General features: G+C 36.1%; 6 protein-coding genes and 1 long non-coding RNA gene across 19 annotated transcripts in view; 3 read left to right on the forward strand and 4 right to left on the reverse strand.

Moving 5' to 3' along the window:
- Positions 1-13,927: 13,927 nt before the first annotated feature.
- Positions 13,928-22,384, reverse strand: cbx5 (chromobox homolog 5 (HP1 alpha homolog, Drosophila)). Of its 5 annotated transcripts, none has more exons than XM_073938538.1 (6): positions 22,312-22,384; positions 21,217-21,291; positions 19,438-19,632; positions 17,785-18,016; positions 17,490-17,590; positions 13,928-16,030 (listed from the first exon to the last, which is right to left on the reverse strand). In XM_073938538.1, the coding sequence occupies exons 3-6, from the start codon at positions 19,575-19,577 to the stop codon at positions 15,889-15,891; spliced, it is 615 nt and encodes a 204-aa protein (XP_073794639.1). In that variant the 5' UTR covers positions 19,578-19,632; positions 21,217-21,291; positions 22,312-22,384; the 3' UTR covers positions 13,928-15,888.
- Positions 22,385-22,919: 535 nt separating this feature from the next.
- On the forward strand, positions 22,920-26,797 carry hnrnpa1b (heterogeneous nuclear ribonucleoprotein A1b). Of its 2 annotated transcripts, XR_011008370.2 has the most exons (12): positions 22,920-22,982; positions 23,492-23,611; positions 23,733-23,879; positions 23,955-24,165; positions 24,248-24,325; positions 24,411-24,539; positions 24,613-24,708; positions 24,795-24,986; positions 25,065-25,211; positions 25,446-25,533; positions 26,570-26,640; positions 26,717-26,797. XR_011008370.2 is itself a non-coding variant. In NM_200104.2 (11 exon segments), coding segments are annotated over 10 exon segments (1,212 nt in total). In that variant the 5' UTR covers positions 22,920-22,970; the 3' UTR covers positions 25,526-25,533; positions 25,708-25,997.
- A 542-nt stretch (positions 26,798-27,339) lies between these two features.
- Positions 27,340-56,207, reverse strand: nfe2 (nuclear factor, erythroid 2). Of its 5 annotated transcripts, XM_073938009.1 has the most exons (6): positions 56,157-56,207; positions 49,275-49,403; positions 37,061-37,256; positions 32,460-32,538; positions 29,741-29,878; positions 27,340-29,267 (listed from the first exon to the last, which is right to left on the reverse strand). In XM_073938009.1, the coding sequence occupies exons 4-6, from the start codon at positions 32,505-32,507 to the stop codon at positions 28,053-28,055; spliced, it is 1,401 nt and encodes a 466-aa protein (XP_073794110.1). In that variant the 5' UTR covers positions 32,508-32,538; positions 37,061-37,256; positions 49,275-49,403; positions 56,157-56,207; the 3' UTR covers positions 27,340-28,052.
- Positions 56,208-56,241: 34 nt separating this feature from the next.
- Positions 56,242-69,346, forward strand: copz1 (COPI coat complex subunit zeta 1). Of its 2 annotated transcripts, none has more exons than XR_012398396.1 (9): positions 56,242-56,335; positions 56,700-56,768; positions 58,952-59,033; positions 59,120-59,211; positions 59,300-59,355; positions 59,448-59,525; positions 63,564-63,615; positions 63,829-64,566; positions 65,681-67,477. XR_012398396.1 is itself a non-coding variant. In NM_131508.1 (9 exon segments), coding segments are annotated over 9 exon segments (534 nt in total). In that variant the 5' UTR covers positions 56,246-56,317; the 3' UTR covers positions 68,936-69,346.
- Positions 69,347-118,302: 48,956 nt separating this feature from the next.
- znf740b (zinc finger protein 740b) lies at positions 118,303-138,010 on the reverse strand. Of its 3 annotated transcripts, none has more exons than XM_005162390.6 (7): positions 137,920-138,010; positions 134,035-134,254; positions 131,612-131,773; positions 125,266-125,412; positions 125,052-125,181; positions 124,849-124,967; positions 118,303-122,757 (listed from the first exon to the last, which is right to left on the reverse strand). In XM_005162390.6, the coding sequence occupies exons 2-7, from the start codon at positions 134,224-134,226 to the stop codon at positions 122,587-122,589; spliced, it is 921 nt and encodes a 306-aa protein (XP_005162447.2). In that variant the 5' UTR covers positions 134,227-134,254; positions 137,920-138,010; the 3' UTR covers positions 118,303-122,586.
- Positions 138,011-139,369: 1,359 nt separating this feature from the next.
- Positions 139,370-140,092, forward strand: LOC103909707 (uncharacterized). Its single transcript, XR_011008502.2, has 3 exons — positions 139,370-139,522; positions 139,790-139,838; positions 139,957-140,092. It is a non-coding gene; the product is annotated as an uncharacterized lncRNA (long non-coding RNA).
- Positions 140,093-142,456: 2,364 nt separating this feature from the next.
- Positions 142,457-144,179, reverse strand: part of csad (cysteine sulfinic acid decarboxylase) — an 18,947-nt gene continuing 17,224 nt past the window's right edge. The window contains exon 10 of the mRNA XM_073938339.1: positions 142,457-144,179. This exon is cut by the window's right edge and continues 1,064 nt beyond it. The gene's annotated coding sequence lies outside the window, so the exon portion shown is untranslated.

A 144,179-nucleotide genomic window follows, 5' to 3' on the forward strand; every position in this document is an offset into this window, starting at 1 on the left:
GATTCTTTACTGAATTGGCCTTCTCTTCAATTACGTCAACAAATTCAGTTACAGTTGGTTTTTGTTCAGTTACAAAACTCTTATGGGAAAACTCCACTATGTTTACAGTCACTTCTCAACATTCAGGAAACATGTTGAAATCTGTGCTCTAGTAGTTTTATTAACCTTTGTCCAAAGTTCGCACTTCATTTGGTCGCTATTTATTTCAGTTTTCTGCTGCTGATGCTTGGAAATTTATGTGCTGCTTACTAATTTAAGCTAGATATCGTATTTAGGATTCTTAATAAAGTTGAAAAAAATGCTTTTTAGGGGAAATTTATTTACTAATTTTTCTTCGGCTTAGTCCCTTTATCCATTAGGAGTCGCCACAGCGGAATGAACCACAAAATAATCCAGCATATGTTTTACACAGCGTATGCCCTTCCAGCTAAAACCCAGTACTGGAAAAACATCCATTCACACACATACAGTTTTGGACCCGGAGGAAACCCATGCCAAGATGGAGGGAACATTCAAACACCATACAGAAATGCCAACTAACCCAGCCGGGGCTTGAACCAGCAACCTTCTTGCTGTGAGGCGATAGTGCTAACCACTGAGCCACTGTGTGGCCCCTTGCTTGTCCTTTTCACAACTTAAAAGAATTATTTCCAATTCTAATATATTTAAAAAATTTATTTATTCCAGTAATGCAAAGCTGAATTTGAAGCTCTTCAGAATCAAGAAACATTTAGGCCTAGAAGTATTATCGTTGCTGATTATGCCCTGCTTACATTTTTTTAGATGCTTTTTTTAGGATTCCTAACAAAGTTGAAAAGTTTTTAGGGAAATTTACATGTTTTTTAAAGACCACAAACGTCTTTTCAGGATCTGTTCACTTCTACTTCCTTAATTAACGTGTTAACTTGTTTAAAAAAAGGCCTCTTCTGACCTCAAAACTGAAATGGTGTGTATATAGGCTACACATACGATAAAAACGTCCTCTCAGGTTAACTCATGTGATATTAATTACCAACACCGATGTCAAATTGGATAATCTACTTCATCATATTCGTTGAACCATGAATTCCGTCATCAGATTTCTGCATTAAGCCAGATCACGATGTTTATGAAATTATTGTCAGTTTCACAGCCTGTCCTGAGAGCCAGAGGATTTCACAGAGACCCAACAGAGGAATCCCTGTCTCAAAAGCCATATCAGTCTTGAATTCTCCGACACTTTATGATGGCGATGCATGTGACAGACTGTTTCACCGGACAGATGTGCCTGCAGCCCCTATGCTTTACCAGCTGGCTCCTTCTTGATGTTACATCCTCATTTTCCCCGTAGTCTTTGCCAAAAATCACAGGTTCCTCCTGGGATCTGTAACTCTAGAGGCTCCATTGTGCCGTGTCCCGCCAGCAAGGAGCAGTCGCTGGAGTTCAATGCAGAGTCTGAACGTGTCTGTGCTGAATGTGAGTGGATTAGCGCTCTCCACACGTCCAGCGATGCCAGGAAACTCAAGAAGACTTTTAAAGCAAATACAGGCGCCCATAAGTCGCCATCATAAATTTGAGGACACATGCTGACCAAAACACCAGCCAAGTAATGCACCGTGGCCCAGGGGCATGATGGGATGTTGGTGGAGAGGCCAGCAGGTGGGCACTTCTGGCTGACCTTTCGTTCAGTAAAGACGCCTCAGACTCTCTCCACAGAGGAAAACGAGGGTGGATGTGGTTTATACCTATAATGAAAGCTGTAAAAAGGCAAATGAATAGATTAGACCAGGGGTGTCCAAACTCGGTCCTGGAGGGCCGGTGTCCTGGAGAGTTTAGCTCCAACATGCTTTAACACACCTGCCAGGATGTTTCTAGTATATCTAGTAAGAGCTTGATTAGCTGTTTTAGGTGTGTTTAATTAGAGTTGGAGCTAAACTCTCCAGGACACCGGCCCTCCAGGACCGAGTTTGGACATCCCTGGATTAGACTTTTTTTGTGATATTGAAAACAGTCGTTGGCTCAGAATGTGTTCATTTGTTTGACCACATTAAGCACAAAGGATAAAATTCTAGGATAATGATATGCAAATATGGAAAAACTCAACCATTTGGTAAAAGATGAGTTTAAAAATTCATTATAAAACCAGGGGTTCTCAAACTCGGCCCCGGAGGTCTAGTGTCCCGCATATTTTAGCTCCATCTAGCCTCAACACACCTGCAAGGATGTTTTTAGCCTAATAATGCTGTGGTCACAGTAGAATTTGAGCTTGCAAAATTCTGTTGTACGGTGCTGTGTAAAGGGGCAGGATTAAACAAGTCGGTTAGACATTTAAAAAAGCGAGCGATAGGTCCAAATTTAAGATTTCTCTCCAGAGAGGTCATGTTTTGATCTTCTATTGGTCTCGTGCAGTCACGTGATGCAATTTCGCAAGCCAGAATTCACCAAGCTTGAACTTGCAATGCATGCTGCTTTCCAATTCTCATAATTACACTACGCCCTATAAGTAGGTACATTTTTGTGAAGGAAACATACTTTTGAGTGTGTAACAGAAGAGTATATGCACACTTTGGGACATACTACTTCCTCATAAACAGATCGATGTGTTGATTAGTTATGAGTAGGCCCCCACAGAATCTGCGGGCACAGAATTCCGCAGATTTTCAGCCCATCATTAATTCTGTTTATTTACTTGAGAAAATGTCTGTTAATCTAAATTTATTCAGTTTTTAAATTGATTACAGTTATGTTATTGGCTAATCTGAAAATATTTATATAATTTATTTACAATATGGTTTGTAAAGTAATATTTTCTGTCTTTTAGTAGATATATTATATGAGAGACTTGTTTTGTTTACCAAATAAAGTGAATCTAACTGGATTTGCATTTTAAACATTAAATAAAAGTTAAAATAATATTATTAATATATTTAAGTTTTAGTTATGATACTCTCATAAATGATAATTCTGCATAAATCCACAGATTTTTACCAAAATTCATTCGCAGATGCCATCTGGCCCTAGTTATGAGCCCTGTCAATCATCCACACATCATCCACATTTCTGTCATATTTAATTTCCTACCTTATTGGAAAGCAGCAGCAAGATAATCTGCCATTCACCAGTCTCTCATGCAGCGAAACCTCCTCAGGTCTTTGGATAATTATGCATTCAGACGTTAATGTCCAAACACGTCTTTATATAAGTTTAGTATTGTTGTTGCAGATGAAATTCATTCATTCATTTTCTTGTCGCCTAAATTCAATTAATAATCTGGGGCACCACAGCGGAATGAACCGTCAACTTATCCAGCAAGTTTTTACGCAGCAGATGCCCTTCCAGCAGCAACCCATCTCTGGGAAACATCCACACACACTCATACACTACGAACAATTTTGCTTACCCAATTAACCTATACTGCATGTCTTTGGACTTGTTGGGGAAACCGGATTACCTGGAGAAAAACCACGCGAACGCAGGGAGAACATGCAAACTTCACACAGAAACGCCAACTGACTCAGCCGAGGCTCGAACCAGCGAACTTCTTGCTGTGAGGTGACAGCACTACCTACTGCGCCACTGTGTCGCCTGCAGATTAATTATAATGCAGAAAACCTCATTTAAATATGAAAAAATATTTTCCAGTGGCCTAAATATTAATTAACAGTCATACAAACATCTTTACCGAAGCCTCTCTACTTTACAGTTGGTCTCGTGCGTCCATCATGTTTGTAGTTTATTTACACTTTCCACCTGCTTTCGTAGTTTGAATCGAATTCACATCCAACGCGCAATGTACTGTGGGCAACATCAGGGCTTAGAGTATGGACGCTTCTACAGTTCTAAATTTTACCAGACATGGTAAACCTTCCGGGAATCTTGGGCATACTCTTCTCAACATATTATGATTTGGGACATGCTAATTCTATTTTCAAATACTATTTAGGATGGAAAGTGTGTGAATTGGAATGCAGAAGCAGGAAACTGCGAAACTTGTCGCACGAGCTTGTGTTTTCAGTCTAACGCATTCGTGTGCATATGAATGGAGGTCTATGGGGTGAAAAGTGCAATGTGACCGTGGCTTAAGAGCTTGATTAGCTAACCCAGGTGTGTCTGATTGAGGTTGGAGCTAAATTCTATAAGACACCGGACCTCCAGGACCGAGATTGAGAACCCCTGGGCTAAACCAACCCAGCATTTTTGTCAATAGAAACAAGCAATATTAAAGGATACTATTACATTTTTCATTGTAATATTAACATTTTAATATTAAATAAAATATATCCTATCCTATATCTTCTAACCATAGCCATCAAAGACATTGCAGGTAAAAATAAAATAGAGTTAAAAAACAGTTGATGGTTAGATTCATCCCCTGCTGACTGATTATATGAAGAATTGGAAGCATGCTAATTTGCATACATTCATTAGTCAGTCCAGTTCAAAATTTCATTTTTTTTTTTTTTGTGGGAATAAATGTATATAATCAGGCAATTTTTCAAATACTATTTGATCAAAAGGCAAGTTATTATCAAATCCACATTAAAAGCCTTCAGAATGTGAAGATTTGTGGCTAAATGCAGGAAAATACTCATTTTAAAATAAGCATTCCAGAAACATTCATTTATTCATTTTCTTGTTGGCTTAGTCCCTATATTAATCCGAGGTCGCCACAGCGGAATGAAAAGCCAACTTATCCAGTATGTTCTTACGCAGAGGATGCCCTTCCAGCCGCAACCCATCTCTGGGAAACATCCACACACACACATAGACATATACACACACACTACAAACAATTTATCCTACCCAATTCACCTGTACCGCATGACTTTGAATGCAAACTCCACACAGAAACACCAACTGAGCCGAGATTCGAACTAGCAACCCAGCGACCTTCTTGCTGTGAGGTGACACCACTACCTACTGCGCCACTGCTTCGCCCCATTCCAGACAAACAAATTGAAATTAAATGTTTCAAGTAAATGTAATTAAATGTTAAATGTAAATGTAGTAAATAAATACATTTTTAAATGTAAAAAAATATATATTTTCTAGGTATTTTTAATTTTTATTAAATAAATTGGGAAATTATCCATGCAATAATATTTACCTCCAGCCCACTAGCCTCAGTCAGTGTGGTTTTTGGCCCTGCATAAGAAAATGTTTGGGCATCTCTGCATTAGACTAAAAAACCCTTTTTCAAAAAGTCAAAATTGCATGAAAAAAGCTTTAAAATGCTAAAAAGTGCATTGTAAAAATATTTCTAAATCCAATCGCTGATGAATTTAGGAAGTAGCTGGAAAAGTCAGAGCGATCTACATGCTCAGATTGGATTTATATCGCAGTGCTGGAACTCAAAGGTGTTTAATTGCTTCCCTCAACACGATGAACACACACAAGTGTGTAATTTCAGAGCAGAACTGAGACGGTTACTGAGATTAACTGTGCAGTTACTTCCAGCTGCACTGTGATCAGTTTAGGCTTCTATACGCATTAAATAACAGTCATCAGAGAAAACTGGGCAATACTACTAAGCGCGAAGCAATTGAAAGCTACATTTAGAAGTGAATTTGGCCGGCTATGATGAGGCTTTATCAGCTGAGTGGTCAATTTTTATGCTAGAGGAGGTCAGCCGCGACGCATTTGCAGATGGACGTTACATAAATCATATAAATAAATATATAAAGCAGGATGTGTAATTGCAGGGCTGGTTTAATTCTGCTGTAAGAATAATTCAGTGTGGTTAAAAAGCTCCAAATAAACATTTTCAGCTTATAAGCGCTTGACATTATCTCTTTCAGGCTTTCTCATCTTTAATGTCCCCGTGAAAATGAATTTACTGTCTAATTACAGAACACTGCAAGTGTAGAAGGGACACAAATCAGCCGTCATTAACAAATGACAGAAAACTACCATCCTGTAATTGAAGTACAGATCTAAATCAATATTTAGAAGCCCCAGCGGGGTCCAGAGTCACACAGGAATGAGTACAGCAAATAACTGTGTTCTGTTCATTGTACAGTATAAAGTCTCAAAGAAATAAAACTGCAGGACATGAACAAGATCTTGTAATAACATCATAATAATAGTAAAGTATATCATTTGGATATGAACTATAAAAACAGTGCTTAGCATAAAAGAGTACACCCCCAAAAATCTCTCATTTAAATTAATATTTTCTATAAATAATTTTCGATAAGTACTGAAGCCAAATCTGAAGCTAATCTGACAAAATAACTTACAATAATGATACAAAAATTAGTAGCACAAATGTATATGTTAGGGGAAATCTTACTTTTTTTTTAAATAGCAAAATGTGGAGAAACAAAAATACATAACATTTTGTTGAAAGGCTGTAGCTTGTGATTTATTTTTGTAATATTTTGCAAGAATTTAAATCTATTAACTTTCCATTTCTAAAGATGCTTTGTGACTAAAATATTATTTGAAAAAATATATTTGCTCAATAAACCTTTTTATTTAAATGCAGTAATATATATGACCCATATTCATGAGAAATGGATAAACATATTCATTTTCAAAATTGGGTGTAGTCATATATTCTGAGCCCTGTGTTTATTATATAAAATATAAATAAGTATTTTTAAATATATAATTTTACTAATAGCTACATTTATATAAATATATATTTACAAATAATTATGAAAATGCATCTAATATATATCTAAAGAAATATCTAATATCTAAAATTAGAATTTCTATGTGTGTTTATGTGTACAATAATTACTTTTGATTTATTACATATTATTAGTAATATACAGTCCTCAACATCACTGAGTACATCCCATTTTCATTCATTCATTTTCCTTTGGCTTAGACCCTTTATTTATCAGGGGTCACCACAGCGGAATAAAAAGCCAACTTATCCAGCATATGGTTTACACAGCGAATGCCCTTACAGCTGCAACCCAGTACTGGGAAACACCCATTCTCACTCATTCACACACATACCAATACAGCCAATTTAATTTATTCAATTCACTTATAGCGCATGCTTTTGGACTGTGGGTGAACTGGAGCACCCGGAGAAAACCCACTCCAACACTGGGAGAACACAATCTCCACACAGAAATGCCTGACACAGCCGAGACTCAAACCAGAGACCTTCTTGATGTAAGACGACAATGCTAACCACTGATTCACTGTCACGCACATGCCATTTGGAAAATTTATATTTTTTATCCATTTTCCATTTAATTTAGGTAATATATTTTGCTGCATTTGAACAAATCAGATTTATAAAGTGGATATATTTATTAAAATAATATTTTGGTCACTGAACATCTGTAGAAATAGAAAGATAATACAATTAAATTCATGTAAAATACTAAATGTTATATTTTTTTGTTTCTCTTGAATTTTGCTGTTATTGAATTTCTTATTTAATATTTTTCTCTAACATATAAATTTGGGTGTACTAATTTTGGATCATTATCATAAGTTATTTTGTTAGGTGAGATCCAGATTTGGCTTCCGTACTGACTAATCTAATGTATATGCACAAAAAATAATGTTGTGCATACTTGGCGGTTCATTCCGCTGTGGCGACCCCATATTAATAAAGGGACTAAGCCGAAAAAAGAAATGGAATGAATGATTCGCAAGGGGTGTACTTATGTATGTTGAGCACTCTACTGTATGTGTGTGTCAGTGTGTGTGTGTTGTCTTACATATATAAATATGACCTATTTATAGGAATCTATTATATTAATCTAATATTAATTGAATTAATTTACATTTAAATGATAAATGCAATGTTTAACATCCAAGATTGGTCACAAAGATCGGGCCAATCATAGCCAAACGCACCACAAATCTTAATGAAAGTATTAAAACGGATATTTACGATTTAGATGGCAAGATTTTTATAATTAGAATGTCCTTAAGGGATGTAATATTTCAGCAGGAAATCTCCTCGCGTTTCGTGCGCTGTAAATAATACATACAAAGTAATGCAATGATTTGCTCAGAGCTAATTTAAAAAAGCCCATGAATCAGTTCATAGAGCAATACTGGCTGACATTTACTCTGCGCTCGTTCAGCTTCTGCCTGCAAAAACCCCGGTGCCAGAACCGACCGTTCACCGAGAGCTTCAGCTATTAAACGCAGCTCTAATAGGCTTTTCTCTGCACGCTCTATCTTTTCCTCCTGCCGGATAGTGAAGCTCACACACTGTCTGTTTCGTCCCCTGCTCCACCCCAACTCAGCTTTTACCTCCGGCCTGTTAAAAATGATATCAGCTCGTGGAGGGCGAGCATTAGCATTTGCATTTTATTGGAGGCATGGAGATTTAGAGCAGTGGATACATCAGCTCTGAGCAGACAGAATTAGTTAACAATGCATTATCTGCCTTTTATGGCGGCCATAATTCTCTCACTCCCTCGGTTGGGGAAGAGATGGGGGTGGAGGAGGACTGGACGCACCGCCAGACTTCACTCCACGGAGGGGGCTGATGGAGAGAGAGAGAGAAAGAGACGCTGGTCTTTGTTTCTCAGCGCTTTCCAAAGAGCGTCGCTGCTGCATTACAGCGCACAGATCCAACTGCAGCCCGATAGAGCGCCCAGAAGTGTCTCAAAAGGTCACCGCTAATGGCCTGACCCTGCGCTCTTAATGACGCCGCACATAATATCGCACTAAAATTCAGCTGAATTACACTTGTGTGTGCGTTTTGGCTTTTTATGTCTGCAGAGTATTGAAATATACATCAGACTACATGCAAAATTATTTCAACAATTTGATTGGATCTTGAAATGGCTGTTATACACTATACAGGTATATTAATAATGCTACAGTAAAATTGCATTATCCTTTATCTATATTTAGAAATTAAATATAAATTGGCTTTTTATTGACGACTATGATCTTTAGTATTTCCTCATAATTAGTTTAATAGTACATCTAATGTTGATAATGTTAATTGCATTAGATTGATGTCAAGTGTTTTACCATGATGCCTTTACAGGCCCATAGCCAGCCTGGTGAAAAGGGTGGTTCTTTTTTCTTAAATAAGTGAACCCTTTTACAGTTATAGGCCTCATTTATTTATTTAAATACTGCATTTTAATCACTATGTTAGCTGAAATAGATTGTTGGATGGTCATCATAACCAAAAAAGTGGATAACAACAATAGCCAAAATTCAGATTCATTTTAATATGGTCCACTTTTGGTGCTTCACACCCTTTTAGGCTCCAAGATTTAGAATAAAAGTTCAAAATTTTGATATACCCATGGCAATGTTTATTTTATTTTTTATTAAAAGTAAACAAAAATGTCATTAATCAAGCATTCTGTTGCCATTTACACTGATGTGAGCAACTTTTTAATGAAAGTTAAAATATGTGCTGTGATAGTGCATGACTACATGATAGTGCAACAACTAAAATTGTGGTAAAAAAAGCATATCAATATGGAAAAGTTCTACAATTCTCTAGCATCATTTTAAGAACTGAAGTCATTAAAATTGTTACTAAGCATAATGTTGATTTAGAAATTATATACAATGGCTGTGTTAGAAAATATGCAGCTAACAATTTTGGTTCAAAAAATGGGGCAAAAAATAAATAGGAACCAAATATTCATGAAACTAAATTAATCCCTCTTTTTATCCTAACAAATTGACATAAAAGTCCAAAAAGTCTCTTTTCAATTCCCTGCCTAAACTGTCCTTAATTTCAACATACAAATCACTTTAGGCTTTAATATAAACAATCTAGGAAGATTTTGCTTGTTATGTTTCTGTACATTAGAAAAGTTATGAACTAATGAAATGATATGCTGCAGTCACTGAAACTGCAGTATGCGCATGAAATTAATAATTTTATCATTGGCTAATTATTGTTATAGTTAAGATTGTCAGGAGGTCATCATAACCAAAAGGACATTTGAAAATTCATGGATAACAACAATAGCCAAATTAGTATTCAGATTCATTTTAATATGGGCCACTTTTGGTGCTTCACACCTTTTTTATTGATCATTTTTTTGTTTCAAAAATAAGGTCCAGGATTTAGAATAAAAGTTACTTGTAAAATAATCCCTCTATTTAAAAACAATACAGTAGCGAAAGATGACTTCACTTAGTCAGATTGTATATATTTTTGCACAGCTAGATGTTGGACTCATGAAAAATATTTGTGTGCATTTGCCAAAACTGATGCGACAGCCAACAGAGGATTCCACTTGGTCTTAAATCCGTTTTCGATGGGATATTTTCACTATTAATAATGGCATAGCAGTCAAAATAAGACAAATGAGCTCATGCATAGGACAAATTCTGGACTTTTGTTAGTGAGGGGTGGATCTTTTAAACTACCCAAACCCACCCTGGCTACAGGCCTGGTTTAGTACTTTTGTGAATGACACAGAGTACATAGAAAATAATTGTTTATTACATTTTATGAAAATCAATGAAATATGGTAATTTACTGTGTTTTTAAAATGACTTTTGACAACCACGATGCTTTTTACAGTGTAGACTTTTTTTTGGATCATTTAGTTTAAAGAGTGCATCTGTCTCCACACATTTACTTCAAATTATGGATTGCACTTCCTGTTAGGGCAACTTCCATTTGAAAGAACTAAAACAAATCACTTCAAAAAATAAGTTGACACTACAAACAATCCATAAACATTGTGAAAACTGAGTTTTTTGTTTAATTTTTATCTGCCATAACAATAATGTGACATTAAACTCAAAAGCGCATTTGTAGAAAAAAGCTCTTTTGAGTTGACTATGGGTATTTGTTCTTCTAGACTATTTTCTTATTGTATTTTCAACAGTACATTAAGATTAAAAGGTTGAATTTTACTATTTGATGGATCATTTTAAGAAGAATGACTGCTCACTGAAAAAAAATTCAACTGATTTAGTTTAAAGCATCATGGGATGCAGAAAAAAGGTGGAAGATGTTTTTTATTTGGGCAAACTACCCATTTAACACACAAAATGTTTTAATTCCTTACAAATTATTATTGTTTAAGAATTAATCCATGTTTACACCAAAGATTATAATTATTTTAAAATGAATTAAAATGTATAATTTTTTAAAAGGTGTTATTATAACAGTGTATATATTATTCATCATCTGAAGTTGATCAAAAAGTCAAGAATTGGTGTTGTTTAGTAGTATTAGGCAACTTTTATGAGTAGTTCATATGTAGACTAAAGCACACAAGTAATAATGGCAGAAGAACTAAATAGTGTGGAATCACCTCTGAGTTATGAGTTCAACAACAGAGTGCTGATAGAAGTCTCAAAAGGTCAGCGCTAATGATGTGACCTTGTGTTCCTAATGACGCAGCACATAATATTGCGCTACAGTTCTGGAGAATTACACTTATGTGTGCGTTTAAACTTTTTAGGTTATGACAGAGATTGGAAAAAGCGGCACATGAAATCACACTTCAGAGTCCTGCAGAAAACTGAAGCGCTGCTGTTCCAGTGTACTCTCTGTGTGTGTTTGGGTGGTTTGGATGGTGTTGCAGTTTGGATGAACCCACTACTGCAGTCTCCCCTCCCAAACTCCAGCCCTTGGCCACAGCTGTTCAGTGGTCCCCTTGACAGCCATCTATTTGAGCTTATGCGCAGCAAAAACCCATCGGACCACATGCATCCCAAAAATCATGTACACAGACTTTTTTTTTTTTGAGTTCGACTTTTTTGCTTCACCAGACATATTCAAAGCGTGCACTGTTTGCGTATTGGTTAAAACGGCGCTCAGGAAAGGCAAACCCCTGCGAGAAGTTCCGCTTTGTGGGTTTCACCATAGGTATTATGACTTTAAAGGAACAGTTCACCTGAAAATTACAATTCTGTATTTGTTTAAAGTTTAAACTGCTATGGGACTAAAAAGTCATTAATGTTTGACTGTCAAAAATAAAGGTTCTTTATTGGCCCAGTACTGGTTCTACGGAGAACTATGGTATCCTTCCAATGCCCAAAGGGTTTCTTTAAGCAGGGTTTCTGTAGGTTTCGGAGTCAATTTGAAGACTTTTTAAGACCATGAAGTATGAAATTTCAGATTTATTTAGGGTTAAATGCAAAGTATTTTTTTCATGGCCCATCAAAAAAAATATTTACTTGCCCCATCAAAAAAACATTTTGATTAGCTCTTTCTTACACACATATTTAGAATAATGTAAAACCAAGCAGACACTAGTTGTATACAAATATTTTTCAACATAAATTAAAAACTAAATGTATGGACAACAGACTGTAACAGTTTTTGTTAAAGATTATTGAGATGTATTATTGGTCATTATAGCTTTACATAAACAAGGTAAAATTAAGACCCGCTTAAAATTATTTAATACCTACAAGTCAGTATTTCCAACTTTAAATTGTAGAGTTAAATTAAGACTTTAAATGGTCAATTTTTAAATTGTCAGTAAATTGTATTTTTTTAAAGAACTATCCATTTAAATTATGTTCACACCAAGTCTGGCTAAGTATAATGATAAAAAATTTAAAACACACCCACAAAATAAAAAAATAAAACAGCAGAAGAGCAATGTCGCTGGAATTATGGCAAATTATTTTTTCATACTCTAAAAAATCTAGGTTGCCTTAGATTTTTAACTTGAATTAAATCAAACTTATGATTTTATTATACTTGTACTTTATTAAACTGACTTAAAACCACTTGTGTAAAATTATTAAATTAAGTTGTAACATGATTAACTAAGTAATAAGTTACAATGAACTAAAGCACTTGCTGTTCTGACTAATTGGTTGTATATTTTTTACAGTGCAGAAGGTAAACTACTAAAATATTGCCAGCCAAGCTCCAGCAATTCAAGGGACACCTTGATACTAGTGATCATCTTGTAAACTAAAGTATTCAATATGATGATATACCCATGGCAATGCTCTTTTTATATTTGGTTTAGGTCAGGGGTGTCCAAACTCAGTCCTGGAGGGCTTGTGTCCAGCAGAGTTTAGCTACAACTTGCTTCAACACACTTGCTATGAGGTTTCTAGTATATCTAGTTAAGAGTTTAAACTGGTTCAGGTGGGTTTAATTAGGGTTGAACTTAAACCCTCAAGTACACCGGCCTTTCAGGACTGAGTTTAGACACCCCTGGTGTAAGTAAACAGAAATGCTATTTATGAAGAATGCCATTTACAGTGATGTGAGACACTTTTTAATGAAAACTCTTTCCCCTGCAACAAACTAGCCTGATCAAGTAACAACTAAAATTGTGGTTAAAATCCCTTACAATATTGAATGGAAGTTGCTGCTACTTAAAATGATGCTGGTAAAGTCATTAAAATAGTTATGAAATTATGTATAACGTTTATTTAGAGACTATAGAGGACGGCTATGAAAATATGGAACCTAAATAGAAACTAAATATTAGTGAGATTGCATTACTCAATCTTCTTACTCTGCCAAATTAACATTCAAGTCCACAATGTCTTTTATAATTTCCAGCCAAAAACTGTAATGCACAAATCACGCTAAAGTTAATACAAACAATCTAGAAAGGCCTTATATTTTACAATAGAAGAGCAATTAACTAATGAAAACGATTATATTTAAGCTGCAGTCACTAAAACCGCAGTATGCACATGAAATGAGTATTATCATCATTGGCTAATTATCGTTATTGGTTATGATGTACCGTATTTTTTGTTAAATGTGACTTTATATACAGTAGCCTACTCTGTGCTTGGTCTCTCCTGATGCTCTCCAGTCTTCTTTAAAGCATAAACGCTGCCTCTCCACTATCTGCTGAGACTTCTGCTCCCCGGGGCTGAAAATTTACAAGTGACCTCTGCATTCCAGCTCAGAGCTGAACCCCTTCCCCCTTTTCCCCTTTGGAAAATTCCACTGCTACTGAGGTAGTCGAGTGCTTCAGGGAGGGGTTTTAGGACTCAGACGCCACCTCTCCAAAGCTACAACACAGACAGGATACAAAGCAAAGAGTGAGCTGGAAGTCTATTTAATGAGGTTAAAACAATCTGCAGACTGTCATGTGAAAAATATGCGTTGTAAAGCGCAAATAAAATAGAAAAGTATGGCATTCATATAAATGTTCTGGCACAAAACTGAATAAATACTACTGAAAGTGACGTCCTAATATGGCATAATTGAGAAAATATGCACAAATGAGAACCTAAATATAAGCAAACTGACTTTGCATGCGGATGCAAATGTTTTAAAATACAAATGTGTCCAACAGTATAGATTTTGATCTGCTGGATTTGGTCAAAAATCACTGTGCAACTCTTACAGCCACACACTTTTTTTTTTTCGTCCAGCTGAGACAAACAGACAAGAGTTGCTCTATTATGACATCTGCTGGTTCACATCAGCACTGTTGTTTTTTTTATAGCGCAAAATGTGCAGATTCAGCCAACTGCTATCTGATCAATCGTTATAAGCTGTTAAAAACTGGTTTTCCCCACAAACATTGCACAAAGTAAAACTTGCATAATCTCAGCACTACAATGAAATGTATTGTGCGTGACTTGAGTCCAAAACCCAGGGTTTGGAGTTTCCAAAAACTGAAGTGTTGGAAACTAGATTTACTACAGCTTGTTACAGTACATTAAAAACGACTGTGAACTTAAAATAGCAAATAGACATAATTGTTGCACATTTTAAAAACTTCTATCAGCTAGAAATGAGTCACATGTATAAATGATCATGGCAGGATTATAAAAGCATACAAAAAAATAATAGAAATGTACCTACAACATCATGTTTAACCCTGTATAAATGTTTAGAAACATCCCCCCGATACACACTATTCCATCTCCAGCTAAACCATTCTCACTCTTTTACAGCTGTCGATATCAGTAGCTTTTGTTCAGTGTCTTTGCGAAGAAGCGCACAAAACTCTAGTGTAGTCATGTGACCTTGATAAACACCATTTTATTGAATCAACTCTAGGTTAAAAAAGTAATATAAGAACCCGACAATGCTTGAACTACGTGTGAATGAGGTCAAACAGGGAATGTGTTCAGCAAATCAGCCACAAGAGGGAGTATAATCGCTTCCGTTTTATGGAGGGAAAATAAAATCATGGAAGAAAAGTGTGTAGAAATAGATAGAAATGTCCCTTTACACACTCACATGATGACGATTGTCTGTCCTCCTGCAAGCAACAGTGATAAGATCGAATAGCGGATAAAAAGGGCCAAGGTTGACATTTTAAAAGATATTTTTACACAGATGTTAAAATTTATCCAAATGTCCTGATTTTAGTCTGGGTAATAAGATATAGATCATTTAGGTAGATGTACTGATAAAAAACAAACAAGCCCAATAAAAATCGTATGATAATTTGGCCCACAAAGGACTTTTTTTAAAGTTAAAATTGCAATAAAGCAAACTTAAATCTACTTGATTGGGGGGAAAAAAATAAGCAAAATGCGAACGGCATCAATTAAGAAGCAGTTTTGTAAATAAAAAACGATGGCGTCGCTTTTTCATCCAGCATTGCAGATGTTAACGAACGCAAACTCGACTGATTTCATTCAGTCATGTTCCGCAATACTGTGAAATCTGAACGAATAAAAGTTAAAAGTTGGACATGTACGGGTTTTTTTTCATCGTTTCACATCTACACTAGCACACAACACATCATAAGAACATAGTTGTAGGGGCACGAATACACAAATCATGACAAAACAGAAGGAAGATCAGAGAGAGTAAGAGAAGTAAGAGTTTTCCACATTCCACCGCTCTGCCGCAGCCACCGTTCGCTCTGTCTGATGAGAGATGTGTTTTGGTGAAGGTGGACGGAGGTTGTTGTGGTGGGCAGTAAACCTCCGATACTCGCTGGCCTTTCGTTTTCTAAATGGTCCGTTAAAAGTTGGCTATGAGAGTGTCATCGGTGCAAGGTTTTGGAGGACTGTATGTCTTTCCCAAACCTCTGCCCTTTACACCGCTGTGGCACTCTTCTCCTTCTTGTCTCCGTCTTCATGCCAGGTCAGACGCTCCTCGTAGAAGGCAATGACAATCTGTGGGCACTTGTGATTGGCTTCTTTTGCAAGCACAAGGTCTGCCTCGTCAGAGTCCTTCCTGTAGCAGGACAGCAGAAACAACGAAAAGTTAATTTCGCAGCAAGTGCAGTGTTTCCTCTAGGATTTTTTTTCAGCTGTGGCAGCAGACCTTTTAGACAAATAGAAATACCTATGGCGTGGTTTCAATGACAAATGGACAATGTTGTGAGCGAAGTATTACAGGTCAAGATCGTATTTACGTGCTCTACTCTCCAATACGCGCTGATTTCCTCTGCTTGTGCACAAAACCTCTTGCACGCCCCCTTAAATATACGCGGCTCAAGCGCAAATCTTTTGCGCTCTCAAATAAACGCAGCTTAAGTGCGATTTACGCCGTTTATGCAACAAGTATGTGGGGCCCAATTTACAGATGTAAATTAGAAATTTCTGAATATGTGATAGTGAACACTGAAATATGCAGAAAATGGAAGTTTCATTGATTGTAAAAATGTAAGCTGACTTATTTTACTGTAACATTTGACGCATGGTTAGAGACTATTAGAATAATAAATGGTTTATAATGCCAAGCATGCTTTACAATGCAAAAGGTAACAGAGGCAAAAAACGGATCTATACAGAAAATCCAGCATAAATTGTTTGCTAAGCTAAATACAACCTTAAAGTTGGTTTACTAATCAAGAAATGCAATTACTTAAAAACAGATGTAAACTGTAAATAAGGTAAACAAATAAATGCAGAGTGTACACTCCATTGAACGCTTTCAAACATACAACTGTAAATAGTTGGAGAAAGGAGAGAAATGAACAGTTCCATCCTCATCCTCCATCCTATTCAGTCACACAAAGGGTGTGAATGTGCTTTTTAAAAAGGGACATTAGAATAATTTCCAGACATAATGGCAGGTGTAAATGTGGCGATTAACACTATGGTTTCAACCTCCACTTCAGGTGATTCAATCAAAATTGTCCAGCTAAACACAGCCTGCCTTATTTTTATCATTAGCATGTATCTTGAGGTCCCCATGTGCTTGGATCCAAATAAAATCGGAGTACTTAATTTTTAGTCTAAAAGCTGTTTTGAAAAAAAAGAGGCCTTGATTTTAGATTTTAAAGAGACGGCTCATCTAAAAATGAATATCCCAGCATCATTTTACTCAACCTCCACTTTGTCAAAACCTGTTCGAGTTGTTTATTCTTTGTTTTTCTTACTATGGATGCCAATGTTTACCAGTTTTTTTCTTCGAAATATATTTTGTTCTCTCATTCACTTTCTTTCGGCTTAGTCCCTGATTTGTTAGTAGTATCTTAGTAGTATGTTTAACAGAAAAAAACAGAAACTATAAGCATTGCAATCACCCGAGGCTAAGTAAATGGTGAGTAAAATTTGTTGTGTAAACTATCGCTTTAATAAATCTATGGCCAGATTTTGTGACTTGATATTAACTGTTTCCAAGCACTGAGCAAAACAGTTTCACTGAAATAAACAGCTTTTCACATGCAATACTCTGTAGTACTCACCACTTCATAAGGAACATAAGGTCTCCACAGGAGTCTGTTGCTCCAATAATCTTCTCAGGCTCCAGGCCTCGCTCAAACCCTCTCGCTACAAGGATCTCATCCTAAGAAAAACAAAAACAACAATCAAAACCACGTTAAAAATCAATAGTCACCCTTTCCCAATGCCACTTAGGCAAGTATTGATGTGAGAAACAATTGAGAAAGTATTTCAGCACACTGGACGTAATTGATATGGTAATAGCATGCAAATAACTCTAAAGTGTGAGCTCTCTCACACTCTCTGTAAATACTTTACCTCCTTTTTCTTCTTGGGTTTGCTGCTGCTCCCGTTCTCTTCCTCAGAGTTTTTCCTCTTGCTGGTGCTGCTGCTGCCACTGCTGTCTTTGGGACGGGCTGAAGAGGGGCCTGTACTGGAGGACTTGCTGCTTGGTGGGCTTGCACTGTTTCCTTTTTTGTAGGTCTTCATGAACTCAGAGATGAGCTCTGGACAGTCCAGGTTCTTCTCTGGTTCCCATGTGTTGTGTTTCCTGCAAGACAATAAATGCATGATCTATTAAAGCCACTGGATTTCTTCAAATCAAGGGTGCAAACTAATACAGGCTAAACGTTCATGTGAAGTTTTATGTAATATTTTGCCATAATTCTATGATTTCTAAATTCAAGGAAGATGTTCAAACACAAATAAGCAAACCTAACAATTAGATACTGTGACAATAAGCCAATAAAGAGTTATAAAAAAAATAATAATTTGGGCACAAAATCTCTTGACTTTTAATAGGCTACTGACACAAAATGCTGCTTTGGAACATCTTTTTTCATAAACCTGTAACAAACTTTTCACGTTTAATTTTTTATGTTTATTGTTAGGGATGTCCCGATCAGCTTTTTTGCCCTCGAGTCAGTCATTTGATCTTGAGAATCTACCGATACTGAAAACCAATCCGATACTTCTAAAACACAAACAAAAAGAATAAAGAAGAGCTAAGAAACAGATCCAGGATGTTCCTTATACTTTAATTAAATCACCTTATTTTAACAACTCCGTTTGCTATAGCAATGTTGTCGTCATAAAATTTATAATACCTCCAAATCACAGATATACTCACGATTTACGCTGCTTTCATGTTTTACTTTGCTGGCATTTGACCAAATGAAAGTGGTCTAACTCTGTGCCACTGCTATATATATATATATATATATATATATATATATATATATATATATATATATATATATATATATATATATATATATATATATATATATATATATACACACACACACACACACACACACACACACACACACACATATATATATATATATATATATATATATATATATATATATTTATTTATTCGAGTCCTGATCAGAAGTTAACGTCCGATTCTGAAAGCGCACGTCTGGGCCTGAATTTTGGTCATGTGATCGGATCTGGACATCCCTATTTATTGTGACAGTGAATCATTTTTTATGATTTTGAATGTAAATTGCCTTGAATTTTTGCATGTATCTCACACAATGAACATTCACTTTCTGGCTAAGAAACATTTACTATTTTCTTCACTTTATTTTTTGTAGAGTAGCTTTTGCATTCAAATAAGCATTAGTTTTTTCTGCTAAGATATTTAACAAGTTTTACAGTTACACCACTTTTTCTTTGAACAGGTACATTTTTAAATCTGAATATTACAACTGGTCAAAAATATTTGGAAAAAACTAAAAGAAAATGCATTTTATTTTTTCCATGATGCCCCGTCTAACTGCAAGCAAACCCCAGTAAGTAAGCCAGATCATTAGTATTTAAATTAAGAGCATTTTCATTGTATCTGAACTGAGTCTCTTTTCATGCATTTTAAGACATGCTGAAACACATACCAGGGGTCCTGAGACATGAAAACTATCGCTCAGACAGTACTGGATTATGCAAAATGCAATGAGCACTTACTCTGTAAAGCCTTTCCATTTGAGGAAATACTCCACACGCCCCTTCACAACTCTCCTGTCCAAGACCTTCTCCACAACGTACTCTTCCTCATCTGAGGAAGCAGCTTCATCATCTTCACGGTTCTGGCTCTTCTTTCCCATGGCTGATTCTGAAAGTCTTTACTACAAGCAAATTTGACCTGTGTGGCTCCCTGGTCTGGGGAGGAAAGTGGTTGAACTGAAATAAAAAATAATTACATAACTACATATTTGTATTGATGACAATCAAATTATTTTTATTATTATGTTATTTACTAGGGCTGGGCAATTAATTGAAAAGTAATCAAAATAAAACTATAATCAATCTAATTTTCCCAGGACAATTTTTTTTCAATTACTTTCCCTACAAGTCACGTAACCCCGCTCTGTTAAAGGCTGTGGCCGATTTCTACTTTTGCGGCAACTTTGAGCCACAACTGATCCTTGGTCAAGTAAGACGATGGACTCATTCTTAAGCCTTACTTTGCACTACACTGACAATGATTGGAAACTGCGCCAGAGATGCCTTGAGACAGCATATAAAACTTGTCAGAGAACTACGAGGGAAAATAATCATTCATTAATTAATTAATTGTAATAGAGTTAAAATGTTCAATTAATTGAGATTTAGATTTTAGGCCCATAAATCGCCCAGCCACAATATTTACTATACAATGAAAAAAGTTATATAAAAAATAAATTTTGCAAATAAGACTAATGAAAATCTGTATTTGACCATATTAATTAAAACACTGTTCCTGATATGAACTGAAGTAAATGCATTGAACAACATGCGAAACAAACACCTGATGATCTATGGACTATAGGTTTTGCCAAATATCTACACATCTAATTATAATGTTATTTTATATAAAAAAAAAAACAGTAACAAGAAATAGAGATTTGGACAAAAAGACTAACCATATATTATTTATATTTTAAATCTGCACAAAATTAACATCAAGTTTCAAGACAAATTGTAAATTTATTAACTTCACAACTGATTTTTAAAAGCAAATAAAAGCTTTATTTCTACTGTATCTTGTTTTCTTAGCTTTACTTATATATTTGTCACCTCAATTATACTAACCATTTTTTTTTATTAATTACTCAGTGTCCAAGAACACAAAACAATGCTTACTTAGCACTAGTTTCTTTTGTAAAACTGAACGTCTTGGATAAAAATATCACAGTATTGTGATCACTGCTCTACAATATATTCTTTTTAATTGTCTGGTTTAAAAAAAACAAACACTTTTTCCCTTTGAATACAAAATATTTTATTTTGAGATGCATAACATTTTTTGGGAAAGTAATCATGTTAGGCTAAAGAATTAAAACAAATCATTGACTTCTGCTGTCTTCATTTAGATTTCTCTATAATTTAAAACGGCATTTAAGGATATATTTTCTGCTGAAGATAATGTTGTCGTTAAAAATTAGATTAAAAAAAACTTACATATACCATAGGAACGATATAGCATTATATTTTGGTGGTTTTAAAACCTCGACTTTTCCAAATTGTGGTATACCTTGAAAACGCTTATCGCCCCATGCCTAGTATAAGCTACATTCTACAAGACAGTATTGAATGCTGTCTATATCATGTAAACTCTACTTCCAGCAAAAACGACTACATTAATTATGCATAACGTGATCACAACAAACAGTAAGCAGTAGGGTCAAAATCTTACTGGTTAGAGGAAAACTTATTACTCTAACAGCAATGACAAAAGTCAACATTTGCTTTTCCTGCACTCACCTACAGTCTTCTATTGTTGGGCGTGACCTCCTAAAGAGCAGAGATGAGACCTGGATTACAGCATTCAGAGCTCCCCTAAACAAATAAAGTTGATTTAAACACAAAAAAAAATTGTATTGATATAAAACTCTGATCTTAAACTCAACTCTAATAAACGTATCCTACATATTTCTTTGGAAATATACACGCACTAAAGACCTATTAGACTTCGATTTAAATTATTTTAAACGTACACTCTACAATAATAACAACAACAGATTGTTTACGAAACAACTAGTAAAAGTGGGACACTTTTTTCATTGTTAAATCTAACATAAACGCATTGCACTAATGTCAGCATTTGCCTACAAGACACATTTAACAACTCTAGCTCCAGGAATGCGATAAATCGGCCATGTGTTCTTATCTTAATGTCATCAAAAATTTTAGCAAGCATGCAAGGCCAAACTGTGTGAAAACACCTAGCAGACCTGCACAGCTTGTCCTACCATATGCAATCTAATTTCCAATAATTATATTTCAATATACACAACATACAAACAAATCGTGAACGTATTTATGTGCAGTGCTAGCTGCAATGCTAACATTTAGCAAGAGAAGGATCATTGATTGCTACTGTTTGCGTCGCTAAAAGCTCATTCTGCTAGAAAACTATATATAAAACTTACGTGTTTGAGAAATAAGTACATGTATTTCACAATGCTGTTTTTGATATATGACGAACTATAAGCAAGCTTAGCAGGTCACCATCGCCTGCGAAAAAAACAATAAACAAGAATCCCCGATGTTTAGGCACAAGATAGCAGGCTAATTTAGCGTCATTAGCACACACGCGCTACTTCTTTCCACGATTTTCACCGTTTAACAGCTGCAAACGAGTCGTTTACACGAGTTTTCGCATTTATTTGAGTGCTATCGTCGTGCTCGCTAACGCACCGAGCCTTTGCTTAGCAACAGCGCGGGCCGAGCAGAACAGATTTCACCTGATCCTATCACGTTTTAAACGTGGCATTGACAGCGCTGCTCGCTCCCAATGCAAAGCGAATCCACAATGACACATTTGTACATTAATGTGACTGATTATGTCATACTTACTGAGATATTTTTCGACGTTTCTCTATTCGTGCTGGATAATGAGGCTGAGGCGGCGGCGGCTTTTTCCTTGCACACAGAGTTTGCTGCCTCTCGCGCATGCATCCGTCCAGCGGCGCGTTCAGCCAATCAGCGTGCTCCTCAGCGAGCAGCTCTCGCGCCAAAAACGGCCTCGGCGCATACAATGGGATGCGCACGCGTCACACTGAAACCAAATCCACACACTTCGAAGAACATTTCAGATTTATTTATTATTGTTAAGCAATAATACTATTTAAAAAATGAATAATAGGCACGAGTGTACATGCGAAAGTGGTGTATGTAATATGAAGTAATATGAAGGAACTTATAGTCTGAATCTTTTAACCCACCATACAATAAAGACTACTTTTTGTGTTTCATAAAAAAGATTCTTCAGCTTTCTGAATAAAATATTTTAGAATTTTTTAAGCACTAGCCTCTTCTATGGATTGACTTGAGTGTCATCCAATCAGATGTCTTTAAAGCGCCAAACAAAAGCATTAGCGGGAAGCCTGAACCAATCATCGTTCCCGGTGGGAGGGGACTGAATTCATCCAAGCTATTTATGGTATCTCCCTTCTTCTCAGTGCGTGTCTCACCGACAAGCGTGTGGCGTAGCACGGACAGAAATAGTCGGTAGGATGTCCAAAGAGGTAAGTTGGCGTTATTATTAATATAGCGCTTTCGAATGAATATATATATATAATGCGCCAAGCATGTAGTCGTAGCGCCCTTGATGTTATATAATTCAGCGTGCACCGCATTTGTGGTTCTTTGTTAATGTAAGCGTGTTCGAGCCGCCATTTTAACTCCTGTAATGTGCACACATAATTTAGGCCGCATGGCTTCATCGAAGGTCGTGTTTTGCAAAATCGGTATTTATTTGTTTTATAACTATTCAGTCGTTGTTTCGAGCCATGTTTGCACGCATTTACAACCTCATGTGTTTTGTTGGAGGGAGTGCGCGGTTTAAAATTGGACGTATAGTCCTGCACTAACATGGCGGATGTTTCGTTCACCTCCCCCCAAATAGAGTGCGTTACCGTATGGATTCACGACGCTTTTTGTTCCAGTAAATCCTTGGTTTGATCTCCGTTACCGATAATAAACACTATGCACATTGCTGCTGTGATTCTAAACCGAAATCGGTTGTTATTTCCAGGGCCAGCCACGTGAGCCAGAGCAGCTGCGGAAGCTCTTCATTGGAGGGCTCAGCTTTGAAACCACAGATGATAGTTTAAGGGCACACTTTGAACAATGGGGCACCTTAACAGATTGTGTGGTAAGTTCCTTTTAATATTTTAAGGCTATTTGAAATTTATTAATGCATTGCAACATAAATTTCAGATTTATTTTATGCCACAACGTTAGGTGTTTTAATCAATGTTTCTGTTTTCATTTAGGTGATGAAAGATCCAAACACAAAGCGCTCCAGGGGCTTTGGGTTTGTTACTTACTCCAGTGTGGATGAAGTCAATGCCTCTATGGATGCACGTCCTCACAAGGTCGATGGTAGACTTGTAGAGCCCAAACGAGCCGTGTCTAGAGAGGTGAGGTTAACTTTGTAATAAAATTTAAGGAAATTAAGGCTTGAATTTAGATGTCTAATTATGTATGGGTTACAGGATTCCAGCAAACCATTTGCTCACACAACTGTGAAGAAGATTTTCGTGGGAGGCATCAAGGATGATACAGAGGAGAACCATCTACGCGACTACTTCGATCAGTTTGGAAAGATTGAGGTTGTTGAGATAATGGTTGACCACAAGACCGGAAATAAAAGAGGCTTTGCCTTCGTCACATTTGATGACCATGACTCTGTTGACCGTATCGTCAGTAAGTGCTGTGTTTCACGGTCAATCTAGTAGTCTTGGAACTTAAAGAAATGAGGTGCTAACAAATGTATTTTCTCCTTTAGTTCAAAAGTACCACACTGTGAATGGACACAACTGTGAAGTCCGAAAAGCTCTTTCAAAACAAGAAATGGCAAACACTGGTATGAATGTTTATTAATATTAACTATTGTTTCCTACTTTCCCCTGGTGTTTTAATGGATTGCGGTGTATTTTGTTAATCTGTAGGTCGTGGTGGTGGTGGTGGAGGCGGCGGCGATAGAGGAAACTTCAACCGATATGGCAATAATGGTGGCTACAATAATGACTTTGGAGGTGGCGGCGGAGGTGGCAACCGTGATGGATATTTTGGAAGAGGTATGTGCCTGACTGGATTCTGAAGATTTTAATGTTATTTCTTTGTAACTTAGTAGTTTTACTGTTATTTTAGGAGGAAGAGGAAATAACTTTGGAGGTGGTGGTGGTGGCGGCGGTGGCTATGGAGGAGGCGGTGACTGCTACAACAACAACAATGGATTTGGAGGAGGTGATTTGTATGAACTGGCTCTGTTTTTGGCAATTTCATATCCTGTGCCATCAGCATGTTTACAATTTATTTTTGGCATTTTCTAGGTGGCTACGGCGGTGGTGGCGGCAATGGTGGTGGCAGTCCTGGCAACTATGGAGGCAACCGTGGATATGGAGGAGGTGGTGGAGGAGGACATGGTTATGGCAACCAGGGGGGAGGTTATGGTGGAGGCAACAGTGGTGGCGGCGGTGGTGGCTATAATAACTACAACAATGGCAATGGAAACTTTGGAGGTGGTGAGTAGATGTTAATCATGGTGCAAGTCCTTGAACTATAACTATAGACTATATAATGGGGTGTATTATCAATTCAAGGTAACTTTGGAGGTGGTGGTGGTGGCGGCAACAGTGGAGGAGGTGGAAACTACAACGACTTCGGCAACTATAATAGCCAGCAGTCCAACTATGGTCCCATGAAAGGGAACTTTGGAGGCGGTGGAAGAAACAGTGGCCCATATGGTGGTGAGTTAACCATTCTTTTTAAAGTGATTAGTTCATCCTAAAGGCATAAATGACGTGAGCTAATTCCAAACTTTTTTTTTAGAGTTTCTTTTGTTATGCATGAGATGTTATCAAGAGAATTAGAAACTTGAAATAGTAGTAAAAGCAAAAAATATAGATGTCAATGTTTGCAGCTTTCCAAAATACTTCAATCTCACCTTAACACTGTAAAATTAACATTCACCTCTGTTTTAGGTGGCTATGGAGGTGGATCTAGTGGTAGTGGAGGAGGCGGCAGTGGTTATGGAGGTGGCTCTGGCGGTAGACGGTTTTAAGCTTAAAGGTTTGTTTTAGATTTTGCTGTCTACCATGCATATAGACTTATAACAGGGGTAACGATCCCAATAAGTTAGTCTTGGACTAAATACTCTAAACTGTAACCTTGCTGTACATCTGGTGTAGAAACAACCCTCAGGTAGTGTGCAGCTTAACATTTGTTGTTCATATTGTTCAACAGGACTGAGTGCTTTAGGAGAGGAGAGCGAGAGAGGTGACAGGGCAGATGCAGGTTTACGTCCCTAGATCTGCTCAGCCAAACAGGTGTGGCAGATTTACAGCTGCCACCAGAAGAAGTGTACAGTAGCGCTATCGTGTGTGGGACATCATGAATTTGTCATCATGCAGATTTATTTTATATTGTCTTTGGGGAAAAGCATTCCAATGAGGTTTTATGTAGAGTTCCTTTCAGTTGTTTTTATTTATGTAACCAATCAAGGTGAAATAAAAACATCATTTTGTTTTTTTAAATGTGCTGTTTTAGTCATTTTTGGTTTCTGGGGGATTTAGTGTAGGACACAGAGCCTTTTTTTTAATACAAATTAAATGATCTGGCTCAAGCAACTCCACTGAAGTTAAATGTTCATATGTACTTAAAAAAAAAACAACAACAACGGTATAGGCTGTTTAAATGCACATGCCTAGAGTAGTGTACATGTTGCTACATAGAAGTCTAGCCATGGAGCAAGCTGAGAGAGGAGTAGCAAGATCATCGCCCTGTGAAGAAGCAAAGAGCAGGGAGTACAGGGCGCAACTCAAAGACTAGCAGGCAGCGCTTTTATTACTCCTGTAGGTAAGAACAGACTTCTCCACTACTGCTGATAACTGTAAAACAATGTTTATTAGCAGAAGCTGTACAGTTAACGTGAACTTCCCATTCAGTGTTGTATCTTACAGGGGAAGTAACTGCAGTCAGCATAGTTTGGTGCACAAGACTCTGTTAATCTTAAACTGATCATTAATGCATGCCCACCTGTTTTGTTTGTTTTTCCCCCTATGTTGTGTAACTGAATTGCTGACCATGTCACTCTTGCATTTTTCAGGTTTGGATGATTGGAAAAAAATCACCGTCTCGAAATGAAGGCATTTTTATCTAAAATGGCAAAGTGATAAGGTAGTTGCTGATTTTAATGTGGCACTCTAGTTTGTTTACAATTTTCCTCCATCTCAAACTTCTTTCTCTCTTCTAGGACCAAGATGCTGCTGAAGAGACTTTATTTTTATTACCTGTTTTTTACCTTTTTTACAAATAAAATTTTTAATGCTACAAATGTGACTGTCGTATGCTTAACCCATTTATGAAAGCTTATTTGTAATTTTTTTTTTTTAATACTGATGATTATTATTATTGATTTTGGAGAGTAATATACAAGTGTTTTTGCAAAGTATTTGCAGTGTGTAGCACAGGGTTCCCACTGGTTTAAAGTTTCTCTATCAATTTGAAAAGGTTTGTTCTAGACATTAGAAGCCAGGGACTTAATTTGTTGATCACAATTATAAATTTGTATAAATGTCATTAGGTAGTAGGTTGCTGACAAAGCTGTGTTATATTTATATTTATATTTATATTTTATATATATATATATATATATATATATATATATATATATATATATATATATATATATATATATATATATATATATATATATATATATATATATATACACACCTGTTAATCATGTAATTTAATTTTAATTTGTTGAGTGAGGGCCAATTTTGGATTTGCCTCAACTAAAGCCCTTTTTAAATGAGGCTTTTCATTCAAACTTCCTGCTTTGTTTCTGTTTTAAGTATGGCCCAAAATGAATTATTTTTTTCCTGTTCCTATTTTTTTTTTTTAATCAAATTTGACTTTTGTCTTCCAATGGGAACTCTGTATACATTGAAAAGTCTAAACTTTAGCGTTAATGTTTTCTTCTATTTTTTTATTTTATACATGTATGCTTTTGTGTTGGCACATATTCTTAGTCATTTTGTAAATTGTCAACACATGATTTAAAAGATGTAATTCATTGATCATAACATTTACCTCTTACTCAGCCTTTAAGGATTAAGTGAAGGGGTGTCTAATCCTGCTCATGGAGGACCAGTGTAATACAGATTCTTTTGCAACACTTGATTAGACCATATGTAGTGAGGCTGATGATGCATTTGTAGGTTCACTCATGCTTAATTGGTGCAGAAGCAAATCCACATGCACAGTGGCTCTACTCAGGTTTAGACACCCCTTTAAAGGTAGAGTTCACCCAAAAATGCTAACTAATTCATGATTGCGTCATGAGTTTGTTAAACACTACGCTATTTTGAAGAAAGCAGAAAACCTGTAACCACTGACTTCCGTAGAACTTGTTTTTCCTGCTAGTGACGTCTGGTTACTGGTCTGGAGCTTTTTTTTATTTTTTAAACTACATCTTATTTGTTTCAACGGAAGTGAGAATTTCAAACTGGGTTGGAAGCAGTAAAGTTAGTAAATGATGACAGAATTAATGCATTTTTGGGTGAACTATCACTTTAATCAAACATTCATTCACCAGCCAGTGCTGCATTCCGTGGCACCAAGTAAATGTTGCCATCATTCGTTTGCTGTAGTGAATATTCATCAACTGAATATGGATGTCCCTCCTCATCATGCAGCTGGGAAAACACTTGGGTGTGAAGATCTGAGAGCCGACATTTGATGATGGCTATGTTTTGCTGAAACTCCAGTCTCTCTCTGGCTAAATGTTCTCTTTGGGCTCGGAGCTGTCCCAGCTCACTTTCTAAATGCACAATATTCTCCAACTTCCGTTTACGACAGTTCTGAGCCGCAACTTTGTTCTTTCCTCTTCTGCGAATATCCCTTACAAGTGCCAGCTGAGCATCGTTCAGTGTGAATTGGGTCAAGAGCTCATTGAAGTCATCCACTGGTAGGTTCACAATCTTTTCCAGTGAGAATGGGATTTTAAGAGCGAGGGCTCGCCGTTCATCTCTGCTGAGGGGTACAGGAACACTGCTGGATTTACACTTTGGGTATGGGGACTGATATGAACCTACTCTTGAGCTATTTAGCTGTAGATCATGCAAGGCTGTGGGCAAAACTGGTTGCTTTATTGATGCCACCGGACTGTAAGTGTGCAGGTTGCTAGATGGCATGTTTGCAGATGTTGGAAAAGAAGCTCCAGGATATGAGCTGTATGACTGCTGGTAGTCAACAGCCCCATGCAGATTAGGTCGTAGGCGACATTGTTCCCCAATACTTTCACTTTCAGCATAGCCTGTAGAAATATCAGTAGGCAAATATGCAGGAACTCCATGTACTGCGTTCTCAGGAGAAGCGAGCGGCGGACTCGAACCAAGCGACAAACCAGAATCTGACTCCAGATCATCTGTACAAACTTGTTTGATTTGTCCTGTAGAGTGAAAATTAATAATACCATCTTTCACAATCCCATGACCACGTGTAGTCATGTTCATGTGCTCCAAAAGGCTCATAAGAGGTGGGTGAAAACCTTGTGTATTTGCAAGCATTCTGGAAGAACCGTGGCCACCAGCAAGACCGTAGTGCATATCCATGTGTGGATAGGGTGGCATCATTTCCGGGTATGCGCTTTCATATACACCAGAAGGATGGGCATCACAAGTGGCTGGAATGGATTCAGGCTGTGGCTGATTCATCCCGAACCCCCCTTGAGATACCATGGGCTCCATGGAGAGGTATGGAATTGCTTCGAAAGGATTCTCATTGGGTTCCTCAAACTCCTGTGACAAAAACAGTGTGTTTTATTAACAAGAACTTACACCAATCTGTCCTTGGAGGTGATTCAAATCCAACTCTTTTACAATTAAACACCCTGGGAAAGTAGCATGGGTTTGAGCCGAGAAACCATTAATTTGTTCTGGGTTGTGTTCAGTCAGGACCAGCCCACCTGGGTGAATGTGCCACCCTTAGCTTATGCAGGTCTTACTTAGGAGAGCTCAGGTTTCATGTCGAAACAGATGGTCATTGTGCTATGCAGGGGGCTGTCGGCAATATACAGCGCTCACCCTCTTTCTCTGTCTGCCTTTATCCTTGCATCACTCAATTGGCCCATTGTTGCAGATCGTAGCTCAATGTGTGTGTTTATAGGGATTCAGCATTAGAAAAAAATGAAAAAGACCACCGTTTCATGAAGGCAGCTTGTATTCTACCACTAAACAATCAAATGTTTTTGACACTAGAAAAGTGTACCGACCTGAAGTTCTGTGATGGCCATTAGTTCCTGCCAGGCCAAGTCCATCTCCAAATTCTGGGGGGAACGATGTGTCCGTAATCCAGTGACATTGGTGGACATTGATACCTCCCCATGCAGTCGTCCAGGGTTTGGCAGTCCCTTGAATTGAAAATACAGCTGGGATTAATATACAATTGCAACAAAATGGCATATTGTCTTTTAAATAGTGTTAAAGGTTACACTTTATACTGTTGACTGTAAATAACTTTGCAACTGCTTGTCAGTTAACTTCTTTAGTTAGGGTAAAGTTTGGATTAGGATTAGCTGAATACATTACCGCAAACACCTCAACTTATTCTGCTAACTCTGATACCTAACAGTTTTTTAAAATTGGGTTACACTTTAATTTAAGGTGTCCTTTTTTACAGTGTAACTATTCCTTTAACTATTAAGTAATTACATGTACTAACTATTCGCTTAAGTCTTAAGAATACTGTTTCCAGGTCCAAGTTGCTACTCGCTTGAATTGAGAAAATATTTGTTTATGACCACATTGTCATATCATACATTAAAGTGAATTTTATATGAAATCATGGTGTACTTAACAGTCTCTGGACTTGCTGCATCGCAGACACCAATATTTGAACAATTTATAAAAAATGTACCACATTCTATCTATATATTGTGATTTTTGAAAGTAATACATCGCTTTGTAAATATTATTATTACCATTTGTTGAGTCTCCCCGTACAGTTAAATATAGCGTTTGGACCCGGAAGCCGATTTTTTTGTCAAATTATTCATAGCCGAATATTGTTAGGGTTAGTCTAATGTAATTCCAATAATAAGCGCATGGAACATATATCAAGGACAACTGAAAATAAAATGCTGCTACATTTTATGACCATCTATCAAATTTTATTTAATAAAATAAATATATAATACATTTTTACTGACATTTTTTTTCAGTATACATACCAAAAATCTGTTAATTATCATTTGGTTACTAATTAAAAAGTTATATTTAAGGATTATTAATATTTACTACTTACAAGATTTTCACACTGTCAGACCAGTACATTTTACCCATTTGTTTACCAATTTCACTTTAATGACCTACATTCTAATATAATTTAGTTGGATTGCATTTTTCTTATATTTCAATGAGAAAAAGTGAGAATGAGTATCAATGGCATTGTAACATTATTTCACCCTTAACTTAACTCTTTTGAAACACTAATACACTTTCTAACAGCGTTGTTATACAATAATACACATTACATACAGCTGATCAAGTGTATGTCTTTCTGCATTTGTCATATTTTTTCCCAGGCTTTATTTTGAAATAAAAAAATGAAAAGTCTGTCATTATTCACACACCCATTATTTAGTTTCAAACCTGTTTGAGACCCGCTTGAACACAAAATAAGTTTGTTTGAAGAAAGCTGGAAGCCTCTAACCATTGACTTCCATAGTATTTCTTTTTCTATAAACTAGCTGGCAGCTAGCTCTCTGCAACTGTCACATGGTCGCCCACTGAAGCTAAGCAGGGCTGCGCCCGGTCAGTACCTGGATGGGAGACCACATGGGAAAGCTAGATTGCTGCCGGAAGAGGTGAAAATGAGACCAGCAGGAGGTGCCCAAACTGCAGTCTGTGTGGGTCCTAATGCCCCAGTATATTGAAGGGGACTCTATACTGCTCAGTGAGCGCCGTCTTTCGGATGAGATGTTAAACCGAGGTCCTGACTCTCTGTGGTCATTAAAAATCCCAGTATGTCCTTCGAAAAAGAGTAGGGTTTAACCCCGGCATCCTTGCCAAATTTGCCCACTGGCCTCTGTCCATCATGGCCTCCTAACCCTCCCTAAATAATGATTGGCTTCATCACTTTGTCTCTTCTCCACCAATCAGCTGGTGTGTGGTGTTCAAAACGGCTGCCGTTGCATCATCCAGGTGGATGCTGCACACTGGTGGTGGATGAGGAGATTCCCCCCAATGTGTAAAGCGATTTGAATGCCCAGAAAAGCGCTATATAAATGTAAGGAATTAATATTATTATTAATATTATTAAAACATAACAGTGAGCTTTATCAAATGATATGAGTGTGGTTAACTCAAATTTTACTGAAAGTTAATTATACTCATTTGACAAGAATTTTGAACTCAGTCTTGAGGGTAATGAGTTAATTAATCAACCTCATTACTTCAACTTAAATGGAGTAAGGTTACGGTTCTTATGTAGATTAGTTTTTTTAACTAAAATGGTTTATTGCAATCGGTTTCCTCAAACGGTTTGAGTTGTCTTGGGTTTTACAGTACTCAGCTGGTTTGAGTTCTCTACAATTATTAGGTTTTACTGTGCTCAAATTACTTCAATTGATTAAGTTCACAGTACTCATTAGGATTAGTTTTTGAACTTAAATAGTTTGTTTCCTCAAATGGTTTGGGTTACCTTAACTTTTAAAGTGTATAAAAGTCAATAGAAGACAACCTTCTCTAGTGTTCAACAGAAGAAACTCATAGGGGTTTGGATTGGAACCACTTGAGTGTGAGTTAGTGAGTAAATTTGGTATGAACTATCATAAGAGCAAGGTGACAGAACATTACAATTTAAATATTTAATATTTCAATTTAAATGATATATGTTTTAAAATCCCTTTGTTTGTACAATGAAACCCTGAGTCATCATTCTCCCCTTTCTTTGCTTGGGAAAAGCAGATTAATAATCTCAGAGATACTCACCTCACAGCTGATCCTCAGGGGAAGTACACCGCTGACTGCTGAACACATTCAGGACAAACCCCTGCTGCACTGAATCACTCTAAAACACACAAGCAAATCATCATTTCATTGCATAAATTTAAATAATAAAACCAAAACAAACAACACAATCACTCACATGACCACTAATATAGTTCATCTGTGGTCAGCAGGCCAGCAATCTTTAGTGTAACTTAACTACTTTCCATCCACACACCCATAAATCGAAGATGATATCACTCCGTGGCTTATTCTGTAAAAATATATCTCCTTTAAAACAGTTTGGTGTTTCCCTTCCCATGTGCTCCAAATGTCATGTTGTGTGAGTGGCCATGAAGTTTGGTTGGGCTGGATTTGTCCTATCAGCTGGCGTTTCTACAGTAATGTCAGCCCATGATAAGACAATCTTTCGGGACGCAGCCTGTTCTCCAGTAAACGAAGACAGGGGCCAAACCACATACTGCAGAATATCAGGAAGACTCTCTACACGCCTTCACGTGGCTAAAAAGTCAACAGCACACATTAGCAGTCTGTCTACTTACTGTTGTGTTTTATTCTGTATGACTGGTAAACAAATGAAACTTGTTGTACCATATAATATTTTGGATTCATTTCATACTTGACAGTTGCTTGGAAATGGGTGGGTTCTTGGTAAAGGGATAGTTCACCCAAAAATGTAATTATACTCACTATTTACTCATGTAATTGGTTACTTTTATCAGTTTCTTTCTTCTGTTGAACACAAAAGAAGATATTTTGAAGGAAGCTGAAAACCAGAAATCATTGACTTTTATGGTAACAAACAAATACTACAGAAGACAGTGGTTACAGCTTTGCATTATTCGAAATTTCTTCTTTAGTGTTCAACCGAAAGAAAACCAGGTTTAAAACAAGTTAAAGTGAAAAATCTTCTGTTTTGGGTAAACTGTCTCTTTATTTTAGGCATGCAACTGGATTAATACCATGTTTGCACTCAGATATCATGATTTCTATATTTATAAAACGTTATAAAACAAAGTAAAATTGTTTAAATGATTAAGCAATCTTCATAGTGATACTGTACATATATTCGCTGTGACTGAACTGTCAGGCGGTGTTGACAGGACGTGCCAGTATTATTGCTGTTTGCATCTAATGGTTTGGCTTTTCACGTGTGGTGAAGTTTTTGACAAAACACTTTTTTCTTTTTTGTCATATTGAGGGTAAAAGACATATATCCTGCCTTTACCGCTGTGTCTGGCTGATTTCCTTTGACTAGTTTCTGAAATTCAGTGAGGACAGAGCTGTGGGACCGGCCTTCGCTTTCAACATCACCTGTGGTACTAACCACTGCACTAAAGTACACATAAGCCAACGGTAACAAACATTCAACAATTAAACTCCATTTACCTTCTTTACATTCATTTCTCTAATATTAAATGTCTGTGACCAAAATCTGTGACCAAATGTTTAGTTTCTAATTAAAAATACAGGAAAGAGCAAATATACAGTTAAAGTCAGAATTATTAGACCCCTGAATTATTAGCCCCCCCTGTTTATTTTTTCCCCCCAATTTCTGTTTAACGAGGAAAAGGTTTTTTTTTCAACACATTTCTAAACATAATAGTTTTAATAACTCATTTCTAATAACTGATTTATTTTATCTTTGCCATGATGATAATAAATAATATTTGACTAGATATTTTAACTTCTATACAGCTTAAAGTGACATTTAAAGGCTTAACTAGGTTAATTAGGTTAACTAGGCAGGTTAAGGTAATTAGGTAAGTTATTGTATAACGATGGTTTGTTCTGCAGACTACTGAAAAATATAGCTTAAAGGGGCTAATAATTTTGTCCTTAAAATGGTTTTTTAAAAATTAATAGCTGCTTTTATTCTAGCCAAAATAAAACAAATAAGACTTTCTCCAGAAGAAAAAATATTATCAGACATACTGTGAAAATTTCATTGGTAAACATCATTTGGGAAACATTTAAAAAAGAAAAAAATCAAAGTTGGGCTAATAATTCTGACTTAGTTTTTTTATTAGTATTAATTTTGTTTAATAATTTTAATAATTTTTAATAATACGAATATTCTGTTCATCAATTGTTTAAATTGTTAAATACATATTTATTAAACATTTATTTAATACTTTTTGTATGTAGTTTCAAATAAAATTATTACTCCAGTCATTTGTGCTATTACTATTACCATTAACTTAACTTAAATAACAATAATAATTAATATTAAAGTGATTTCTGAAGGATCATGTGACTGAAGACTGGAGTAATGAGGCTGAAAATTCATCTTTAAAATCACTGGAATAAATTATTGAATTAAATGATAAGCTACTTTTGAACACTTGTTTTATAGTGCAATAACATTTTACAAATAGACAATTTGTACAGTATTTTGATAAAGTAAATGCAGCTTTGGTAAGCAGGATAAGCTTATTTTAAAATTTTTAAAAATCCTACTGACCCCAAACTTTTGACCGGTAGTTTATATACACTGAAAACATTCTAAAAACTGAATCTCAACCTAATTATGAAACATCATTTATATATATATAAATGATATAAATATATATATATAGTTATTACAAAGTGTCTGATGAAAAATACAGAATACATATGAAAATTTATGCTTTGTAAAACTCATGTATTGGTTGTATGTCTTCTATGTGTGTATTTATTTTTCAAATAGTTTGTAATTTATATATATATATATATAGTACTATAACATTATATATATATATATGTATATACTGTATAATATGTAAAAAATGGTTGTTGTGTAATAAAGTCCTAGATTATATATAGTAAAACTCTTCAAAGTAGCAACAGCAATTTTATAAATAACTTTGAACTAATTAAAACATTTTTAAATATTATACACTAAGCACATTAAACCAAGACCTTCATTTATTACAAAAAATATGTGTCAAATAAAAAATATGAAAATATTATTTATGAAAATGTCTTCATTGTAGCAACAGTTGTTTCTACTTTTGAAATGATTTAGAACTAATTAAAACTAAATGATTTTAAAAGTTTTTTATAATACAATTATTACATGACAATATATTTATTTCTTACCTTTCATTATTACATAAACGGTTGAGTATTCTGGTTTTGTAACATGATATTAGATCTTAGAATATCTTCAATGTAGTAACAATTGTTTTTTATTTAGTATAAATACAATAATTATTAACTAATTTATAGACATTTTACATAATACGATAGCACATAACCAATACACACTGAAGAAAACATGTCTACAATATAACACAACTTTCAAAAGTTCATAACTGTTGTCAGCTTATACTGGTCTGCTGAAGCAAAAGAAAGTTTGCACACTGTTTACATTGAACAACTTCAACTTTCACAACTGACATAATGATCACTCAAAACATTTCAAACGCATTGCAACCCGAATCCCACTCTATATCACATCAACTGCCATATTTACAGAATAAACATCACAACAGACCCTCGGAGAAGAAGAAATGACAAACAGTACCTTATTACCATTCCCCACAGCAAGGAGTTCAGACCAGAAAGTGTTCAGATCAACATCATATATGATCCCGACAGACTGGGAGTTCACTGCATGCTACAGGTTTTGAACTACAAGTGTGTCTGTGCTCAACCTGTCCTGTTCTCTCATTCAGCCCGTCTCCCACTCACCCGCTCTGCTTTTGGCTGTCACTCACACAGATGGGACGGGTCTATGGGCGATGCAAGCAGCCTTCCTGTAAAGCACCCACACTTTTACCCTCCCAAATGCAACACCCGCTCTTTAGTATGCCAAAAAAGGTGACTAAATAGGGTAAAACAAGTAACTCATAGGTATTACCACACTTGTCTAGTTGATAGATTAAGAACTGCAAACTTTTTTTAACATTACAACTTCTGTAAGGTTATTTAAATATGCTAATGAGGCTAAATATGCACTCATTTGCATATGTTTCTTGCATAAAAAAATCCTGTTTCGTTTTTACTGTAACTTGTTTACAAAGGTGATTTTAGGTATCGAAGTGAGGGGGAAATACCACAAACAAGCCAAAATAAAATATATATTGTATATAATTAAGTCAATTATATATGAACAAATAGCTCTATAAAAAGCTTCAGCATACAGATATGAATGAAACTGAAGTCAGTTGAAGTTTATGACTCATTTTGAAAACTCGTTTTGAGAAGATGGCCTTTAGAAATAAGTACTGCAATTGAAATCTTCATACACCAATTGATAAAGTGAAACAAGAGAAGCTAAAAAGTTAATCTTGGATGCTTTCTTTTTATAATAAACCAAAAGAAACACTTTATATAAAAGACAAAAAGCCCCAAATGTCTAAATTGTGAGATGCATGAAAAAAACAGTGTTTTTTGCTTGCCTTGTGTTTCCCACAGAAAATGGTTAAGCCACACATGCACATATATATAAAAAGCTCATGCCTGATGCTTCGGACTTCCCAGGCCAAATATAGCCTCGGACCCTTCAGACTGTGGTTTATGGACAAGTGATTCACTAAACAATGCAAAAGTGAGGTGAGGTGGTGGTGTAAAAGGATGTGGTTTGAAAGCAGGCGCACCTGGAGTTAAATCTGGGACTGGAGGAGGAAGGGTTGTTTTCTGCCTTGCTTTAGTAGGGATGGAATGTACACCTTCAACAGGTAAGAAAGGCCACATTGTTCCTGTATCTGCAGCACAACCGCAGGCAGAGAGTGAAAGCAGGGGGGAAGAGCGTGGCTTACATTGCAATGACCAGTGGAGGCTTTGCTCAAGTCCCTGCACAAACACACACACACACACACACACACACATTAGAGAGACAATCAGTGTGATTGTTCCAACACAATTGTCAGGTGAGGTGAAAGGATGTGTTTCCCTTGTTCATTTGAAGTGCTGCATTTTATTTGACCGATGTCTGATCGTGTTTCACTGACCCTCAATAATACAGCGCTTAAAGAGCGTTGAGGTGTGTGGTGGTCTGCGGTCAGACTGACAGTGTGTTTCCAACGCGATTTCAAAGCAGTACAGAGCTTTTTAATATAGTGGTTAATTCGTTTGAGTTTGCGAAATCTCATTTGTATGTATTAGGCCATGTCCTCATGTACACAAAAATAATAATCTGTTCAAATGAAAATGACATCAAAAACTGACATCAAAAATAGAGAAAATATTTACGTCATGAAGCAAAAAACTTCTGAATATCTTCACCCTGACAGGAGTTTTCAAAAATGTTTTGCTTTCAAGTGACCTGTGTTTGCATGTGGATAAACCAACGCTATCTCACAGCAGTTAGTATCTTTTTGATTTAGTGGCTAACTTGTATAAAATCAGATGATCTCATTTGAACAATTTAATTCGATTTGCTTATCCCTCAGTAACTGTTGGGTTTAGGGGTAGGGTTTGGAGCCACACCTCCTTTTAAAATCCTTAATTTTCACACAACAACTCACACAAATTCATACGAAATAGGCACTAAACTGATAATTAGTTATGTTTTTTTGTGAGATAAGGCTGGATAAGCAGATAAACCGCACAAAAAGTTTTTTTTAAATACCAGTATTTATAATAATAATAATAATACATTTAATAAATTCAAATAGCTTTAATTAATGGGGGAATTTCCTCATCCACTACCAGTGTGCAGCATCCACCTAGATGATGCAACGGCAGCCATATTGCACCAGACCGCACACCACACACCAGCTGATTGGCGAGAGACAGAGCGATGAAGCCAATTATTATATGGTTAGGAGGCCATGATAGACAGAGGCCAGTGGGAAGATTTGGCCAGGGTCCCGGGGTTAAACCCCAACATTTTTTTAAAGGACATCCTGGGATTTTTAATGACCACAGAGAGTCGGGACATCGATTTATCATCTCATCCAAAAGACAGCACTCACTGAGCAGTATAGAGTCCCCATCACTATACTGTAGCATTAGGACCTACACAGACTGGTCTCACTAACACCACCCCCGGCAGCAATCTAGCTTTCCCATGTGGTCTCCCATTCAGGTACTTACCTGACGAATCCCTACTTAGCTTCAGTGGGAGACCATGTGAGAGTTGCAGAGAGCTAGCTGCTGGCAAGCCTTAGTTTAATGTAGCCACACCCTCTATAGTGACAGTTATGTTTATGGGTGGATTTATGGGCCGAGTTAATAGCACATCCTCTTCTAACAAAATACACAGTAGTACTTAAATCGTATGAATTAGAATAAAATATCCACTTTTACGACATCAAACTACAACAAAGAGTTTAAATAAAGCTAATCTGTCTGCAATGTCTAACAAATGAGTACAAAATAGCCACCTATGTGATGTCAAACAAATTTTGACATCAAACTAATTTGTATGCAGCGTAATCAAATTAGTATAAATTAGCCACTTTAGATAAAAAATAGAAAATAGTGACATCATGAGGCAAAAACTTCATGCAACCATACAACACTTTAAAGTCTGTAAATTGTGACACAGTTCCTATTTATGTTTTCTACTGTGAGCTGATTGGATGTAGTAAAGTAGGCATTTCATTAAGAAAGATCGGGAAAATAGGTTTGGGAAGAGTTTTTACAACCTAACAGACACCTCCTCCTCATCATTTCTGTTTGTTTTCAAAACTGATGGCTGGATGGTCGCGGTGAAGCATGTAAGCCACACCCAATACCTCAAACAAACATAATCCTAGAATTTAACTGATAATAAACAGGAAGTGCATTTTCAGGCAAACAATTCCTTTCTTAATGACAAGTACAGAAGAATTGTTCACCTCAAAACTAGCATGTGAACCAACAAAATGCTTAGTTTTGATTTCATGTGTACTTTAACCAGTGCCTCTGAATATCTTCACCTTGGAAGTTTTCAAAAGGTTTTGAGTTTCGTGGACAAACGGGCAAATTGCACTGAAAAGCTGTGGTTTTTAAAATACCTGTGTTCACAGACAGGGCCTTAGTAGTATAATTTGGCCACACACTCCAGTGATCATTATGTTTATGGGAGGAGTAAGGGGAGGGGTTATCTTTTAAAAATACAGTTAAACACAAGTTTATAAAAAATAAATAAGTACAATTAACATACTATGATTAAGCATACAATAGTCACCTTTGTGCCAGTGTGTAAAATGGTTACATTTACCTTCAAGAAATCAATTTTGAAGTCAGAATTATTCGCCCCCCTTTTAATTTATTTATTTTTTTCGTGTTTAAATATTTCTCAAATGATGTTTAACAGATTCAGGAAATTTTCACAGTATGTCTGATAATATTTTTTTCTTCAGGAGAAAGTATTGTATTTTATTTCGGCTAGAATAAAAGCAGTTTTTAATTTTTTAAAAGCCTATTTAAGGTCAAAATTATTAGCCCCTTTAAGCTATATATTTTTTCGATAGTCTACAGAACAAACCATCTTTGTACAATAACTTGCATAATTACCCTAACCTGCCTAGTTAACCTAATTGAAGTTGTATAGAAGTGTCTTAAAAATATCTAGTCAAATATTATTTACTGTCAACAAAGATAAAATAAATCAGTTATTAGAAATTAATTATTAAAACCATTATGTTTAGTATTGTGTTGAAATATAATCTCTCCGTTAAACAGAAATTGAGGAAAAAAACAGGGGGCCTAATAATTCTGACAACAACTGTATGATTATTTAAAACATATTTGGCGGCATTGTAGCTCAGTGGTTAGCACTGTCGCTTCATAGCAAGAAGATCACTGGTTTGAGCCCCGGCTGAGTCAATTGGCATTTCTGTGTGGAGTTTGCATGTTCTCCTCGTGTTTCCTCCAGGTGCTTCGATTTCCCCCACAGTCCAAAGACATGCACTATAGGTGAACTAAATAAACTAAATTGGCAAAATTATATGTGTGAATGTGAAAGTGTATAGGTGTTTCCCAGTACTAGGTTGCAGCTGGAAGGGCATCCGCTGTGTAAAACATATACTGGATAAGTTTGAATGCAGGGCAACCTCTAATAAATAAAGGGACCAAGCCGAAGGAAGGAAAATAAAACATATTTAATTAAACTATAAGACAAAGGAAAAGTTTTTAAAAAACTACAAAAAAGAAAGTGAAATATTTGTGAATTTTCATTTTATTTTTAACAAAGTTGCATTAAACTGCAGTTCATTCAGCTTTGCAATTAAAAGAACAATTCATACTTTTATTTAAATATATTTTTATATTTAACTTTAAACTAAATATAAAATACCCCTCTTTGAAAAAACATCAAGTAAAGACATGAAAAAAAAGCTTATTATTAATAACCTATAAAACAAAGAAAAAAATATAGAAAAAATTATAAATTAATAAATTTAAGATAATAATATATAATAATATATTAACTATATAACATAATATATTAATAATAATCCTGAATATTGTTATATTACATTGTTATATAATTAGCCTAAATATAAATATGTATAAATAATTTTCTAAAAAAAAATTGACCCTTAACATCCTCAGTTTTTTTTTCTTTAATTTCCCAATAACAGCGCTTTAAATGAATGCATGTTGTTTCACGAGAACTTAAAAGCAAAGCATTTTTGTTTCTGATCAATAAACTGAATTACAACCTCATCAACAATCACAACCTATAATTACGAGCCAACGATGTGGTGAAGTGCTGTAAGAAACAGAGCATCATGACCAGAAACGCTCCATCAAGCCTCATGCCCGTGGTTTTCAACTTGTTGAAGCTCGTCTTTTTATGGCGTGGTGTTTTCTGGCCCACGCGTTAATATGTTTGTATGTAAATGCAGCGTAATGATGGACGTAGGTGGCTGACACCGTCCAAAGAGGTGGGCGCCTGCCAGGAACCGGCGAGACGGGACTTCCCAAAGCCTGATTCCTCGCACCCACCACCCACCTACAAACACACACATGAAAACAGCCTACCATTACACACACCGCAGTGGTTTGGGATCTGCCGAGATCCAAACTAAACAGCCGCTGTGAGTCTCTGAGTTCAGGTCATGGAGACTCTCATATCTGCATTCTCTGCCCTGTTGATTCCTGATGTTAAGTGTTTATTATGTGTATTTTTGGTGTCTGTAGACTGTCTATCAGGTTGTGGGTTTATGATGGTCTTGGTCGTCTCTGGTTTTGACCACAGGAAGTGGAACAGGCTTTTGACCTTTTTCTGACCCGTCTTTTAATTCTGTATGATTTCCTTATACACTCAAAAATGTTGTTTTTTCTGCTTGTTCAAACTACTTATTTAAAATGAGCTGAAACAACACAATGTTTGAGACAACTTAATTTTTTAATGTTCAGTCTATTCAAACTATTAAGGTAACTTAACAGATTTCTATTGGGACAACATGAATTTTGTGGAACCCTGAATTTTTTTTTACTATTATTATAATAATAGTAGATTTCGTTAAATTATTTGATTACATTTCAATTAGGTATAATAAAGCTTTTATTCATAAAAGACACATAAAATTGATAACAATTAAATAATATTATGTATATTATTATCAAATGTGAATTTAATGTCTTAGAATTACAAATAAATAATTTTTATAATGAATTTATAATTTTATAATGAATAAACAAAGGAATTAATGAATAAAAATGTATAAATAAATAATACATATGTTTATTGTATACTATATATGCAGTATTTATTAAACTATATACAGTTGAAGTCAGAATTATTAGCCTCCCTAAATTATTACCCAACAACCCCCACCCCCCGTTTATTTTTTTCCCCAATTTCTGTTTAACGGAGAGCAGATTTTTTCAACACATTTCTAAACATAATAGTTTTAATAACTCATCTTTAATATTTGATTTATTTTATCTTTGCCATGTTGACAGTAAATAATATTGGACTATATATTTTTCAAGACACTTCTATACAGCTTAAAGTGACATTTAAAGCCTTAACTAGGTTAATTAGGGTAACTAGGCAGGTTAGGGTAATTAGGCAAGTTATTGTATAATGATGGTTTGATCTGTAGACAGTCAGAAAAAAGATTAGCTTAAAGGGGCCAATAATTTTGACCTTAAAATGGTGTTTAAAAATGTAAAACTGCTTTTATTCTAGCCGAAATAAAACAAATAAGACTTTCTCCAGAAATAAAAATATTATCAGACATACTGTGAAAATTTCCTTGCTCTGTTAAACATCATTTAGGAAATATTTAAAAAGGGGGAAAAAATCAAAGGGGGGCTAATAATTTTGACTTTAACTGTATATTAACCATATATTTAAACTATTTTTGCATAATAGATTAGACTATATATATATATACATTTCTATAATGACTTAAAAGGGGTCAAGATTTTATTATTTGTTATGGATATTGTTATAATATTAGATTTCTTTAAACGATTTGATTAAATTTCAATAAATCATTTTCAAATACAACAAAATAAAGCTTTTATTCCGGAAGGACACATAATAATTGATAAGAATTAACAATAATAAAATGTACTTTTATTAGTAGTAGCAGAACAACTTAAAAATTTTATAATAAAAAAATAAATAAAGCTGTTTTTTATTATATTTTTTTTTAGAAAAGAATATATAATTTATTATATTAGAGTTAGAATTGTATTAATGAAATGTATCATTATTATTAATATTATTATTATTTCATTCATTCATTTTCTTTACGGCTTAATCCCTTTATCAATCAGGGGTCGCCACAGCGGAATGAACCGCCAACTTATCCAGCATATTATTTACGCAACGTATGCCCTTCCACCCGCAACCCAGTACTGGGAAAATGATGATGATGATGATTATTAATAAAATTCATTCACAGAGGACATAAAAAAGTTCACCAAAATTTAAAGTTAATTAATTATTATTAATTTTTGTTTTATTGTTTAAATCTTGAAAAGGGAATCAAAGTTTCCATAAAAACATGAAGCAGCAAAAAAGTGTTTTTTATAAGATTGATAATATTATAATGAATGTTGCATGCGCACAAATCAACAGATAATAAATTATGAATTAGCATATGAAACTGAAGACTGGATTAATTAGAGAGTTATTTCAGCTATTTATTACTGGAATAAATTAAAAACATTTGTTCATTCATTTTCCTTCAGCTTAGTCCCTTTATTCATCAGGGGTCGCCACAGTGGAATAAACTGCCAACTTATCTGGCATATGTTTTACACTGCAGATGCCATCCAGCTGCAACCCAGTACTTGGAAACATCCATACACTTTCACATTCACAATCACTACGGCCAATTTAGTTTACCCAACTCACCTATAGAACTGTATGGAAAAACTGGAGCCCACTGAAACACATGGGGAGAACATGCAAACTGCACACAGAAATGCCAACTGACCCAGCCGGGACTTTAACCAGCGATCTTCTTGCTGTGAGGCAACAGTGCTAACCACTGAGCCATCTTAATTACAGTAAAGTGTAAAACTTTAACTTGACTTGTCAAAAACCTTTAATACCTTTTTTACTGAGCCCCAAAAACAACTATTTTGTTCTGTCAAATTTATAACATCACTATCAAAGTGTCATTAGCCACAAGTAAACATGAGAACACGTCTTCGATTACAGGGGAAAACCTCTTGCTCTGCTTCTGATGAGAGCATTCGGGTCTTTGGTTTGTGGTACATTGGGAAAATTCATCCAGGCCGCTGCTGGGAAAAGAGGAAAATATGTGTATGAGTAATCTTGAGTAGCGTAATTTCATCCGATGCAAAATCTCTATACTCTAGCAGCTCTGAATGAAATAAATAGCATTCTCTTAAACCTCAAAACTAGAATGAAACTCTTACACAGTCAGTCTCTTCTTGCTAAATTAATCTGCTCACTAAACTCCCAGCGATATTTTATCATCTGAATTACTATTGCAGTTTTTAATTATTATTTATGTTTATCATTTTATCAGTTGAATTTATTCATGATCTCCATTTTAATTCGAAAGTTCTAGTGTTTTTAGTTTTATAAGTGATTGTTTTAATACATTTTTATTTTAATTTGAGCTATTTTGGTTAAACTAAATGAAAATGAAATAGTTTCTTGGCAAGTAAAATAAAATCTTTATATACATTTTATTATAGGATGCTTTATATTAGCCTATGTATTTGTGTATATACATTAGATTAGTCTAAGCTGGATGTCATGATCATAAGCTATCTAGAACGGAGACCTTCAAATCTGACACTTTATTGAACTACAGATTCCATCATGCACTTCCCTCACACAGTCTTGTTTGCTGTAACATTTTTACGTGTTCCCTTGTTTAGTCTTGCCGTGCTTTTGATGCTTGCCTTGTTTATGTTGTTTTGCAGTCTGTATCGACAATTTTGCCTGTTAACACGACAACTCTTTTGAATTAACCTTATACTTCTGTTTGCTAGTGTTGGGCAAAGTTAGGCTTCATGAAACACAAAGACATTATTGTAAAGAACCCTATAATGCTGTGTTCACATCAGACGCAGTAGAAGCATTAAGCGCGAGTGATTTACATGTTAAGTCAATGCAAATGCGTGAACGAAGCGGATTTTGACGCGCGAATGAAGCGAGTATACTTAAATGTTCACGTGGTTATTTAAATGGTTCACGTGGAAGCATTCCGCGTCTGGTGTGAACACAGCATAATAATAATAATTATATATATATATATATTTTACTTGCCAAGGAACTAATTCATTTTCATTTCACCTAAGTCTCGTGACCTGGGTTTTTCGAATCCCCTTAGTCACGTGACCTGGGTGTTTCGACTCACCTTAATCACATGACATGAGTGTTTCGACTCACCTTACTCACGTGACCTGGGTGTTTTGAATCACCTTAGTCACGTGACCTGGGTGTTTTGAAACACCTAAGTCATGTGACCTGGGTGTTTCAAATTACCTTAGTCACGTGACCTGGGTGTTTCAAATCACCTTAGTTCGACACCATCTCTATTGTTTGCTCCTGCTTTGACCACTGCCTGCCTGACTCAGAGTAAATAAACTGAGTGGATCCTCAGCTCTGTTGTCCACCCTCCAAGTGTTACATGGAATTCATCTAAGAACAGCTTGTGATCTCCTCCATGAACCGCCACCTTATCGTGGTGGAGGGGTTTGAGTGCTTGAGTGATCCTAAAAGCTATGTTGTCGTGGGCTAATGCCCCTGGTAGGGTCTCCAAGGCAAACAGGTCTTAGGTGACATATCAGACTAAGTGGGGTTCAAAAACCCCTTATGAGTTCAGTGACATCAAAGACTGTGACGTCGCCCGATATGGCACAGCCGGGGCTCCAACCTGGAGCCAGACCTGGGGTTGGGGCTCGTATGTGAGTGCCTGGTGGCCGGGTTTTTTCCAACGGAACCCAGCCGGGCTTAGCCCGAAGGAGCGACATGGGACCATCCTGCCACAGGCCCACCACCTGCAAGGGGAGCCGTTAGGGGCCGGTGCACTGTGGAACGGGTGGTGGTCGAAGGTCAGGACCATAACAACCCGATCGTCAGGCACAGAAACTGGCTCTTGGGACATGGAATGTCACCTCACTTGTGCCTACAGGCCAAACCCCAGAGTACCCAGCCTTCTTGGAGTCCTTAGGAGGGGTGCTGGAAGGTGCCCAGACTGAGAACTTCATTGTTCTACTGAGGGATTTCAATGCCCACGTTGGTAATGACAGTGATACCTGGAAATGCATGATTGGGAAGAACGGCCTCCCTGATCTGAACCGCAGTGGTGTTTTGTTATTGGACTTCTGTGCTAATCACAGTTTGTCCATAACGAACACCATGTTCAAGCATAAGGGTATCAAAGCACTAGGCACCAGGACACCCTAGGGCGGAGGTCAATGATCGACTTTGTGGTTGCATCATCTAATCTCTGACCGTATGTCTTGGACACTCGAGTAAAGAGAGGGGCAGAGCTGTCAACTGATCACCACCTGGTAGTGAGTTGGATCTGCTAGCAGGAGGGAAAGCTGGACAGACCTGGTAGGCCCAACCGGTTCTCTGGGAACGTCTAGCTGAATTTCAAGTCAGAGGGATTTTCAACTATCACCTCCGGAAGAGCATTGACCAGATCCTGAGGGAGGCTGGAGACATGGAGACTGAGTGGTCCATGTTTTCCGACTCCATTGTTAACCCAGCCATGAGGACCTGTGGCCATAAGGTCTGTGGTGCCTGTCAGTGCGGCAATCCACGAACCCGGTGATGGACACTGGAAGTAAGGGATGCGATCAAGCTGAAGAAGGAGTCTTACAGGGCTTGGTTGGCTTGCAGGACTCCCGAGACAGCTGATGAGTATCGACAGGCCAAGTGTGCTGCAGCCCGGGCGGTTGCGGAAGCAAAAACCCGGTCCTGGGAAGAGTCCGGGGAGACCATGGAGGAAGACTATCAGTCAGCCCCAAAGAGATTCTGACAAACTTTCCGGTGCCTCAGGAGGGAAAAGGTGTTTACAGCGAAAGTGGGGAGCTGTTGATCTCGACTGGGGATGTGGTTGAGCAGTGGAAGGAATACTTTGAGGATCTCCTTAACCCCACTGACATGTCTTTCATTGAGGAAGAAGAGACTGGGGATGCAGGGGTGGACTCACCCATCACCCAAGCTGAGGTCACTGAGGTAGTTTCCAAGCTCTGAAGTGGCAAAGCAGTGTGGGTGAATGAGATTCACCCTATGTATATTAGGCCTCTGGATGGTGTGGGGCTGACGTGGCTGACACGTCTTTACAACATTGCATGGAGGTCGGGGACAGTACCACTGGACTGGGCATCTGGGGTGGTGGTTCCCATTTTTAAGAAGTGGGACCAGAGGGTGTGCTCCAACTATAGAGGGATCACACTCCTCAGCCTCCCAGGGAAAGTCTATGCCAGGGTACTGGAGAGGAGGATCCAGCTGATGGTTGAACCTAGGATCCAGGAGGAACAATGAGGTTTTCGTCCGGGCCGTGGTACACTGGACTAGCTCTATACCCTCACCAGGGTGCTCGAGGGTTCATTGGAGTATGTCCTACCAGTCCACATGTGTTTAGTGGACTTGGAGAAGGCATTCGATCGTGTCCCTTGTGGCATTCTGTGGAGGGTGTTCGGGGAGTATGGGGGGAGAGGCGATCTGTTGAGGGCCGTCTTGTCCCTGTTTGAAAAGAGTAGGAGTCTGGTTCGCATTGCCGGCAATGAATCAGATTTGTTTCTATTCATGATTTTTATGGACAGAATTTCAAGGTGCAGCCATAGGCTGGAGGGGGTCCGTTTCGGAGACCACAAGATTTTATCTCTGTTATTCGCAGACGATGTTGCTTTGTGTCCATGCGAACATGGACCTTCAGCATGCACTAGGGGGGTCTCTGCCGAGTGTAACGCGGCTGGGATGAGAATCAGCAACTCCAAGTCAGAGGCCACGGTGCTCAACCGGAAAAAGGTGGTTTGTTATCTCCAGGTTGGAGCAAAGTGCTTACCCCAGGTGGAGGAGTTTAAGTATCTCGGGGTTTTGTTCATAAGTGAGGAAAGCATGGGAAGAGAGATTGACAGGTGGATTAGTGTAGCAGCAGCAGTAATGCGATCGATGTACAGGAATGTTGTGGTGAAGAGGAAGCTGAGCCGAAAGGCAAAGCTCTTGATTTACCGATCAATCTATGTTCCTACTCTCACCTAAGGTCATGAGCTTTGGGTCATGACCGAAAGGACAAGATCTCAGATACAAGTGGCTGAAATGAGTTTCCTTCGAAGAGTGGCAGGGTGCACTCTTATGGATAGGGTGAGGAGCTCTGACACCCGATAGGAGCTTCAAGTAGAGCCACTGCTCCTCCACATTGAGAGAAGTCAGCTGAGGTGGCTTGGGCATCTATTTCGGATGCCTCCTGGAAATAGGGAAGTGTTCCAGGCATGTCCCACTGGGAGGAGACCTCGGGGAAGACCCAGGAAACGCTGGAGGGACTATGTCTCTCGGCTGGCCTGGGAATGCCTCGGGATCCCCCGGAGGAGCTTGAGGAAGTGTCTGGGGAGAGGGAAGTCTGGGGTTCTCTCCAAAGACTGCTGCCCCTGCAACCCGGCCCCGGAAAAGAGGCAGAAAATTAATGAATGATTGAAAAGCTTGTGATCACAGTCCAAAGATTTTGGGATGAAAATATTAAATAAAATTTTTAATAAACAAGAAAAGAATCAAGGAAAACTGTAATTTTTAGCAATTAAAAAATCTCTCTCCATATATATATATATATATATATATATATATATATATATATATATATATATATATATATAATATATATATTTATTTTTTATATATATATTTTATATATAAATATATGGAGATATATTAAATTAAATTTCTCAGGCAACATAAATTTATTTAACAACTAAAAGAACATAACATGTCACTTTAAGCATTAGTTATCTATAACTTATCTTACACTATATGTCTGTTATATAAACAACATATTTCCCAGAGATGGGTTGCGGCTGGAAGGGCATTAGCTGCGTAAATACTTGCTGGATAAGTTGGCGATTCATTCCGCTGTGGTGACCCCCGATTAATAAAGGGACTAAGCCGACAAGAAAATGAATGAATGAATGAACAACATATGCAATTAAACATCGGTAAACACATTTAAAAAATGATGCACTTTATCATCATTTAAACCTATAAACCAGCAAACTACAGGATTATGAAATGTTAATGATCTAATTTGCACTATTTGGAGGTAACATATTAACAGTACATTTTTAAAAATTGCTCAAAAGGTCAAATTTTCCTCTGTGACATTAAAAAAAGCACTTTTGAAACCCACTGTACAGTATGCATATGCTTCATTGTGCAATAGAAAAGGCCGGGTGAATAAAAGTAGAAACCACAACAGTTAACATGAGCACCTCGACAAGCCTTTATCAGCCTTCAGCAGAGCTTCCGCCACCAACATCCCCTTTACTCCGCTTTCTCCTCTGCTTCTGCAACCACAAGGCCATCAAGCTGCTTTCACCACAGCTACGGCAAAACCGGAGCTGCTGGGATCCACAAACACATCCTCACCTTACTTTCACCACTGATTCGTTTCAAAAATATCCTTGTATTTAAATTTGTATCCCCATCAAGTGTAATACTGAGCTTCTGATATGGTGTCAAAAAGCTGAACGGTCACACACTTCACCGTGGTCAAACTGATAAATATGTAATTGTGCAATATTCTGATTATCTGGTTTGATCTGCAGCATTATTGAGACACAGAGTACTGCGTGTGAAGATACGCCAGTGCAGGTTCCTCATTCACTGTCTGTCAGGTGGAATGATTGTTTGGTGACAAATATTCTTCTGAACTGGGATTCTCAGAAACTTTTGCCAATATTTGGACTGTACATTTGGCTAGATGAACTGTGAAACCAGTGTCTATGTGTGAAATTAGAGAACTATTAACAAACATTTTTTTTTTTGGTCAGAGATAATGTTCAACTTGAAGGGGTTTCAGTTGTGGCTAAACAGCGCTAGTAAAACACTACTACTGCAACATAAACCCTGTATTTTATAGAAGACACAGAGATCAATTATTAAGAATAGCAACGATTGTCGCATGACTAAAGTTTACAAATAAAATTAAGTAGGATTACAACAGTCAAACATGAGTGCTAGTCAACAGGCCTTTGCTTTGAATGACTTCAGCACATCTGCAGCCAAAGGACATTATAGCTTCTCACAGGACATCACTGGTGTCTTACAGACATTAATAGTACTTTACAGACATGACTAGTCTCTCACAATACATTAAGCCTTTCACAGGACATTATAGTCAACCGCAGACATCAGTCTGTCATAGTTTCTTACAGGACATTACTAGTCTCTAACTAGTCTCTTCTTCCTGACACCACTAGTCTCTTACGGGACATCACTAGTCTCTAACTAGTCTCTCACAGGACATCACTTGTTTCTAACTAGTCTCTCCTTCTGGACACCACTAGTTTCTCACAGGACATCACTAGTCTCTAACTAGTCTCTCCTTCTGGACACCACTAGTTTCTCACAGGACATCACTAGTCTCTAACTAGTTTCTTCTTCTAGACATCACTAGTCTCTAACTAGTCTCTTCTTCTTGATACCACTAGTCTCTCACAGGACATCACTAGTCTCTAACTAGTCTCTCCTTCTGGACACCACTAGTTTCTCACAGGCATTCACTAGTCTCTAACTAGTCTCTTCTTCTGGACATCACTAATCTCTAAATAGTCTCTTCTTCTTGACACCACTAGTCTCTCACAGGCCATCACTAGTCTCTTCTTCTGGAAATTACTAGTCTCTAACTAGTCTCTCACAGGACATCACTTGTTTCTAACTAGTCTCTTCTTCTGGACATCACTAGTCTCTAACTAGTCTCTTCTTCTTGACACCACTAGTCTCTCACAGGACATCACTAGTCTCTTCTTCTGGAAATCACTAGTCTCTAACTAGTCTATCACAGGACATTACTTGTTTCTAACTAGTCTCTCCTTCTGGACACCACTAGTTTCTCACAGGACATCACTAGTCTCTAACTAGTCTCTTCTTCTGGACATCACTAGTCTCTCACAGGACATCATTATTCTCTATCTAGTCTCTCACAGGACAGCACTTGTCTCTATCTATACATCACTAGTTTCTGTGCACATCCCAATCTATCTTAGCTCAAAAATAGTTCCACTAGTCGCACATGTTGCATGATCCTCCTGAAATCATTCTAATAAGATGATCTGATGCTCTGATGTTATTATTTACTCATTCTCAATTGTAATTATTATAAGTAAGTGGGATGCACTAAATAACTTTTTGTAAATGTATGTAATCGATTAGATTTAAAAACAGAAATTTAAAATTTTAACATAAATATATATACTTTATAAGTGTACCTAAAAAAGCACATAAAAAAGCACATCCTGTATCCTCACGAATATAACATTGGGTAAAATGCTAAAATGTTATTAATTATTATTTTGAAAAAAAAAAACACATTTCTAAACATAATAGTTTTAATAACTGATTTATTTTATCTTTGCCATGATGACAGTAAAAAATATGTAGAGTGTATATATATATATAACTAGGTTATTTAGGCAAGTTAGAGTAATTAGGCAAATCATTGTATAATGGTGTTTGTTCTGTACCCAATCTAAAAAAAAACACACACATATATATATATATATATATATATATATATATATATATATATATATATATATATATATATATATATATATATATGTACACACACACGCACACACAGTTAAAGTCAGAATTATTTGCCCCTCTGATTATTTTTTTCCTCAGTTTATGTTTTGCGAAGAGAAAATTTTCTCAACACATTTCTAAACATTATGGTTTTACTAACTCACCTCTAATAATTGATTTATTTTTTCTTTGCCATGATGACAGTAAATATTTGACTAGATATTTTTCAAGACACTTCTATACAGCTTAAAGTGAAATTTAAGGCTTAGGTTAACTAGGTTAGGATAATTACGCAAGTTATTGTAAAGTGATGGTTTGTTCTGTAGACTATTGTAAAAATAAATAGCTTAATGGGGCTAATAATTTAACCTTAAAATGACTTTTAAAAAATTAAAAACTGCTTTTATTCTAGCCAGAATAAAACAAATAAGACTTTCTCCAGAAGAAAAAAATATTATCTGACATACTGTGAAAATGTCCTTGCACTGTTAAAGATAATTTGGGAAACATTTAAAAAAAATCAAAAAATCAAAAGGGGGCTAATAATTCTGACTTCAACTGTATATATATATATATATATATATATATATATATATATATATATATATATATATATATATATAAATATATATATATATATTGCTTACAGGGGATAGTAATATTGACCTCTTTAAAAAAAAAAAAAAAAAAAATTTAATCTGCTTTTATTCTTGCCTAAAAAAAATTGAGACTTTCTCCATTAGAATAAATATTATAGGATATACTGTGAAATATTTTCGCTCTGTTAAACATCATTTGGTAATAATTTTGACTTTGTGTGTGCGTGCATGCATCTGTATTTGTCTACAATTGAAGTCAGAATTAGCCCCCCTTTGATATTTTTTCCTTTTTAAATATTTCCCAAATAATGTTTAACAGAGCAAGGAAATTTTCACAGTATTTCCTAAAATATTTACTCTTCTGCAGAAAGTCTTACTTGTTTTATTTTAGCTATAATAAAAGTTTAGAATTTAAAATAAAAACATTTTAAGGTCAAAATTATTAGCCCCTTTTAGCTATTTTATTATTTCTACAGAACAAACCATCATTATATAATACCTTGCATAATTACCCTAACCTGCCTAGTTAAACAAATTAACCTAGTTAAGCCTTTAAATGGCACTTTAAGCTGTATAGAAGTGTCTTGAAAAATACAGTCAAAAATTATTTACTGTTATCATGGCCAAGATAAAATAAATCTCTGTTAAACAGAAATTGGGGGAAAAATAAACAGGGGGTCTAATTAATATATATATATATATATATATATATATATATATATATACACATACATACACACTTTCAGTGACACTATAACTGTACCTAAAAAAAGTACACCAAGGAAGCACATACTGTATCCTCTCTGATATAACATAGGGTAATTTCGAAATGCTCTTCGTGGTAAAGTTGTGAAAACCCAGTGTTTCATTGCGAAACTCACTGGTGAGCCAGCTTACTGAAGAGCGCATAAAGAACATTTTTATTCAGAAACAGAAACCTCCCTTAGTCCTTTGTGCTTTGAGATTCATTCTGAATGCAAAATGAAATGAAGCCAACCAACAAGCTCAGAATAGCATAGTGAGTTTTACTTATAACTTAACCTGGTCTTCAGACTAACCTGTGTTTAATAATAAGAACCAAACAAGCCAGCTCTGATGTCAGTGTAGCTGCTGTGTAGTAAAGAGCAGGGAAAACCCCTGTTCGGATTACTTTTCACAGTGGTGCTTCCCAGAAAAAGTGACCAATGTAATTATGATGGCCAGTTGTAGGAGGATCTCCTAAATTATCGCAGAAAAAAACAGGACAGGATGGAAGCATATGCAATTTTGAGGAGGACTTGTGTCATTGAGGCCAGTGTGTCATTCATGGAGGGCAAGCAGATTCCAAACCCAATCAGCATCCCAATCACTCATTATCTTTGACTAAGCTTCTGTTCAGGAGAGCCACAGGTTTACTTCAGGTTAAAACTACCGCTCGACACTTTTCCACTGCAAAATGAAGTCATTGTACCTATAAAGTGTTGACTTTACAGTGAATCACCTTTAGGCTTTAAAAACGAAACTTTCATATTTACAGTGTCTAACTTCAGTGTTTTGAATGTAAGTAGGAGCGAGTTTCGTTTTTACAAACTAATAGAAAACGTTGATTTTTAATTTGTTGAGGTTATGTCTTTCCAAAGCTGTACTCAAATCAGGACAAGCTATCTTTCTTAGTATCACATGCAGTTACTGTGCAAGTTTGTACACTCATCTGCCACTTTATTAGGTACACCTTTCTAGTACCAGGTTGGACCCACTTTTGCCCTCAGAACTGTTTTAATCTTTCGTGGCATAGATTCAACAAGGTACTAGAAATATTCCTCAGAGATTTTTGTCCATATTGACAAGATAGCATCACGCAGTTGCTGCAGATTTTTCCGCTGCACATCTATGATGCGAATCTCCTGTTCCACCAGATCCCGATGGTGCTCTATTAGATTGAGATTTGCTGACTGTGGAGGCTACTTGAGTACAGTGAACTCATTGTCAAGTTCAGGGAACCAGTCGGAGATGATTTGCACTTTATGACATGGTGCATTATCCTACTAGATGTAGCCATCATAAGATGAGTACACTGCAGTCATAAAGGGATGGGCATGGTCAGCAACAATACTCAGGTAGACTGTGGCACTGACACGATGCTCAATTGGTACTAATGGGCTTAAAGTGTGCCAAGAAAATATCCCCACACCATTACACCAGCCTCAACCATTGATACAAGGCAGGATAGATCCATAAGTTCATGTTGTTGATGCCGAATTCTAACCCTACCATCCGAATGTCGCAGCAGAAATTGAGACTCATCAGACAAGGTAACATTTTCCCAATCTTCTATTATCCAATTTTGGTGAGCCTGTGCAAATTGTAGCCTCAATTTCCTTTTCTTAGGTGACTGGTGTGGTCTTCTGCTGCTGTAACCTATCCGCCTCTTGTAACGAGTGTTTATTTGAGTTGCTGTTGCCTTTCTATCAGCTGGAACCAGTCTGGCCATTCTCCTCTGACCTCTGGCATCAACAAGGCATTTGCGCCCACAGAATTGACGTTTACTGGATATTTCCTCTTTTTCAGATCATTCTCTGTAAACTCTAGAGATGGTTGTGCATGAAAATCTTGGTAGATCAGCAGTTTCTGTAATACTCAGACCAGCCCTGTCTGCCACCAACAACCATGCCATGTTCAAATCACTTAAATCACCTTTCTTCCCCATTCTTATGCTTGATTTAAACTGCGGCAGATCGTCTTAACCATGTCTACATGCCTAAATGCCTAAAGTTGCTGCCATGCGATTAGCTGATTAAAAAATTGCTTTAAAAAGCAGTTAGACAGGTGTACCTAATAAAGTGGCCGGTGAGGATTTTTTTTACATTTATTTTATACATTTGTTTTGTGGATTTGCATACATTATACATGTCTCAATATCTTCCTTTTCAATGATATTAAATTAGATCTTGCCTTTGGCCTATATACAGTTACATTAAAGTAAATGGCCATTTTATTTTCATATTTATACTGTGCATGTCATATTTATGTCTATATAGGTCATATTGCATATTTTTACTGCACACCTACCAGTGTTTTATAAATAAAAAGGTTATGGTTTAACAGGTTGTGAAGTTTCTATCACACATCAACATCAAATTCACTTTAGTAATAAAAGTAAATATTATCTGTTTTTTGGTTTTGCAAAGTTTGTCCCCAGAAGGCCTGTTTTTATGAAGCTGAACACATGTAGTCTTCTGTTTCTGTTTGCATTGTGAGTATTTGCAAAACATTTACTGTCAAACTAAGTTTTCTTAATTTGCTGGTGTTTTTTTTTTTTATATTTGCATGTGTTTTATTAAGTTGCAATGCGCTAAGCTCTCTTGTATGTTTGCAGGCATTTGCTGGTGTCATATTTGTTAACCTGTATACTGCACTTGCTGCTATTGCACTCCTGGTGCATTTCGTTGCCTTGTACATGTGCGATGACAATAAAGTTGAGTCTAATTATTGACTAATATGAAAATGTTCATACGATTAATTTACAATGCAGTAAAGTAATATTTGCTGTCTTTTAGTAAATATATTATATGAGAGACATTAAATAAAAGTTAAAAAGGTATTATATATTATTTCATATATTAAGTTTGTAGTTTAGAAACTCCCAAATTCACTCCGTACAAATCTGCAGATTGGTTTTTCAAACAAAATTCTGATCAGAAATAGCAAAAAATGTCCACAGATTCTGTCTGGCCCTGGTTGTGACCAATAATTATGTCCAACTGTCCGACTTGTCGAGTAATCAATCAGTTATGCCTTAGAATATAAACATTTGGGGTAATTGTGTTGTCTGTATTTTTCTCATTGTGCTGCATCTGTTCTGCGTCTTAAAGTCTAAAGCTTCTGCTGTTTTTATCATTGTCTTTTCCATCTGTGTTTAATCATTGTTTTAATCCAGCAAAATTAGATAACAAAGTGGAAATGTTGGTCGATTACACAGTTGTTTACCTATTTATCAATTCCCGGCAAAATGTTTCCCGCGATGATCGATGACGTTACAAAGTACTTCCGTTTGGATTTGCCCTTTTACCTCATGTCGTAAGCGGATGTACGAATACGCAAGAATTCAATACACGAAGGAAGAGCGAGCGACATCTGTACAGTACAAGATGGATACGCTAATATTGGTAATATGATTATTATTTATCTCTTTATGTTGCATTAAAAGACTTTAAAACATCCGCTGGCAGTTAGATCTTCCTTGTTTATTGTTCTAATAGCTCTTGCGCTACATCCGCAAAAATAGCGAATCAGTTATCGAGCAGACGAGTTCAGCAATAACCTGTGTACAATATTATATTGAAGAGTTACTTTTTATTACACCCTTTTAGCGGAATAGTTTATTGATTTGTTGTATTTTGGTAATTGTTAGTGGTTATCTGATTCTGGTGGACAGTTAGACTATGTCAGCTGAACCTTTGCCCTGATCACCTGATCTATTTGGCTGTAATTGATTGGTTATTTGTCATATTTGTGTGTGTGTTTTCACAGGAGCCTTCTCTGTACACTGTAAAAGCGGTTCTGATCATGGATAATGATGGAGAGAGACTGTATGCAAAGGTGAGCTCATCTGATGATCATCAAGAACAGGATCATATCTGAGTTGATCTACAGTGAGGTTTCATTTAATAGTTGATTCTAATATTGAGAGTCCAACAAGGCTTGCTGGCATGTATCATTTGTTTTTTGTTTGATATTTTATACATCAGCATTTTATGGTTCACATGTTAATGGCATTGTTATAATCAGGGTATCTGCAGAGTCTTAAAAAATATAAATAAATAAAAAATCTCTGAAATTGTCTTGTAGGTCTTAAATCATTTTAAATGGGTCTTAATTTTCCTTTTGTTTATTTAAAGTTACCCAATCGATCCAACACACAGCCAGTTGCCAACAATACATCTCAATAAAACTTTTAGCAAAACTGTATTACGAATATTATAACAGTCTGTTGTGCATGCATTTACTTTTAAACATTTTTTAGAATGTTGAGTTGAAAAAAATGCCCCATTAAAAAAAAAAATCCTTAGCGTTTAGCCCTATGTAAGTCTGAAATTTTATTCATAACGGTCTTAAAAGGGTCTTTAAAAAAGTCTTAAATTTACTTTGTGAAACCTGCAGAAACCCTGAAGAATGTTCAAACTCGAGGAGAAAACCGAAAAGCATCTCAATTTTACTCAGAAGCTCAAAACTGAGTAGAAATATGCAATTTAGTTTAATTATTATTCATATAGCCTAAATATTGTAGCTTGTAATGCAATTAAATTAGTTATTCATAACAATAGGGTGACGAGGTGGCTCAGTGGTTAGCATGATTGCCTGACAGCAAGAAGGTCGCTGGTTCGAGCCTCAACTGGGTCAGTCAGCATTTCTGTGTGAAGTTTCCGGTTTCTCCCACAGTCCAAAGACATCCGCTATAGATGAATTAGATGAACTAAATTGGCCATGGTGTATGTGTGTGAATGTGAGAGTGTGTGGTTGTTTCTCAGTACTGGGTTGCAGCTGGAAGGGCATCTGCTGTGTGAAACGTGCTGGATAAGTTGGCAGCTCATTCTGTGTGGCTACCCCTGATGAATAAAGGGACTAAGCCAAAAGAAAATGAATGAATGAATGAATTCATAACAATAAAGATAGCTGCTGTAGTAACATATATCAGTTGTTACTCTCTTTATCTTAATAGTATGTTCTGGTAAGATATTTATATGCTTAGTTTTATGATTAAAGTTCTGTAGTTTTTTTATGTGGTAGGAAAACGAGAATAATTGAAATGTGTATTAATAAAATGTATTCAGAAGTCTGATCATTTTAGCAAAGAAATAATGAATGAAGTTGCTTCAGTCTATGCTTATTTTGAAGTATTATTAACCCTACAATATATGTTTTTGAAAATCTTTTTTTTTTCCCTAAGCATGGGTCAAAAAACAATACAAATATGTGCTACAGCTTTATATTCTCTTCCAAATATTAGTATGTGTCCTGTTAAATAAAAAAATGACTATACATTACCTGATAAAATGTATTTTTTGTTAATATCAAAAATATTGTTAAGAAGATAACTTGATAACAACATTAATATGCTATAATTTTAAATTAATCATTGTTTAAACTTCAATGTGCAGCAAAATGTTTCAAGACAAAAAATATATTTTTAATCATAACAAAAAAAGAAAATTTAATATTATCACTTCTTATTTTATTAATTGTAATATAATTATTTCAACCTGTACAGGTCAGCATAAGCAGGTCATTCGAAATTTACATAAATTGCATTAAAAACTATTTCTGAAAGTAATTAATTAGCTCTCTTTGGCTCTAAAGTTATTAATTTATATTCCCCCTTTTTTATATATATCTATTATTATACTTTATTGTTCATTTTCCTTCAGCTTAGTCTCTGATTTATCAAAAGACGCCACAGTGGAATAAACCACCAACAATTCCAGCATATGTTTTACGCAACGGATGCCCTTCCAACTGCAACCCATCACTGGGAAACATCCATGCATTCACACACACACACTCATACACTATAGCCAATTTAGCTTATTTAATTCACCTATGGCGCTAACATGGGGAGAACATGCAAAGTCCACACGGAAATGTCAACTCAAACCAGCAACCTTCTTGCTGTGAGGCGATAGTGCTAAGCACCTATATATAGGCAGCACAGTGGTTAGCACTATCGCCTTACAAGTATACTTGTGTATATAATAGTTTGTGACTGTGTTGTGTTTATTTTTCAGTATTATGATGACACGTATCCCACAGTGAAAGAGCAGAAAGCCTTTGAGAAGAACATCTTTAACAAGACGCACAGAACAGACAGTACGTGCTCATATTACTGTCAGTCTGGTTTGTAAAACGTAAATAAAAAAATAAAAAAACAAATCATCTTCTGGTCTCCTTGACAGGTGAAATCGCATTGCTGGAGGGTCTAACGGTTGTGTACAAGAGCAATATTGATTTATATTTCTATGTAATTGGCAGCTCTCATGAAAATGAGGTAATGTTTATATACGTCATTTAGTAATGTACATTTTACTCTACTAAATACAATACTCATACGCTTCACTGTGTTTTTTTTCCCACAGCTGATGCTTATGTCAGTGTTGAATTGTCTCTTTGATTCTCTGAGCCAAATGCTGAGGTAGGAAAAAGCTTCTCATAGTGTGCTATGTGGTTTCTATCAGCTTCCCAGATGATAACAACTTAATCTTGATCATTTTCTATCTCTCTTAGGAAAAATGTGGAAAAGAGAGCCCTGCTGGAAAATATGGAGGGTCTTTTCTTGGCCGTTGATGAGATTGTTGATGGAGGGTAAGCCTTAAATAAAAGCATAGTTCACAAAAAATCTATAGAATTAACTCAGGCCATCCAAGATATAGGTGAGGTGTTGTTTTTTTTTCAGTTGAACATTAAAGATGGCTTGGCTGAATCTGGTCTGTGGGTCAATGGCTTTGAGAATCAAAAAAATGATACAGGCAAAACTAAATGAATTAGCAGTGACTCCTGAGGATACACTGAGGTCTTATTAAGTCAATCAATCAATCTGTGGAAGAAACTGAAAGCTGCTTACCTACACTGTTACCTTCAATCTACCACCAACGCATGTTTTGTTTACTTTTTTATTCTCAAAATGGCAGTAGATATTGACTTGGATTTTATGAAAGGACCACAGTTTCAGCTAAGATTTCAATTTCAGTCTTCACTAATCCAGATCAATTTGAAAATGTCATATTTACCTAAAAAAACATCACACACTTTTCAAAATGTGTATGCGTTAAAGGGTTAGTTCACCCATAAATAAAAGTTCAATCATGTTTTATGCAGCGGATATTCCAGATGCAACCCAGTACTGGGAAACACTCATACATTTTCACATTCATGCATACAATTTAGTTATTCCAATTCACTTATACTGCATGTCTTTGGACTGTGGGGGAAACTAGAGCACACACGCGACCAATGCCAACTGGCCCAGCCGGGACTTGAACCAGCGACCTTCTTACTTTGAGGCAACAGTGCTAACCACTGAGCCATCATGCTGCCTCAAAAATGAATATTCTATTAATAAATACTTAACCTTCTATTGTTGCAATCCCCTGACACATTCATTGGAACAAAATTAAGATATTTTAGGTTGAATATGTGAATTCTCTTACTCTACAGCAAATATCCCGAGACGTTCAAAGTCCAGAAAAGGAACCAAAAACATTGTTAACATAATCCATGTCACTTCAGTGATTCATACAAACTGTAATACATTACATTATTAATTGATGACCATGTTATTTTACATTTGATTGTTTAATTTCTGTACTTAAATACTGTTAGACTCCACCGAAAACCATAAAGCACTGTTTATTTATTTACTTTACCTTGTAATTTATGCAGATGCACAGCTTAGAAAAAGACTTGATCATCCCAGTCAATCTAATTGAATGAAATCTTTTTAAATACAGCTATTTAAATCATCAGGTTAAATTATATTCATATCGCAATTTATGTTGTAGCAAAACAAAATATCGCAATGTCAGATTGTTCCAATATCGTGCAGCTCTACTGAATTATCTTCATTATAAAAATAATTCAATAAAATTAATTGTTATTAAAGTTGCAAACGGTGCAATTTTTTAGGCCTGAATGTTTAAACTCATTTAGTCGCAGGCCTCAAAAACACATGCAAATGATAAACTATAATCCAGAGTCAACATTGCATATCCTGCTTTATGACTATTGCGAATGATCACACTGTGATATCACGATATATCGTACAGCCTTAATTCATTTCATAATTGATGAACCTTAAAGTTACTGAACTGAACCAGTTCAGCTCGACTTTTAAAACCTAATTGATAACCGGATTCAGCAATTTTCCTCTTCATTACAACAAAAGTAATCTCTATTGTATAAAGCTCTATATAAATAAAGGTGACTTGACTTCTGGGCCATTGAAAAAAAAGCCACAGTGACCACTAGTGCTCATGCATATGTTATTTCCTGATCCCGTTCCTCCCTTTTTGTCCACATCCTTTCCTGTTTTCTTTCCATCAATAAATATGGCCCAAAAAAACAAGCATGCACTTTCTAAAACAATCTGAAACGAGTCCACAGTTTATACAGTGTTGTTCAGATTAATCCAGGTTTTAGTTTGTTTTATTGATACATGGCTAACAAGTTACCAGAAGGTGCAGTAGATTTTCTGAAGACAATCAAAACCCAGCATTCAGGATATGCACGGTGTTAAGGCTGTGAAATTGGGCAATTACTTAAAGTGGGTGTGTTCAAAAAGGAGCAGTGTGGCATTCAATCAGTGAGGTCATCAATTTTATGAAAAAAATAAGTGAATCAGGTGGCCCCTATTTAAGGATGAAGCCAGTACTTATTAAACATTCAATTGAAACCCTGAGGCAAATGTCGTTCAAGACATTGTTTAGAACAGGGGTCACCAATCTCGGTCCTGGAGGGCCGGTGTCCCTGCAGGGTTTTGCTCCAACTTGCCTCAACAAACAAGCCTGGATTTTCCAAGTATACCTAGTAAGACCTTGATTAGCTTGTTCAGGTGTGTTTGATTAGGGTTGGAACTAAAATCTGCAGGACACCGGCCCTCCAGGAACAAGTTTGGTGACCAATGGTTTAGAAGAACAGCACACTTTGATTAAAAAGTTGATTGGAGAGGGGAAAACCTATAATGAAGTGCAAAAAATTATAGGCTGTTCAGCTAATATGATCTCTAATGCCTTAAAATGGAGGGGAAAAAACAAAGATGTGGAAGACCACCATCAAAATGGATCTGAAGGATTAACAGAATGGCAAAGGCTCAGCCAATGATCAGCTCCAGGATGATATTAGACAGTCTGGAGTTACCTATAAGTACTGTGACAGTTAAATGACGTCTGTGTGAAGCTAACCTATATTAAAGAATCCCTTGCAAAGTCCCTCTGCTAAAAAAAAACGGCATGTGCAGAAGAGCTTACAATTTGCCAAAGAACATATCAACTGGCCTAAAGAGAAATGGAGGAACATTTTGTGGACTGGTGAGATTAAAATTGTTCTTTTTGGCTCCAAGGGCAAAAGACAGTTTGTGAGACGACCCCCATAGTCTTAATTCAAGCCACAGTAGACGGTGAATGCAGTGAAGCAAGGTGGTGTTTCCTACTATGATATTGGGCCTATTTATCGCATATCAGGGATCATGGATCAGTTTGCATATGCCAAAATGCTTGAAGAGGTCATGTTGAAATGGTTGTTTCAACAAGACAATGACTCCAAACACACTTGTAAACCAAACCAGCAAAATTATTGTTATGGAGTGGCCAGCCCAATCCCCTGACCTTTATTCAATCGAGAACTTGTGGGGATATCAAAAATGCTGTTTCTGAAGCAAAACCAAGAAATATAAATGAGTTGTCGAATGTTAAAGAATCATGGAGTGGAATAACAGCTGAAAGGTGCTTCAAGTTGCTTGACTCCATGCCACACAGATGTGAAGCAGTTATAGAAAACTGTGGTATTACAACTAAGTATTTGTTTAGTGATTCAAAGGATTGCTAAATCCTACAATCAAAAGCGTTTGTTCAAAAAAGTTTTGAGTTTGTACAGTCAATGGCAGACACTGCCCAATTGTACAGCCTTAAGAGCGTGCATATCATGAATGTTGGGTCTTGTTTGTGTTCTAAGAATCTTCTGCACCAACTGGTAATATTTTGCTATGCATCAATAAAAATATAGTAAAAACCTGGATTATACTGGTTTAGGATTCATACACATTCACATGAAACATTTCAGGACTTTTCCAAAACTTTCAGGTGAATGTTCATGACCTAATGTTTTATGTAATGTCTTCATACACGTGGTAAACAAGAAACAAAATGTATGTTCAAATGTACTACAGCATATCAATAGATCTGTGTTTATATTTAGTTTTACATCTGCAAAATAGTTTCTAGAAAGTATCTTGCTGTCCGTGTGAATATTTTAGAGATTTAAAATATATTACATTGAAGATTGTTTCTGAACACGATGCTGAAAACGTTTCTTGAATTACGGTGAAAGCGAGTGAAAGAGAGGCAAAGCTAATATTGTGTTGTGAAGAGACGGCCAGCGCAATTGTATTTAAAACTTACCCAATATTATTATCTCAAATATATTCAAGTACCAGATATTTGTTAAACAAATTTCCATGACTTTTCCAAAACATTTCGGGTTTATTTGTTTTTCCAAATCTTTTCCAGGCCTGGAAAATGCCTTGTCAAAATTCCTTGACTTTTCCAGGACCGTATGAACCCTGCTGGTTAGTCATGCTGTTCTGCTATTATTTTGAACAATACTGTATGTTGTTTCTCTTTTTTTCAGAGTGATTCTGGAGAGCGACCCGCAGCAGGTGGTTCACCGTGTCGCATTGAGGGTAACTACTTCCTATTCTCCTCCATTGCCTTTCATTACGTGGTGAATTGCGAATGCTAATCTGCTTAGTATCTGCTGCATCTCATGCTCTGCCGCCACTGATGCGCATTATGGTTCAGCGAGTCGGCTATTAAGTTTGATTTCCAATAATCTTGCGTGCACGAGACAGGAAGCACGCCAGCAGTCCTAAAGTGCTTTTGTCATGTCGTTTCAGGGCGATGACGTGCCTCTGACAGAACAGACAGTCACTCAGGTGAGCCAAATCTCCACGCATTTTCCTTCAGCAACACCTGTCGCCACCGCGGAGCAAATGTTTTATAGTGGCGGTGCGATTTTTACCCATGATTCATCTGCCAAATGTGTCTGCTGTGGTCCGGTTCAGAAGGTTCCTCTGGGCTGCCGCTAGTCTGCCGCATGTAAACATGATGGCTAATTATTGGCGGCTGTCTGCTAGCGATGGCTCCCCGCGGCTGCTGTTAGTCGTGAGCGCGGCCTGATTAATGTTCTCGTTTAAGAGGCTGTGCGACAGGCTGCCTGCATGGCTTTCGTGTGCGTGATTAATGGCTGTCTCCTCGTCTTCAGCGCTATACGGTTACGCGGAGCCTCCTGCAAATTAAGATGATGAATTAATTCCTGGATGTTTTGCTGCGCCTGCATTACTCGATTACAGGGATTGTCTCACACATGTACACCTTTCCTGTAAAAGTTGAACATTACACTAATGAAGTTTTCGATAGTTTGGTGTTGGTTGGAAAGAAATTGGTTTGTTAATTTGGCATGGACGCATCAAATTGATAGTTCACCCAAAAAACGAGTCTTTACTTACTGTTTGCTTTCCATAAAGTGGTTCCCAACTTTTTTTATTGTGTGAAAATTTAAAGAAGATATTTTGAGGAAAGCTGGCAACCACTGACATCAATAGTAGGTAAATCAAATACTATGGAAGTCAACGGTTTAAAAATTTACTATTTATTCCCCATAAGTGGTTCCAAACCTTCCTGAGTATCTTCACTCTGTAGAAATTTAAAGAAGATGTTTTGACGAAAGCTGAAAACCGGTAACCATTGACTTCCATAGTAGAAAAAACAAATACGATGGAAGTCAGTGATTTGAAGATGTACTCACTATTTGCTCTCACTCAGGTGGTTCCAAACCTTTATGGGTTTTTTATTCTGTTGAAATTTAAAGAAGATAGTTTAATGGAAGCTAAATATGGGTAACCATTGACTTCTATTGTAGGAAAAACAAATACTATGGAAGTAAGTGGTTTGGAAATTTACTCCCAAAAATCTTTGGTACCACTTGGGGGAGAGTAAATAGGGTTTCTTTTATTCTGTTGAAATTTAAAGAAGATATTTTGATAAAGCTGAATACCGGTAACCACTGACTTCCATAGTAGGAAAAAGAAATATTATGGAAGTCAGTGGTTTGAATATTTACTGACAATTTGCCCTACCTCAGTTTGTTCCAAACCTTTATGGGTTTCTTGTATTCTGTTGAAATTTAAAGAACATACTTTATAAAAAGCTGAAAACCGGTAACCATTGACTTGCATAGCAGGACAAAATAAATAATACGCAAGTCAGTGGTTTGAAAATTTTCTCACTGTTTGCTTTCTCCAAAGTGGTACCAAACCTTTATGGGTTTCTTTTGGTTTGTTGTAATTTAAAGAGGATACTTTGACAAAAGCTAAAAACTGGTAACCATTGACTTCCATAGTAGGAAAATAAAAATACAGTGAAAGTTAGTGTTTTGGAAATCTATTCACTTTTTGCTCTCTCCCAAGTGGTTCCAAACTTTTCTAAGTCTAAGTATCTTTATTTTGTTGAAATTTAAAAAGATAGATTGAAAAAAGCTGAAGCACGGTAACCATTGACTTCCATTGTAGAAAAACAAATACTATGGGGGTCACTGGTTGGTATATTTACTATTTGCTCTTTCTCAAGTGGTTCCAAATCTTTGAGTTTCTTTAATTCTGTAAAATTTAAAGAAGATTTTTTGATGGAAGCTGAAAACCAGTAACCATTGACTTCCAAAGTATTTGTTTTTCCTACTATGGAAGTCAGTAGTTTGAAAATTCACTCATTATTTGCTCTACCTCAAGTGGTTCCAAACCTTTCTGAGCATCTTTTTTTTATTTTTATAAATACTTTAAAGAAAGCTTAAGAGCGGTCACCATTGACTTCCAAAGTAGGAAAAACAAATACGATGGAAGTCAGTGGTTTGAATATTTACTATTTGCTCCTCAAGTGGTTACAAACCTTAATGGGTTTCTTTTATTCTGTTGTAATATAAAGATGATACTTTTGAAGAAAGCTGAAGACCACTAACCTTTAATTTCCGTAGTAGGAAAAACAAATACTGTGGAAATTAATGGTTTGAAAATCTACTCACTCTCCCAGTTGTAAACCTTTATGGGTTTATTTTATTATGTTGAAGTTTAAAGTAGATATTTTGACGAGCTGAAAGCCAGTAACCATTGACATCCATAGAAGGAAAAAAAATATTATTGAAGTTAGTAGTTTGAAAATTCACTCACTATTTGCTCTCCCTCAAGTGGTTCCAAATCTTTTAAGTATCTTAAAACTGTAACAATTTATAGAAGATAAATGCTGTTGTAAGGCATAAAATGTTCCAATTTTTTGTTGAAAATGTTTTTTTTTTTAAATAGCAAATTACCTCATTTACACAACTTTGTGTGGTTTTAAATCATAATGCGTTTTTTTCTAAACAGTAAACGCACAAAAAAAGATATTTTGAAGAATGTTGATTGCTGGAAAAAATTACTATGGAGGTCAATGAGTGCCAGCTATTAGCATTCTTCAAAATATCATCTTTTCTGTTCTTTTTTTGTTGAAGAATGAGGTTTAAAATCACATGACTGAGAAAACGATCAGAGAATTTTCAGTTTTGGGTGAACTAACCCTTTAATGCCATCCAACCTTCTTTAAAAAATTTAATGGAGTTACACTTTTGTGGTAAAACTATATCAGGTTATTAAAATCAAAATCAATTTTTTTTTTCTTCTGAAATTTCTAAAACTTTATTTGACTTAACTTTGTTGAAATTTCTGTACTAGTGTTGACTATAAAAGCGCTCTTGTTATCTAATAAAGCATGCTTTAAAGATGGAAGGCTTTCCACCCTGATGGATGCGTGTCTTTAAAGAAATGTGATAGCATTAATGAGTCAAGAACACAAACACGTTAAAATTCAATTACCTTTCGTGGCTTTGGTGACAAGTGAGCTTTTTTAGGAGTGGTTTGGTCAATCCGTCCTTATTGAGTAATTTGATTTACTAACGAGGAGCACAAAACACTTCAAATGAATGATTCTGAAGCTGCTAATTTATTCTAATTAAATGTGACTAATTATTTAGCATTAGCTAATTTGAAACATTGGGTTATAATAAATTGTCAGAAGCCCACTTTCAGATGTTCCTACACAGAAGATCCTAATGACGCCCTAAATTAATTATAACAGCCATTAAAAGTGGATTTAAAGGAGCACCGGGTAATGTTTCTTCATTTGAAAGTTTGACATCTGCAATATTAAAAGTTTGATTGACATGAGACTTCGGATCTATTAGACTCCAGCTGCCATGTTATAATATAGAAATGTAGAGCTGCATGGGGGAAATTAAGAGATCTTTTGAGAATTCTGTTTGAGTGAAAAGAAAATTGTGTGTGTGTGTGTGTTATCCTCTAAATTACTTATGATGTAAATTATAAAAATTAAAACTGTTGTCATTTAGGGCAGATTTTGCAGAAATGTAAATGTTTTCATCCAGGTGTATTTAACATATTAGACTGCTCAATACCAAGGTTTGACCTTCAAAAGAGTTCAGAAATAAATATTTGGTGGATTACCAATAATAGACCATTTATGATTTTTACAATTTGTGATTTTTCTGAGGGGGAAAATGTAAATTATTACAATATTTTTGATAGAAATATTAAATAAAAAATTAATCAGACCTTTTGTAGAATAAAATAAATATAAAAATTTAACTGAACACATAACTTATGAATCCAGTGCATCTATAGTGCAAATAATAAAATGCTTTGTACATTATATTGTTTACATAATAAATGTTTTGGTTCAGACTTTATTAGTTGGTGAATTAAACTGTTTAAAACACATAATTCATCAAGAGTTATAATATATTTTCACAACATTTATTAATTTAATTAAGTTGTATACTTATAATTTAATTAAATGTAATATTTATTTTTTGTTGCAAAAATAGATTGTAAATTTCTCTGCTTTATTATTTAAACTTTAGATGAGTTATTCTTATTCCAACAAATGTTGATTAATATTAAAACATTTGTTATTTAGAATGATTGATTGTAATTTTCTGGGGGAAATGCACTAAATTATTACAATATTTATAGAATAAACCAAATTTTAAAATTTTGCTAAACGCATTCCTATAAAGAAATTTAGTACATCCTGAAAATTTGTCTAGTAGTTATCAAATATAAGAAATAATAAAATCTATTTTACATTATAATATACATCATATTGTTTACAAATAAAATGTAAACAGTTATTAGGTGAATTAGACCATGTTTAGTACACATAATTCACCTATTGTTACATATAATAATATATTTTTAAATGATGTATTTGAATAAATTCAATTTAAATGTAATTAACTACATTTTAAATGATCTAATTTGTATGTTTTATCATTAAATTTAATGCTATATTATATATATTTATGCTATTTTTTGTTACATTTAAATATATTGTCATTTTCTCTGTTTTAATGTAAACTTCAGAAGAGTTATTTATTATTATTTGGTGGAATAATAATGATAAAACTTTTGTTATTTAAAACAGTTCTCAGTAGTACAATATTTTAATGAAAAAAATTGGGGAAAAAGTATCAGACAGTTTATAGAATTAAACGAATATAAAATTAATATTAGACCCATACATAATAAATCCAGTACATCCAGAGGAATTTTCCAGCATTATTTAAATATAAGAAATATTAAAATGTCTATTACATTTGACAATTGTTTGTGTACTAATCAGTGTTTAATTTACCAATTGGTACATTTTATATATATTTATATATTTAATAATATATTTATTTTGTAATTTAATTCATATTTTATCTTCAAAATTAAATGCAATATTTAAAAAAATAAATTGTTACATTTAAATATATTTAATGTCATTTTCTCTATTTTAATACACAATATCATGTACATGACTGGTATATCTCAGCTCTAACTTTATATTGTTATTCTTTTATTTTAGGTGCTACAGTCAGCGAAGGAGCAGATCAAATGGTCTCTCCTGCGATAGGATTCTTCAGCTTTCTGTCCTGAACTGAAGCGAGGAAAAGCAATGAGAGAGCACCTCTTTTCATCACTACTGTCCCTTTCTGCCCTTTTCTCCGTGAGTGTTTTCATGACTGTTAAAGTGCACATCCACTGAAAACCACTTCTCCAGTTTCTCTCACTCCAGATAAGACCAGGAACAGTGCTATTTCTACACATTAACACAAGAGGAAGAAGCTTGCCGGGACTTTCTTTTTGGGAAAAGTACCGGGGCGTTTGTTTTTTTTTTAAAGCCCATTCCAGTAAGCGCTTGAATATATGGCTGGTTTAGTAAATGATATCACTGTTGTACTGTGAGATTTTCATGAGGATTCATGTACATTCCAGTGGTCGATCTTTTCTCTGTTTTTGGATTGAAGTAAAGAGTTTCATCCCAGTTCTGCTGTGTTTTCCCTTTTTTTTGGGCTACTGTTGGGTTTGCAGAGGCGGCCGGTCGTGACTTTTCCTTGCCAATATTTTGAGGTCACTTTGTTTACTGTTTTTGTGTTTTATGTCCGTCATCTGTTGCTCATATGTAAAGTTAGAGACTCTTTTGGCGAGCTGGTAAACATGTAAAATACATAGTGACGACCACATAGACACGCGCATCGAAAACAACCATATATTAACACTTTAGCATTTTGATTATGAGTCATGAATGGGTAAATGTGCTCTAGGTTTGGGTGATGTATGTAGGTTTTTGACTTCTAAAGCATAAAAATACCAGAATATGTATATTAGATATATGTATATATTTAAGAAACCTGCTAAGTTAACATTCTTGTTTATATAAAAACAATCCTGATATTCTGCTTTAAAAATGTGCTTTGAAAACTGTTTTTGTTTTGGTCATTTAACCCACTCACTGTCACTTTAGCCAGCTATAATTCAGCACCCCGGGTTATCTTGTTGGAAAACAGCGCATTTCATTCATTCAGTCAAGAAGGCTCTCAACTGAAATGCGACCTCTGATGGACCGTAGTAGACTCCGAAATGAGACGCAGATTCAGAGTTCCACATGAGGTGGTTATTATAGCAAATAATATGAATATCACGAGCGTAAACATTAGGCGAGCAGGTTTCATTGTAACCCTGTGTAAAAACACGCTACATGAGGAGATTTGCAGTGATGAGCAATATGGCATTTGCACCAGACAAAACATGAGGGGAAATTTAAAGAAGCACAGAATATGCACTCATGAAATAAGTTAGGTTTATAATCTAATTAATACATATTAACTCTCTTTAACATTATTAAATGTAGATGCTGAATCACTGATCTGTGTTGGTTTTGAGTCACAGTTCTTAAGTTCAATTTCAAATGGTTTATTTTCAAGATCTGAGGTGAACCATCTGCTGCTGCTTTCAGCAGTATGGCAATAAATGTGATGTAAAATGGCATTCAAACTCAAATTGTTAGCATTTAACACTGAATAAAGCACATGAGGTGTATCTGAGGTGATCACTGTCAGTTTTCTGTTGTTCAGCTGCAAAAAATTGAAGGCGTTTCTAATATATCAATTCGAGATGTTGGTAAGGACAAAGACTCTTTTTACTATGAAAATATTCCTTCTATCACATACGTTGCTTTTATATAGAACATGATTTAAATTAGCCTTAAAACAGCATTTATTGGTTCTCAATCTGGCAACCTGCGCTTGTATTTGTTTTGATCCAGGATTAATACCTAGTTCAACCACAGGGTGTCAAACGTGCATACTGCATCTTCAAGCACTTTGCTTAGTAAGGCCCATAATTAGGGATGCTCCGATTGATCGGCTGGTAATATCTGCCGATAATCACATTTCACGACATGATCAGTACTCACTGATCTGGCCAATCTCATGAGCCGATTGCAAGTGTTTAACACATGAGCAGTAGCATTATAAATTGCATTATTAGTCATTTTTCTTACCGTTATTTTTTTGTAAAGCTGCTTCTGACCATTACATGTATCCAACATCCTTAATTAATTATCTTAGGTAAGGCGAGATCTTATACTTTAGAGGGAAAATGTGCTTATGCAATGGCAAAGTTATATGAAGCTTGAAGCATCAGAATGGGTACTCGATATCGGCTGATCACCTATGATAAGGAATCGGTACTCAGTATCAGCTGCAAAAAGTCCTACTCGTAATAACTTTAATGTACTATTATGTTATTAAAATGTAAAATATTAAGCGGGTACTTAAATAAATAAAAACAATTGTTCAGAATAGCGTTGAGATTGAAAATGTATTTATTTATTTATTCATTTTTCTTCAGCTTAGTCCCTTTATTTATCAGGGGTCGCCACAGCAGAATAAACCGCCAACTTATCCAGCATGTTTCACAAAGCAGATGCCCTTCCAGTTGCAACCCAGTACTGGGAAACACCCATACATTCTCATGCACACACATACACTACGGCCAATTTAGTTTATTCAATTCACCTATGGCACGTCTTTGGACTGTGGGGGAAACTGAAGCACCTGGAGGAAACCCACGCCAACATGCAAACTCCACACAGAAATGCCAACTGACCCAGCCAGGACTTGAACCAGCAACCATCTTGCTGTGAGCCGACTGCTAACCAATGAGCCACTGTGTCGCACTTGTTTATTAATTTTTATTATTATTCTTGAAAATGATTCAAAGTTATTCTTCCGCCTATTATTGCTTGCTTAACTTTTGAGTCATGAATGGGTAAATGTGGTCTAGGGTTAATCATTTTGCTTATTAAGGCTTGTAAGGACTTTAATGTACAATTATTAATGTTATTAAATGGAAAATATTAAGAGGCCACTGGAAAAGAAAAAAAAAACAATGGGTCAGAATAGCAAATGTTTTTAGTTGTGATTAAAAACGTATGACTTTATTAATTATTATTTTTTAATTATTCTGTAACATGATTCAAAGTTTTTCTTCCACCAAATATTGCTCTATTAACACTTCTGAAATTAAAACATTGGTGATGTGCTGCATAAAACTTTTTTTTAAAAACATATTTGAAAGAAACGTCAACAGTAGTTTACAGAATAAAATTTTAACTATAAATCATAATTTCAGAGAAAAATGTCAAGATGTCGTAATTTTTTTTAATCATATACAGTATATTTATTAAATCTAAATGTATTAACAGGGTGTATAGTCTGTTTTAGCGTTTATATATTATAAAACTTTTTACATATATTAATACTTACACCTAATATATAGTTAATGTATTATTTACAATGATTAGCCTTCCTTTGAAATGTTAATTGTTTTCTAAATATTTAAAGTCTGTATTAAAGTGTTTATACATATATAAATAATTATAATTCATTCATTCATTTTCTTTTCGGCTTTGTCCCTTTATTAATCTGGGGTCAGCACAGCGAAATGAACCGCCAACTTATCCAGCATATGTTTTACAGAGCAGATACCCTTCCAGCTGCAACCCATCTTTGGGAAACACACACACACACACACATTACAGACAATTTAGCTTACCCAATTTACCTGTACCACATATGTTTGGACTGTGGGGGAAACCGGAGCACCCGGACTCCACGCAGAAACGTCAACTGACACAGCCGAGGCTCGAACCAGCGACCTTCTTGCTGTGAGGCAACAGCACTAACCACTGTGCCACTGCATCACCCAATAATTATTATATTTACATAATATATAGTCATTTTACAGGGGTCTTAAATCTCAAAAACTAAATTTTAGGCCTTAAAAAGTCTTAAATCTTCTGAAAATTGTGTTGCAGGTCTGAAATCTTTTCTAACAGGTCTTCATTTTCCTTTGTTCATGTATAGCTACCCAATCTGGCCATTAACACTAATACAATCACCAACAATCCCAATCTCAAGAAAACTTTTCATTTCAAAATATCATTTTTAACTCTATTTAGCATGATGTTTTACTTACTTTCCTTACAGTAACATTTATATAAACGTTCTCTATTTATTTACTGCTCAGGATAATGACCTGATCTGTATTTTTATTATTAAATTATCATTATTAAATGTATTAAATCATAAATATTTTTTCATAGGAAAAATGAAAAATTTTCCAACTGGGATATTCGAAACAAATCCTTAGCATTTAGCTTTTTAAATCTAAAACTTCCTTCATAATAGTCTCTAAAAAGGTGTTTAAAAACTCTTAATTTTCACTTGGTGAAACCTGCAGATACCCTGTTATATTATTATTTTTTATTATTAGCCTTCTTGTGAAATGCTGTTTATTGTAGTTTATTGAGATTTTTTTCAACATCTTACTTTTAAAAATGATAGTTTTCATAATGAATTTCCAACAACTCATTTTTCTTGTCTGCGATGATGACAGCACATAATATTTTATTAGTTGTTTTGCAATATTACCCTAAAAACTGACTTTTGCTGCTTTTTAAAATGATCTGAAATGGCCCAATAGGACAACTGAATTGTTTTATGTTCTATCCACTTACATTTGTAAAAAATAAGAACTTAACTTGATCGTTTTATGTTCATGGTGAGCTCAGCTTATTTTGACCAATTGGATGGACAGTGAAGAGAAAACAAGCACTATTAGTTGACTTAATGCTTCAAAAAGCCTACTGGTCTTTGGCATACAAACTGTATACTTTGCCCAACTGGTGTTTCAGTGAGTGAAAGTCAATCCAAGATCGCTCTCTGCTGGTCATAAATGAGACACACACACACACACACACACACACACACTCCTGAGGCTGAACTGCGCTAAACATTTACTAGGTTTTTAACTTTTGTTTTCTTTGCCCTTGTTTGCGTCCCGGGCCCGTTTTACTCCATTACGCATGTTATATTACAAGTGTTTTAATACACCCACAACTGTGAGGTTAATTAGTAGCTTTTCTTTCCGCGCTATATTAATAGTCAATTTAGATTTGGTTGTAAATTACTTGCATGCAGCATATGGTGCAGTTTTAAGAGGTCCTAAAACCGGCTGTTATTTAAAAACCCAGAATATAGTCATTTTGGCCACACGCCCTGGTACATTACATGAATAAACTGTTCGTTATGACAAATTAAAAATCGGTTGTTGCTGCATAAAGGTGAGACTCTGCAGAGAAATACAACTCATTTGTTGATTGATTACACTGACAATTTTTGTAAAAATCGTATTACAATTTTTCTAAAATGTTAGATTTAAATATGCAAATGAGACATTATTTAAAATGAGGCATACATCTCTAGCACAAAATCTGATTGTTTTATTTTTAATTTCTTTTTATCAGTCTACAAGTCAGAAAAAAGCTACTGAACAGAATGCATTTTTAAAATTATAAAGAAATCCCTCAGGAAAAGCCTACCCCAGAATACAGTATGTGAATAAAAGTGTAAAGTTTAGTGTAAGAATTGTTATGACTGCCTTATTTAATATGGGTCACACTTTATTTTAATGTACAATTCCCGCTATAACAAACCATTAGCTAAGACTATTAGTTCAAAAAACTACTAATTTTGACAAGCTACATCCATTTTGGGTAAATGTATTGAAAGAGTATGATCAAGGCACATCTGGAACTAAGTGGTCAAAGATTTGGACCCCCTTCAGTTCGCCTGCAGGGAAAGAGAGGGGCACTGATGATGCTGTAATAACTGTGTGTGATTTTGTTGCTGAATCCAACAGACTACAAACTACGTTAGAATTCTATTGATAGATTTTAGCTCAGCTTTTAATTCAATTTGGACAGATATTCTCCTGCAAAGGTTACTTGATTTAGGAGTGAATTGGGATCTTGTTTGGTGGATAAAAGATTTCCTTTTAAATCATCCTCAAAGAGAAGTTGTTAACGATGTGGTGTCTAAAACAATGATTGTAAATACAGGAGTTCCACAAGGAAGCATTTTATCACCCTTACTTTTTTCTCTACACAAATGAACTTAAGGATCCAGGATTTAGGTTTTAGGTTATTTAAATATGCAGATGATATGGCACTTGATGGCCTAAAACAGGAACAGAAAGAGATACCTTGTATTATAGTTTTTGCTTCAAAATTGGATTAAAAGGCGTTCACTGGAGATACATTTCAATAAAACCAAGGAGATGATAATTAGTAGAAATAAACTAGTTCTTAGTACAGGGTTGAAACCTCTGGCCCTTGAGGGACATGAAATAGAGACAAATGGATGTTTTAAATATTTAGGAACATGTATTGATAGTGGACTGACATTTGCTTATTAATTAGATTATATCTCATTAGGAGGTTACAACAATTTGAGTTGTAGTTGAGACGGTAAGAAACTTGATTGAAAGTGTTGTGAGTTTTAACATGATTGCATGGTATGGATCTGTTGCCAATTAAGGAAAAGCAAAAACTGTTGAGTAGTAAAAATTTCCAGTGCAATTAAAGCACAAAGACAACCAAATGAAATGTATTCAATAAGAATTAAACAGAAAGCACTTGTCATTATTGAAGATTGTTACCATAGCTTAAATATAAAATTTCAGCTCTTGCCATCAAAAAGATATTTTGGGCAACCTCAAGTAAAGAGAAATGTGTATCAAATGTCTTTTGTGCCATTAGAATTTTAAATACTGGGATCAGTATATAGGGTTTAAATAGAGTTTTTAATGTGATATATACAGTTGAAGTCAGAATAATGTTCTGTGGACAGTCAGAAAAAATATAAAGGGGCTAATAATTTTGACCTTGAAATGGTTCATAAAAAATTAAAAACTGCTTTTATTCTAGCCAAAATAAAACAAATAAGACTTTCTCCAGAAGAAAAAATATTATCAGACATACTGTGAAAATTTCCTTGCCCTGTTAAACATAATTAGGGAAATATTTAAAAAAGAAAAAAAAATCAAGAGAGGCTAACAATTCTGACTTCAGCTGTATGTGATGACATTGAATGTATTTGTGTTGCCAGTTTTTTTCTGTGATGTGTGTAATGTGAACGCTGATGTTTTTGTGTGGTGAAGCCAAAGATACATTTTTTTCACTTGTAGACAATAAAGAAAGTAAAGGTAAAGTATACATTTGCTGGTTAATAGTTGGGTTTAGATATTAGTGATGTAAAATAAAATCACATTTTATAAGTCCTAATAAACAGTTAATATCCTAATAATAGACAGCTAATAATGTGAATTGTTACTTAAACTAAAGAGTTGCCTATATTTGTGCTGTAATTAAAAACTACAGATACAACTTGATAAAGTGTGACAAAAGAAACACTTATTAGTGTATTTCTTTATAGTGGACTTAAAAAAAACACTTTATAATATGCAAAAGAGTCTCAAAATTGACAGGTAGATGAAAAAACTGTTTTCGATGCTCCCTTAATGAGCATATGTGTGTGCATGTGTGTTTGTGTGTAAGGGGGTTTGACAGCTCTGCGTGCCTGCTTTTCCTCTGGTGGATTCCTCCCTTGTCTCTCATTTTAATGCAAATGAAAGGTTCCCCCGGAGAACGGGTTGTAAAAATAGCAGTATATCACACACATGCCTGAGAATCATACGCAGGACAGTTTTGACGCTGGCGGTGGAGACGAGACGAGTGTGTGATGTCAGGGGTCACCGGGACCATGCTTTCAGAGAGCTCACGCAGATTATAGCAGAACACATGCACTGGCACTGAAAGCACTAGCTCATGATCTTACAAACCATATACCGTGATCATGAGTCTAGTACTGCAAATTAAAGAAGGACTTGCAAATATTTCAAATAAATTGCCTGAGCACATTTAATCACGAGAAGAGGAAAAGACTTTGATAATGAAATAATTTCTTTTATCCAAAGATATACTGTTTAGTACACTGTTAACATTTTCCTGCAGAATCTAGAGTAACTGACTGGCAGTAATTTGTCAGTAACTTACTTTAAATCAATTACAGCAAAAATACTGTATTTACACAGGAGCATTTATCTTGCTATATATATTTACAGAATTGTATATCTTTACTGTAAATAGAGTCATTTTTACAATGCATCTTTAAAATACAGTAACATACTACTTAAGTGTCCTACAGTAAAAATACAGTTCATATTACAGTTAAATACTGTGTCATTTACAAAAATCGTTAACAGTGTATTGATATCTTAAAATAATTGAACTTTTTTAAAGAAGTGCTAAGATTTGTTTTGTAGGATTTTATCTTTAGAATTTGTTTTCATTTTAAATTAATTTTATGTTGTTGAGTTGTTGAGTGTTTTAATTGAGCTGGGTCACCTGGCGTTTCTGTGTGGAGTTTGCACGTTCTTCCTTTGTTGGCATGTGTTTCCTCTGGGTGCCCCGGTTTCCCCCACTGTCCAAAGACTTGAGCTATGGGTGAATTGGGGAAGCTAAATTGGCCGTAGTCTATGTGTGTGAATGCAAGAGTGTATGTGTGTTTCCCAGTGTTGGGTTGCAGCTGGAAGGGCATCTGCTGTGTAAAACATGTGCTGGATAAGTTGGCGGTTCATTCCGCTGTGGCGACTCCTGATTAATAAAGGGGCTAGGGCGAAAAGAAAATGAACAAATTAATTTTACAGTTTACCTCTCTAAGTTTTAATTATTTTAATAAAATTAGAAAAAAAATTGAATAAATTTACACAAAATAATGTTTCAAATGTCGATTCTGGTGTCTGTATCCATTCAGTTTACTAGGGCCGGGCTCAGACAGGAGTTTTGGCCCGATTTATGCCCGATTTTCACCTCCGGAGAATTGTATATTAAATTGCAAATCTTAGTGTAGATTTTCTGGTAAAGTGATTTTATAGACATTAAAAGCATAATGAATGCAAATCAAGCATCTTCCTAAATTCCAAATTGTTATTTTTTTTTTTTATAAAATATCAAAATAGGCAAGAAATATTGTTTCATCTTCATTAAAAAACTCAAAATGTGTAAAATAATATTCATTCATTCATTCATTTTCTTGTCGGCTTAGTACCTTTATTAATCTGGGGTCGCCACAGCGGAATGAACCACCAACTTATCCAGCAAGTTTTTACACAGCGGATGCTCTTCCAGCCGCAACCCATCTCTGGGAAACACACACACACACTACGGACAATTTAGCCTACCCAATTCACCTGTACCGCATGTCTTTGGACTGTGGGGGAAACCAGAGTACCCGGAGGAAACCCAAGCCAACGCAGGGAGAACATGCAAACTCCACACAGAAACGCCAACTGAGCCAAGGATCGAACCAGCGACCTTCTTGCTGTGAGGCGAACGTGCTACCCACTGCGCCACTGCGTCGCCTGTAAAATAATAAGTGATCAAAATAATTATTATTATATTTTAAATTGTTAAAAAGTAACAAATAGGGAAATCCTGTAGTTTAAAGGGTGATGTCAAAATATTAGGGTTTAAAATGAGATTTAATTGATATTTTAATAATTATTAACCTTAAATCAAGTATTATACACTCAAAAAACACATTTAGTTTTTGTTCAAACTACACTGTAAAAACAATCTGTAATTTTACAGTTTATTTCCGGCAGCTGGGGTACCAGAAAAATTACATTAAATTAAATTACAAAAATATACTGTAAAATAACGGACATTAAATTACAGAAATTTCGATAAATTTAAATTTCTGGTAAATTTCTGTTATTCAACCTCTGTTATTTTACAGTAAATTTCTGTCATTTAACGGCCATTATTTTACAGTTTATTTCCGGCACCCCAGCTTTAAAATTAAGGATTTTTTTACAGTGTACTAATTTGAATTGAGCTGAAACAACACAATCCTTGAGTTTTTTAGGTGACAAATTATTTGTTTTATGTTCAATTTACTTCAGTTAGTAAAAAAAAAAAGTTCACCTAATTTTATCCTGTTGTCCCAACACAAACTGACTGTGTGGAACCAAACATTTTTTACAGTGTTATGTAATCAAACACTCTTTGCTTAGGGATGGCATAAAGAGATTTTGTGGAACCCAGCATGTTTTACAGTGTAAATGAACTGTGTGCATAATTATCAAAATTGAGTTTTTCCATTTTTTAATCCATTCACCTCATTGCTGCAGCCATAGTTCAGGTGCAAATGTACTTCATTATTACATGAGAATGAAAGTTTATAGACATACTAACCTAGAAAGCAACTCTACATTTTCCGTCAGTCTTAGTAACCTACATGATATAACTACAGAAGAGTCAAGATCCGAATAGGAAAATTATCTCAACTCTTTTTTTTGTGAGAGATGCTAATGGTCTAATCTAATTCAATGATCTATGCTCAGCTAAGCTAAAAGTGCTCCCGCCAGACCTGGAGAGTGGCTAATTGGATTAAAAACTGAAGTAAAACTCAACTGTTTAACTCTAGGGGGCTTGTAAAATGAGCCCATTTCCAAAAGAAGTGAAGTGTCAATATAATAGTCAACTTAACAGGTTCAAGTTACAACAAGTTTACTCGCTTTTGTAAAGTAAAGTAACTAATCATTTTTACAGTGTAGTCATTATTGTTAAAATTGTAAAAATCTGGGTTTTAAAATCAACAAATTGTTACTTTCAAGAACCAAGACCCCCTAAAACATTCGTAAATGAAATCTACATTTTTATAAGATCTAGATTTTTCCATCTATCCCTCACAGCTTTAATTTCATTAACTGGTTTCCGTCCTGACCAACATCCATTCTGCTGATTTGCACAGCAGAAGCTGAAATGGAAACTGATCTTCAGCGTCTTTGACTGAAGGTTATGAAAGTTCAGCGCCATGTGGGATATACAGTTGTAATGAGAGACAGCTTTAGGACAGGGCTTGTTTAGGCCAGTCTGAGAACTTCCTTGGCCCCGATTCAGCGCACCTCCAAAACCTCTTTAATAACGCTTTGGCATCCATATGAAAGCAGTTGGGAAAGTTTCCTTTGTCTCGGCTGATGTGGGAAAACGTGCTGTTTTGAGGGATGAAACATGACGTTGGCCCCAGAGGGAGATCCCTAACCCCCCTGTCTTATCTCTAAAGCAGGAGAGCCTTCAGCTCCAAATTTATTTGACCAATTGAGTTAAGTAGCTCTTTCATTATGAGGTCATTCATTATGATTCATTAGCGGATGGGTAAGAGTCGCAGATAAAACCTCTAGACGTCTCGCTCATCTCTCTCTGTGTGTGTTATTAAAGTCTACAACACGCTCCTATTGAAGAAAAGCACAGAGCTGTGGGACAGAGAAACAAGGTTTTGGAGATATTATCATGTGTAATAAAGGAAAAGAGCAAAGGGGAATCTGGAGTCGGTGGGTAAGTAATGAGAGCACATGGATGGGGGTCTAGTAAACTAACCTCAAAGATAAAATTCATTTCTTTCTTTTTGGCTTAGTAACCTTCATTAATCTGGGGTCACCACAGCGGAATGAACCACCAACTTATCCAGCACATGCTTTACGCAGCGGATGCCCTTCCAGCTGCACCCCATCGCTGGGAAACACCCACACACTCTCATTCACTTGATACACTACGAACTATTTAGCTAACCCAATTCACCTATAGTCTTTGGACTGTGGGGGAAAGCGGAGCACCTGGAGCAAACCTAAGCCAACACAGGGAGAACATACAAACTCCACACAGTAATACCAGCTAACTCAGCCAAGGCTCAAACCAGTGACCTTCTTGCTGTGAGGCGACAGCGCCACCCCAAAGATAAAATAAAATACACAATTTTTGAAGACAATATTCAGAGGCTATATTCAAGTCAAAGGGCAGATTCACCCACCCACCCCTTCAAGATTGTGGCTGTTTGTTTGAGCAAACAAATCTAAAATACCTGGAATTAAATAAAAATATACGCAAAAACAAACAAAAGCAAAACGTCCATTTTTACACATCCCCATACAGCCAAAAAGTTCAAAATTCGAGACACTATTTCATGCAAGACCGCTAACGTAATCTATATGTTGCGGTGCCCGTGTTGTTTGTTATGCAAGTAAGATGAGTAGGCCTTTAAAAATTAGCATTTCTGAACATTGATGCGCTATTCGACATTATGATCAGAGAAGTCCTGTTGTGCAGCATTTCTTCTGTTATGAGACATTCTGTCTCCACTCTACAATACAAAGGGATTGATGTTGTGAAGTGTCCATGTTAAAGGGGAGATCTTAACAAATTACTGATACAACTGGAAGCCTTTAAGATTTTCACTCTAGATACATTGTCTCAAAAAGTTTAAATGAGGAGTTTGATATTCGTCCTTTTTTTTATTGATTTGTAATGTTTATTAAGGTGTTTTGGGTTTTTTGGCTATATTTTGTTGTATATTTAGTTGTATTATTTTGTTATATTCTGTTTTCTCTCATTTGTGCTCTAATATTATGGTTTGTTTCTGTATTTTCATTTTGAATATCTAAGTTTATGAATGTATTTAAAAAAAAAATTCTTGTTGTGAGATAATAGGAGATTATGTGATCCGGAAGTGTACAAAAATGAGCACCTTACTGTAATGAACACTGTCCGATGAAGAGTCGGGTGCTCGAAATGTTACACGCCTTGTTTTAGCCTTTTTAATAAAAAAAATGTGTTTTTGGAGCTTAGGTGTTGCCGCATTTTTGAATTTATAAAAAAAATTATTCTTGCAAAATGTGCCCTTTTAAACATGAATATTTACTTATGATTTATGTTGCACGGGTTGATTTTGAGCAATAATCCAAAATACATTGTATGGCTCAAAAAATTACAGATTTTTGAAGAGTTCACACTTAGCTGATGATTGATTATAAGCAAGTTTGGCATGCTGTCCCGGGAGAGAGCCCTGAGCCCAAAAGGTCCTTGAGCCCTGGGCTCCCTCCAGTTTGCAGGGCGAGAGGGGAGCTTCGAGGTAGATCTCGACAACTCTCCCTTGATAAGAGCTGATGACTAAAATGATTGCACAGAAACGACAGCCGTCCTGACAAAGGACTAGAACCGGTGACTTCCCGCTGCGATGCGACAGTGCCAGCCACTGGGCCACCTTTCCACCCTGTAAAGGGAAATGTGGAGAAGTAGGGGTGGAAGGGAAGATTCTTCAAATTGAAGATTACTGTAGTGAAAAACCCTGGCTCGTTACTGTGAGTTAGGAATCGTCTGATTGGTGGATCATACATGGGTAATGCAAGACCAGCCGTGTTCAATCATAAGCATGTGATCCTCTCGAAATTAGTTTATAAATAAACTTCACTTCTTTTATGCCAAAAATCATTAGGATTTTAATCTAAGATCATGTTCTGAAGATCTTTTGCTAATTTTATTAATATGCATTGCTAAGCACGTCATTTGGACAACTTTAAAGTGATTTTCTTAATATTTCCCTTCACGAACACATTTCTAATGTGGAACTGGTGAGTTGAACCACTGAATCAACGTAGATTCTTCTCAGAATGAGCTAACAAAACAAGCAGAAAGGTTCTCTTCAGATGAGGTATTTAAAAAGGTTTTAACAGTATTATAAATATAAAGAAAAATCCATGATGAGAAAAAGCAAACAAACAATAACGCAGCAAGCAACAGGGGAAAACAAAAGGCTCTTACTAGATGTAGATCAGGAGGTCAAGGGAAACGCTTGGCAAATACACCTGGTACAGACTCAAAAACCGAGTGAGGAACAGAGAAAAAGTGATTCACTTAAATGCACAGACTCGAACAAGTCACAGGTGATCAAAACTACGTAAACAAGAACACACGAGAAAGAAAGAAATGATAGGAAACAGGGTTAACTTTCCTGGCTATTCAAAATGGCCCGATGAACTTCTGGGACAATTTTCTGGACCTGAAGCAGAATGTTCTTAGTGGTCAACACCCGTTCATGACAAATCAAAATAGGCATAGTCAAACTCAAAACAGCATTCCAAAAACAAAGTATTAAATAAACAAACAGAAAACAGACGAAACTAAGACAAAGCTTTGATGGTCTCAAAAAGACCATGAAGTGCAATAGAAGTAGAAAAATGCCAATTATTAAAATGTCAGAAGAATAAAAGTATTGAAGTTGAACTAATATCATTAATTTGGTGTAGTTAAATCATTATGAAAGTAAAATTTTAGAATAAATATGCATTTCAAACATCTAAAGTAATTTTCAAATCCACATTGTTTTTAAAGGTGAAACTAAAGATTGAGTAATTAAGAGGTATGTTGGAAAAAAATGGAAAAGCACCACTGAATGTCCACTCCAAGCAGCAGTGCTTGAAAGCCATTTACAGAAGAGTTTCTGTGCTTCGTTGGTCAGCATTACCGATGTGACAGAATTGCTGAAGGTCAAAAAACAGGGCCAGACATGTTCTATGACACATTATTCAGGACAAAACAATGTCCATTATTGTTCACGAATCACTACAACATCCAGTGCCAATTGGACTGTGCAAAAATGTCAGATAGTCTAAAAGCAGGAAGAAAAGAGACCTTCGCAAGTAAATCAGACTACTTTATATGCAATGCTTTAAAAAAAACAGAGCACCCGGAGGAAGTCCACGCCAACACGGGAAGAACATGCAAACTCCACACAGAAATGCCAACTGACCCAGCCGGGATTTAAACCAGCGACCTTCTTGCTGTGAGGCCACTGTGCTGCCCAATGCTTCGTCATTGTAAAATAATTTGGGCCGTTGCAGTGCCACTGAATTAATGTAATCATTGTCAGACAGTTTTTTGTTGGTACTGCAGAATGGACTTCTAAGAACCGTTAATGAAAACGAATACCATTTGGCTCATGATTTATCTGTTGCTTGCAAAAAGCTTTTTCAGAAGAAAGATAAAACTTCAACCCCAGCTTTGAGCATCCCAACCAGACTGACAGTGGCTTAACCAATCATGAGAGTCTGGGGGTGGATACCATTGCATTCCTTAACAGAATACATCACTCACACCTTCGCTAAAATACCCTTTACATCAGTCCCTCCAGAATCTTACAGGACATTTTTGCAGCCTAAAAATACTAATTTATTGGCATTTTGTTTTCTCTGAATGCGCAGCAACATTTAAAGAGCCCATATTATGGGTTTTTGAAAATTCCCCTCCATGTAGTGTGTAACACAGCTCTAAGTGAAGCGAAGTATCCAGCTAAGGCTTAAATCTGTAAGAATACAGTGTTTAAAACGGTTGATTCATCTATAAAAGAGTCGACTCATAGTGCTTCAAACGAGTCGCCTTGATACCGACTCATTAGGTGTTTCGCCATGACGTACGAACGAAACCAAGTTATTCACGTGCACGCGCAAACCCGGGAGATTTCAAACCTGAGGCCCCGCCCTCTGACGCAGAAACCCAGACACACACACACACCCACAAACACACGCACACCCACAAACACACGCACACAAACATGCCGGTCGATTGAAGTCACACTGCAGATGGATATATTGAGTCTCTACCCAAAGATGAAACATCAGCATTATAACCAAGCAGTTGGAAACTTCTGGAAGCTACATGCTACAAAGAATACTTCATCTGAGTTTGTTAAAGGAAGGATCAGTAAAGAGTAACTGATGGACGTCAGGATGGGTTTCTTCCATTTCTCAAGTGTAAGTACGTGCGGTTAAAGTTGTTGCCTCGTTTACTCTTGCTTGCAAATGTATTTAGTTGTGATTTGTTACTTGTAACCGCGTGTACTGTATCAGGTTAACTGGATATTTTATCTTATCGCGTGCAAAGTCACGTTAAAAACGCGACGCGTGCTGTTTGTTTATGGAGCTCCGTGCTAGAGTTCTGCTCCCGCGATTTATTCGGAAATTTATTCCCGCGGCTGTCCCCGCGCCAGATTTCTGCGGCGCGGGAATAAATTTCCGAATAAATCGCGGGAGCGGTCGGTAACGGGTTTAATTTGGGACGGGAGCGGGCTGTCTAGCAATATCACGGATATTGCTATGCGAATTAGAAAGAGAGAGTCTGCGTGGTGCTTGTGTGTGTGTTAGTGCGCACGCGCGCGTATGAGAGAGAGAGAGAGAGAGAGAGAGAGCGAACGAACGAACGACAGCTTGGCTGTCTGGACTGTATACTGGGTGATTTTTGGTTGTGTTCTCCGCTCTAGCGGGACCGGGCGCGGCGGGCAGAAAACGGAGCGGGTTCTCAGGCTAAAACCTGGCGGGTGCGGGCGGAAGCGGGAGCGTTGTCATCCGGAGGTGTGTGTGTGTGTTTGTGTGTGTGTGGTATGGCCAGTACACGACTGTCTCCTTCGTTCGGTTATCCGTGGCACTATCCACTCGCCATAGTGTGGCAGCTAAAATCCACGTCTATACTATCGAGCGTGTATGAACTGTGATTACTTTTTAAATTGCTGATTAGCTATTGGCCATTTCCCTCTCTGACTGAAGGCAGTCGACCAATCGCGACAGACTGTCATCGGTCCAATCAGCGCAGATTAGCTCCGCGCTAAGGAGGGGTTTGGGAACAAATGAATCACTGGACGATTCATACAGGAGTCGCTGGGATAATTAGGTAAAAATAAATGCAGATTATAAGACCATGAAAGTGTTTTTTGACCTTGCATGCATATTAGACTGTTGTTGGAGACCCTTACAACCAGGATATGACCCTATTTCATGTATAATATGGGCTCTTTAATAATTCCTTCACATCACAAATAACAATCCTATAAAAATTATATATATTTGACATTAAGAAATATTGGACTGAGTAATTTCTATAATGGGTTATATAAACAGCTAGTGTTTTTCAGCCAATTATAAACTTCCAGTGAAAGCTTAATGTGACTATTTTCAATTTCATAAGGTTCCTTTTACAGCATTGACGTTTTAATATGATTACAATACATTCAGTTAAATATTCTTAGGCATTCATTTAGGTGTTCAAGCATAAAACAAGATGAAAGACCACCTAATTGCTAGCGCCATCAGGATTAGCAGGGTAGCACAAAGGGTAGAAAGTCCATTAAAAATACTGGGGTAAAATAAACTGTTATATTTTAAAGACATGACGTGGGAAAATGTAATTTAATGCAGTGCTTCTTGTCCGTTCTGAGGCCCACTTCATATCGCATATCTAACAGGTAGTGAAGATCGCAGATTTTTAAAGAAATCAGTCCAGGGTTTCTGCAGGTTTCACTCAGTTAAATTTAAGACCTTTTAAGACCCTTAAAAACAAAATTTTAGACTTCAAACAGGTTTTTTTATTGTTTTATCACAGGGATTATCATGAGGAATCATATAATTGTTTTTTGTTTTGTTTTCTTTTTTTTAACTGGGAATTTGTTATAATAAGCTAATAGGACAAATATAATTTGTCTAATAATTCAATTCAATTCACCTTTATTTGTATAGTGCTTTTACAATGTAGATTGTGTCGAAGCAGCTTCTCATAGATGATCATAATAAATTGAAACAGTGTAGTTCAGTTGTCAGTGTTTAAGTTCAGTTCCGTTCAGCCCAGTTCAGTGTGGTTTAATAATCACTACTGAGAGTCCAAACACTGAAGAGCAAATCCATTGATGCGCAGCTCTACAGATCCCGAACCACGCAAGCCAGTAGCGACAGCGGCGAGGAAAAAACTTGTGAAACCAATTTGTGAAAGTGAAGAATTAAAAAACCTCGAGAGAAACCAGGCTCAGTTGGAAACGACCATTTGTCCTATGGCCAAACGTCTTGTGCAGAGCTGCAGTTTAGGCGCCTGAGGCTAATAACTGTTTAGAATTCCTTGCAATAAAAAAACTTAAATATAAAAAGTAAGATTTTATTAAGATGGATTGTTGGTGATTGGATGGATGTCGAATCGATCGAGTAGCTTTAGCAAAATTAGGACCTGTTTAAAATGATTAAGGACCTACAACACAATATTTCAGTGAATTTAAGACTTTTTTTTTTAAGATTTATTTATTAGATTTTTTTGACAGTTAACAAACAAAGTAAAAAGAGACAATAACAGTACAAACAGAAAAAAACATATATATAACAGTACAACATTGATAAAAAAATAAATAAATAAATAAACCACACTATAACCCTCATATTGTGCGACACACAGTATATGACATGCATAAACACTATATGATGTGCATAAATCAATTTTCAAATTGAGCATATAAACAGGTCTGTACCAGATGTTGAGGTTGACAGCATAGTGTATTAAGTAAAATAAACAGTTATAATAAAATAAAATAAAATAAACAAATAGACAAAAATAGAAAAGAAATTTTAAAAAAAGCGAGAGAAAAGGGAAAATGTATTAAACTAAATAGGCTGGGGGGTGGCACATTCTTAACTTGTGGTTTTATGTCAAGAAAAAGTTGTATGTTTGTGCTATGAATTTAAGACTTTTTAAGGCCTAAAATTGGCTTTTTGTAGTTTAAGACATTTTAAGACACCTCGGACATCTTGCAGACCTTAAATGTGGCAATTTTATAATGGAAGGACAGTTCCCCGGAAGTGCTGAGGCTGGCTAGGAGTATATACCCCATGTGCAAATACCCCATCTAGATCCGAACCCTACAAAGCCTACTATATCACATTTGACACACGGACTAAGCATCAAAAATCTAATTGCTGAAACAAATCTCTTTTAGAATTAGAAAAAATAAAATATTAGCATTTAGCATTAGAATGCTAAAATGTATTTCTGAAATTTAAATATTGCATTTGTTCAGTTAATCAGAAATGTAGTTCTACAATGGCGCCAGCGGTGTAGTGGTTAGTGCGTCGACACATGCACTCTGGTGCTCGCGGCGACCCGGGTTTGATTCCGCCTCGCGGTCCTATGCCGATCCTTCCCCTCTCTCTGCTCCCCATGCTTTCCTGTCAATACTCTCTACTGTCCTATCAAAAATAAAGGTGAAAACCCCGAAAAAATTATAAAAAAAAAAAAAAAGAAATGTAGTTCTACAGTGACTATGAGTGGGTTAACATCATGACGTTTCTAAGGCTCTCCAGAAGATCTTGAAAAACTTCTCAAGCTCCTCCAAATTGAGTGGCATTTTTATGATTCTGCTTTAACTTGATACAAGAACCCTAGAGGGACTGCTTGACACTAACAGACAACATTTTCATTAGTGTGCAGAGACCACATTTGATTTCATTTGCTCCATTCTATAAAAGTCTAAACACATTCTGATGCCACTTTACGATCATCTGTGCAAAGAAAGACCAGTTTGAAACCGCCATTAAGTCGAGAGAAATTACATGCACCTTGACCATATGCTAATGCGCCTGAAAAACAGCGTATTGCCCTCAGGAACAATATGTTCCCTCAAACGGCCCTGTTTATGATCTGAAGCAATCACCATATTGATGCAGCTGATTTAAATGACATGTTCTCAACCCTAGGCGTAAGATGGGAGGTGCTGGGCAGTGTCAAGGTTACATAGGACGATATAAGTGTGTGTAAACGTAGCAAGAGGGCAGGTGTTGAAATCAGCCTTGTGTATGACCCAAGCAATGCAGAAATGAGGTAAATCTGACCTCTGGTTTCTGTCTACGCCCCAAAATAGCTCTTTCATCAGGATATTCCAGCATTGCCTACGGGCAGCCGACGAATGCCTTTCATCGACTAATTACAGTGGCACTGCAGTAAAAAGGCAAAAAAAGGTCATTTATATTAATTATAAAGGAATGAGTATAATAGACTGAAAGCATGGCTTGACACTCGGTACAAAACACGCAGTAAAATTGTCAGAGGCGTGTGGACTAGAGGCCTGTAATTGATAGACGTGGCTTATGTGTGTGTGTAGTGTGCAAGAGTCAATAAATTATCATCATTTTCAAGCTTACAGTCCGTCTGTCAGCGCATGAGTATTCCCGACTCACCTCCACACAACAACTGGCACCTTTTCACCAAAAATCTGCAGGATCAGAGTTGTTTTCTATTCTCAGGTGAGGGGGGAGGGCGAGACAGAAGCGTCAGTGTTTCGTATTAATCATGCATGCAGCTCTGGGCCGAAGCTGAGCAAACAGCTCATTGCGATAAATGTAGGTAAATTACGGCGTGCTCTAGGAACAGGCAAATTTAGACAGGCAAAATTCATCAAAAGACCATAGAAAACGACTTGGAATAGAGGACGGGCAATGCATGAATGGATTCGATCACCGCCAGGCTGAGATAAGAGCGCTGCTTGCTATGGCCTCGGTCCCCGGGCTCGCATGGTCGAGAGCGGAAACGCCTCCATACGGGCTGATGTGTTTTATGGCGCCTCTCGCCCTCACAGGGCCTGTTTATGGATTCTCGTCGAATAGAAAATCATTTCACCTTGGAGGCAGAGGCAGCCAAAATCAACAGCAATGCCACAGCTTTTGCTGATCCAGTAGTATTTCAGCAAGCTATTCTATCTGGCGTTAAAACATCTTCTTTGCAGTATCTTACAACGAAGTCCCGAAATCCTCCAAGTTGTCCATTTTCTCAGGTCTCCATGCATTCATTTAATAATCGCACAATATTTATTCAAGAGCACGTTACGCGTTTCAAGCATGCCATTCAGATGTTATTGCTCTGGCTGGATCGCAGGGTAAGAGTACACCTTATTTTCATATCACATGACGGAGAGTTTAAAAACACATAAATTCAAGCGAAGGCACGCTACATTTATCAGCCAGGCAGTTGGATATGTCCGCAAGCCTGTTTAGACATTTCTATTTTCGATTCTCCTGCGCCATTAGTCACTGAATTTGGCCGTGGTCTGCTGCTGAAAACGGGGGCCCGTCGATCTGATGTTTGCGGAATATAAGCTGCAGCCTGTTGACATTTTAAGAGAGGAGGCCCTTCTTTCCCTTCCCCGTGATTTAGAAGGAGACTCAAATCCCTGAAGAGTCTGTCCCGCTGCGTTACATCTGCACACACACACACAAATGCATCTGCACACAAACAGGCTCTTTTTAGCCGTGCACGTTCTTGCGTGTGAGCACATCTGGTGTGCACCCATTGCAGCAACGTGCAAAGGCCCACAGGTCATGGTTTCACACACTCCGACATGTTTCAGTCTCGTTTTTATGTCATATCATATAAAGTAGTGTTTGAGGTTTGCGTTTGACAAGCTATCGCGCATTTCAAACGTGTATAATGAGTGTCGTGAACTGAAATAATCGTGACAGAGGCGGTGATTAAGATAGTGATGTAATTGTAGAGCGAGACAAGGCCGTATTTCACTTTTGTTGTAGACACTCAATGTCACACAGCAGTGGTAGCAATTAAGCTTTATGACGTTTTTCTTTGGCTGTTTCTCTCTCTCTCATGTGGTCATGTTTGGTCTTGTTCCACTCGAGTTTTCACGGCTTACCGCTTGCAAAACACTTTGATTTTCAGGCCATTATGGCTTTCTGAAATGAATCTTTTGGTAACCGAAGGAAGATTTTTGCACGCTTTAGCTCTAAGTGCTCAGCTTTTCCCCTCCCTTCTTCCATCTTTCCATCTCTCTCTCTTTCTCTCCCTCATATATACTTTCATTCCCCCCTCACCCTAGTGGATTCCCCATCTGCACCACAGCGCCCGTTAACAGACGCTCGCCTGACAGATTTACCGCCGCCGCCCCGCCATTGGCTGCCAGCGTGACAGAGTTGATTTAATGCTCTCTCCTGATTGGTCCATGAGCGACAGGCAAATTTATGGCCGTGCTGTGATTCGACGCTGGCTGTCTTTGATGTGAGTTACCGCTCTGTTGCTTATGGGACACAGAAACGGTGTCAGGTTTCAATCGTAAAACCCTCTCCCCAAGGGAAGGAGCAGGGAGTGCTCGACATTCCTGACGTCATGAGAGCAAGAGGAGGAGGAGGAGAAAGAGAGAAAGAGAGAGAGCAAATGATTTGTAGCTGCAGTCATTTTCACTCACACAGGCCTGCTGCAGTTTCTTTGTGGAATGTGCTCACATCCAGCTCTCCGACTCCAAAATAATATCCTGTTTCAACACCCGACACTCTAAGAAAACATCTCATATGCGACCCAAAAATGTGGACGATCTGACTAGACGATTCATCTCAATCAGCACACAACAGAAATGCAAACACCACTGTCACTGCCATATCCCATTACTGCTGGCTCGATGTTTACTTTTGATCAATTTGTGGCCTGCCACTGATAACCACTGATAAAGTGTGTTACGATTCTCATAGTTAAATATTCACAGTGCCATTGGCTGATTACTGCATTTTTTAAAATCAAATTTGCATAATTTAAAGGGGTAGTTCATGCAAAAATTAAAATTTAAGTGGTTACAAACCAGTATTTCTTTATTATGTTGAACTCTAAAGGAGATATGTTAAAGAAAGCTGGAAACCAGTAACCAATGATTTCTATAGGAAAAATAAATGGAAATTTTCTCGCTTTCTTAAAACTACCTTCCTTTGTGTTCAAAAGAAGAAACTCAAACAGGTTTGGAACAAATGAAGGGTGAGTAAATAATTTTCCTGCAGAGTTTAGCTCCAACTTTCTCTGATTGGCTAATTGACAACATTTGAGTTAATTGGTGGCACAACTGTAGAATAGTATTTCAGAAAAAACTCAAATACACTGCTTCTTTGTGTGACAACATGGGAAAAATCAACAAGCTAGAATCAACAAAAAAGCCAGATTACTAAATTACACTGGGAAAAATAATAGTTTTTGGAGACATGTCCTGTGGTCTGATGAAACTCAGATTGAACTGTTTGGCCATAATGACCAGTGTTACATTTGGAGGAGAAAGGGGAAAGCTTACAAGCCTAGGAACACCATCCCAACTGTGAAGTATGGGGGCGGCAGCATCAGCATTGCTGCTGGAGGGACTGGTCCACTTCACAGCATAGATGGCATCATAAAGAAAGAACATTATGTAGAGATACTGAAGCAATCTCAAGCAATCAGCCAGGAAATTAAAACTTGGCCACAAATGGCCAAGACCATGACCCTAAGCATACTGCCAAATTAGTTAAAATGTGCTTAAGGACAACAGAGTGAATGTTTTGGAGTCGCCATCACAAAGCCCTGATCTCAATCCTATAGAAAATTTGTGAGTTGTAAATGCTTGTGCGAGCAAGACAGCCAACAAAACTGACTCAGTTACACCAATTCTGTCAGGAGGAATGGGACAAAATGCCTTCAAACTATTGTGAGAAGCTTGTGGAAGGAATGTGTGTGTGTTGTTGTAAGGCTGAATATACTTTAAATTCTGTCCCGCGCAGATCTCTACCTGAAACGCAGAGAAGAGTTGACCACAATGACGGGGTTTAAGTCTGCCGAAGAACTGTTCCAGAAAGCAGGTAAGACAAAAACAAAAGCCAAAAAATAAAAAATAAGCAAGTAAATAACAGGGCGAAAATGGTAAAGTGGTAAAACCTGAAAACGTAATAAAAATCAGGCTGTCGCAAGGGCTTTTCTTTATCTTATTTTTTTTATAACACTGTTAGTTGGGTTTAAGGAAGGGGGTGAGTGCTGGTCAATCTGTGCTTTTGAAAACACTATCGGTTGGCTTTGGGAGGAGGGTGCCTCAGTCGATCAGTTAGTCAGTCAGTCAGTCGACAGCGACCTCTGTTAGATTTACGCGAGAAGTGTAGGTGCAAATGGCACTCACGAGAGAAATTTACGATCTCAAAAAGCGCACAAAGTGGCCTCTGGTGGATTTGCGAAAACAAAAACTGCAAAAACATGTACCTCCTGGGATGTATTTGGCGCTCTCCAAAACTGTATATAGGGGTACGTTTTCAGAATGAGCCTAGGTTGGCAACCTCTAAGACAGGGGTGTCCAAACTCGGTTCTGGAGGGCCGGTGTCCTGCTGAGTTTAGCTCCAACTTCCTTCAACACACCTGCTTAAAAAATTCTAGTATATCTAGTAAGAGCTTGATTAGCTAGTTCAGGTGTGTTTGATTAGGGTTGGAGCTAAACTCTTTAGGACACCGGCCCTCCAGGACCGAGTTTGGACACCTCTGCTCTAAGATGTTCGAAAGGTCACCAAGATGCAGTTGCTAACTGCTAAATGTAATAGTTCACAACTATTCTATAAAAATATGGATTTTAAAGAAAATACAGAAGCTTGACTTACATCATATAAACACTCTTTACTATATTTTCTTTCACAGAAAAAAATAAAGTCATTAAAAGTGAGTAATAATAATATCAAAAGTGTATACTTTTTTAGTGAACTATCACTTTAAGAAGGGTTTTACTAACATGTGCATGTGCCCGGTTGCTCTAGGTGATTACAAGATGATTTCACCCCACAAAAATTGTACAACTGGGTTCTTAGAAATACAACTCTCGTCAACAAGCCTCGTTATTTGAAGCATCGCAAACAATGCATTCCTGAAGCTCAAAAACAGCACGGCATGGGATCAATTTAAGCATTAAGCAAAACGCATCAACTAAAAATTGCTTTAGTTGCAATCATCTGCCAAATGCATAGATGTAAAACATATATGCTGGATGATTTGCACAATAAAATCTCTATGCAAGAATCCAGTAAAATATTCCCAAAAGAAATATGCAGGAATCAGCACTACCTATGCTTGCTTTCGCAAACCCTGCTTCTGTCTTATGGGTGCAAATTGGCTTGAGTATTGCAACATACTGTGTTGTTTCCATGTGGAAAGACCGTTTTACAATCAATGCTGGCAATGAACGAGCTCTCGACATGTTTCAACTTCCTCTGCCTCTTCTGAAACAACATTCACAGTGATACCCATTAAACTCCAGACAATTCACTCAAGTACACCATAAAGAATGAACATGTGCAGTTGACAGCTTAAAGGGACAGTTCCCTGAAAAAGGAAAGCCACGCTCATAGAAATCAAGACTTATTTTCTCCTGTGAAGCACTCGAAAAATGTATTTTGAGAAACATCTCTGTGTTCTGCCTGTAGTATTCTTCAAATTATCAGTAAAACTTTGGTTAAAAATGTCACTATTGACTAGTGGCTTTTTACCTGTCTATTATTAAGTTATTAACTGTACTTATGAAGTATGATCTTATTTATTCTACCCAATACTACCAAACTACTACTTTACTAACAAGCAGTTTATTAGTTGTTTAAGCATTAGTTAATGGTTTGTTATTAGCGTAAATAGTACATCAAAACAAAGTGTTTGAACAAAATATGATCACAGTTTATTTTAATGTATAATTTTCACTAATAACAAAGCATTATCTCAGTCTATTAGCTCTAACTACTAATTAATAGCTTATTAAGTTAGTAGTTTTTAGGTTTAGGTATTGGGTAGGATTAGGGATGTAGAATAAGATCATACTTTGTAAGTGCTAATAAACAGTTCATATCTTAATAATAGGTAGGCATTACACTGTGTGAATTGTTACTTAAACTAAAGTGTTACCCAAAATATATTTCGAGAAATGTTATTTGGAGTTTAGTGTTCATCCAAATATCCTATTTTGTCTTTTTTGACTTCTTTTGAGTATTGCAAAATTAAAGATGTAATAGATTTTTTTCACAATTGCAGTCAGTGTGCACAAATATTTTGACTTCTTTTGATATTCCTTCTTCCGTGACATGCACAAAAATACATTTTGAGAAATGTCTTAGTGTTGTTTTTCCTTTAGCCATAGGTACCAATGTTGTTTGGAATCCAGTGTCATTCTAAACGCTTCTTCGTTTGACTTTAGCATATACATATTTTGAGAAAATCTTCTGTGTTTTTTCATGCAATTGAGATAAACAAAAACCACTGCTGTTTGGACCTCAAATACTCTTCTAAAGATCTTCAGTTGACTTTTCCTCTTTTCTAAAGTACAAAGGAGATATTTCAATATTTTCAATTTCACACTTAGCTGATGATTTATCATAAGGTTGTTTTGGCATGCTGTCCCGGGAGAGAGCCCTAAGTTCAAAGGATCCTCGAGCCCAGGGCTCCCTCCGGTTCATAGAGCGAGAGGGGAGCTTGAGTTCAGGTAGATCTCGAAAACTTTCCAGCTGCAGTAGCTAAGAGAAACCACTTGAGGAGAAAGTAAGCTAGACACGTGCCTGAATTGCTTAATCTCTTATGTATTATGCATATCTTTGGATGTTGGAAGGAAACTGGAGTACCCGGGGGAAACCCATGCGGTCATGGGGAGAATTTACAAACTAACCAGCCTTGCAAGGACCAGGGCTGGCAGTGTTCTTGCTGTGGGGCTAACAGTGCTAACCACTGGGCCGCTGTGCCGCCCAATCTATGAAAAAGAAAGAGAAGGTGGAGGAAAGGGAGGGTTCTTCCAGACGAAGATAAAAGTGGACTGAAGATTGTAGTTAATTATAGTGGCCTAGAAATCGATTGGGAGATCATGATTAGCTCGTATGAAACCGGCTGTGGCAAATCACATGCACGTGATCCTCTCGAAATTAGTTTCAAGAGTTCCCACTTAGATATGCTTGGCACTTAAAGCAGGTTTGGCATGCTGTCCCGGGAGAGAACCCTGAGCTTGGAAAAAATTGAGCCCAGGGCTCCCGCCCGGTCTAGAAGCATATCAGGAGATCAGCAGATCAGGTAGGTCTCGATCGCTCCCTCTTTAAAAGGGGAGAAAAAAAAGGAGGAGATGGGGTGGAAGGGGGGATTATTCCAAAATAAAGATAAAGCAATAAGGAGAAAGTGATCCCTTTATATTATGATATTATAATGATCTAGGATCATTCTGATTGGATTTTACTGATTACGGATGAGTGGCCAGCGGTGCACAATCATATCACGTGCTCCTCTCGAAATTAGTTTATGAAACTTCACTTATGAATAAACTTCACTTTAGGAAATATAAAACAGTTCAGTGAGTGAAAGTTGATAGTTAACAATGTTGTTTGAACTTAAATGTTCCCCAAAATATAGGTATTTTGAATAGATATTTTAGGAAATGTCAAGGGAAGAAAGTTGACACCTATTTGTTTGGACATCAGTGATTTTAAAAGTGTCATCTTCTGTGAAGAAAAAGTCACAAAAGCCAAAGCAAATGACCAAAAACTTTAATTCAATGGTGAAATAACTTCTTATATGTCTAATATAGATTTAACATGTGTGTTTTAGATGCAATCAAATAGTGTCAACAATACTTTTGCTATAAAATGAACCATTTAGGTGATACCACATGAAGCAAGATGTGTCCTTTAAATGAGTTTTGTTGCAATTGTCAACCTCACAGCACATACTTTCCATTACATTCCGGCTCAGCCAATGCCTTCTTCACGTACTTGATCTTTAACTTGCTTATAATTTCCTATAATGGTGTGCAGTACGTATATTTCTTCTGATATAATTGTTAAAAACCATGAGAAAGGATCGGGTGACAGCTCCTCAAGACAAATGGCGGCATGCAATTAGTTCACTGTCACATAAATCTTCACTCGATCTCTTTATCTGCGTATGTGTGTGTATTTGCGCGAGGGCGTGTACACGAACGTCTCGCCCGAGAACCCTTATTCCTTTGAAAGCTGAGACCATATCCTTAAAATTTTTCCTGAAATTATCAAAAGCAGCTCTCTGGCCATTTGTTTCCCTGCGCACCTTTATTCCTAACAGATACAGACCATGCGGCTTTAGTCTTAAGACATCATAGGCATGTCTTCTCATATCAGAGACGCTTTTTAACCACAGTCCCCTCCTGCTGCCCCTGAGATTAGCGAGGATGTACATGACTCATATCTCTTCAAAGCACTTGAAAGTGTCTGGAATAAATCAATGTATCATAAAGCTGATCAATAGCAGCACACTGCCAAAGTCACTTTGGCCTAGTGTCTATCTGTACTCTCATCTCCCTAAACGTCCATCTATCCCCTTTATCTGTGCATCAGTCGCGTTCGCTGATGCTGAGGAGATCAGTGCGAACCCCCTGTAACAGCCGTGACCCGTGGAAATTTCTAAGGGTAAATAGCAAGGCCGCTGCTGTCTGTCAAAAGCTCAAGGATTCATAAGACGTGCACCTCCGCCTCACCTCTCGCCTCACCTTGCCTGTTCAGGTGGAAAATTGCAATGGGGCGAAATGAAAGGCCTTCTCATGCTCTCATGTAATTGCACAACATCTAAAGAGACGCATTAGAGCTTTTTAACATGCGCGCCTGCATGCGAGTCGCTGTGTGAACTCCGCGGGTCTCTGCTGGAGGCATATTGCAAACTTGCGCACTATGCGTTATGCATCTCTCGGAGCAAACAGGACTCATAAACGTCTCAGTGGTGGAAACAATGACACTAGCTGTTTATGGAAGGTCAGGGAGGTGCGAATGTTCAAACCTTTATTAGTTTAATCAATTTTTCGATAGAGTCTGTAAACAAATCACAAGTGGGATTGGAGAGCACACCAGCGCAAGTATAAAATATTGAATCAGCGGTCGATAGGATGCATGTTTAATATCGTTTAATTCAAGGGAAAATACCAAAGGAGAAGCGTTTCAAAACTTCTGCCAAGTTTATCATTCAATATCGAATCTGCTGAAGCTCATAAAGCAGCTTGATGTACTGCAAGAGATCTGGGTGATAAGTTGGAGAATTCCCATTAAGCATAACTTCACACAGGGAGAATGTAGCCGTCTAGGAAATATCATGTTCAGAGAGGCCTGTTATGTATTAATGTGGTATTAGCAAAAAATATAGCAGCTTTAGCAGTAGTCTTGAGGTTATGGATCTTGGCCGGTGATATAAAGAGCACAGAAACACTAAATAACAGCTAATAAACTCAATGTCTACACTCTTAAAAATAATCCTCCAAAAGGAGGTTTTCTCAGCGATGCTGTGGAAGATCCATTTTGGGTTCCATAAAGAACCTTTAATCGAGCAGATTTTTTTTTCAAGAAGCTGTCTTTGTCTAGCATAAGATATGTTTAGAGAGGTCAGTTAAATATTGATCTAATATTTTCAATAAAATATTAGCTTTAATGGTAGTCTTTTAGCCAGTTCTTGGCTGGTGAAATAGGGAATGTGGGAACACTAAATAACAGATAATAAACCCATCCTCATGGTATAAAAAATAAAGCTTGGAGGTATTCGCAGTGATGCCATAAGAGATCCATTTGGGTTTCCTAAAGAACCTTTCTGATTGATGAAATTTCGTTTATGATGTTCAAACAGGCCAGTTATGCACAAAGCTGGTGTTAGCAGCTTTAGCAGTACATCACCTTAGAATTATAAGGTTCTATCTGCGTTCTGAATGATTTTGAAATATTGAGCTTCAAAGTTTTTGCATTTTATAGCAAACAGTTTAAGTGTAACAATTGCTTTTTAAATAAAAACTTTAAAAATGTAAACAACTTATAAAAAAAACTCCCGTAATGTAAATAAGTTGTCAATTAATAAGAAAATGTCACTAACTCAGTTTTGACAGAAATGTCAGATAGAACCTTATAATTCTAAGGTGATGAGTAGTGTTTTGGTTATGGTTTTTGGTAAGGGATATAAAGTGTTCAGCTGCAAAAGATGTCAGATCCATTTTGGGTTCCCCTAAGAACCTTTAATTGTATTTTATTGGTGTAACAGAGGCCAGCTAGTGAGTGCTGTGCAGGTAAACCTCACTCCTCTGACCTCTAAAGGTGCTCTAGCGACATATGCTAGAGGGCATGGTCTTTAGCCTCCTTGTTAGAGCAACCGACTTACATGTGGAGGGTCGCCGGTTCGATCCCAGCTCGGAGGGGGTTGGGCGTTGTAGAACTGGCGGGGTTACATTGGTGCCGTGACCCGGATGGGAGTGAGGTTTAGGGGGGTGAGTGTAACGGAGGCCAGCTAGTGAGTGCTGTGCAGGTAAACCTCACTCCTCTGACCTCTAAAGGTGCTCTAGTGACAAATGCTAGAGGCCATGGTCTTTAGCCTCCTTTTTAGAGCAACCTTCTCCCATGCGAAAGGTCGCCGGTTCGATCCCAGCTCGGAGCGGGTTGGGCGGTGTAGGACCAGCGGGGTTACATTGGCAGTCCATATTAAAAAATAAAGATGAATATACTTTCGCAGTTTGTAAAATAAACATTGAGCATGTTTACTTTGACAGCAATAATCTGATTTTAATGCAATTAAGACAATATTCTGATTAAGAGTCGACCATGTAAACAGAGATTTTTGATTAATTTAATCTTATTGAGGTCATAATCAAACTAAACAGAAATGGAATTAAGACGTGGAGTATGCCGAATTTAGCTGCATTATTGAAGTGCAGTGCAGACATGTAAACATCTTAATCGAACTATTACCATCTTGTAGGATTTTAGCCCCATTTTGCAACAAGATAGTCCATACACACACGGCTGTTTGACATTATTCTTTGCACATACTGAGTTAGTAAAGAACCACAGACACATCGTGAAAACTAACACATCGTGAAATGGTGAGGTTTTTCCCCCCATATGGTGTCAATATCAAATTCCATTAAAACAACACTTTTCCAGCAGTTCATTCTAGCATCCAATATCTTGTTTATCATGGGGGGCATGCATGAAATGTTCCTGATTGAAAGTGAAAGTGTTAAACTGCAGTTAAAGTCGACAAATTAAAAATGAAACACCCAAAATTACATGAAACTCTGGAGGAAACGGGATAGGGTGACGTTAATCAAAAAATGTGTTAAAACATGTAAAACAGGATCATGAAAGGAACATTCAAAAAGTAACTCATGTAAACACCTTAATCATAATATTGTCTAACTTAGGTTAAGGCAAATAATAAGATTACTGATAACCATGTAAACGTTGCCATTGACTCAAGTAAGTTCTTTATTGTCATGGATGAAAAAACTCCAAACATGAAACCATTCAATTCCCTGAAAGTTTTTTTAAACAAAGAAAAAGTTTTTTTAGATGATTAAAATTATCAACACCTTAAGAAATAAAGGGTTATTTTAAAAGATGTTGACTTAAATGTGATTTGGGGAATCAATAATTGTTCCCTTTATGTTAACTTTATTCCACAAAAGGGTCCTTATATTTGATCTCACTAAGTAGTCATGGTTCTTGGCTTGTAAAATACAGCGTGCAGAGACACCAAACAACATCTGATGAAATCAAAATGAACATAACAAACTCACGCTGAAAAAAGGAATCTGAAAAACAATGGCTTTTGCAGCAAATCACTGCAAATCATTTTTAGCTTTCCCAAAAAAACCATTTTGAAAAAACAGTTCTAAAAAGATCCCCCCTTTCCTTAGTATGAAGAACATTTCAACTGCAGCTCAACTTTTTCCACTAAAGAATCTTTTGGGAAAGTTTTTATAAATGGCAAAGCTTCTTCATTAAACCAGTGATGCCAAAAAACAAAAACAAGATGCTTTACAGTTTCATCCGAATTGAATTTAAGTTCCCAAAAACTTCAAAGGTGTTCACAGAATGTATCCAGAATGCATGATCTATGGACCCTTGACCAATAAAGGCTCACCACTGCTTGGGTCAGGCCCGTTTGACTTCAGCAGCGAGGCCTAAAGCAGTGATGGTGGATCCCAACAAGCACAGATTGATGGGGTGGCGCGGGGCCACTGTATGTTAATGTATCTGTCGAGGCGAAATGTGCTTCAGCGTGAGAGTGATTTTAACGCTCTCGGCAGGACGCCGAGGCATTCGTCCTGTCATCAGGAATGTGGATGACTCTCGAGCGAGATAAATCTTGACAATGAGGCGCTGGTCAACTGAGCCGGTCCCACCACTTTGGGTTTCCCTTATAAAACAGAGTTTAAGGGCTTTGACAAAGGAACCGTCAAACACATAGAGAAAAGGAAAGAGGAAATTAATGCAGTTTTGTGGATTCTGTGCACTGAAACTGCTACTTGCGGTTGTTTTTAAATATATTACACCATATGTGTGGTCTTAATTAGCATCATAGATGTGATGATAAAGCATTTAGGTCTTGTAATTTGTCTTAATCAGTGACATAATAACAGTCTGAAAAATAACTTCTGAAGCAATACCATGGAAAAACCATATTGGTTCCCCGAAATACTTCTCAAAAAGTTTTTTTTAATGTTTTTCTTTCACTTTTTTCAATAAAAGAACATTTTACAATTCTTACCTTTCACTAAAAACATTTGTGCAATGTAAACTATATGGAATCATAAAAGTATGCTCTCCATATGCACCAGACACCTTCGTATAAGCACCCCATACTACTTGGAAAACAATGTACTAAGTGTGCTGTGCTTCACACAGGTTAGTGGACTTGACAAACCACCTGTAGGACACACTCTTCTCAGAAAAACAAACCAGAAAAGAAAAATCTATATTAAATTAGACTTGTCAGAGCATTTAAATACTGCTGATGATATTATGTGCTTTTTATTTTTGCTTGTAAGTTACTTTGGAGAAAAGTGCCTACTAAATAAATATATGAAAATGAATACATTTAAAAGAAGTAAAGAAGCTTTATTTTTTAACGAATGTATCAGTAAAACGAATAGAAAATTAGCAGTTAATTCCTTAAAAGTTTGAGGTCGATAAAATTTGCGGATCTGTAAAAGTCTGAAGAAAAATACAGTAGAAATATTAAGAACATTATTATAAGATTACATTAACAATACATTTTTTCATTTTCCTTGGACTTAGGGTGCTTTCACACCTACACTTTTGTTTCAGAACCTGTCTCATTTGACCAGTTAGCGCGGTTTGTTTGGCATATGTGAATTCACCAATCGCGCTAGGATCCGCGCCAAAACAATCGCTCTGAGATCACTTAAATGAGGCTGTCTCGGCTAGATTGAAACTTACTCTGGAGCGGATCGATTGTTGTGAGAAAGCGATATGATCCAAGCACGGTTATATCACTGTGTTTTAAGGATATGTAATAGGCATATGGCTATGAGAAGAGAGAATTATGAGTAGGGCAGGAGGTCAATACAGACATCCCAAGTCTCCCAGAAGTTTCAGGAGTCTCCCGCAAAGCACAGAGATTCCTGAATGCCAGCAAACGAGTAATAATCTCCCGGAAATCGTGCGCCTCCCTCCCGGCCCTTTGATACGTCGCGCACCCTTCTCACCCCTCCCCACCGCATCCCTCCTCGCTTTTTTAGACACGTTGCACTCACCCTGTCAAACACCATTAAACCATCACCTCCCCTGACAGCTGAGTGGGACTCTGCAAAACAAACCATGACTCTCGGACCAATGTGAGGAGTGTTTACTCACACGTGACTTGTTTTAGCTCTTTTGGTCTGTTTAGAAACTTTGCAGTGTGAAAGCGAACCGCTCCAAGAGCAAAGAGCAACAATGTAACAATAGTAAGCTCTGTTTCGCAACAACTGAATTGATTCACAGGTGTGAAAGCACCCTTAGTCCCTTTATTCATCGGGGGAATGAACTACCAACTTATCCAGCATATGTTTTACACATGTTTATGCCCGTTCAGCTGCAATCCAGTACTGGGAAACATCCATACACACTCATTCACACAAATACAATATGGCCAATTTAGCTTTTTCAGTTCACCTATTGCGCATGTCTTCGGACAAATTGCCTTCGGGAAATGAATAAAAACTGACTGACTGACATGCAAACTCCACACAAAAACACCAACTGACCTAGCTGGGACTCGAGCCAGTGGCCTTCTTGCTATGATGCGACCACTGTGCTAACCACTGAGCCAGCATGTTGCCCCATTAGGAACGATATAACTATTTAAAATAACTTGTTCAATTTATATCCGTGATAGAAAAGCTAAATCTTAAGCATCATCACTTCAGTCTTCTTCAGAAATCATCCTAATATCCTGAATTAGTGAGCATTTGTTATTATTAAATGCAATAAACAGTGCAAACGGTGGTATAATCTTATTAACTAGTATGTCAGGTTTTATTCATTAAAGCTGGGTTAATGAAATGCTAATCCCGATGTTGATACAGCAGAAAAAACAGGAGCTGTATCTGTATTATGTTTTCCTCTTCATTAAACCCAACAGCCATCAGAGAATAACATGAGGGCGTCATTTATCATCTCTCAGCTTCCTGTTAGCTGTGTGTGAGGGCTGCAAAAGAGCTGAAAGAAACTAATTGTGCCGTCGCACATAAAAGTGAAATTTGCCCATGAATATGCATGAATTATTTGGACAGAAAAGTAGGTCAACGAATGTGAATTCCCTGGTTCTCCATCAGCAATCAGTGATAGTGATTCTTTTTGAGAACGTATGAGCGGAAAAACACCATGAGCTGATTAATTCATCTTCATCAGCTCAAAGTCTCAAAGTAAGCCTGTAACTCATACAGCTATGAAAAGAATTAAGAGATCACTTGAACAGAAATAAGTTACAGTTCAGCTCTCTTTTAAAGCAAAACATAATTTTGGTTTTCTTCTCTAAACTTCGTAGCACGCTTTCAGACATATATATATATATATATATATATATATATATATATATATATATATATATATATATATATATATATATTTATTTATTTATTTATATACAATACAGTATCATGTAAGCTTCATAAGTTAAGTAATCGATGTTTGGTGGAATAACTCTGAATTTCAATCACAAATCAACTTCAAAATGCTATAAAGTTTCTACATCTTAATGCAATAAAATTATAACAGCCATTAAATCAACATGGGATGAAAACCATGCTTGCTTCCGTATAAAGATACAAAAATAAGAAATATATACTATGAATTCAGTATGACACTATAAAACATTTCTGTAAATTAACACATTTTGTGATTTATATATAAGCACTATCACAAGAGTAGCAGTGCAATATGGTTGTATATCGACACTGGTGGGAGACGTGCGTTGGCTTGAGGCCATTGGCCGAGTGCCTTAGTGCCCACATATTGCGTTTATATAACAGTTCGACGGCATAATCGTGTATATAAAACAGAAAATCCAACACGGAAAGTCTCAAAAATTCTTTTTAACAAGGAACTACTTTCTTCCGCCATTCATTCACATCTTTACTTTCCTTCTTAGACTTTACAGACCTGAAACTTGCCTATAGCACTTATTCATTGTTGTTCTTATAGTTGTGTAAATTGCTTCCTTGTCCTCATTTGTAAGTCGCTTTGGATAAAAGCGTCTGCTAAATGACTAAATGTAAAATGTAAATGTAAAGCTAGTATTTGAATGATTCTCTAGCGTAATGTCTAAAGGGCTGACAAAACAGCTGATTTTGCTCACATTTTAAGATTATAAGGCCGAACGCCATAAATTGGCAGCAACTCAATGCATTTAGGCATATAGACATGGTCAAGACAATCTGCTGCAGTTCAAACCGAGTATCAAAACGAGGACGAAAGGTGATTTAAGTGACTTTGAACATGGCATGGTTGTTGGTGACAGACAGACTGGTCTGAGTATTTCAGAAACTGCTGATCTACTGAGATTTTCACGCACAACCATCTCTAGAGTTTACAGAGAATGGTCTGAAAATGAGGAAATATCCAGTGAGCGGCAGTTATTTGGGTGCAAATGTCTTGTTGATGCCAGAGGTCAGAGGAGAATGGCCAGACTGGTTCAAGCTGGTAGAAAGACAACAGCAACTCAAATAAACATTCGTTACAACCAAGGTCTGCAGAAGAGCATCTCTGAACGCACAACACGTCCAACCTTGAGGCGGATGGGCTACAGCAGCAGAAGACCACACTGGGTGTCACTCCTGTCAGATAAGAACAGGAAACTCAGGCTGCAATCCACACAGGCTCACCAAAATTGCACAATAGAAGATTGGAAAAACATTTTGACGAGTCTCGATTTCTGCTGCAACGTTCAGATGGTTTAGGATTAAGGCAGTTCTGAGAGCAAAAGGGGGTCCAAGCCGGTACTAAGGTGTACCTAATAAAGTGGCCTGTGAGTGTTTATTAAAACAGAAACGCTTATTTTAAATTGTACATTTTTATTTGATTAAACAAAGTAGCCTTGATGACTTTTAAAATCAGAAAGACATCTATTGTGTCATGAGAGCGATGATCTGCGAATGCTAACATGAACTTAAGGAATTAAAGTATAGAAAGTAATCGAATATTTAACACTTGAGGGAAAACAAAGGCAATTTGAGTCTCTGAAAAACCCATATTGATCATCCTCTAATCTGAAAATCAAAAGGAAGCTCTTTTAATGTCTACAACGATTACATTCCTACACCTCTTACACACTCAAAACATCTCCAAGGCACAATGAAAATAATTCAAGATTACTTCTGGAATGGCTTAAACCTTACAATTACCATCCCATATGTTAGACCGCAAAGCTCTACCACTCTTAAGAAGTCTCAGCACTTTAATATTTCACTTCCATCATTTTAGGGCACCGCATTAATCCGTCCCTCACGTATGCACGTATCGGGGAAGGACTGAAATTTTAATGAAGATTCGCTGACGGGCACTGCACACCTCTGCTTGGCTAAATATCATGGTTAATTAGCACGTAGAGGTACGCCGTCAGCACAATGACAGATGGCTGCGAGCTTGATTAATCTATGAATTAAACATTGAATAGTGGCCTGCACACAATCTGACGTGAAATAAACCCTTTGTTGAGGGTTTTAGAGAGGGTTGCATGTAAAATAAAGGATTTTCTGGATTTATAGTTAAGTAAAATAAATGTTTTTCTGTAAAGTGCTGATGGTGTTCATTTCGCTGTGGTGACCCCTTATAAAAAAAAGCCAAAGGAAAATAAATGAATAATAAAGTACTGATGATTTTTCATTAATTCATTCATTTTCTTTTTGGCTTAGTCCCTTTATTAATCTGGGGTCGCCACAGCGGAATGAACCGCTAACTTATCCAGCACATTTTTACGCAGCGGATACCCTTCCAGCCTCAACACATCTCTGGGAAATGACTTTTTTTTTTTAAATCTAAAACAAAAATGTTGGTATTTAGAGCTTTTTTTGCATAAAATAATAAAAAGCTGCCATGTTTATATTAAATTTTAGACAACACAACACCAGTTTTAACTTCTAATGATAAAAAAGCAATAGTCTTATTCACAAAAAATGAAAACATGTTTTATTCAGTTGAATTGTCATTTTCAAGTCAACTGAATACACAATATTTTCATTTACTGTCATTTTCAGAAGAAATGCTATCAGACCTTTACAGAATAAAACAAACACTAAATATTAAACAAAAATGGCAGCAAACATACAATTGAAAACAAAATCATTGATCCTCCAGTGAAAATTATATATTTTTTCCTCAACATAATTTAACACAAAATACAAATTTTAAACAACTAATAATGTTTCCCTATTATAGTACATATTATTTTACTAGTTAGTTAGAGAAGAGTAGTAAAAAAACTTGTGTTCAGCATAAAGTGCAACTTAAAGGCTTCAGTAGGTTAATTAGTGTAAGCAGGCAAGTTATTTTAATTAGGCAAGTCATAGGTTGTTTTCTAGCCAATTTAAAATAATTATACAGCAGTATATATATATATATATATATATATATATATATATATATATATATATATATATATATATATATTTTTTTTTTTTTTTATTTTTTTTTTATTCTTATTTTATATTTAAAACCAGAAGAAAAATAACTAAAATAGAGGTAATACTGTGAAAAAAATCCTTCATCTAATAAACATCACTTACAACTAGATATTAAAGTTTGAGGACAAACTTTATGGTGGCTTGAAAAGCCGAATCTGAAAGTTTGAAGTGGTTTTAAAGTGTAAATAGAATGTTAGTATGATTTTAGCTTGAGTTAACATATTACTAGCATGAATTAGCATGTTAGTAGCATGATTCTTACATGAATTAGCATGTTGTTAGCATGATTCTAGCATGAATTAGCATGTTAGTAGCATGATTCTTACATGAATTAGCATGTTGTTAGCATGATTCTAGCATGAATTAGCATGTTACTAGCATGATTCTAGCATGAATTAGCATGTTGTAAGCGTGATTCTAGCATGAATTAGCATGTTACTAGCATGATTCTAGCATGAATTAGCATGCTACTAGGATAATTCTAGCATGAATTAGCATGTTAGTAGCATGATTCTTACATGAATTAGCATGTTGTTAGCATGATTCTAGCATGAATTAGCATGTTACTAGCATGATTCTAGCATGAATTAGCATGTTGTTTGCATACATCTAGCATAAATTAGCATGTTACTAGCATGATTCTAGCATGAATTAGCATGTTGTTAGCATGATTCTAGCATGAATTAGCATTTTACTAGGCGGTTGCTAGGGTGTTTTAAGTGGTTGCTAGGTGGTTGCTAAGGTGGTGCAAGGCAGTTGCTAAGGTGGTCTGACTATTTGCTTGGTGGTTGCTAGGGTGTTGCTAGACGGTTGCTAGGGTGTTTTGAGGGGTTGCTAGGTGGTTGCTAAGGTGGTGCTAGGCAGTTGCTAAGGTGTTCTGACTAGTTGCTAAGTGGTTACTAAGGTGTTGCAAGGTGGTCGCTAGGGTATTCTGAGTGGTTGCTAGGTGGTTGCTAAGGTGTTGCTAGGCGGTTGCTAGGGTGTTCTGAGTGGTTGCTAAGGTGTTGCTAGGTGGTTGCTAAGGTGTCCTAAGTGGTTGCTAGGTGGTTGCTAGGGTATTCTGAGTGGTTGCTAAGGCGTTGCTAGGGTGTTGCTAGGCGGTTGCTAGGGTGTTCTGAGTGGTTGCTAGGTGGTTGCTAAGGTGTTGCTAGGTGGTTGCTAAGGTGTCCTGAGTGGTTGCTAGGTGGTTGCTAAGGTGTTGCTAGGCGGTTGCTAGGGTGTTCTGAGTGGTTGCTAGGTGGTTGCTAAGGTGTTGCTAGGTGGTTGCTAAGGTGTCCTGAGTGGTTGCTAGGTGGTTGCTAAGGTGTTGCTAGGTGGTTGCTAAGGTGTTGCTAGGCGGTTGCTAGGGTGTCCTAAGTGGTTGCTAGGTGGTTGCTAAGGTGTTGCTAGGCGGTTGCTAGGGTGTTCTGAGTGGTTGCTAAGGTGTTGCTAGGTGGTTGCTAAGGTGTCCTAAGTGGTTGCTAGATGGTTGCTAGGGTGTTCTGAGTGGTTGCTAAGGCGTTGCTAGGTGGTTGCTAGGGTGTCCTGAGTGGTTGCTAGGTGGTTGCTAAGGTGTTGCTAGGTGGTTGCTAGGGTGTCCTGAGTGGTTGCTAGGTGGTTGCTAAGGCGTTGCTAGGCAGTTGCTAGGGTGTTCTGAGTGGTTGCTAAGGTGTTGCTAGGTGGTTGCTAAGGTGTCCCAAGTGGTTGCTAGGTGGTTGCTAAGGTGTTGCTAGGTGGTTGCTAAGGTATTCTGAGTGGTTGCTAAGCGGTTGCTAGGGTGTCCTGAGTGGTCGCTAGGCCCTTACTAAGGCATTACTAGGCCATTGCTAGGTGGTTGCTAGGCGGTTGCTAGGGTAATTTGGGTGGTTGCTAGGCAGTTGCTAGGGTACCCTGGTTGGTTACTAGGCAAGCCTCACATACATGCTTGATAAAACATTTATACTTAGTAAGCATTTCTAGCAAGTTACAGTACTTGGCTAGTCAATATTAGCATGTAGCTAGTCACTGCTAGCATGTGTAGCATATAGGAAGTTTCGTTTGCTAGCATGAGTCAAACGAGCCAATCTCCAAGTCTCTACGATGTTCTGATGCTGAGATATAGCTGTTGATGAATGGTTGCTAGGGTACTCTGTTTTGTTGCTATGGGCGAGGTTACAGAGTTAACTTGAATGTGGTTGGTTGTCTTAGTCTAATGAACCAACCCCCGTGTCTCTATGACACTGCTATGCAAAGATATGCATCTTGGCCTATTTTAATGGAAGTCTATGGAATCAATTTGGGGGCGTGGCTTGTGAGCTTTATTATCATATTGAGATGCTCATTGGTTGTCTGAGTCAGATGAGCCATCCCCCAAGTCAATAGGACACTGCTATGCAAAGATATGCATGTAAGCATTTGATAGCACAGCTAACTACATTCTATAGGACAGTTGCTAGGGTGCAGTATGTGGTAGTTAGGGGTGTGGCTAGAAAGTTAAAAGGCCATCAGTGATTGGCTGCTGGCTAGACTGAGTTAAATGAGCTCAGCCATTAGTCTCTATGACAGTCTGATGCAGAGTTATGAGGTCACAAAGTTTGATCCCATGTTAAGTCAATGAGAGTCTTTTGTAATGGAAGTCTACGGGACAGTTGCTAGGGTGCAGTATGTGGTAGTTAGGGGTGTGGCTAGAAAGTTAAAAGGCCATCAGTGATTGGCTGCTGGCTAGACTGAGTTAATTGAGCTCAGCCATTAGTCTCTATGACAGTCTGATGCAGAGTTATGAGCTCACAAAGTTTGATCCCATGTTAAGTCAATGAGAGTCTTTTGAATGGAAGTCTACGGGACAGTTGCTAGGGTGCCATAAGTGGTTGCTAGGGAGTGGCTAGTAAGTCTAAAGGTCATCAGTGATTGGCTGCTGACTAGACTGAGTTGAATGAGGCCTGACTCTAGTCTGTAGGACAGTCTGATGCAGAGTTATGAGCTCACAAAGGTTGACTCAATGTTAAGTCAATGGCAGTCTTTTACAATGGAAGTCTATGGGACAGTTGCTAGGGTGCCAAAAGTGGTTGCTAGGGAGTGGCTAGTAAGTTTAAAGGTCATCAGTTATTGGCTGCTGGCTAGACTGAGTTAAATGAGCCCAGTTAGAAGTCTGTAGGAACGTCTGATGCAGAGTTATGAGGTCACAAAGTTTGACCCAATGTTAAGTCAATGGGAATTTTGGGAATTTTCCGGGTCGTTTTTCGGAAAACCGAAAGTCGGATCAGTCGGAAAAGATATAGCAACCCGAGTCAGACCAGTTTGAAGGTTTGACGAAAGTTTGAGGTATGAAGCTTGAAAGGGTTAGGAGGAGATAGACTTTAAAATTAGTCTCAGAAGAAAGAAGAAGAAGAATAATAATAAGTTTAAGTGAGATAACAGTATGTTGGCTTTTCAAGCCACCATAATAACACTTCTAAACATCATTATTTTAAAAGCAATGATAATGTGGTTATTGATTTTGGGTAAACTGCCCACATGATAAAAAAATACTATGGTAAATTATAGTAAATACCATAGTTTTTTAAATATGCCATGCTATAATAGAACTAAAATAAACAAATGACCCAATACTGTCGTTTTCTACAACTAGGCTATATTATACTACATTACATCACCATTTACTGTAGTAAAAACTAATGTATACGACAGTATTTAATATAGTTCATCAAATCACTATAATTAATACAGTATGTTGTAGCATTCACCATGAAAGAGAAGTGAATACTATAATGCACTATACTATATAACGCTTCAAACACACATATGTAGTGTATATACAGTATACACTCACCGGCCACTTTATTAGGTACACCTGTCTAACTGCTCAATAACGCGAATTTCTAATCAGCCAATCACATGCGATTTAGGCATGTAGACATGGTCAAGACAATTTGTGCAGTTCAAACTGAGCATCAGAATGGGAAAGAAAGGTGATTTAAGTCAGGGGTTCCCAAACTTTTCAGCCTGCGACCTCCAAAATGACTATGCCAGTGACTTGCGACCCCCAATATCCTCTGAGGTGGCTATAAATACAGAAACCTTGCATGCAAGGGTGCACACACACCAATAGACCCAAGTCTATTCTTTGTTTAAATTTTTTATGTATGTCAGTGCTATAAATAGGCCAAAAAAGTTTTACCTGGTGTTATAAAATCAATCTGCTGCATCTGACACTATTGCTGTGTCTTTAATATCATGTAATTACCCCAGGGGTTGCAATCCAATACAACTAGTAACTATAAGCTACTAGAGTAACTATATCCAGTGGTATACTTAATGATTTAAGTGACTTTGAACATGGCATGGTTGTTGGTGTCAGACGGGCCAGCCTGATCTCACTAGAAAACATAAGTATATTATGTTTTGTCAGTTTAATGGCTATTTGTACGAGTTCAGTCGTACGAAATTGTACGATTTTAAAAAAAGAGAGGTGGCACCCGACCCGACTCCTAAACCCAGCCGTCATTGGGTGACGAGCAAGTCGTACACTCTCAAACATAAAATACGCGAACTGTCACTGGTGTGGCTTTTTTAAAAGGTAAAAATTTATACCTAAATGGTCCATATTAGTACCTCAAGAGTACATATTAGTACCTAAAAAGTACAAAAGTGTTCCCCTTAAAATTTGTAGATACTAATATATACTTTTGAGGTACCAAGTACAAATGGCTACCTTATGAAAAGGTCCCACCCAAGTGACAGCTAGTGTACCTTTATTTCTGAGAGTGTACTAAATACGAGTTCATACTAATTAGCCACTAAATCAAAAAGTTTCGAATGGCTGTGAGATTGTGTTGGGCTGGTCTGAGTATTTCAGAAACTGCTGATCTACTGGGATTTTCACGCACAACCATCTCTAAAGTTAACAGAGAATAGTCAGAAAAACAGAAAATATCCAGTGGGTGCAAATGCCTTAGATCTTAAAGATCTTAAAATAAAAACAATTAAACATTAATCAGTGGCCTCCACATGATTTGGCATGAAATAGACTCTACGTAAAGCATTCTGGCGAGGATTGCATGTAAAATAAGAACCTTTGGGCTTGATGTGGACTATTAGTGTACTATTTAGCAGTGTTTTAAAGGTTGCTCAGATTGTCTGAACGCTGCATACGAGTCCGTCTAAGAATCTGGCTTTAAGAGCGAGTGTGTTAAGTGCTCTCAGCCCACGGGTGCTGTAAATCAGGATCAGCAGCAGTCAGGCTGGAGCGGAGAGGACTGTGGCCTCTCTGAAGAAACACAAAGCCAGACTCTTTGTCTAACTCTGTCTCCCTCACTGGCATTCAGCATTTCACTCCATTGCATTTTTGCTGGAAATAGTGCAGCCCGTCTTTAGCCAGTAATAACCGTTTTATTCTAATTCAAGGCATACCTATTATTAATAAGATTTCCATATATTTAAAGTACATCTTTATAATAACCGCACACTATGAACTAAGCAGTTGTTCATCATTTGCTTAGCATTAACTCAACATTAATAGACATTAATAAGCAGTTTATTAATACAGCTACAAATGCTGTGTCGACTCCAGGATTGAGTGATTATACGTGATTAATTTTGCATTATTTACAAAGTAGATATTTCAGATCATTCAGATTGAGCAAATAAATCATTAATACATCCATTTTTCAAGCAAATAGTAACACTTTGTATGTTAATATATGTTTTATTAACACAAATTCCTAAAGTTTTGTGACTTGATCTGACATGAGGACTATTGATGCTTTGCAAATCCCTAAAATTAAAGACTCAGTATAAACTAAAGAAAAAGGAAAGGAGTCAATCAGAACGAAAATATATTCATTTTCAAACATTAAACTGTACAACTGTATCAAATATAAAATAAGTCTTTACAATAAATAAATCAGTTACTGTACAGTTTAAACATCGCTGAATGACACTAGATAAAACAACAACACAATAATTCAACAATATTATAACACATTTCAGAGCAATTCATACTAAATAGGTGGAAGTGATATTATTTGAGAGCTATTCAGCAATGATGGAACTAAAATAATCTAATTTTTAGATATATTTGAGATTTGTTTTCATATTTTTGTTCTGAATCACTGTCGTTTGTTTTATTTTTTGTCTGTTTAGAATATAACTGAGCCTTTATTTATCATTAATAAGTAGGGCCAGACTGAATCTGTGGATATTTTATGCTATTTCTGTGCAGAATTTTTTGGAGTGTCATAACTAAAAACTTAATATAAAAAATAATACCTTTTAAACTTTTATTTAATGTTTACAATGCAAATCCAATCAGATCCACTTAATTGCTAAACAAAGCAAGTGTCTCAAATAATATATCTAACAAGAGATAGAAAATATTACTTACACGCTGTATTTCATATTAGTCAATAATATTACTGAAATTTATTTAAAAACTGAATATACATTTACACACATTTATACTACATACATGATGGGCTAGAAATCACACTGTGGGCCTATTTATAAGGGGTTTGGAAAGCATAAATAATCCTCACTTTAGATGAGCTCACAAAACAGTATGAATTTATTTACAACATACAGAGTATTATTAACTATTACTATATAAAAAAAATTAATGTTCTTTTGAATAGTTTTATTATGATTTACTTAAATAACTGGTTTGTATACAGTTTAAGTCAGAATTTTTAGCCCCTTTTTTAATTTTTTGTTTCTTTTTTGAATATTTCCCAAATGATGTTCACCAAAGCAAGGTATTTTTCACAGTATGTCTGATAATATTTTGGCTAAAAGAAAAGCAGATAATAATTTTTTAAAAACCATTTTAAGAACAAAATTATAAGCCCCTTTAAGCAAACATTTTTTAGATAGTCTACAGAACCAGCCATCATTATACAATAACTTGCCTAATTACCCTAACATGCCTAGTTAACCTAGTTAAGCCTTTAAATATTGTCAGATATTATTTACTGTCATCATAATAAAGATAAAATAAATTCTCTCTGTTAAACAGAAATTGGGGAAAAATAAACAGTGGGGCAATTCAGGGGGATACTAATTCTGACTTTAACTGTATATATATATTAAGTTTTTAGTTACGACACTCCAGAAAAAAAAAAAAAAAAAAATATATATATATATATATATATATATATATATATATATATATATATATATATATATATATATATATATATTTTTTTTTTTTTTTTTATATATATATATTACAGCTGTACTATATTGTAAACTTTGTACTAATGTCAATTGATGTAGAGTTAAAGCTTAACAAATGTTGAACTAACAACAGTTTGGTTAATAAATGATTCATTTTGTGCCGTCATTATAAAGTGTTAACCAAACTTTGCTTTTATTAATTTATTTTTTGGGCTGCACTTACGATTTGGGAAACTTCCATTCAAAAGAACTGAAATGAATCACTTCAAATAATAAGGTGGCACGACAAATAATCTGCAAACATGCTGAAAACTGATACACACTTGGCTTTATGCTTTATTTTTCTCTGCCATGAAATAATAATGTGTCATTATCATACACTGTAAAACAAATCCTGGTTGCCTTAAATTTTTAAGCTAAATCAAATTAATCCATTCATATTAGTCCATTGAACTTTTATTAGTTAAACTGACTGAAAACAGCTTGTGTAACTTATGAAATTAAGTTAGAATGTGATTAACTTAGTTTAATAAATTGCAATGACCTAAAAACATGCTGTCAGGACTAATTGATGACATATTTTAGTATATCTATGACCAAAGCTCTTCTGAGTTCTCTTTAGTCTTTATTTTCCCTTTATACTTCCTAATATTCAATATATGTTTGTGTTTGTGGTTATTGGTCTGCTGGAAGTGATTTGGCATTTCCAATAGTTGGCTTTTAATATTTGATGAACTGTGAGGAGAATAACAACATCTCATTGTAGCCTGTTATTTAAATCACTTCACTGATCGTTACTTCCCACGCAAAGCAGAATGGGACATAGGAAAATAGCAGGATTTTAATAATGGAATACATATGCATAATAGTCATATTTTATGGAAGTGACTTAAAAGTACATGTAGTTATTGCGGTAAATGAATCCTAATTGTTGTGAAAAGTCTCTTTTTTACATGTCATGCCCTCTGCTGGATCATACAGGAACTGCTGGGTCATTTTTACAGCATGTTGGACATTTATGAAGGCACATATAAGCTGGTAATGTAGCTAGTGAATGATGACAGCTGAAATAAAAAACCCCAAAACTTTTGCTAAATCATTTTAATGGTTTTTAAAAAGACAAAATCTGGTTTTACGCATTTCGGCACAGCTGTTGGGAGATCACGCCACCTGCTGGAGAGCAAGTTCACTGCTGCTCATATTTAGGATTTATGCAGAATTTTATCACTGGAATTGTTCCTTTTATTCAGCTATTAAAAATAATTAAATTCAGATTGTAAACAAAAAAAAAAGTTTAAAATAATGCACAATAATAACAGCTGATTTGTTAGCATCTTTACTTCAGACTTCAGCATCGGGGTTTTTTTTTTTTATTTAAAAGCAGCTTTGGCGAGATTAACAGTTATTTTTGACTAAATAGATTTTTTCTTAAAAAACAAATCATTATAGCAAACAGCCTTAGCATAATGCAGTACACGCCAGTTTGAAAATTTATATTTTTATCCATTTCTCAGTGAATATACGCGATGTGTTTTGATGCATTTAAGCAAAACTGATTTATTAAACAGATATGTTTATCAAAAATAATATTTTAGTCATCAAACACATTTAGTCACTAAAAGATAATCCAATTAAGTTCAAGGAAAATATTGCAAAACATAAAAAATAAAATTAAAACCTACAAAATTTGAACAAAATTTTTATATTTTTTAGCTTCTCTTGATTTTTCTTCTTTTTTAAATTTGTAGTTATTATTTTTGGACAATTATCATAAGTTATTTTGTTAGATTAGCTCCAGATTTGGCTTCAGTACAAATTAATCTATTGCATATGCACAAATATAATATTGTATAGCTTCCTATTAAAAATATGAATTTAAAAAATAGATTTGTAAGTGATGTACTCATATATGCTGAGCACCGTATAAGCATTAATAACATTTTTATACAAAATAATATTAATTATTTAATAAAGCTACCATTTTATATTATAAACTACTGTATGTATGTATTTCTACATAAAAGCTAATGCATCTGACAGATGATTTTACCTAAATCACTGTGCACTCAAAGCACACATTTCAGCTGTTTATCCCTTTAAGAACTCATTAAAAACGTGTGTTTTTATGTATTTTGTGATTATTTTCAAAATTTTATGTATTTGTGCTTTCGAATTGCATGATGGGACTTTGATCTTTTCTCCAACAACTTTAGATGTGGAAAAGTTTGAAAAAGTGACTTTTATTGACATTTTAAACAGTTTGAAGTAATACATTGTTTGTGTTGGTGTTGTAAATTATAGGACATATCACTAATTAAAACCAGCCAATAGTTTTTTCTGTTATTTTACAGACTTAACTCTCTCTATATTATTTCTTATTCACTATAAAAAATTCTTGCTGCCTCACATCAATCAACGTACATCAATCAAACTGACTAAAAATATCACGTTTAACTTTGTATAACTTAAAAAATGTAGTTGAAACCTGATTATATTATTAAAATAAGTTAAAGCAACATAAAAATATTTGCTGTTGACTTTCTGTGATTACTTTGTTATAGTGTACATAATTTAGTTTCAAACTATTAAAATGCTAATAAAATTCACTATAGTCAGTGTTGGGGTAATTCATTACAAGAAACACGAGTTACATAATACTATTACCTTTCTAAGAAATGAGTAAAGTAATGCATTACTTAAAAAAAAATCTCAGTTTCTGAGTTACTTTTTAGTTTAGTCAATTCGCTTTTAACAATAAATTGTTGAATTAAAATAACTGCAATCACGCTGAATCCCACACACAATGAGAGAAGGCAGAAACAGGCAGAAAGGAAGACAATGGAAAATTCTCATTATTCTGAGAGCATTGAAGAAAAGAAAAAGAGGATTATCTGACTGGGCAATGATTTACTTATTAATAAGACCAAAAGTACAAAAGTAGCAAACACATTGCTTTAAACTTTCATCAATCTATATATATGGCATGTAGACCTCTGGGGTCAGGAAGTTCTCAGAAGATAACATTATCCTACATTAATTTTTTTTTATGTCTGTGTTTTTTATGAAGGTTATTCACTGTTTTAATTGCTGAGCTAGTCTATTTTAAAAAAGAACAAGAAGAAAAAGAAAAACTTCTGAAAGAGATCAGGATTCATTACAAGCCAGGTAATAAAAAGTAACACAAAAGTAACATAACACATTACTTTCCATAAAAAGTAACTCAAGTTACTTTTTGAGGGAGTAACTCAATATTGTACTGCATTACTTTCCAAATTAACTTTCCTCAACACTGACTATAGTAAATAAGCAGGAAAAAAACCTGTGGATCACAAATTATGGAGTCTGTTATCTAAAAGATTTGTTTTTACAGTGTAAACCAGTGGTTCCCAACCTTTTTTTTTGTCTGAGACCCCCTTTAAAATATTGTAAGGGGGCCACATTTAATGATATTATTGCTCATATTAGTTTGCAGTAGGTATGACAAAAAAAATTTGTTTTTCAAACAAATGGTATGTTTATTACTATATCTAGATCAGGGGTGCTCAGTCCTGTTCCTGGAGAGCTACCTTCCTGCAGATTTCAGTTGCTACTCATATCAAACACACCTGAACCAATTAATTAGGACCTGAACACCACTTGATAATTACAGGCAGGTGTGTTTGATATGGGTAGCAACTGAAATCTGCAGTAAGGTAGATCTCCAGGAACAGGATTGAGCACCCCTGATCTAGATTTTAGTTTATGCACAAATAATAGCCCAATGAAAAATATAAAAGCAAAACATCAGTAGGACATTTGTATTGGGTGCACCTTGAGGTATTAGAGATGAGTCATCTCCAAATGTCTTTATAATTTGGGCGACCTCATGCTTTGTTAGCAAGAACTTTGGCGCAGATAATGCACTGTGGCTGGGTCAGGGACTCTGCTTTGAGAATATGGAATAACCAAAGTTCAGGTAACTATCATAGTATTTATTGTATTTCGTGTTTCCAGTATTGCTAGTGCTGTAACCCAAAATGTTTGGAGCTTCCTCACCTGGGTCATTATTACTAGTAGCTGCTGAAGACTATTTGTCTTTTTTGTGGAGGACGAATTACAAATTTGTCAGTTTTTTGGTCAATCAGGGGATAAAATTAACTGAGGCAACATGTACACTGCTAATTTTTATTTTTTTTTTAAATATGACGCGATTCCCCACAGAGCTTGCTGGGGGCCCCTTGTGGGCCGAGACCCCCTTGTTGGGAACAGCTGGTGTACCCTCTACTACTTTGATACCAGAAATTAGTAAAAATAAATATACATTTAAAAAGCCTGTACGCTTTATCATGTTTTTGTTTGTATGTTTTTTTAAATAATTGTTATGAATTTTAAGTTTGGGCTTTACTAAATAGTGTCCTACCAGGATAACAATTAATTGTGTTAAAGATTAGTAAAAAAAAAAAAAAAAATACGGAACAAATTCCTTACTAAAAAAAAAGTGTATTTCTACTTACAATACAAGAACCTTTATGATATGCGTTTAACAAAAGGATCATGCAAATATACAGGTAAAAAAATACAGTCAGACAGTGGTAGCACTCTAATACTATGCTTTCTAGTTAAATAATCTGAAACATTGGGAAAAATATATTAACTCAAGCTCGAACCGTGCCAGAAGTCCATGTTCAAGGGCCGAGGTTTACGAGGTACGAAACGTAACAAGACCTTTTGCAAAAAACTCTAACCTTTTATATATAAACATCTGTCTCTCTTTGTACTGTACAACCTGTTAAAAGGTTTTCCTTGTTATTCTTGGCTTGATCGATCCAGTGACTTCAGAAGAGAAACAGAGACTTACCGTAAGAGTCACATCATACTGTGACCAGATTTGTCAGTTATACTCTAATAGCGATGAGAAGTCAGAGTTCATGTTGACCAAAAGGCCAACTTCAAAAGCTTGACACCATAATGTAGCTCACAAAAAAAAAGAGCTCTCCTGTGGACGGAGGATGGATGTCGCTCCAGATGTTTCCGCTAAAACCGTAAAAAGCATGTGTAAAACTGTCAATGGCCACGAGCCATTCTCACAGAGTTTAAAGGAATAGTTCACCCAAAATGTTTTATTTGCTGAAAATGTGTTCACCCTGAGGCCATCAGAATGACAGTATAAATGGCTGATAAAAACATCACAATAATCTGCAATACACGTGACTCCAGTCCATATATAACACATTGCCAAGTGAAAATTTAGGATTTAGGAGTTTCATTTTAAGCTCATTTAACAGCAAAATATGAAAAATCAATAACCCATAATAATGCTTTACTCCAGTGAAAAAGTCCAGGCGTGTTGAGCTCTTACATTAAAATCCGACATTCAGAAGTGTTTGGAAATGTTCGCGCTTACAGGGCCAAAATTTGTATATTGATTTTTATATATATTTTATGTTTATTTATTTACATTTAATTATGAACATTCACAAAATCAAGTTTATATTCCACAATTCTGAGTTTCAAACCTACTGTTCATCTTGCAATTGCTCATTTATATGCTTTCTGCCAATACTAAGTTTAATATCTCACCGGTCAGGCTTTATTTCTTTTAATATTTCAATTGAATTCAAGAACCGTGACATGTAAACTTTATATGAACTCATAATCCTGCCCTAATTTGAGCAACTCCATGTTTACACCTTGCAGTTTGACTTTTTTATGCATATTTCTATTAAATAAAAACTTAAAACTGAATATATAAACTCAGTTTCAGAGTTCCAAGATATAAACTCAGAATTGCAACAAAGCCTTTAAGTATGCAACTGAAATAAATAATCACAATTCTGAGGAAATAAAAGTGAAAGTTACAAAATGTAAACAATAACAAAAAAATTATTCAAAAATACGGGACGTTATCTAACTTTTTCATTCATTCTCAACCGCTTTTCCTGGGCTGGGTCGCGGGGCAGCAGTCTTAAGAGAAAACCCCAGACTTTCCTCTCCCAGACACTTTCTCCAGCTCCCCTGGTGGGATCCCGAGGCATTCCCAGTCCAGCTGAGAGACATAGTCCCTCCAGCCATGCCTGGAACACCTCCCTAGGAAGGCGTCCAGGAGGCATCCGCAACAGATGCCTGAGCCACCTCAGCATACTTCTCTCGATGTGTAGGAGCTGTGGCTCTAGCTCCATCCGGGTGACAGAGCTCCTAACCCTATCTATAAGGGTGCATCCTGCCACCCTGCAAAGGAAACTCATTTTGGCCACTTGTATCCAAGGTCTTGTCCTTTTGGACCCAAAGCTCATGACCATAGGTAAAAGTAGGAACGTATTTTGACCAGTAAATCAAGAAGTTTGCCTTTCGGCTCAGCTCCTTCTTTACCACAACAGGCGGTACATTAACTGCATTACTGCTGCCGCTGCACCAATCCGCCTGTCAATCTCACGTCCCATTATTCCCTCACTCATAACCAAAACCCCAAGACACTTAAACTCCTCTGTCTGGGGTAAGGACTTACCTCCAACCTGGAGGTGGCAAACCAACTTTTTCTGGTGGAGCACCATGGCCTCGGACTTAGAGGTGCTGATTCTCATCCCAGCCGCATCACACTTGGCAGCAATCCGCCCCAGTGCATGCTGAAGGTCCATGTTCAATGAAGCCAACAGAACGACATCATCTGCTAATAACAGAAATGAAATCTTGTGGTACCCAAACTGGACCCCCTCCAACCCAAGGCTGTGCTTTGAAATTCTGTCTATAAAGATTATTAACAGAACTGATGACAAAAGGCAGCCCTGGCGGAGTTCAACATGCACTGGAAACAAGTCTGACTTATTGCCGGCAATGCGAACCAAACTCCTTCTCTGTTCACACAGGGACGAGACAGCCCTTATCAGAGCGCATCTGACCCCATACTCCCAGAGCACACTCCACAGAATGCCACGAGGGATACAGTCGAATGCCTTCCCCAAGCCCACAAAACACATGTGGACTGGTTGGGCATACTTTCATTCACCCTCGAGCACCCTGGTGAGGGTATAGAGCTGGTCCAGTGTACCACAGCCTGGACAAAAAACGCATTGTTACTCCTGAATACTAGGTTCAACCATCGGCCTGATCCTCTTCTCCAGTATCCTGGCATAGACTTTCCCAGAGAGGCTGATGAGCGTGATCCCCCTATTGTTGGAGCACACCCTCCGGTCCCCCTTCTTAAAAATGGGAACCACCGCCCATTTGCCCAATCCAGAAGTACTGTCCCAGACCTCCATGTGATTGTAGAGACTTGACAGCCAAAACAGCCCCACAATATTCAGAGACCTAAGATACACGGAGTGAATCTCATCCACCCCCACTGCTTTGCCACGGCGGAGCTTGCAAACAACCTCAGTGACTTCAGCTTGGGTGATAGGTGAGTCCACCCCAGCATCCCCAGTCTCTGCGTCCTCAATGAATGACATGTCTAACTTTTTCTTAAAATGGAATTTAAAATTTGCCGTTTAGAAATGGACTTTCATATATTTCTAACCTGATGCAAATGCCAACTTTTTCACTAGAGAAAGCCATATTAAGAGCTCTCGTAAGCCGCTCATCATACTAAACCATCCTATGATCAGTCAGGTTAGGTTTCAGTTGTGCTTCCACGTAACCCTAGTAATGTAGAAACAATTACAAACATTTTTTATAATATTTTTAGGGATTTTTAACCTTTTTTTGACAAAACAGTAGAGATTATTGGACCTCGATCCAGAATTAAACTCGGGTCGCCGTGAACACCTCAGTGCTATTTGCAGATTATTGGTGCAGACTATAAATCTTGGGCTGAAAATTTAGGCATGGTTAGATAATCATGCTGAACTGCACTGGAGTTTCTCCATATCTGGCTAGGCAGAAGAGCACTTTTTTTTTTTTACTGTTATTTAACAATAAGAACAACAAGTAAATTTAAGTAAAAAAAACAAACAAACAAAAAAACAGAAATATCAGCTCTTCGTCCATATCCATGTTTACATTACACTTTCATTACCCAAGGCAGCAACTGACCCATTTGTATTAAATTTAAGCTAGCTCCATTTTATCATTACAGTGGAATTTGAAAGCATTTTAGTGCTGATTGGACCAGATCCGCAAGGAATGGTATGGTTAAGCAAACAGAACCGTTCGGCCTGATAGTGGAAAAGCAGCTAGATTTCAGCCCAGAAGCAACCATTTTAAGTCATCTTAATGATTCATTTATTTATTACAAATGTGTAGCGTTCCCCTTCACAATGATGGATCAGAGCAGTGTGGATTATATTTATCAGCTGTTTAAACTTTGACAGCACATATTCACCATAATGATGAGCTATGGTTTCATTTTAGGGTGAAGTATTTCTTTATTGAGAATATACTCCTTATAAAACAGGAATTGATTCATGTGCACGTTGGGAAAACTACTAAATTCACAATGTATCTATTGTCACTAAGCTAATTTCTCAGATTAAAAAGGCCACGTGCAACAACTTTAGTCGTTCGCAGATTCATATCGTAAAGGTGCTGTGACTATAAATTCAGTGATATTTGAGGGGGCTAAAAAAAAAGTTGATCTATTATCAAAAGTTGTGTAAAGCAATATATAGGGCAGAATTCTCTATTGTTTTGGAACAAATTTGCATGACCAAATCACATGTGAAACTCCAGGTTTGCCCTTCAAGGAATAGTTCAACCAAAAATAAAACTATACTCCCCATTTACTCACTCTCAAGTGGTTCAACCATTAACGAGTTGCACATTTTGTTTGCAAAACACAAAAGTGGACTTTTAGAAAAATGCCAATGATTGTTGTAACCCAATTTTCCCAATTGAATTTAAATTGCACTTATTGACCTAATAGTTATGTTAGTTTATATTTGACCAAGTAATGGGTTGCAACAACCCAGCATTGTTGTTGACATTGATTTTCATAGTCAATGGCATTTGGTTTCCAACATTCAACAATAGCAAGAAACTCAAACAGGTTTGAAATGAGATCAGGTGAGTAAATAATGACAGAATTTTCCCTTTTGGACTATTCTCATAATTGACCTATCCTTTCATCAAATTTGATGTTATATGCAAAGGTTCGCTGAGCATCGAGATAATCACGACAATCTACAGTTCTGCACAGGAGCTACAGAATGAACTAATTCTAAACTACCAGATGCCATTATTTGCCTGGACTGAATGCACAACTAACCCGTTCGCTCATCACAGTACCATCTAAAATAAAAAATACGCTATTTTCCAGAATCTAGCCGGTATAAAAAGAGTCCACTGGGGCAGTGCTGGAGTCTTTAAACAGTTTATAGGCTCAGACCCCAGGTCGGGTCATGTTGGAGTCCATTGTATTTGCTACGAGTAATTGAACAGACTGTCACACCGCCAGCCTGCTGTTGTTTGTCTGCAGTGGGCTCCACGATGCCGCGTGCTGGGACGGGTCCTGAGAATACGACCGTCCCTCACAGCACGGCTGGTTCTCCTCTTTAGGGACGCCCACAGCACACAAACGTCGATGCCGCAGTAACCGGTCGGTTCTGGAAAAGTTCTGTGTGACAGAAGGGGGTACGGAGTTAGTCTCATTTTTGAGGAGGGAAGATGCACGTTTTAATGAAATGAGACTTTCGGACATGCCTTCAATTGATTTTTTTGAATGCCAGTGTTTTGCAAAAGCCCATAAATGCAAGTTAAATGCTTTTTAAGTTGTGAATTCTGTGATTATTTGTTACTTGTATTAATGTAAACTTTTCAAGAAAGGGTCAGTAGGATTTTGTACTATTTTGCTGAAACTGTGATACATTTTTCAGCATGTTTTTACCAAAGTATCATTTTAAATGTCTTGACCCTTTAGTTTGGGTCAATTTTATGCATTAGTATTTAATAAAAATATATGCATTTCAAATGGTGAAAGTCTTTCAGAAATAATCATTAATAAAAGACGATGCTTTAGGACAGATTTGTTAATAATATGCCAATATCTCAATGACAGAAATCACATAAGATGAACACACTATTAATGTGAAATTAAAACCTACCTTGTTTATTTAATCAATAAACTTTTGAGGTCATATTGCAAACAATGATCAATACATGTCATCTCCAAATGAAAATAATGTCTTCAACTTCAACTTTTGAAATGTTTTCTTATTATTTCAACTCTTCTCCTTCAACCACCTTACTCCATTCATGCAAAATAACTCATTTTCTCAATCAAATCAACTCATTGTGAACAAAAGAATATATTATCTGCTGTTTTACTTTAAAATTCATCACATTGTAAAATGGGTAAAACTCATTTGCTGCAGCCTCAATAATGATAAAGTAATAGTGCACCCAAAAAAATCCGCTTGTTAAGTGTGACGTCACACAAAGCGGCTTCCAGGTCTAAAGCCGCCTTTCCACAGCACACAATATTTGGACACGATTGTCGGAATATGCCCCCTTGTGGCAGTCGCACAGAATTTTTAGTTCTGAGGTGCAGCATGGGAGAGAATCTGTTCTCGCAGTGTCCGAAATAAAGGAGTGCAAAAGCAGTTCTCCGTGGTTGAATGAATACTAGAAACTCAGACCTTTAAAAATATTGGAGGGAATGTGAAGACAACAGAAAAATATATATTTTTATTACTTTATTACTTACATTTACGAAGAGAAATGTTTTTTTTAATATAGACTTTTTATGATTTAAAAAAAATAACCAAATAAAGTCCTATTTCTCATCTCGCGCACACGGACCTACTTGAACAACACTGGAATACATCACATCCAGTCAGCTGGTCGCATACGGTCTAGTTGTAGGAGTTCAAATATTTCAACGAATCCGCAGCTCAATTCAGATCCGAATTTTCCGCATATGGAGATGATCGGAACTCCATGCAGCTACCGGACTACTCTTTATTGTAAATGAATGACTTCCGGTCTGTCGCTTGTCGCGTGCAGTGGAAAGGAGGCTTAATCGCTATATTAAACTGTATGGGGAGAATCAACAAATGGTAAAAATAAACCTTTACAAAGCGTTGTAATACTTTCCAAAATCACAATTGCAATATTTATATACATGCTTAATATCAGATGGACAGAAAATGATTAATTGTTTTATAAATTGTTTAAATATTAGTGTCTGTCATGCAGCAAGTCCAGAGACTGTTGTGTACACCATGATTTCATATCAATTTCACTTTAATGTGAAATATGACTAAAATAAGTAGCGGCTTGGACCCGGAAACAGTATTCGATACATCACGACAAGCGAATAAATTCTCTCATAATTTACTCACCCTTGACTTTTTACAAACCAGTTTGAGTGTTTCTGTTTCGTTAAATGCAAAAGTAGATTTTTGGAAAGCTGTAACCATTGACTTCCATAGTGTTCGTTTTTTCCTACTATAAAAGTTAAACATTTTTCAAAACATCTACTGTTGTGTTAAACAGAACAAACAAACAAAACTCAAACTGGTTTGGAACGAGTCAAGGGTGAGTGAATTAAGACAGAATTAAAATTGTTGGGTATCTCTTTAAGCTCCCATTTTGATTCAAAATGCTAACAGACAGGTCTATAGCGCCAATGACGTACGTTCATAAATGTATTAAGCAAATCACAAGTTCTCTGTGTCTGAAAGCACATGCGTTTTTTACATCTCACCTGTTGGCACCGGTCACACTGATAAGGCTTCTCACCGCTGTGAACACGCTTGTGTCTCTCCAGGTGGTAGCGCTGGATAAACCTCATATCACACATATCACAACCAAATGGCTTTTCCCCTAAAACACACAAGCAGACATAAACACACATTAACTTAATGTATGAATAGTAAGCTGATATAAGCATCAAGTCTAATGTCGTACCCGTATGAGTGAGAATGTGACGTTTGAGATGGTAACTACTGCGGAAAGCACTATAGCAGTGCTCGCATATGAAATTTTTCTGCACTTGAGAGCCGAGCGAGTGATCATCATGATCGTCAGGAATCTCCACCTACATGAAAAGAGCATTGTGTTAGTGTAGGAATACAAGCAGACGAACGCAAATGGGAGAAACAGGCAGAAATGCAGGACATACTTCAATGCATGCCTGGGGTTTCTCTCTCATTCTGGTGGGAAGTCCAGACTTCCTGTTCTTCTTCTTTGGCTGCACGTTCTGGCTGATTTGCACATCCTTTTCATCCAAAAGCCTGGACGAGTGAAACTCTCGGTCTTTGCGGATGAGCTGTTGAGAAAACACACCCTTAAGTCATTTAGAGTTTGAATGCCGATCATTGTGGAAGATTTTAAGGTTACTGATGTAAACGTTTACCCTAAATCTAGGTTTGTTACACAATTTACAACTTACAATTTCATGCTATCAACAATCCATTGACCAAGAATTTTAGCTCAACAAACTAATAATTAGCTGCTTATTATTAATAGTTAGCAATGTAGTAGTTGGGTTTAGGTATTAGGTAGGAATTCGGGATGTAGAATTAAGATCAAAAATTTGTTCATTTATTCATTTTCTTTTCAGCTTAGTCCCTTTATTAATCTGTGGTCGCCCCAGCAGAATGAACCACCAACTTATCCAGCATATGCTTTACGCAGCGGATGCCCTTTCAGCTGCAACCCAACACTGGAAAACACCCATACACTCTTGCATTCACATACATTACGTGCAGTTTAGTTTATTCAATTCACCTATACTGCATGCGTTTAGACACACCGGATCACCTGGAGGAAACCCACACCAACACGGAGAACATGCAAACTCCACACAGAAATGCCAACTGACCCAGCCGGGGCTCAAACCAGCGACCTTCTTGCTGTGAGTGCTACCCACTGCGCTACCGTGACGCCCAGATCATACATTATAAATGCTAATAAACTAGGTTTGCACTATATTAAAACAATTAGACATTGCAATATTTTGTTTTTCTGCAATATTTTGTGATATAAATACAAGTTCACAAGGTGGTTTCTTACCCATTTTGGAAAGAATTCTTGAATTTAGACTGATGGTGGTGATTTTGTAGGGGAGTGAATCGTGGATGAACAATAATAAACAAATTGAAAGCAAAATAAATACAGTAGGACAAAGAAAAAAATAAAAACAAACAGATTTCTGCTTTTCTGGAAAGTCAAGCAGTATTCAGGTACAAAAATGTAATTATTTAATGTAAAAGAACAGTATAATTGTGGTAAAAAAAATTATTTGAATTGTTACTAAACCATTGATTTCTATAAACTCTTATTTACTAGAAACATCCTATATAAGGAAAAATATGTCTTCCTAAAGATGATACAAAACAAATATTACAAGAAGGGTCATGCAGAAGGTGGTCATCTGCTTTTAAATTCACCAAGTACCACCTCAGAAAAAAATTGTCTCTGCAAGTACCACCATAATGAGCAGTATTGAAATACATTAGTGTAGTAGGCCCAGTAAAGAAGCTACAGCTCTGTACAGTTCCAAAATGTGGCAGATTAATTCCTATTATTAAGAATATTTATTATTGTCTGCCACTTTATACATTATAAATACTTTGAACATTAATACTGTACTGTGCATATACAGTTGAAGTCAGAATTATTAGCCCCCTGAATTATTAGCCCTCCTGTTTATTTTTCACCAATTTCTGTTTAACGGAGAGAAGATTTTTTTCAACAAATTTCAAAATATTATCAGACATACTGTGAAAATGTCCTTGCTCTGTTAAACATCACTTGGGAAATATTTAAAAAAGACAAACAACTTCAAAAAAGGACGAATAATTATGACTTAAATTGTATGTGAAAAACAAACAAACAAACAAACTAAACATCAACGTTTCAATTGAAATGTGCTTTTAAAAGTTAAAAATGGTAGGCTACTGCTCTTAAAAAGTAAAAAAAAAAAAAACTGCTGTACTTAAATGTAAAGTATTAACATATAGTAGCCTATTCATCCAAACCTGGAGATGTTGCTTGAACCGCTTAAGTATAGCCTATATGTCATCACATTGATATATAAATCATTTTTGATAATTTTTTAAATATATGTAGCAGGTACATAGGACATATTTGATTCCTCCATGTACCACTAGAAGGAAGCCCATGTACCACTAGTGGTACAGGTACCACAGTTTATGAACCACTGCTATAAAGAGAACTGGGTGTCAACTGTGACGAAGTGGGCCTTGAAGCACAGGAAAGAAAATAAAACCTGGTATCTGGCTAGCCTGTGGGTGGCACTCTGCAGCAACCGCTGTTCCTGTATGACTGTCAGACCTTTTCTTTATAAAGAATAAAATCTTTTTGGAAGTAAACCTTGTAAGACTTTGTCTCTAGATTAGATCAGTATTTATTTGAAATTGCCATGACAATAAACTTAATTTTATTAATAATTCAGTCAAATTACTGCATATTAAAGTTCCAAATCTTGTTCTTTTTTTGGGCCTGAATGCCTTTTAAACATGCAGTCGATAAACTTTCACTTTGTTTTGGTGAAACTTTGCAGTATTGTAACTCTACAAATCTCATGCACTCTGGACTGTGGTGCTGATCAATTATCATACAAACGCAACATTGCATATCCTGATGTGACGATTGCGGACGCACACATTGTGATATCAATGCTGAATCGATATATTGTGCAGCCTTATAATAAACAGTTAATATCTTAATAATAGGTCGGTAATAAGGCAGTAGTTAATAGTGTGAATTTTTCCTTAAACTAAAGTGTTTTCCTAGCTTTAATCTGTTTCAGAAGTATTTCTATAAAAACTATTCCTGTCTCTAGAATTTTAATACACACCCAAATTATAATTCTTATGCTCACCAAGATTGCAATTATTTGATAAATAATACCGTAATGATGAGAAAACATTATTTCTATATGAATAATTGTTTAATGTAATACTCATTTATAATAGGCTGTAATGGCAATGCTAAATGTTCACATTTTCACTATACACATTAGTGATCCATTCTAATATGGTGATGAAGGATTTGGATTTATACCTTCCAATCCGTCTTAGCATGCATTAATGATTATCCTTTACTCATCATCCTGTTCCTCATTATTTTTATTAAATATAATTATCTGATTATTTGAATGAGTATTTAACTTTGAAATTGATTTGAAACAATGAATAAGTAACACACTGCTTTATGTAGGAATGTTCAGTGTCCTTGCTCCTGTCTTTGCCTGTCTATTTTAACTTTGTTTTCAGGGGACACACAAAAACCACGTCATAGGTCATGGAGACCTCTCTCTCTCTCTCTCCCTGAATGGAATTACTGATGCTGAGGAGGGGGAAAACACATGTTTCTATTTGTCATGATATTGTCTATAGCAGTGGTCACCAAACTTGTTCCTGGAGGGCCGGTGTCCTGCAGATTTTACCTCCAACCCCAATCAAACACACCTGAACAAGCTAATCAAGGTCTTACTAGGTATACTTAAAACATCCTGGCAGGTGTGTTGAGGCAAGTTGGAGCTAAACCCTGCAGGGACACCGGTCCTCCTGGACCGAGATTGGTGACCTCTAGTCTATAGTAATATAGCTGTTTTGGTTGTTAATTCTTTTTAAAGTATTTCCTTTTTGTTTTAGATAGACATTGTGTGTAGTGAGGATATTGTAGCCGAATGTTGATGAAACCAGTCTGGAACCAGTTTGATAAGACAGCTGAATGCACAAAAAAACAACCTTGAGTTTCCACAACAGATTGTCTCGTGTCTACTGCGTTCATGGTTTAGCTTTTTACAGGTCCGAGATCAGCTCTTAATAGCTTAGGGCCTGACCCCCAAGAACCATGCCGCCATCCATATCTGGAGTTAGATACAATTCTTCCTTGATGCACACATTTAGGCCATCCTTATCTGGAGCAGGATACAAAACTTCATTGACGCGCACATTTAGAATTGTCTATTTTTGCTGTAACCAATGAGAACTGTTTACCTGGATCCCACCTTTTCTGGACGTGTGTAAAGAGTATAATTGCTGCAATGCTGTTCTGTAAGTCAGAGTGGCCTAGGAACTCATTGCGAATGTTGACGCTGACTTCTGCTGATGAAACTGCAAACTATCTTCAGTAAACTTCATTTATTTATTTGAATCTCTGACTCCAGCTATTCTTCATCTGACAGACTGGTCATCCCTACAGTGAATTATTATTTCAGAAACATGTTTTAGTATTATGATTATCCATGTTGAAATAGTCAGGATCATTAAAACAGCTCTGGAGACCACTTCAAACTTATTATTGATTTACCTGATTTGCCATTAATAGATATGTGTTCGGAGTAACATTTGTGTTTAAGATCAATTTTAGGGATCAATTTCAGTTTCGTCTTTTAACCTCTGTGCTTTTGTTGGTACCTGACTTTATCTGTTTATCTACTGTTCTGTGACTTCATTTTCTTTTGAAATGTCAAAAGGAAAAGGCAGATAAGCCGATAGAGAAAGAGTAGGCTCTATTTCGCCGGGTGCTAGCATTGCGTTATCCAAGATAAGTGTGTTATATGACGATTTTAGAGCCTTGATTGCAGAAGACTTTCAAAACATCTTTCGAAAGGATGACTGATCACGATCTTCGCTTCAGTAATCTCAAGTTCAGCACTACAGAGATTTGTCAACAGCTCGATCAACTCGATGCTACGTGATCGAGGCTCCAGAAGGACAATGAGTGGCTAAAAGCTAAAGTCTCAGATCTTGAGAGCTGCAATCGGCGCCAAAAAATTTGAGTTGTCAGCTTCAGTTTTAGAAAATACTGACATTGTGCCTTCAAAGTTTCAAATAAGAATATTTATAAGGTCAATATGAATAAATAAGGGTGACACAATCGCCTCACAGCAAGGAGGTCGCTAGTTCAAGTCCCGGTTAGGCCAGTTGGCATTTCTGTGTCGAGTTTGCATCTTCTCCCCGTGTTCGCGTGGGTTTCCTCCGGGTGCTCCGGTTTCCCCCACAGTTCAAAGATATGTGCCCTAGGTGAATTGAATACGCTAAATTGGCAGTGGTGTATGTGTGTGAATATGGGAGTATATGGGTGTTTTCCAGTACTGGGTAGCAGCTGGAAGGGCATCCGCTGTGTAAAACATATGCTGGATAAGTTGGTGGTTCATTCTGCTGTGGCGACCTCTGATGAATAAAGGTACTAAGCTAAAGGAACATTTCAGAACTTAAACACTAAAAGAAAACGAGCTTTTGTACATGTTTTTTTCTATATTTACATTTGAAAACATAATATTTTATACACATCTACTGTCATTTTCTACAAATAAATGCAGTAAATGATAACATTCGTGTTTGAAATATTAACAGAATATAACATATAATATAAACAGAATATAAACAGAAATAGAGCAATCATTTTACTTCATGATTGAAAAGAAAATGTTTAGTTTTGCTGTGAAATTTTCTTTATTTTTCTAATATTTGTCAAAGTGCTGTTTAAAGGAGAGACATTTAGTCTTATTACATTTTTATGAACTAATTTCAAATAAGTAATTACTTTTGACTTTGCCATGAACACAATATATAATATTTTAATAAAAAAAATATTTCCTAAATGGCTATTATTATTGACTTTAGCAGTTTTTTATATTATTTATTCCAGCAAAACATGAAGACACTTTTTCCAGAAGAAAAACATAATAGAAAATACTATTTAAAAAAAAAGCTGTTAAACATTACCTGGGAAATAGTTAAAGAACAATAAAAATTTCACACAAAAGGGCTAATATCAAGGTGTTCGCAGGGTCTTAAAACGTAATAAAAGTTGTTAAATTATTTAAAGAAATTCAAGACCCTTAAAAAGCATTAAAAAGTCTTAAATGCTGAGTTGCAAGGTTTTAAATATTGCATAATGTTTGATTATAAAATGTATAGTTGTATGCTAGCAGTTAATCTGCGAATAGTGGGATGCTACAAAGTTTATGAAATCGATAAAATCCTGCTAGATTTGACAAAACGACCAAAGCAACACCGTTATTTCTAAGGGCACCCCTGCTGGATTTGCATTTTTTTCAGCAAATGAATAATGTTTTAGTTTCTTACAATCAGTATTTGGTAAATATACTGCAAGTTAAAATATTGCCAATGTTAACAGTTGAAACCTAAAGAGGCGATGAGTTTTAAGATGTATTTATAGTTTTTAAAAAGGTCTTAAAATGTATTAAATTTCCCTCTCTGAATCCTGTATATACCCTGAATAATTTTGTCCTGATCTCTACACACTGATAGCATCTCCAGTACCCTTATAACCTATAATAACTAAAGTCTAGCAACTTGACATTGCTCTTACATATATTTTTGATCAGCATTCTCCATAATCTGAACCCATGACCTTAGCATCAGCCACAGGATTGCAAGGACGATTTAAATGAAGAGTTCACCCAAAACTTCATTCCAAACCATTATGAGTTGCTTTCAGAATGCGTTTGCTTTTTCTCTTACCAGTGGTGGACAGCTGACTCCAGAGGGCAGCACCATGTGTGTGTGTTGGCTGTGTGTGTCCTGGTTGTGGTTGCTTTCTCTCATCTTCCTATGGCTGGGCATTGAGCCGGCCTGCATGAGTGCCATGCTGGACAGCACTGCTTCACAGCCCAGCAACCCAGCCTGAGCACAAACACAAACACAAACACACACATCCATGAAGAATACAGTAACAGTGCCCCTGTCACTCAAGTGGTATGCTGCTACAGTTTACCAAGCAAGAAATTTGAAAACAAACCAAATGGGACCAGTATAGTGGAGTGATTTTTTATTAGTATATTTCTTTATTATTATTTTCATAATACAACCATTAACAATACTTCATACACACACATATATAAACAGTGCTCAGCATAATAAAGTACACCCCATTTTGAAAATGATGTTGTTACATAAGCTCTAGATTTGGCTTCAGCACTGACTAATCTAATTTTTATTCACAAATATAATATTGTAAACCTTCCTGTAGAAACTATTAACCTAAATGAGGGATTTGTGGGGGGTGTACTTATATATGTTGAGCACTGTATATATGGTATTTATATGACTTTAATTTCATCATATTAGCATTATTATTGGCATTGATATTAATCTGGGTTTCTGCAGGTTTCATCAAGTCAAATTTAAGACTTTTTAATACTCTTTTAAGACCAGTATAAATTAAATTTAAGACTTATACATGGCTAAACACTAAAGATTTTTGATAATGGCCCAGTTAGGCCACAAAAAACAAATGTAGTTATTTTCTAGCCACATATTTTCATGTGTCAAAACAAGAAAACTAGTTGTTTACACTTTTTTTTTAACATAAACGTTTAGTTTTTTAATGACAAGTTTAACATTGTTAAAATTAGATTTATTACAGAGAAAATTAATAATTAAAATATATATATACAGTATTTGTTGGCTTTTGGTCCAAATGGATTAAGTAAAACTCCTATTCAACCTAATGAGTTTCTGTTATAAACCCTTAAGTTTCATGTCTATTTATTAATATTATGTCTACTCCCCCTTCTGTAAATAGTTTTTGTATAAATGAAAGATCAAGTAAAGGGATATGTTGCTCTATTATTATTATGAGTAATAGTGTTTAATTAGGAGAATTCAAACATTAATATATATATATATATATATATATATATATATATTATATATTATTATATATATATATATGCCTCATTGCTGTTTTTTTATTTCAATTATTTACAAAAGTGATTCATTACTATTGTACAGCAAAGGGTTTTGCAGAAATATAAAATTTATGTATAAGCAAATCTAGCATTATGGACATGACATTTGCAGGAAGATCTCAAAACATAAACTCACATAGAAAGTATATGTTAAGATTATATTGAAACATCTGTTTATATTTTCTAAAACAACTGATCAATAAGTTAAGGGATCAGAAAAATATTAATCTGTAAACATGTTTTATTTTTTAAATGAGGAAAATAAACATGCATTATGGATGTGTCCAAAAACGTATGGAAGTTTATAGTTTACAAGAAAGTAATAACATTGCAATAACATTGTAGAAATTCTGTGAATTAAACTGCACAACCCAAAAGAAATAATGCTAATTAAAAAGATAGAAGTCGGCTTACTATAGAACAAAAATGATTTCTTTTATTTTATTTGACAAAAATCTCTGTTATGAATGTGAGTGATGTGAATTTAGCACTTGTGTGAATTCAGTAAATCAAATATAATAATTTGAAAACAATGACAGAGATATTTTTGAGTAATTTTAAAGTACTGTAAAATACTCGCTTACACAAAAAAAAATGGTTTCGATAATTTGGAGAAAACTTAATTTTTTTCATGGCAAGGATGAAATTAGCATGTAATCTCACATTTATTTATAGTATATTCATATTTTTTTAATAAATATTAATATTTTTACACTATTTTCTTTCTGATAATATAGACTATTTCTGAATTTCTATTTTCACAATTTCCCCCTAAATTCACATTTTTCTGAATAATGTTGAGTTGATTCTCAATACATTGGTACAAAAATATTTCTGTTTATTGCAGTATTAAAAATCTATCACCTAAAATAGCTAAAAAAAAATACTCTAATGTACAAAACTGCATTTCATAATTCCAATAAAAATAACAATACATCCCAAAAGAGATTATTTTCTACAAAATGTAAATATGTTCTTGGCATAATTTTTGTGTGGTCCATCCCATGATTAGCACAAAATCAGTGGCCATTATGCGTCACAGAGAGACTCCAGACTGTAAAAGTGAATTTCAAACAGTTAACACACACACAAAAAAAAATCAAGCAAAAACAAAGCATACACCTTCTTTCTCAAACAAATGTGAAGAAAATGCAAATGAAGAAGAGAGTAAAATAAAAAACAAAACACACTGACCCATTTCATGTGATCTCGCACTGTGCTGTTGGAATGGTGTGACATCTCAGTGCTGAGAGTGTGTGTGTGTGTGTGTTGGGGCTCTGGGCTGGGACAATGTTTAGAGACCACACAAGCCCCAATCATCAGGGGCCCGAGCCTAGAAACAGAAAGCCAGGGTAACATCCATCTCTGTCTGACGCTGCCACACATCCAGCCCACCACTAACAGAACCTGTCATCTGTGGACAAATCACTGCTTTTATTCGCTACAATCAGACATTTTCCATGCCGGCATCGCCAAGCCTTTGTTTATGTAGGCGTATAGGCCCATGTTTTAAAGCCATAAGAGTTCGGGCTTCATTTCCAGGCGTCAAGAGTCCCTAAATGACATCTGGAAACAAACCGATTCAAAACCCAACCAGGATTCTCAAAGGTTCTGTCAAAACTTAAAGTGTAGAAATACATCCGAGTATTTACGCCCTGTTGATTTTGGATTTGGATGATCAGATTTTGGGATTTACTGGAATATATCTACAAAAAAAAAAATGATTTATTTTAACCACCCCTTTTCTGCTTATTCCACAGCATTAGCCCGACTAACTCACTAAGATGAAGATGATTATAATTCACAAATGAGGCACGGAAGATGGATAAATGAAGAAATGATCAATTTGACATTAACACAGCGTGACTGTTTGGTTTGTTGGGGGATCTGGCAACCAACGAGGTCCTGAAGGTGAAATTAATTCCAGGAGAAAGAAAATAAAATTGCATCAGTCTTATCGCACGGCAAACAGAAAGCAATCTAACACAAACACAGACAGCAAACTTTATAAGACCAACTCAACCATGTCTATGCAAGTGGGCTGTAATTATGGGCATTAAAGCAAACTGTCTCTAAATTTGAGTGCTTATTATAAACCACATTATATGTGTGCATATTAAAGCTAACATTAACCAGACCCAGAAATTATTACAATGAATATCATATTTTGTGCCACATTAGTCAATATATTAAAACCGTTGTACTATGTATGGTACAAGAACACAGATTTAGCTCTTAAAAATCAAAAGTCATAGCCATTTTAATTAATCGAGCTGATAACTAATAAAGTTCAGTTTTTTAAACTAACAACATAATTTCTGTAACAAAAATAGTGATATTTTCACTAACGAATACTAAATAAAGTCTTTCCTACTGTACTTATAATACTTTGCTATTTCAATGTTTAAAACACTTGTTTATTTTGATTTATGATAAAATAGGATTTGAAACTAAGCCCTTTGTGTAACGTATGTAAATATTGTGATAATACTGTATTTTGTGATCAAGCTTAAAGCAATGGTTCACCAAAAATGACAATTTACTCACTATTTACTGTTCTTCAAGTGTTTCCAAACCTTTATGAGTTTCTTCCTTCTGCTGAAAACATATTTTGAAAAAAGTCGAAAGCCTGTAAGCATTGACTAACATAGTAGGAAAACTATAGATCAGGGGTGCTCAAACTTTTTCGTATAAAGGGCTAAAAACAAAACTTGATTGAGGCTAGTGGGCCCGCTGTAAATATGTTTGAAATGGATAATTTGCTAATTTAATCAAGAAAATTAAGATAACTAGAAAACATTGCTTTATGTTAACTAATACAGTAGTCTTTTTTATTTTACATTTTATAATGAACTTACTACAAAACAAATCTCATTTATAACAGAATAGAGTTGCGCTAGTTTTTGCCTTGATTTGCTCACTGATGTCTTCTGCATAGTCCTCTGTCCGTCGAGTGACAGTGTTTACATTGAAAATAATCTAATTCACTTACATTTAATTAAAGCATTTAATTTTAATTAGCATTTTTTAGCTCAGTGATAAAACACACCAACCCTCTCTATCATTCTCACTCTCTTCTAAGATGGGATGGTAGGCCAAATCAAAGATTACAATGGGCCAACTTTGGCCCGCAAACCCTACTTTGGGCATCTTTGCTATAAATACTACGATATGAATACTATGGAAGTCAATAGTTACAGGTTTCCAGCTTTCTTCAAAATATCTTCTATTGTGTTCAACTGAAGAAAAACACTTATAATGGTTTGAAACAATTGAGAAAGGAAATTGAGACAGAATTATATTTTTTTTGGTTGACTGTCCCCTTTTATCAATTATCGCATTAAGATATTTTGATACCGTCATATAGCTACAATCAATAAAACATTTGTTATTGTTTCCTGTGGGGAAAAAAAGTATCTGGATATTTTGCAGGTTTGAACCAGTTTTTAATGTTCTTGTATTTAAAGTATTACCTTTAAAATTAAATATTGGTGACTTAAATTTATGCCAGTTTTGTAATTTAGATATTGAAACAATTGAACACTTGTTTTTCAATGCAATTTGGTGCAAACATTTTGGGACAAACTATTAGTTTGAATGCAACAGAAAATATCTGTAAGACTTATCTTTTTAAAGGTGAAATCATTAAGTTTAGCTTAATACTTCAGGATAAAAAGATATCTTAAATAATAAATAATTTGTTGTTATTATTAACATTTTATATTCATAAATGTGCATTTTTCAAAATTCCCCTAAGACTATCGGTTTTTAAAAAAAGAATTTGTGATATATTTAAAGACATTGAGAGAGATGAAAAGCCAAAAAGCAAGATATTTATATTCATCACTAGAAGATTTTAGTTTCATATTTTGATAACTTCAACCCTGCTATGCATTTTTCTTAATCATTTATTTTATTTGCTAATTTCAGATATTTTATTTGTTTATACATGTTGATTTATTATAATTATTCATGAGGATGGAAAGATTGTGAATGTAAATTGACTTATCTCAGTCTTTTGCGTAATTTTAGAGTATTAATGCCTTTCTGTTATTGTTCCAGCATTGTTAATAAAAATAAAGTTTTACCTTTATCTCCTCTTAGCAGTGAAATTCATAACTAATAAATGAAATATATCCACTATTGTTATTTAAATGTAACATTTATGTACAAATGTCCTTCCATAAACCCATTTGCTTTCAAATAACTTTAAAGTACAATACTTTAGCATTACAAATATCCATTCATACATTTTCTTTCAGCTTATTCCATTTATTCATGAGGGGTCGCCACAGCGGAATGAACCGCCAACTTATCCAGCATTCATTTTACACAGCAGATGCTCATCCAGCTGGGAAACATCCATTTATTCTCACGTTTACACAGGTCAATTCACACTACGGCCAATTTAGTTCATCCAATTCACCTATAGCGCAGGTCTTTGGACTGTGGGGGAAAACGGAGCACCCGGAGGAAACCCACGCTAACACGGGAAGAACATGCAAACTCCACACAGAAATGCCAACTGACCAAGCCAAGACTTGAACCAGCGACCTTCTTGCTGCGAGGCAACAGTGCTAACTTAACCACTGAGCCACCGTGTCGCCATTATAAATATGTATTTTAAAAAATGTACACTGTTATGAGTGTGAGCAGTAATTGACTCTAAAAATACTAATTAAAAATAAAAATGTATGACTGAATCGCATATAATAATGACACCGCGCGCTGAATCGCATAGCACAGCCATATATGGAAACATTTATACTAAGAAATGAAACATGGTGGCGTTATTTGGGTCTGAGGCACTTGGATCAAGGCTAAACGTGTTTAAAGCAATAAAGTTCGTGTAATTAGACATTCATAATGTTAATATCTTAGATAAATTCGTAGTTCTTGAGTCTGAAGTGTAAACATGATACTAACGTAAACTCCTCCATTCATCCACATCACAACAGGGCGTGAGTTCGTCGTCTATTAAACTCCACATTGAGAGCTATTTAACCCGTGAGTGTGTTCTTAAATGAGCTTATAGGTTTAGTAAAAGCACTGCTGGGGGGGAGAGAGTAGTTGTTTTACCTTACTCTTCGTCTTTTATTGTAGCCCAATATTTTCTTGTCGGATAATTTTTTTTCTTCAGTTTACAAACACAGGAAACGTTACCGGAAGTGTTCTCTGGGGAGAGCGCGTGTCACGTGATCACCGAGCAGGCAACAAATCACAGGCTACTTCCGGTGTGAACAAACTCTACGACCATTTGTTTTGATTTCATTGTCGTGTAAAAGGTCGAGCTGCTTACGACATTTGACGTTTATTTCATATTTGGGAAGATGGTAAAGGATTATTTTGTAATTTCCCTCATTTAATTGCATTTTGATGTGATGTTCTTGATTTGATAAAAGTTTATGTGAAGGCAGATTTTGATTTTACATATAAGAATGTTATCTTTGGTTTCCATAAATGTGAAAAGGAAAATAAGACTTATTTCATGAACCTTGTTTTTTTTGTTGGACAAATTTTATATTCACAAGAGCAAGTTTTGTAAGTGTAAACATTTTTTCCCTAAATTTAAAATTGAAATGAAAATGTATTTTAGTGTATTGAGGGATGAACCAACTTAAAAGCAATACGAACAAGGACTTTGATGAGGGACTTTGAAGGGCACTTATCTTGGACTAACCCCTGGAATGTTGTTTGATTCATGACATTTGTTGTTATTGTTTTTCAAGCATTCAATAAAAATAAATAAATAAAAAAGAAGAAGATCATAAAGGATATATTTTTTACATCCTTTAATGTAAAGCGTTTGGTATTAAGATTAAGAAACCATGTGAAAACGTTTTCCCCCTGAATGTGCTGGAATTATTAAGCACAGGTTCAAAACTACAAAAAAAAAAAAAACATCGACAAAATATTGTATTGTCTAAAATGAGCATAGACATGAATTTATGGCTTCTTTTTGATATTTCGAGAGGATGAAGAATCTAACTATCTGAGAATCCTTGTAGCAAACTTATGTGTTGCTTCAGGAAAAGCAACTATTCATTTGTTTTGGGTTTTATTTGTTTACATTCATTTATTCTTCATTTAATTATTTTATTTAATCATGTGTTGTTTATATAATTATCATATTTTATTGATTATTAGTAGGCCCACACAGAATCTGCGGGCGCAGAATTCCACAGATTTTCCGCAGATTTTTAGCCGATCATAATTCTGTTTATTTACTTGAGGAAATGTGTGTAAATCTACATTTATTCAGTTTTTAAATTAATTACTGTAATATTATTGACTAATGTGAAAATATTTATATAATTTATTTGCAATATAGTTTGTAAAGTAATATTTTCTGTCTTTTAGTAGAGATATTATATAAGAGACTTGCTTTTGAATCTAATTGGTTTTGCACTTTAAACATTAAGTAAAAGTTAAAAAGATATTATTTTTTGTTTTACATATTAAGGCTTTAGTTATGATACTCCCAAAATAATTCCACAGATACATGATTTGATTATTATTTGTAATTTTTGCCTTATAGCAAAGAGGTTGCTGGTTCGAGCCTCGGCTGGGTCAGTTGGCGTTTCTGTGTGGAATTTGCATGTTCTTCCCGTGTTGGCGTGGGTTTCCTCCAGGTGCTCCAGTTTCCCCCACAGTCCAAAGACATGTGCTGTAGGTGAATTGGGTAAGCTAAATTGTCCGTAGTGTATGTGTATATGAGTGAGTATGACTGTTTCTCAATAATGGGTTGCAGCTATAAGGGCATCCGCTGCATAAAACATATGCTAGATAAGTTGGCAAATCATTCCGCTGTGGCGACCCCATATTGGTAAAGGGACTAAGCCAAAAAGAAAATGAATTAATCAATTTTATTATGTTTTATTATTTTATTATTAATATTTTCCTATTTAATTTTTCCATATTGCTGTAATCTTATGACTGTGGATTCAAGCAACACGTGTTTTCTTGAGGAAGAAATAAGAGAATGTCTCCATTTCAAGGTCTGTATTGTCTTTGCACAATGTTCATTCATTTTCCTTCGGCTTAGTCCCTTTATTAATCTGAGGTCACCACTGTTGAATGAACCGCCAACTTATCCAGCCTTTTTTTTTTGCACAGCGGATGACCTTCCAGCTGCAACCAATCACTGCGAAATCTGGACAATGTTGTGAAGTTTTCCATTGCTGTTGCTTGTGGTGTAAAACAATTGTTGGATTTATCTAAGATTCTTCAATAAACTGCTCTTTATCATCATGACCTTGTCTCCTACTTCTGCTCCTCTCTAGCTTTCTCAGTCAACTCCTATAATGATAGATTATTAATTCAGTTAAATACTGGTTAACAGATTTGGGTATTGGAAACTCTGCTAACTTGTCCAAATACCTGGAGAAACTGACATTTCCTGACAAGATCTGGCATCTGGGACTGGATCTTATTTATCTGGTGTAAAAAGTGTGATCGAACAAGAAAAAAAAAAACACTATGAACAATTTGAAGAATTTTAACAAAACAAATTAAGCTGATGTTTTACTCAAACACATAATTTCAGTATAAACGGCAAAAGTAAGTCCAAGGTACTCTAAAAATGTGACAAAAATATTAAAAGCCTTTATTGACATGACTATTCCTTAAAACTGTACACGTGTGTCAGCAAACGCTTTCCTTTATCAGTGTAAGGGAGATCAGGTGCGTCTGGAGTTTCTTTTGAACACTCATGAATCATTAGAATATCTAAACCAAGGGTGACCAAACTCAGTCCTGGAGGGCCGGTGCCCTGCTGAGTTTAGCTCCAACTTGCTTCAACACACCAGCCAGCAAGTTTCTAGTACATCTAAAGCTTGATTAGCTGGTTCAGGAGTTTGATTAGGGTTGCAGCTAAATTATCCAGGACACCGGCCCTCCAGGACTGAGTTTGGACACCCCTAATCTAAACAATACTGAAATAATATATTGAACACAAGGTCAACTCGACAATCATTATTCATGCAGCATTGAGAGAGGGAAAAAACTGTTAATGAAAAAAATGCAAAAAACATGAGTGTGTGAATATAAATTTATATTATCTATTTATAACTGAAAAGTTGTTTTTAGGGTTTGACAGACTTTCTGAGCCCTGACTGTCTCCAAATTAATGCAAATTGTCAGTTTCACAGCACGGCTGTGTCTATGGTCCTCTCAAGTCGGTCAACTGGTCACACGGTTTCTGTCTCTAGAACATCATTTGCACACTGTTTTCATCCACTCTGCAGACTAACATGCTGATGAGATCAGGTCTGAAAAGGCAATTTACCCTGCTGACTCCAAAACTGAATTTGCATGCTTTGTTTAGGCATCTCCCCTCCTCCTAAGAACACAACACAGACAGATCAAACTCGCAGACTGCAGACCGCCAGTAAGCTACTGCGAACAAATGGACTTCTTAAAGACGCTGTTTGACTGCAGATTAACCAACACGTCTCAATAATGGAGTTCTGCTTGTTCCAAGTCTCCTGGACAGGATTCTCTTCTCTTCTTCTTCATCATTTATTTTTTTACAAAACGTGCAATACAACACATTTCTCAAGTGCAAGTGTTTGCTGACACACGTAGGAGCAGTTTTAATGAATAGCCATGTCAATAAAGACTTTTTAATATTATTTCGACAGTTTTTGAGTGCATTGGACTTACTTTTGCAGTTTATTCTGATAAATCCCTTACCCAAAGAGCATCGACACATTATTTAAGCTACCCCTGAGCACTTTTTGTTTGATTTTTGGATTCACATAATCGTTTCAATTGGTCAAAATAACAAAATATGCCATATTGGATGCCACATTATGTTTAATATTTATTTTTAGACAACACAGTATCATTTTAGTTCTTCAGAGATTGAGATGTCAATATTTGGGGCGAAAGACCTCGCAAAAAAATGTTTGTTATTTGGACCAATTGCCATTTTCTGTCTCTCTCTCACACACACGCGTTTGTTTTTGTGAAAAGTGGGGACATTACATAGGTTTTCATTCATTTTACACTGTCCAAACCGTATATTGTATTGCCCTCACCCCACCCCTAAACCCAACCATCACAGGAGACTGTGTCCAGCTTTACTCTCTGATTAAACTCATTCTGTAGGATTTATAAGCATTGTGAGAAATGAGGATGTCACCAACGTCCTCATATTTCACCTCCTTTTTGTAATACCTGTGTCATACCCATGTCATTATACAGATTTGTGTCCTGATATGTCACAACACACACACACACACACACACACACACACACACACACACACACACACACACACACACACACACACACACACACACACACACAAGGGGTGCACAATATATCAGCAGGAGTTTAAAAAAAACACATGATTGTGGAGTAATTGCAAAGTTTAACCATAAAGTTACCAAAAAATTGTATAATTTGCATGTGATTTAAAGCCTTAACTGTGTACGCATTTCAAGCCAGTTTAAAGCATTCAGCCACAGGACATTTTAGTAACTTTAGGAAACATTAATTGTATTTATGTGCAGTTTATGTAATGAAGATTATACAGTGGTAAATATTTTACTTTTAATTATTCAATTTGTGCGCCAGAATACTTTTAGACTCCCAGAAAAAAAACAACGCATTTATTTTGTTCGTAACTTTGCTTTACAGTATTTATCATTGCTTGTGATTTGGTTTAGTAAATTTCATGCAGATGCACTCTACAACAAAGTCATCCTAATATCAATGTCCTAAAATGATTCATTATTTTCAAATGGAACTATTCATTTCATCTGTTAAAATCATGCTCAATATGGCAATGTGTATCGCAGAAAAATAAAATACTGCAATGTCAGTTTCTCCCAATATCGTGCAGCCCTAATATATACATTCTTTTAATTTTGAAGAAATGTTATCAGATGCCATACAACATAACAAATATGAACAACTTAAACCCAATACCTAGCAAATCCAGCACAGAAAAAAAACATAATTTCCCCCATACAAACTTCACAGATAATGTTCAGTCTCGTTTATTGACCTATAGTTTGGGTAAGACTCCATTATAAAAGAGACTAAAGCAAAATAACATTGTGCAGACAATGTCGCCAACTAATTAAATTATGGAGACTAATGAAACTAAATTACTAAAATACAAAATCTGCTTCATACTCAAATTTAAAGCTATTTGTTGGAAGACTGCACATACAATCGTTCATCTTATACTACAATAAAAAAGTTAAACCATGGCAACCACAAACTAACCAAAATTATAGTACACTAACAAGTTTAACCATGTTTTTCTATTTAAACTGATATCACAATTGTTAATCAATAAAACAAAGCACGGTAAATGCACTGTAATTAACCATGGTTCACAAGTCCTGACAGATTCACTAAAACATGAGTGCTAACAAAACACACCTGTCACTGTGACCCAAGGCTCTGAAAAGGGGAACAGCCTTTTCTTTAACCAATCAGTATCACTCTCTGCCTGTCAATCATGTTGCTCATTCAGGTTTGCTGACATGGCACTGATACGAGTACTGTGAATAATACTACTGTACAGCGGGAAAGTATGCCATTTCAGATGCAGTCATTGAGTCAGCAGTAACTCTCAATCCTAATCCTAGATTATAACTTATTTTGGGTGCTGTCTTTATATACAAGTAATAGAATTGGGTGTGACAAGTTATTTTAATACTGGTCAAAAGTTTGGAATATGTTTGTTTGTTTGTTTGTATATACATTTTTATTGTATATACAGTTTGTTTGTATATCCCTTATTTATCAGGGTCGCCACAGAGGAATGAACAGCCAACTTATCGAGCATTTGTTTTATGCAGCGAATGCCCTTCCAGCTGCAACCCAGCATTGGGAAACACTCATACACCCTCACCAAGGTTTCTTTCAGATATTTTAAGAACCTTTTAAGACCATAAAGAATTACATTTTAGACCTATACAGGGTTAAGATTTTTTCATTATTATTATCATGATAAAACGTGTTAATATTTTTTTGTTTTTTCCCCTGATTAGGTGATTATTAATTTGGGGAATTTGCTGTAAAAATATCTAACAGCTGTCATAAACTCTGGCAATAAAAAACTTAAATATAAAAAATAAGGTTTTATGTGTTGTTGGTTATTAGATTGGCCCAAATTGAGTAGTTTTACTTGGACAAAGCAAAATTAAGACCTGTTTAAACCAATTTAAGATCTACAACACAATATATCAGTGAATTTAAGACTTTTTAAGGCCTAATATTTAGGTTTTGAAATTTAAGACATTTTAAGACTCGGAAACCCTGTTCACACTCATACACTAAGGCATTTAGCGCATGTCTTTGGACTGTAGGGGAAACCG

This window comes from Danio rerio, chromosome 23, assembly GCF_049306965.1.
Source record: "Danio rerio strain Tuebingen ecotype United States chromosome 23, GRCz12tu, whole genome shotgun sequence".
NCBI classification, from domain to species: Eukaryota; Metazoa; Chordata; class Actinopteri; order Cypriniformes; family Danionidae; genus Danio; species Danio rerio.

Coding starts and splice junctions, on each gene's coding strand:
- cbx5 (XM_021469820.3), bottom strand. CDS start 19,577: ATGGGAAAGAAGAGCCAGAACCGTGAAGATGATGAAGCTGCTTCCTCA. Junction 17,591..17,784: donor AACCCAAGAAGAAAAAGGAG/GTAAAGTATTTA, acceptor TGTTTTTCTTAG/GATGAGATCCTTGTAGCGAG. Junction 16,031..17,489: donor CTTATGTTCCTTATGAAGTG/GTGAGTACTACA, acceptor GTCCTGCTACAG/GAAGGACTCTGACGAGGCAG.
- nfe2 (XM_068216670.2), bottom strand. CDS start 32,507: ATGTGTTCAGCAGTCAGCGGTGTACTTCCCCTGAGGATCAGCTGTGAG. Junction 29,879..32,459: donor CCCTGAGGATCAGCTGTGAG/GTGAGTATCTCT, acceptor TTTCAATTCAAG/GGACTGCCAAACCCTGGACG. Junction 29,268..29,740: donor TGGCCATCACAGAACTTCAG/GTCGGTACACTT, acceptor TTTTTGTCACAG/GAGTTTGAGGAACCCAATGA.
- znf740b (XM_005162390.6), bottom strand. CDS start 134,226: ATGTGTGGCAGCGTCAGACAGAGATGGATGTTACCCTGGCTTTCTGTT. Junction 125,413..131,611: donor GAGTCAGCTGTCCACCACTG/GTAAGAGAAAAA, acceptor TTTTCTCAACAG/CTCATCCGCAAAGACCGAGA. Junction 124,968..125,051: donor TCACATTCTCACTCATACGG/GTACGACATTAG, acceptor TGTGTGTTTTAG/GGGAAAAGCCATTTGGTTGT.